Below are 144,179 nucleotides of genomic sequence, written 5' to 3'. Positions count from 1 at the left end.
ACTGCACCCTTGCACTACGCTGCCTGCCCTGCCACCTCCCCAGCTTCCAAACTAGTTTTGTATTTTTTCCAAAATCCACACCACTGGTGGCTGCATGCAGGGTAGCCAGCCGTGCACAACATCGTGCCCACCCATGCAAGCAGCAGTTGCATGGCCACAACCCTGGCACTGCCCCAGGATGCCCAGGAGCAACCTTGCTTTCTCCTCCCTGATGTGAATGCTGCACAACAGCATTTAAAAATTGTCTTTAATGACAACACAACTGCTGCACTAGGAGACTTGTCTCTTAACACCCCTAGTGCAATATGCCATTGTGAGTGAGAAAAGGGGCAGAAAATTCGTGCGCTTCATCATCTGCAGAGCATGCTGTTTATTTATCTTAAAAATAGAGGGTCTGTGTCTGAAAATGAGATGATGCAAAGCCACAGTAAATGAGGGAAGTTATCCTACCTTTGCACTGATATAAAAGAGATAAGAATCTGCCCTTGAGTGTTTTGTTACCTTCTTCTCAAGAGTTCAAGATACTAGAAAAAAAAAAAAAAAGGCAAGAAAACATAGAAGCCATGAAAGCCACAAACCATACCAGTTTCAATACAAACAAACAGGGATGTTTTCTTTAGCCATTTTTACCATGACAGGAGTGAGATAAGCGGACCATTCATACGAGTATTTGTGAAAATAGCTGCAGGAAGATAACAAAAAATTGAAGTTATTTGTTAGATGTAACTGTCAGTCATCATCATCCCAGGCTGCGACTGTTCACATTTCACCTCTCAGAGGAGCAAACCAAAACACCAAGCAGCTCTTCAAAAAGCCGACACATGCTGGCCACACAAGCGGCTTTCTAACCCAGAGCGGTGGTGAAATCCTCCCCAGCTGGGAGGATGAGAATGGGATGGGTAGGAATGAAGACAGGAGGGAGAGATGGATGGGACACGAAAAGAGCAGCCTCTTTCTTGCACCGTGCTTCCCCTCCTTGCCCCTCTCATAGTGCCAGGGCACCAAATGCTCCTGATGCCTGTGGTGTTTTCTAGCATATGAGCAAAATGCCATGTCCCAGGATGTCAGTGTGCAGGTGGGGGTTTGCAGACGTGAATCCAGTGCGTGGCTCAGCAGGTTTCCAAATTCCCATCCAGCATCACTGACACAACCAGGGATGCAGTGCTGAGGCCCCACAAAGAGTCTTTAACAGCGGCTGGGAGCAGGACCAGCCCGTTACATTGTTCAGCTGCATGACTGGAGACACTAGTGCTTGCAGAAGGAGGCCTTTGTAATAACCAAAACAGGTCATTCCTTATGTCAAAACTTATAAAATAAAATAAAAGACTGGAAAAGGCAGAGAAGAGCTCATTAGTAAGGTTCCTAGGACCACAGCCACGCTGCTGAAGAAAACATTATGTCCAGCTGGAGCTTCCCTCCTTCGAGACCTTTAAAAGCCACCTGGATGTGGTGCTGGGCACCCTGCTCTGGGTGTCCCTGCTTGAGCAGGGTGGGACCAGATGGGCCCAAGAGAGCCCTGCCAGCCTCCAACAACTGGCAATTCTGTGATTATAACTCTGTCCATTATCAACTCCGAGAAACGCAAAGGGTTTAAGAGCCCTGGGTGGCCAGAGGCAGCCCCAGCTCCCAGCTGAGCCCCAGGTCCTGGAGAAGACCCAGCTTGTGGCTGAGGAGCTGGGACGTGGATACAATACCCGGCTTGGCTGTGCAGTCATCTTCCTGGATTTTGGGTGGGCTGCTTAACCTCTCTTAGGGCTCTACAGCAGAAAGGGAGATATTTCCTCTCCTCTGCGTCTTGTTGATTGCAATTCAGCTCTGGGGTGCATGGGGACTGCACAGCGAAGCACTCAGGTCTTTGCTATTGATCGAGGCTTAGGGGTTGTACTCTGCACAACAGAAATGGGAATGCAGAAAGAAAGCAGAACCGAGTTATGGCCCTGGAAGGAGCAGGAACACACCTGATGCATGATTTTTTCTTCTTTTTTGATCACATGGAACATCTTCAAACCCATGCCCTAAATTTTTCTACAATATCTCCAAGTTCCTTTATGTCAGGCTAAAGCGATTCATTGCGATGGAAGTGTCTTCTGAGGCTGATGCCCACTGCATCTGATGGACCAAAGGACTTTTATCCGTTTGAAGGTAGATCAAGGCCCTTCCAAGCAAATCACTCATGAAAAACACACTGAAACTATATAAAAAAAGGTCATTTAAAAATAATAATAACCACCTAACTCATAAACAAAGTAAAATTTAACTAAGAATAGGGAAACCCAGTGCTAGGAAGCATTTAACAACCTTCTGCTGCCAGGAGCAGCTTACAGGGGTGGTGGGCAGTGGGGGGCTCAGATGCTCCTAGGTCCCTTGCAGTAAGGGACAACACAATCGGGAAGCACCTTGGGCTCCAAGGACCTGGGAAGGAAAGGCCACAGCTCCAGTCACTTGCTAAAATGGATGGTTTACTACAAAATAAAGAATTGTTTACATGATTCTCAAAGAGAAGCAAAAAGGAGAAGTACTGTAGAGTCTGAGGAAATAGTGAGCATCTTGCTCTTATGAGTAAGAGACTCGAGTCTACAACGAGATTATTACAATATTTTGAAACAGTGCCATAGAGGATAAATTTGAGACAGCACAAAAAGGAGACTGTGCTACTGTATCTGATGCACTGAAAGTCCTGAGTTTAATAATAAATATCTTTGTGATTTATTTCCATGAGTGACACCAGGAGGGCTGAAGACCAGCCGCCCAGGCACAAGGACGAACTACCACCTATTTAAATGAGCTCTGAGCAAACACAGTGACAGGCGCCAAGAGAAAGCCCATGGAAAGATAAGTCAGCAAACGTCACCTTCCTACGTAATGATGCTCGAGTCCCATCTCATTTGTCAGGCAGAGCTGTTTCCCAGGGACCTGGGAAATATCCCAGGGATATTCCGAGGGAGCATTTCTGTAGGTTCACAGACACTTGTACAAGCCTTAGCATTGTGCACTGATCCTGCAGTTTGTCCCCCAAGTTGAAGCCAGACCTGTGCAGAGGTGAGAACCCCCACTGCTGGGTTCTTACATGGCCAAAATAGCTGTGGCTCACGTTACAGCTGAACTAGCAAATAGAGCTGAATTTTTTTTCATGGGCAGTGATAAACACGGAGAAAGGGTGAAAACAGAAGAAAAGGGGTGGGGGGAGAAAGGAAAAAAGATGAAAAAGGAAAAGAAGGGGAGAAAAAAAGAAGACACTGACCAAGGATGGAAAGAACAAAAAGATGGGGTGGGGTGACATTATAGCAAGGCTGAGGCTCCAGTCCAGCCCACTGGCGCTGGTCACCTGGCGCACTGCCCGCTAAGGGACAGGTATCGCATCAGGTGCCAGCTCCCTGGCACCTCCAGCAGCCGGGCTCTAGTCTGCCTGCTGCACAGACAGCCTGTGATCGTGTTTCAATCTTATAAATTATTTAAGTCAGATATGAGGAATTGGAGACATTAGGGATGGAAAAGATGTACTACTCCTTCCCCTGGGGAAGGGAGCTGGATCCATCCCTGTGTCACACTAGCAAGGCAGTGATGCTCGGTCTCTCCTTGGGAAGCTGTTTTGCTGCCCAATGCCCCTGACAGGCTGAATTTCTTTATGATAATTTTGCATAAATTGCATTTGTTTTAACCTCTAATTCCTTCTGCCTGCCATTACCACCTTCTGCCTGCATCCTCTGGAGTCGCAGAGCATTGCTGGCACGCTTCCCTCTTCACAATTCTGGTCTAAGGTTTTCAAAAGAAATGAATCATTCTGCAAACCCCAATGAAAGACACTTTAAAGAATAATCCAAAGATCCAGTATTAAAAAACAATTCAGGCTGATTTTGAAAATCAAAGACCTGTCGCTAGAAGCTCAGTCTTCCTGCCTTTGCCTCCCAGAAGGGGAGGGCAATAGCTGGCTGGTGATGTGGTCAGCACACAAATATTTCCTGAGCTAGGGTCTGACTGCTCTGCAAAGCTACTCCTGTGGCACAAAAGGAAATGAGTGACTTCAGCGCAGCTCCGTCCTGCATCCAGCGATGCTCCACCAGCTGCAGCTCGTGGCACTGGGCAGCTCTGAACTCCAGGGCACATGGAAGAGCTTAGAGGCACAAAACAAGCCCTCCGAGCCTGGCATCATATTTTAAGAGCCCACTCCCTCCTGGCACCTGAGATAGAGTATGTAAAGTGTGTCAGGCTTTGAACTCCACTGTAACTCACCTCCTCGCCAGAACTAACATGGTCTTTCTGTTGGCTGCTGGAGTTGTCAATAATTCCCTCGGTTACACAGCTTCATGCAGATGAAAGGCTGATGCTGAGAGCCATCAAGACTTTCTGTCATTTTGGTTCAGATTAGGCAAGCACTTACACACGTGTGTTTAAATGACTGCTGAAGTCACTGACGCACAGTTGCACGTGGTGCGTCACTGAAGCAATCAAAATTCAACTTTTTTTTTTTAGGATGAAAAGGCATTGAGAATCTTAATTAAAACTGAACAGCAATTACCTAAATTAGCTGCTCATCACTGTTCGCCTGACTTGTAACGAATCAGGTGGGAAAGTGATCAGGTACAGACTGATTTGAGGAGAGGAACTCACCATTAACCCTGGAAACCAGGGTATCCCAGCCAGCACCAAGTGCCCAGCACAGCACTTGCGAGCAGCAAAACATCGCCTTTTACTGATTCCCCTCTGACAGGCACCATTTCCTGACCTGCTCAAAATAAGAGGGACCGAGCTGTCTGGTTCTGCCCTGGGGAGTAACACAGTTCTTCTTGCTTGTCCTTCTTGTGCTGGTAACGCCCCAGCCACAGGCTGGAAGCACTTCCATCAGCCCCCGGGAGCGTGTGAGTTGAGCCCAGCCAAGGGCAATGCAAGAGCAGGTCCCAGGTTGACTGTGCCTTAGTGACTTCTAGAGAAAAAACACCTCAGCTGACAAATATGAGGACGGTTTTGTTGTTTCTTTTCAAACTGTCAGGCCTGCTGACTCAGGCTGGGACATGAAGCAAAGAGGGGAGCTCTGCTCATCACCTCCAGCACCACTTCCAGAAACTCACACTGAAAGTCACAGAATCACTAAGGTTGGAAAAGACCTCCAAGATCATCTGGTCCAACCATCCCCCTACCACCAATGTCACCCACTAAACCATGTCCCTAAGCATGACATCCAACCTTTCCTTGAACACCCCCAGGGACGGTGACACCACCACCTCCCTGGGCAACCCATTAATTTAATTAATTTAATGCTTGAGATGCACAAATTACGGGTACACTGGATGCATGCTGTGAGTATGTGAGGTGATTACTGTGGGCACGGGGGCTGCATGCCATGGGTGTGGGGTGTGCATGTCGTGGGTATTGCTTGTAACAAACCCAATTTGACCACCAGAGCGACTGAGCAGCGGGTGAGGTGGCCATGCTGGTGGGTTGCCCCAGCCAGGATCCCCATGGGGCGTGCTGCTTCCCCATGACAGCCCCACCACCTCCATCTGAGGGAACTGATATTCACCACAGGAGGTGAGGAGACGGGTAATGGGGCAAAACCTGATGGCAGCACATCGCGTGGAGCTGGCCAGGAGCGAAGTCCGAGGGCCGGCTGGTCATCCACCGCTGCGGAGCCCTCCATCCCGCCGTGACCTCAGGGGATGGGCAGCGGTTGCTCAATCAGTGGCACAAGGCCGAGGGGTGACAGGCCCGGTCGAGGTCTCTGCGGTGGGGCCGGGTGACTCAGCACTATTCGGGGAGGAAAATGGGGAAGAGAGGCACTGTAGGGAGGGTGACCCAGCCAGAGGGTGGTGGCACAGGGGAGCTGGGAGCCTGGGCTGTTTGCTGTAGCTGGAGTCCCGGTCTGATCCCCAGTGCTCTCACACAGACGAGCCCACCCTGCTCTCAGGGAGGCCCAGGCTCCATCCACCACAGCGCAGGTTGGAAAAAGGCAGGCGGGTGCCAATGGCAGAAGAACCTCTTTGTGGAGGCCTCCGTGACACAGTGCTGGCCCAACACCACACCATGGAGGGCTGGTATCTCCACACATCTCGCAGGGTGCTGCAGAAGCTGTGGTGGTGGATTCAGCCTTCAAAACAAAGTGATCCTCTCACCAGTACCAGGCACAGACCCACCTCACATGCTGAAGACCCACCCTGAGGGCTGAAGCATGGTGGATGCTCATGCTGGGGTCTTCGGCCTCAGTGCCCTCACCAAACACTGCGTGGTTTTCAGCCTTGTATCAACCCAAAGATTGTCTTGTCCTGGACTCGTGGGATTTGACTTCCTGCTGTGCACTGTTAGATGGTCGCCACAGGCCAGATTAAAGATGGTTGTAATTACAAGGTGAGCAAAATAACTTTTTATGGTCAGAGAAAATGCAAAAAACATTGTTGCTGATTCAGAGCTGCCTCTCCCTGAAACCCATCACATGGAGCTTGGCCACGCTTGTGTGGATGGTTTCACATACTGCCCAGGAAAGCTCCTAGGGATAAAGTTGCCTCCCTGGGCAGAGCACAGCTTGAGGAAAGGCCAACCCATTGACAGGTACCCCCATCAGAGCTTTGTACAGACACACTGCAGAAGCTGAATGCCCCATGCTGCCAGTCCCACACTACAACACCTTGGGACAGGCAAAGAGAAGGCAAAGAGAAGATGCTGTAAGGGAAGAAGCTGCAGGGAAGAGCAGCTGTTTCTCCCTGTCTCTCCCCTACCTGCTATACACCTGGAGAATAACTTGAATCACAGAAAACTACCAGACGAACTCAGAATAACACAAGAGAGAAAGGGATGATAAGGATGAGGAGCCAGGTGGATGGAGAAACAAAGCTGTATGCAAGCTGTAAGTATGGAGAAAAACTTCTCCTGCTGGTAGAAGGGGATGATTATCCACAACCCCTGAGGCAAACAGACAATCCTCAGAGCATCCATTTGCAACCAAACCTTGACGCAAGCTCCTCTGACCTACAGACACAAATCCATTTATCGCCGGCCAGGAGGCTGGACACAGAGGAGCAGTGTCTCTGAGCTGGGTGCCAGGGCCACTCTCTGATTCAGCAAAGCCCTTGATAAGAAATGTCATCATCCATTGAGTAATTTTAGCCCGAGAGATAAGAATCTCTATCAGGCTCAAACATATGGCTGGCTGCAGAGCATGCAGCAAAATGAGACGGGTAATTTATTTGCTTGTGCTAAGAGCACTTCCAGGCTCAGAAAAGCTGATGCAATGAAATAATAAGTGCCAAATTACACTCCATTCTTCTTTAGAGACCTGAAAGAGGCTCCTGAGAGATACAAGAAGCTCATCTACGCTGCCCAACAGCAGCATCCCCTCTGAACATCAAGCTACCAGAGAGACACCACCACCATACAACCAATGAATGCTGGGCTGCATGCGATTTTCTAAGGTCTGTTCCTCTCATTAAATCCTACTCATTACACAGGAACTTACACCCACAGACATGCCGGCTGCTTGTATGAAGTGCCAATAAATACTACACAGGGGAGGAAGCTGAGGGGTTAAGTGACAGAATTGCGCAGCACTGGCAGAGCCAGGGGCTGAACTCCAGTCTCTGGAGACCAGCCCCGGTTGTTAGAGCAGTTTAAAATTAATGGCCTGCAGCACTATCCATGCAGTCGGTGCTGTGATCCTCCAGTGCCAAGTTCAACTTAGCACCTATGATTTAGGCGACTTAGGCTAATCCACAGAAACACGATATTGGGCCAGGCATTGCCAGCCTTGGCAATCAGCTGCTGGGAGAGCAACAAACTGCCTACCCTGAGCTGCAGCCACTGCGCCTGAGCCATAGGGGCAAAGCGAGGACACTCCGCAGAAGCACTTAATGTATTTGCTGATTGCGGGCAGGATGTGCTGGAGAAGGCTCATCCTTCAAATGCCTCGGTTCTTACACTCTCCTCACTCTCTGGTGGTTACCATCAAGGATATAGTGAACAATACTCTGTACAGCCACTTCTGTTCCCTCTCATCTTCATCGGCATGGCTGTTACTCAACATGTACCACACACTCCTTCACCATCACCTTCGAAAGGAGGAATTTCACTCTCAGACTGAAGATTAACACATGAACTTCCATTCCAAATCAGAAATTCAACATTAACCTGCAAACATTTTGAGTTGGTGCTTCCAAGAAACTGAGCAGCCCTAGACTTTGAAAGCATCCTTCCTCTCTCTGATTCAAACCCACTGCAGAAATGCAGTGGCTACACACTTGGTCACGGACAGTCTATTCATTGATGTGAAATCAGTGGTGCATCCTGACCAGCAGTATCTTTCCATCACCAGATCTACCAATGTCATCGACATTTTCACTAGAAATATCAGCAGTTAAACCAGAGACTGAATGAGTCATGGAGATTAGAAATTTCTCACTAATACTAAAAGATGGGCCTTCCAGCTCAGTGCTGAGGCACAGGGGTGAGGGTGAGCAGGGGAACTCTGATCTGCAAAGAATGAGGGGATTGTCATCTCAGGGGTGTTCAATCCAGCATCCTTCATTACTGTCAAATTTATCAGACAATGTTAACATGACAATACGGGTCTAGATGTGTGTGCTGACAGGGCTTTCACTACAACATCATACACTGCAACCTCAAAGGATGAATCTGATGAAAAGCATGATTCACCTTTTTATTATTTGGTTACACTGTCACTTTGAGCCTTATTGTCTTTCCACCCTTACTGCCATGCAGCCTTCATGTGAACCAGCTGGACCACACAATGCCCATCAGAGGAGAGCCAAGTACCCACCACAACCATTGAGCAGGACAGAGCAAGCCCAAGTCACCCCCCTGCAGACTCAGGCACCTTTCCCCTGCAAAGGACCCTTCCAACACACAAGAGCCCACAACAAAATCAAGGAGCCATGACTGTTTACAAGGAACAGTGTTTGCAGCAGGAGGGAATTAAAAAATAAATCAAGATTCAACTTTCTTTTCTGCAACCAACATTTTTCAATTCTCCAATGGTGATAAATCGAAACCAGGCAATTTTGCTCTATTTTTCCCAGCTCCCACATTTCTCCTTTTGTGTCTTTGGAAGAGGCAATGCGTTAAGCCCAGTCATTTCAGCTCTCACTGTATCGCATCAGTTTGGAAAAGACATCACTGCCATGCTCTGGAGTTGGAGCTGCAAGCAGTGCAGCTGCGTGTGAGGGACTTGTCATCCTCACTTCCAAAAATAAAGCAGCTAGTTCCTCTGGCATAAAATAAAGGTACAAAGCTTCTTCCAGTAGTGATATATTTTATTGTGTGTGTGTAAGCAGAGACGCTTGAAGAATTAGGTTTTGGATATGTGGACAAGTAAGACTGTATGGATTTGGTGATCATTTTTACATAAGGCCTGCTGAAGGGCCTGCTGGCCTTTGCGATGGGTTCTGCAGAGGCAGGCACAGATGACACAAAGTCTGAGAAGTGGGCAAGGGAACAGGGGGGAGGCTGGAGGCAGTACGACAAACACTCAACTAGAAACCAATGTCTGCACTCATCCCCTTCTTGCCTGATGGATATTGGAGCAAGGCTGGAAGGAGGGAAAACATTTGGCTGGTTTGGGATTTTTTTACCTTTGTCGTAAAGCATCAGTCCCAGTCTGGAGGTCAGGAAGCTGGTCTGTGGGATCATCTCTCCTCTTTCCTCCTGTATCATCTCTTGTGCACTCTTCTGGGCAAAATCCATTTCTTCAAAATAAGAGCTGCACTCCAGGCTTTTCTCCCTACAAGCACTTCTGACAGCAACACAGCACAGATTTTAGTTGCTTGTGTGAAGCAGTCAGCTCCATCCTTTCTTCTCGTGTGGTATTGGCGATACAAACTTAACACCACCCCTTTCCCAAGGTCTGTGGTGGGGTTTATGTGGAGAGTTCAGAATGTCTTTCCAAATACTGTAATCCAAGCCAAATCTCAGCTTGTCAAACTTCATCATCTGAACAATGGATGAACCTATAAAGAAAACACAATTATGATATCTGGATTGGGACAGACTGACAAACTTTCAGATTTCATACATTATTTTTGCTAGTGTTAAAAGAGCTGGGATGTTTACCACCATGGGAGAGTAATGTCTGGTTCACCCTTCAAGGGATACCATGACCTTACAGTAGCCAACAGAAGGTACTAGTCAAACTGAGATGAACACAGGATGTCAAATGAAGCTGGGGGAATAAACAAAAACAACTCTATCATCCTTGGAGGGTTTCAAGATCTTTATTTTTTTCCCACTCTAAATGAGTAAAAAAAAAGATGAAAATGTTGACATTTTGAATGTTGCTAAAATTCAGACTCATTTTTATTGGAAGCGCTTTATTTCAATAGCTAGAAATTTTGCCTTCAGTGTCATGAACTTCTACATTTTTCATTTCAACTTTTAAAGAGTCAGTTCAAATTCAAAACAAAATACGCAGTCCAAAAATTTAGATGGACAAATCATTAACCAAACCTCTCCGAAAGATTACTATCCTTTTCCCCAAAAGGAGTGTTTATTGAAACCAACTCTCTTGAGGGTGCATTCAGGTTGAACGTGGTGGCACATACATTAGTGAAAAATTTCCAGTCAGCTCAAATGCTGGCAAAGGAAATATCTAGCTACTTTAATCAAATTAAATGTGTTTTAATATACAATGCAGTAGAATTAGTTTTCCATGGAAATTTTACCCTAAAAGAATTTCTGTGCTAAACTACACATTCATATAGACTAGCAAAAAGACATCACTGTATGTTGGTTAATACTAAGGCGAAATTGTTCCACTGGGTATAATATAATTGTCCCATGAGAAGGCAGAAAAATCTCCCCAAACCAGATCTAGATTAAATTCTAAGTTTTATCAAGAACAGCAGTTGCTTGTCTGCGTACAGAGCACAGGCCAGACAGAAACAGAACTACAACATCTAGGTTCTTCAATGGGAATTTTAAGAAACTCCCGGAATTCCTCCTGCTGACAGTAGCCAGACAGATGTAAGAAACACAGTCCTGAGAAAGAAACAACAAACCTTCATCTGCTTTAAGAGGACACTTGAAACGGATGGAGAATCAGCGCAATGGAAAGGCTGCTTTGGATGGCGAGAGGTACAGAAGAAGGAACAGGCAGCCCCATCTCACTGGGAATGGACGGCAAACAAACTCCTATCCAACAAGGAGGACTACCGGGGTGAGAGACACAGAAGTCAGGTCTATGAGGCAGTTGAGAATAACCCACAATTTATCCTCATAAAAGATCTCTTTCATAGAATCTTTTAGGTTGGAAAAGACCTTTGAGATCAAGTCCAACCACTGCCCTGACCTACTGAGTCTCATCGCTAAACTTACTACTTCAACAGGAGCAAGTAAAGAGCAGCACCACACAACTAGGTTCTGTGCATAGTAGACCTTGGAGGAGCACCTGGGGTGACTTGAAACAACTCCCCCTGCCACACTGCTGCAGCAGCATTGGCACCAGCACAGCAGAAATCAAACCACGCAGGAAAGCTCCAAGCCATCACCAAGTCCATCTTGCCTGGTGCCAGTAGTCGTGGCTGGGAGCTCCTGAGAAGAGCAACATCTCTACATTCTTGCTTTCCATAGCTTGAAAGGGAGGCTCCTGGGATAGGCATGCCTTTTATCCACAGTTATCTTACTGTCTGCCCTCATATTTGTGGCACAGAGTCCCTTAACATCACCCTTCTCTTGGCAGCTGGTTTCTTTCCTCCTCTTGTGTGCTTAAGGGCCTTCGCCAAGGTGAAGCCTGCTGTGAAACACTAACACCTTGATGAGTTCGAAGTGCTCTGACCCTCACCTAATTTTCCAGACTTGAGATGTGACATTGAGGCAATACAAGCCTCTGCTGCCACATCGCAGGGGGAACACGCATGCTGCAGCTAACTCCTCTCTCACAGCAACATAGGCATGTCCTCATCCAGTGCCTCCACGAAGCTACTAAAGGAAACACCTTGCAAAAAAAACTCCAAAAGCAAGTCACAGGAAGGGTATTTCTGTAGCTGTGATTTTGATTTCTGCTTACAGGGAGACCCACAGTGAGATGACAGGCTAGCAGGAGAAGGTAGAGCGCTGGTCTATGTTTGCAATGATCTCTCTCGCTTCGGTGCAGAATGTGGCGAAGGAGGTACAAAGACACCAAGGCTCACACTCTTTTTTTGCTAGAGAAGTGAGAAGAGGACCAGGGAAGCTCAGAGAGGCGGATGGCCTCACTACCAAATGAAACGAGGTCATGAGTGGTGTGGTGGAAGCAAATGGCTCTAGCACTCACTGGGAGCACAGGGAAGACAGCTAGGAAGATAGCAGCTGGAAAAAGGGCCCAAGCCTCAAGGGGGGCAATACAACCAACAGCTCTGGAGGGATGTGTCTCTCTGACCATCTCTTGCTGATGTCTGTGTTTACGTGTAAAGCATTTTCATGCCACACTGTCTCATCTGCTCCAAGATCTGCTGGGCTGTTTGGGGGCCTGTCTCTCTAATGGCCCCTGCCGCCACCTGCCATGCCACGGCAGGCTCCTCTTGGGTTGGACAAAGCTATTCATCATGTCTGTCTCCATCCTGTGAATCACTGGGCCAGACCTGCTCCTGCCATGCAACCAAACCCACCAGATGGCCCATCCTTGGCCAGGTCACGATGCTGTGTCACGCATTATAAAGAAAGGAACACGAATAGGATGAGATCTACACCTTCAGGCCATCCATCTCACATGCATCTGCCACATGAAGGTCTCCTCCCCACTGAAGTGTTTCATTACGCCCCAACCACAAGCTTCCACATTCTTCCCCCATTTTAACCTGGACAACCTCCAATGTCACCTTGCCACCCCTGGAAGGACATGACACATTAGCTTAATTTGGGGTGATGGAGATTCATTGTTTATTCAAACACTTGTGGCTGCCGAACACCTTTCAAGATTGGGCGTCCACATCAGTGCTTTCCAATGAGCTCCACAAACTGGTCTGCTCTGAAGATGTGCTGTGACATTGAAAATTTGCTACCAGTAAAGTCATTGAGAAAGACAGAGAAAGGACAGCTGCGGCCAGGTGTATGTCAGAAGAAACGTGACCGTAAACCAAGGGTTTGCAACGTGCAGCCTATAAAGAGACCACGTGGCTCAGGGCATCTGGGATTACGGAGCATTGTTCTCTGTCTGCCAGAGCTATTCCTGCTGGCAGGGCACGGCACTGACACAATGACATGAAAAGCACAACTTCCAGCAGTACCCCTGCACGAGCCCCTGCCAGGGGGCAGCCGAGCTGTCCTGAAGCCGACCCTCCCCAGGAGGAACGTCGCATGCTGACAATCCTGGCAAGGGGCTGAGCAATGCAGTGTGGAAGTGCTAAACACAGATACAACTGGGGAGTGAAACAGTTTCCCATAGATAAAGGGATAGACGGGAATATCTGTGTAAGTGGAGCTTGGCCTGTTCTCAGCTGAAGTTAAATAACTACCACCAAATGAGACAGACAAACACCTTGTCCACACCGCTGAGCTGCAGGAGTGCAGGTACACAGCCACTGCCACCAGCCAAACCCACCGGGCACAGAACTTACGACTGGGGACAATCACATTCAAGACTGCCTCCAAACATGCAACCTGAATGGTGAAAGCAAGAATAATTTGGGTTACAATCTGTATTGCCTTCCTGTGCTTTCTCAGCAGCTGGCTGTCCCCACTTCTGTCTAAATTGCCTCCTCCTCCATTCCTGCATTACTAATAAATTAGTGTTACACACAGCAGCAGGCAGTAAAAGGCACTGGCAGGGCTGCTGAATGCACTCACTTCAACCAACTTAGCAGATGTGCTAAGGAAGCATCTGGATATTATTACCAAAAGGCTTTCTAGGCTCCCCATCAGCTCAACACCTTTGTTTCCTCTGAGTCAATATATGTAAGAAACAACATAAAAGTGAAAATAAAAGCACCCTAATTAGAAATATAGTCAGTCCTCTATGTCTAATGTCTAGAAATCTGCTAGCACTGACCCTACACCCTCAATGGGGGCAGTCAACCCATGACTCCCAGGTGAGGACCTTGGTGCTACAATGACAGGTTCTGCTGGCACAGGGCTTGCAGGTTAACCCTTTCTACAGTGAATCTTCATGGGAGAAAGTGGCCCATCAAGAGCTGATGAAGTAAAAAAATTGCTGGACTCTGGGGCCCAGTGGTATGTGGTCTGCACTGTCCCACCATGCCTCAGCATGATCTCCCGGTGATGTAACTAGTGTTAAATCGCCCCGTGAACCACCTTCCTTCCCTCAGTTCTGTAAAATATATACCTAGCTGCTCTCGGCCATATACTTTTTTTTTTTTTTTACGTGTGGCTAGTACAGCAAGAATGGCTGGACTAAACCTCCTTTCAGAATACTAATCGAGGGAAAAAAAAAAAAACATCAAAAAGACTAATGAGATGCTTAATGTATTAAAGAAATGGCCATATGGAAACTTTTCAAACGTGTGAGACCTACAGGACTGGATGAGGCAAGAGGCATAATTAGCCCAATGTGAGCTCACAAGGCAGGTCCATAATGCTTGGATGCACAAATGAGGGATGTCACGTACCAGCAGAGAGGCCCTGTTATCTTTGGGCCATGGGTTGGCACAGCTGATGGAGTGCAGGGTTTCATACTTGTACCCACACTTTGAGACTAATGCTGGAAAAACTGGAGAGAGTTCAGAGAAAAGTTGCAGGAACAAAACCAGGCTTGTACCAAAGAGCTCAAGGAAGTCAATCAAAGGGAAAGTTAAAAGGTGCCTGGCAGCCTGTAAGTACCTGTCAGTAAGAGTGCTCTCCAGCCTACCAGACAAAGGCAGAACGAGAGCAAAGGTTGAAAGTTGAAGCCCGACGGAAAACAAACCAGAAACAACGATACAAATTTTTAATACTGCTGTGAATTAACAGAGGGAAAAGTCCTCCAATCACGGCTCCAGCACCAGCAATTACTAAATTAAGATAGGATTCCACCTTCACCTCTCTTCCTCCCCTAAAAATGTATTTCTGGGTCCATCTACACCCACTGAACCCAGAGTGGAAATTAATCCAGGCAAACGCTGTCATCTCTGCTGTAGAGGAGGTCAGACCAGACAAGCACAATGACCTTAAAACCTAGAAGGGATACAAAGAACAAGAAGCCCAGTTATCAACAGGTTGGACCCCACCAGCCCCCAGGAATCCCCACCCCACTTTCAGGTCCTCTGCATCCCCTCTGGCACCAAGGCGTGGATTTCACCAAGGAGCAGCAGAAGTGCCAGATCCTCAACACAAGTGACAAAGTGAGCTGCGGTTAAACCAAGAAAACCACAGCAATTTTTTCCAGCTCTAAATTTCCCAAAGAATTGGGAAAAACCACAGCCAGACAAAATGTAGTCAAAAAAATCGCACTGACCAAGCAGAAACAAAGCACGGTCAAAGGCACACAAAACAAACACCCTATTTTTATTTTTTAAGCTGTGACAGAAGGGCATTTGGAGGTGAATACAGGAAGAAAATTGTCTCTCACAGTGGGATTTTTTCTTGAGTGGTTTCCCAGCAGGCAAATTCTCTCCACCTCCTGGGAGGTGAGGTGATGGGACAAATGTGGCTTTCCAGCACTGGCTGTTCTTTGGAGGGCTGTCCCTGCAATTTCGTTTTTGGTAGTGTTGACTTCAGGTTTACCAGTGGATGCGGAAATGTAAAGAAAATCGAGCCAGGAATCACCCAACCCAGCTGCTCCCATCACAACCCCCATCCCAGAGCCCAGCCCGGCCATCTTGGGTGGCAGAGTAAGCCAGCTCTGCAGGTGTTACACCACAGTGGGGAAGAGGACGGACATTTAACAGCTTGTTGGGCTTTCTGAGCTTCTCAGAGAAGCATTTAAAACCAGTGGAGACCAGCTGTGTTTTGACACCATTGCTTAATTCCTCATTTTGAAATGTCATTGACAATTGTTGTATTGTTAACCTGGAGAGGAGAAGGCCCTGGGGAGACCTTATAGCAGCCACTTGATACTTTAAGGGGCTTATAGGAAAGATGGGGAGAGACTTTGTATTAGGACCTGTAGTGATAGTGCAGGGGGTGATGGTTTTAAATAAAAGAGGGTAGATTTAGATTAGATATTAGGAAGAAATTCTTTACTCTGAGGGTGGCGAGACACTGGCACAGGTTGCCCAGCGTGGGTGCCCCATCCCTGGAGGTGTTCAAGCCCAGGCTGGATGGGGCTTTGGGCAACCTGGTCTGGTGGATGGGACAGGGAGGTTGGAACTTGGTGATCTTTAAAGTCCCTTCCAACCCGAACCATTCCATGAGTCTATGATTGTTAGTTTTTCAGGACAAGCTACCTGAGTGCTGCTGGGTTTTTCTGCTCGGGGCACAGCTGAGTGTTTTCCCAGGCACAGCTGGGGTTCAGTCCCAAGCTGCAATGCCTGCAGACTAACTATGTGCCTCATGTACAGCAAACTGGACCAGAAGCCCTCTTCTCACCTTCCTTGTGGTCCAGCTCATGGCAACAGCAATTCAAGAAGCCCATACCCCAGTGCCCCATCTGCGAATGGCTTGCTCTCTGACACAGCAGACACGAGGATAAATATCAAGTCATGCCTCCAAGACAGAGACGATGTTTGGCAGGGTCATGCAGAAGAGCACAGCCCACACTGTGCACAGAGGAGCAAACTGCCCATCGCTCAAAAGCTGCTTAGCAGAACATGTGCTCAGCAAATGTGTGGCTCCCTAAAACTCAGGGATGTCAACAGGAAGTTTGCAGGTACGCACCATTCCCCAGGTGCTATCGGACAACCCGATGGCTCCCAAGCAGCCATCTCTGATGCCTGCAGACTCTCCAGCCTTTTTCTGCTTTCAGTTGCAGGGATGTGGCCACGGGGTCCATGTGGTGAGTCAAGGGAGCAGTGCCAGCCACAACCAAGACACAAATCAGAGCTGGGTGCATTTCTCACAGCAGGTGGCAAAGGAAACCTATTAATTCCTGCTGATCCATGCTCCTCAAAGCTAGTTCTACCTTACGTTAATACAGGTGTTTTGAAGTCATTGAGCTCAAATGATGTGAGGCCTACAGGATTACAGGAACTGTCTCTCTTGCATCTGGCATTAGAAAGGCTCCAAATATTTTAATAAGAAGGATTACTTCTGACCACACTTGGTCTTAATGGCTTAGGAAGACGGTAGGGAAGAAAAGGTGGAAGTGGGAGGGCTAATTAGCCAATACGAGGAATGGAGGCCTGCCAAAACTTTCTCCAGTAGCAGCAATAACGAAACACCACCAGCAAAAGGCAAATCATCACAACCCCCGTCAGTGTTATGATAAGGCTGGCGGGAGGCCAATTCGGGATCCAAACAATGCAGACAATTGTGCTGACCTGATCCCCCTCCACTGTTTTCAAAGAGAAGTACCCACTCTCCCCCTGAAGCAAGGACATGGCCATAAAAAAGTGTATGTGAGCATAAGGCACAGCACACAGAGCTTCACTGTCTCCATGGAGGAGGGCAGAACCCAAGAGGACAGCAGGCATCCGGAGGCAGTAACATTGCCCAGCATCACTGCGGCGTTAGGAGGAGCCAGCTGCTGCCCAGCTCTGTGTCTGTGTTGTCTTGGCAAACAAACAAACAAACAAACCCTCTGTGTTTCTGTCTTTCCAAATTACACAGGTCTAGACCATGCAGCTTCATCCAGTACACTCAGCCGCTCAAGATCAGACGTGCTTCTGAAAAGCTGCAGCTTCTAGAGCTGTGTAAAAACAAAAACATCAAAATCTTGCCTTTCTTTCTAGATGGGGAGAGCTTATCTAAATTTTATAGATTGGGAAGTGCTTGTAGATCACAAAAAGCATTTGAAAGTCACAGATATATGAAAGGAGTCTTGAATATGCATGTGTGCATGAGCATATTATGCATGCACACTTTTTTTTAATGTTGTCTTTTTATACCTTACTGATGATTTTGTTTTGCTTGTGTTATTGTCACACCTTAATTCTTCTGCCAGCACAGGCTGAGTGTGAAAAAGGATGCCCACATCCATGGACTACAAGCACTCAGAGTTCAGGGTATGAAATTCTCAACCCTGATGCACCAGAATACCCCTTGACATTAACTACAACTGGGTTTCCAGGTTCCCTTTGTGCCTTTGGACTCCAGGATTTTCACATCTCCCAGGTTTCTCTAAGCCTCCAAAGACTGTGTCCCAGGACAAGGTCCCTCCCTGGATCGTTGCTTAGACAGGGCTGAAGAGCCCTAAGGATGCAAATGCCCCACCGAGTCCTTCCTGCCAATGAAAAGCAAATGAGTTTTTCATCACCATTTGTATCAGGCGTTGCTTTGCAGCTACAGCAAACCTTGGCAGGGCACAGTGGTGGACGCCCCACTCAGCGGAGCAGGACAAAGTGGTACAGCTGTGGGCACTCAACTGCTCTCAAGGAGGCAGGACAGCAAGAGACAAGAGCTAGGGAAGACCAAAGACCTGGGCAAGCCTTGTGGCTTCCTAAAGCACATGAAGAGACCATCGGGTTAGCAGGTCTGACTCTTGCATAACAGAGGTCTCAAGCTTCACTCCTTCACCTTTGATTTGAGCCCCATAGTTGGTGTTTGCCCAAGCCCCACCTTCCAGAGAGGCATGCAGGCTCCATGCAGAGATTTCCAGATAGGGAGAAGGTAACACACCTTTTTGATGGCTGGCTCAAACACTTAAAAGCCTTTGGTATTTAAAAAAAGGCACTTTAACTCTGATTTATCTCTATTTCATTTGCAGATAGGGGTTCCTGTGATACAGCTGCTGGCTGTGGGAGGTACTTTGCCTGGTGATTTCCTCGCTGGTCACAAAACACATCTCCAGGAGAAACCGTGGGGCCCCCCAGTTCTCCTCCCATGGAGACAGCCTGTCTTCTGCCCCCACCCTTTTTATTTGTTTCTAATTTCAGAAGGAGAAGAGGAGCTTTCAAAGGGTTTAACACAAGTGTCTGAGAGGGAAGGGCTGCTCCAAGATGACACTGCCATAAAAAGGAGCAGGGAGGGACCGAAAGAAAGGGCAGTGCAAACACTTTCATCCCCGTTTTTTCCATCCCAAGGTGAATCCACCCATTTCTGCACTCCACCTTTCTTTCCCATTTCCAAACACAAGCTCTGCACCAGCTCCTCCAGATGCATAAAGATGCCCTTCCCCAAACATCCTCCATAGGTGCCTCATGACTACAAGCTCTCATGACCCCGTGCCGTTCGTCCTCCCTTGGCCTCTCGTTAACAATAATTACCCAAGTTACGAAACCTTCCCCTTGGTGCTCACATCTCAAAGGGCAATTTTAACCGGGATAGCTAAGCCGCGCTCACCACAAAGTGGGGAAACCTGGGCTAAAGAAGATGCTCATGGTCACACAACGTACTTCCAACAGAAACAGGGGTCTCATTCAAGTGCCCCAAGTACAGCGAGCTCCTCCTGCCTGCAGCATCCTCATCCCACTTGCAAGGGCACATGTTTTTAAGGCATCATACCGACGCTTCAGCATTTCCACAGAAAACAATCCTTGGTATTCAAAAGAATTTATCTAAGAAATGTGTTTGTTTATCTCTAAGCACAGATTAATTTCCAATTTCTGTCAGCAAAATAAAAACAAAAAAACACAAAACAAACAAAGAAAAAAGAGCCCGCTTGGTGGGGAAGCCTAAAAATAGACCTGCATATTGTAAATAGTGAACTGTCAAGTAAGGGCTCTGGATTGAAGGTTCAGATGAATAATGTGTTTGCTTTTCCTGCTTCAATACTTTCCTGCTATTATCACTGTACAAATAAGTCAGCGCAGGCTAATTAGTCCAATGGCAATTTCCTGGGAGCTTGTACTTAAGCAGCAGGCCAGATTTATTCCCCAGTATCAGCAAGGAGGAGTCCCCAAGCACTCCCAAAAGACCAAAGAGAGCGGCTGCCAACCCACCCTGCTCCAAGCCACCTATCCGTCGGTCCTGGGATGCACCAAGGCAGTCTGGAAGAGCCTACACCTGTGCTTATCTCCTTCTGTACGGAAACCCCCAATGTAAGAGCCGAGGGACTCGCTGTGCATGCAAATGACAGATCTCCAGCAGGATTGGTGCAACAAGAGTGGATTTAATTTTGGGAGCCATGAGTGAAAGTGCTTTATGTTCATGGCCCCATACATGCATGCACGAAGAGACAAAAGATGGGAAGGGAAAGTTCTGTGAAGTGTTTTTATAGGGCACCCAACAAAGCAGTCTCCAGCCCCTGTTCAGAATTCTAGCCCAAAACCATCCCACAAGGCTCACAGAGTTTTTATTTATGGGTGAACTACATCAAAGAACCACCTAAACAATGCCTGTGGTTTCGGTCGTTTTTTTTTCCCACTTGGTATTTATACAGCCACGGATTTGCACTGTAATTGAGTCAAACACTAGAACAAAGATGAAGGAGGAGAGGAAAGGAGAAGGAAAAAAAAAAAGTGCTGTTACCTGTGTTACATCCAAAGCAGCACTGAATTTCTGCACAATCTTTGGTGCAATCCAAACTGAGCTGCAGGCTGGCCACTATCGCATTGCTTTTGCAGCACAAAGTCAGCATCCTCCCTCTTTCAGCCTTTCAGGGTCTTTTTTCTAGGCAGTTGGATTGCCCTGGATTTATTGTATTATCATTCCTTTCTGCTCTCAGTGCACAACAAAGGGTTAAGCGACCTTTCAGATCCTCCCTGGATGCAACTCAGTGCCTAACAAGAAAGCTTCCAGCCTAGAGAAAACAACTTGAAAGAAGGGCAGTGACCCAGCCACAGGCTTAAATTTCAGGTCACAAAATCCCTGCTCAGAACCATCCGTCTTTCTCCGGCCACAAGTTTGCAGCGAGTCGCCTCCCATTAGGGTAATTCATCCCCGGGGCTTACAGGGAAACACCTTTTGGGGACCTAACTGTTGTTACTGTCGTGTTTTGAACCAGAGATGAGAGCTGTGAACTAGCGAGGGACACAGCAGGTACACACTGGCACAGGATCCCACTGCATCCGTTAGGAAGTGTTAAAAATATATGTGCTATTAGGGGAAAAAAATAAAAAATCTGCAATAGCAAACTGTGAATTTATTCTCAACTTCTGCAATACCAGACCAGGGAAAGTTTGCGAGGAAATGGGAGCTCATAACCCCTGTCAGCTTGGACACATGCACACCACATTGCATGGCAAAATCAAAGCCATTTGGCCAGCGCAGGAGCTCCTTGCTGTGCTGCTAAAAGCCGTGGATCAAAGAAAGAGAGGAGGTTTGGTGTTACCACACACTGAGCCTGGGGGCCAGCACATCGCAGAAATGCCACACGCTGCGGGAGGCTGCAGAGGATGAGTGGCTCCATCTCCACACTGCAGAGATGATGACCCACGGCTGAGCATCAGCAGAAAGCATGGTACCCAGCTCCTTCACAGCATCATCTGTGGGGACACTTGGTGAGCACGGCCCTGCCATGCGAGCCATACAGAAAAGTGGTTGCTTGGGAGCAAGACCTGGGTTAATCTGTGACAAGATGAGCCAAGGGTCAATGTTTGGTCAAGCGTTGGAATGGGCTGCCCGGGGACATGATGGTGTCCCCAACCCTGGAGGTATTTAGGAGAGACACCTCTTAATGTGGCACTAAGGGCTGTGGGTTAGTGATGGGACTTGGTACGTCAGGTTGATGGCTGGACTTGGTGATCTTGAAGGTCTCTTCCAACCTGGGTGGTTCTGTGATTCTAAGAAGGACAAGAAAGGCCAGTGAGGGCATCCTGCTGTGATGCTGGCACTTGGTGTTCTGACAGCTCTCCCTGACCTCATACCTCTGTGGTCTGATCTTGCCTTGGACTGATGCTGATGAAGGGCACCATATGGGAAGCAAATAAGGCAAAACATGAGGATGTGAACCTATCATCAAAAATTCTCCCAAGAAACAGACTGCACAGGCAGGTACTTGGGTGCAGAGACTTCCCCTTCACCCTCACCAACAAACCAGAGCGGAGAGGCAGAAAGCCTGAGGGAGGTTCATGGTTCAGCTGCAGCTCCCAAGCTTTCCATGACGTTGTACCCATGACTCTCCCCCACAAAAGTTTTTTGGCACCAGGTCCAACCCGTGATACCGTTCCCACCCATCTTTTCCATTCAGTCATGCAAGCCAGTTTGTGATGTAAAACCATGCACTGCATTGGGGAACCAATTCTACAGAACAATAACCCAGGGGAGAAAAAAAATAGAGTTGTGTGAGCTGTAGAGGTGCCTGGTGAGCTCCCCACCATGTGCTTGCAGAAGAGCCGGCTGCAGGAGAAGGCTGGGGGAGCCCCTGTGCCCCCTGGGATGCCTCGGGGACATCCTTGGCTCTCAGGAGCCTGAGGTCATTCGCAGGTTGTGTGTTAATGCTGCTCGGCCACCCGAGGTAAAAGTGTGTGAATGTGGCCATGAGCTTTTATTTTTAGTGAGCAACTGCATTTATTTGGACTATCCAAAAGCTGTGCTGAATTCAGCTCCACAACTGAGTGATGGCGTTTTTCAGCTGACTGCCTTTCTGTGTGATCCCATAGCACCCAAGAAACCAACCACAACCACAGGCTGCAAACCCAAGAGCAGTTACCTCTGACCAGATGCTAAGGAGTGAAACACCTGGTTGTGAAGGTCAGCGTGCAGTGGAGACAACACATGTGCAAGGTCCAGCATCATCCACAGGCAGGACAGCCCCACCACTTTCCCAGACCAACAAGCAGCGGATGAATCCCAGAAGAGCTGAGGTTGGCAGGGCCCTCTGGGGTCCATCTGGTCCAACCCCAATGGGAGTTGGACTCCAATCTCCAATAGGAGAGGTGCTGCCATCTCTTCATTATCTTGGGAGCCCTCCATCAGACTCTTCCCAGTATGCCTGTGTCTCTCTGCTACTGGTGGGACAAGAACTGGTCACTTTACTCCAAGTGTGTCCTGAACAACAGGACACTGACCTCTTCAGGTGAAGCTACCTTGTATAGCCTTGCCTATACTCATGTGGAACAGATATCCCTATTTATGTTATTATTTGCTGAAAGCATTTACGCTACGTCCCAGAAAATGCGAAGATGTCCTCTGCTGCCCAGAAAGGAGCTTCCCATGGAAAGATGCCCCAAAAAAATTGGTTTTCTGAGCCTGATGCGTGTCGCTAGCAAAAACCATCCAAGCAGGCACAGGATGGATCTGAATCAGATAGTGATGGCCTTTAGCAAGGGTCCTGGAGACATCTGTCTGGGGAGTAATCTGTTCATAATTGAGTGCAGGAGTAATCGAGTAAGTGCTCTACCTCCCCCCCATGCACACAAACACCCCTTGTTGCCCAGCAAGCTGCTCTCCATATATATATATACACACACATGAAATATAATATATATATATATTTCTCCTAGAGATTCATGAGGATAACAAAGGGAAGGGTGCAGGCTCCCTGCCCCACAGCCTCAGCCCTCCAAGCAGTGAGAACAGCCTGGAGCTCCTGGAGGTGGGACCCCCCAAAAACCATCCTGGTTCAGCCCCCAACCCTGATCCATGTTATTTCTCTCCAGCAGCTCCTGATGCTCAGTGCCAAGGTCACCAGAGGGAAGCAGCACCAGAAAGGGGAGTCTTAACTCCTGCCCTGTCGTTGTCATTCACCAAAGCAGAGTAGAATTAAATATTTATTGACAAGAATTCAAAAGAGGGAATCAGGGAATGCTCAGGGTGCTGTTAGGTGACCTCTGCAGCCCAAGCATCCCGAGCTGACTGCACCAAGCTGGGAGATGGTGCTGATGGGAGCATGTATAAATAAATAACCCCAGCCTCTGCTTCCAGCCAGGCACCTCTTAAAATGGGACTGTTAAAAAGAAGCACAAGGAGGAGGCTGAAATCTCAGTCCCAACCCACAGGAAGGTTCCAGCAAGGAACTCGCCCCAGCAGTTGGGCTGAGTCACCCCGCACGGGGAGGAAAGGTTTCACCATCCGACGTGCCCTGACACGCAGCAGCCGTAACGGGTTCCTCGCCGCTAGGCACCACCCGGGGCTGCCAGCCAGGGCGAGACCCGGTGAGAACAAGCCCCAGAGAAGAAACCCAGCTCTGCCCTGGATTTGCAGCCTGTCTGCTGCATGGCAAACCATGGGGAGAGTCGGAGCTTAGCCCCTGCTCCGTGCATGCCCTGCCAGATGAGAGCTGATGCACAGGGTGGGCGGGCATGCAGCAATTGTACCCATTCCCAGGCAGGCTCAATGCCACCGAGAGCCAGCACCAGACCCTGCAAGGGAAAAGGAGCAAATTGGAAATTTTGGCTTTGATGCTCTGCTGCTCCGGCTGCTCTGGGCATGCAGCAAAGCCCAGCAGTGTGGAGGAGGAGGAGGAAGAAGAATAGGAAGGAAAGGCTGCCAGTGCTCGCCCCCATGCCTCCGTGCAGGCACCTGCCTGTGCAGACACGCGGGGCTGAGCTCAGCGGCAGGTGAAGATGATGGGAGGGAGCGGCAGCACCTGCAGCGTCACTGCTGAGCAAGTGCCCAGCCATTTCGGCAGCCCCAGCTGAAGCCATGCCTTGCGTAACCCGGCTCCTCCACCCCCCGCAGCCCCATTGTGCCTGGCACGGATGCTGTGCAGGGCCAGGGCTCCGAAACGGCAGCCAGCGAGGAGGGCTGGCACCAGCAGCTGCCAACAGACTGGATCTCATGGCCATGCATCACCCTAAAATGTCCATATGAGAGCCACATTCCGTCTGTTTGTTTTTTAACTCGGCAGAATCTGTACCTCAACTGTCACATCGTCGAATTCAGGATCCGGAGAAAGAGGTTTTTCCAGACACACGGTCTCGAGCTGTGTTTTATTTCCTGGCAAGCTCCTCCTTGCACCATGGTGCTGCACAGAGGCAAGTTGTTCTGAAGGGTTACTTGGGTGCAGGGCTTATTACAAAAGAAAACAAAAGACACATGCGCAGGAAAATAAAAACCATTATTGGCAGCTAAATCCGGGCAGAGTGCAGTGCCAGGACATAGAAGGTGCCCTTCTCGTCCTGAAGAAGTTATGTTCTGGGAGACACTAATGTTTTTTATCGGTATTGTCACTGCTGTTAGCACAGTAATGATGTCAGGCATCAGCCAGCAGCAACAGCAAGGTTCATGGCCTTGTATTAACCGCAGTCTTGATCTAGCTCTAGGAAGCCAGCAGTAGAAATGGGATCAGAATACATATAAAGGTGATAGGACGAAAAAAGATTTCCCGGTTACAGTCCTGACACCTGCATCCCCTCCCTTCCTTTACCCCTTTCCTGTGTCTCTTTAAGTCTCCTCCAGAGACCTCACAGCACTTTAAAGCCAAATTCATCCCTGTCAGCCATCACCTTCCTGATGGAGAAGCTGCAATTCGGGGAGGTTGGGAACCTGTCCAACACTGCCCAGCTACCTGCTGGGAGCTGAGGAGACAGGACTGGCTGCACATGAGCCTGGCACATGGATCCACCACCTCCATCCACCAGACCACGCTGCCTTCCCGCAGGAGATCGCAGATGGTTGCACTGCACGGCACTGCCATCGCTGTCCCATGGGCTGAAAGCTGTGGCCACTGTCCCTGCTAAGATGACAGATCAAATAATATGACTTTTTTTTTTTCCTTTCTTTTGGCTCCATTGTTCTGTTAGCACTGTCCAGCCCTTGGATTATCATCAAAGCCACCAAGGATGACATGTCCAAAATCACAGCAACCAAGGATGACATGTCCAAAAATCACATCTCTAGAGAAGTCCATCAACTTAACCAAGAAGAAACCGGACAGGAGCGAGCTCCCAGCGACACCCATGACCAAAAACGAATGTGTGGCTGATACAGAGCATGGAGGACCACCTCTGCCCCAACTCTCGCTGTATGGACATGGAGCATGGGCACGAAGCAGCAAAATCCAGACACTGCACACAGAAGCACTGAGCATCCCAAATCCAGGGCCGGTACACAACCTCTATTTCCCATCATGCTGGGAAAGAGTTTAACTAAAATTTCCTAGTAGGAATAAGAAGTGTAATTGCTGTGTTGTGGCTGCCCCCAGCTATGGGGGCACACGTCACTCATTTAATGCTATCCTTCAGGCACAACCGTCCCCTCGGCACTGTGCAGCACCGGGGACCTTGGTGTCCCCCGCTAGCGGCTGGTCACTCGACTGACTTCCAAGACCCTTCAAAGCAGTGTCCTTTAAACACAGACCTTAAATAAAAACCTCTCCGTGTCTCTGGGGCTCAAATCCAGCTGCTGCTGTTACACCGACAGCGCGACTGTCCCTAGGGCAGTTCACTTCTGGCAGCAAGATGCCCAGCCTGCGCACGCAGCTGACGCGCAGCATCCACCTTCGCAGCACGGACCCGGCATTACCGGTTTCCCAAACTTCCCAAGCCCTTTGGCTTCACCAGAAACTTCAGCAGCGTGGCTGGAAGCGGCGATGGCAGCAGCTGCCGTGAGCAGGCGGGTGGTGCAGAGCACCGCATTCCTCCCCTGGGAACGGGCAGCGTGAATAAACCGAAAAGCTGATTTTATGGCATCTTTTGAATTCTTAACAAGCCAACAAAAATTACTGTTTTTTTTTTATTTTTTTCCTCTTCCTTCCCTTTCATTTTTAAAGTGACAAGGCTTTGGGGATTGATATTGAATTTTTAAATGCCAGGATATCGTTAGATGCATCTGGGGGTGGTTAATCAGAAGCACTGAATAAATAAGTAAAAGCAAGACAAGTTCCCCAGCAGGATACAGGGGGGCTAGGGGATGGCTGTCCACCTCCTCCTGGCCCTGACTCCACCCAGGCACTGGGGCAGTGCTGTAAAAGCAGGGTGGCCATGGGCTTGCAGGATGGGCTCTTTGGCAAGGAGGGCTCCATCACCCCGTGCTCAGCAGGAGACATCCAAACCCGAGCTGAGGCCATTTGTAGGGCTGCAGGGGAGGCGGATTTCCCCTCCCTGGAAAAACACAGAAGGCGTTTTGGAGGCAGGAGGTGGCTCCCCAAGGAGAGGAGCCGGGGATGGGGGTGAGCAAGGTGAGGAGCGGGGTGAAGGACAGCCCCACACTGATACAACCACCTCCTCTCCCTCCAAGCCCCAGCGGTGCCACACGCATCAGCATGGGCAGGGCAGGCGGCAGCGAGCCAGCTCAGCCAGCCAGGAGGTGCAATTATCATGAAAGCTCAGCAGGCTGGAGCAGGGGAGAGGAGATACCTCCCCAGCCAAATGAATAGGTTTAACGCTACTCGCATTCCTGCATTCCTCTGCCGCTGTGCAGTGAATAAACCTTCACAACTGCTAAAAAACGAGGCGGTTTTGGTTAAGCTGCATGAGTGTGTGTGTTTTGTAACCTTACACCTTTGCAGACAGAGCCCTGCTATGTTTGTAATCTAGGAGCTGAGGTTTTCCAGAGCCAGCTCGTGTAACCAGGCGGAGACGTCAGCACATGCCTATTTTATGGGAACAGGATCCCACCGCAAGTGTGCAGGGATGGGACAGAAAATGCGTGGCGGCACCTCGCTGGGCACGGGTGCAGCACGGGTCCCTGACACACACAGAGCCGATGCTGATCGTGTTACACCCAAACCTTTTCACCTTTCACCTGTGCGGGTCTATCTGCAGAGGATCCTATCTGGGTCTGGAAGCAATAATAGTATTTGTTCATTCATGGTTTTGCTGAAAAACTTGGTGGTGCCTTAGCCAAAGGTGAAAATCCCCATGTTGCTGTGCCCAACCTTGGCTCTTCAAATCTGCTTCTGACACCACCACCTCTCATCTCTTCAGAAACTCTCCCTTGCTGTCTTGTTCCCATCCTACCTCTTCGTCATTCCCCCAGTCCCATGTCAGGCTTCCCTCCTGTGGGCTTCAGCCACGGTCCCACTTTTCTTCACCTCTCCTTCACCTCCATTAAAACACACATCCAGCTCTTCTCCTCACACACGACCCAGACTTTTCTCTTTACTCCAGACTGGTCTCCTTATGTTCAAAATAGTCTTGGGACATCCTTTGGATGCTCACTCATCCAGCATCCAAATCTCCCACTGCAATCAAAGCTCTTATTTCTCACATTGCAGCCAACAGAACTACCCTTCCTTGAGCAATGTAACTTCTTCTGACCAAGGAGTACATTGACCACAAAGGTCATTTTCTCTACTCCACTTCACCCGCTCAAGGTTCCCCTCTTTTCTTACCTCATCACTCGAGAGTTTCCTAAATTTCAAGACATAACCCATGCCCTGCATTACCCACAACCTGCTGCTCACTCTCACAAAACTGACTTCTACTTTGGTGCCCTGTGGTTGCATCTGGGTACAAAAAAGTCGTATTTGTTCTCAGTTAAATCACAGCACACAGATTCCTACCTGTTGCTATAAGCATCTCTTGGCACATCGCTCTTGGAAGCGCAGAAGGCATCCAATGCCGATTTTCTGTACATGTGGAAGAACAAAATATTACCCTTTCTATCACACCCTGGAAAAGCAGGAGCTCAGACGTGACCCAGCGCAGAGGGAAACAAGCAAACAGAGATACATATTCACCAACGAGGAGAGAGCGTGCTGCATGAACATGCCGAGCTGCAGCATCTGCAAACACATCAGGGTTTTTATCCAAACACAGCATTTGCTCCTCTCTGCATTCACATGGCAGAACAGTTAAAATGCCCCTGAACAGTCATGTCAGGAGTCCTGATCAGCAAGTGACACTGTTTGGCAGGCATCTGCCAAATCTGCAGAGCAAGACGTGGCTGGAGGAATCTGGCCAAGAGCAGGGAGAGGAGGAGATACCCAGCTGGCCAGGAACATACGCCGGGCAGCTCTCACATCGGCATTCACAGCAAACCAGCTTTGCAAGTCTCTGAAGATGCTACTCAGCAGATATGTAGACGTTTAAAACAAAAAAATAGTCCACGTGGACATGACTTTCCCTTGGCTGTGGCTTTCCAGAAGAGGCTTGCATGGCCAGTTCATTCACAAGACCATTGAGGCAGATCCTGCCCCACACCACAGACAGCGCTGGAGGCCTGAATGCTGCACCCGGTGCCACCAGATCACTGCCTCGTGACAGTCTGATAGCCACATGAGACCAGTGTCCTATAGCACAGAAAGGAGATGCGCAAGCCGCAGGGTTGTTTTTTGTTTGTTTTTTGTTTTTTCTCCTTTTCCTCCTTCTCACTCATCCTTCATTTGAACTTGGCCTGAACCGACACTGTAACAAGAGAAGCCAGGCACAAACCACAGACACAGTAGACCTTAGAAATGAAGTGAGAGCTCTCTCTCGTCACTTTTTGTGCTCATTTCTGTGACTCAGCCCCATCTCTGCAGATTTGGGATCAACCTGAGCCATGCAGAGGTTGCTCTGCCTTCCCTCAAGCCCACATTGCAGCCGACAACAGCCGCCAGCAGGAAGCATTTCTCCTGGATCATACCAGAAGGTTTACAAACACACACATGAAAATGTTTCTTGGGCAAGAGCCTGTGCTTTTCACCTGTTAAGTCAGCTACCAGAGCTTTTGGTCAGAATTTCTCCAAAGATGAAAACACTGGCTTCTGACAAACAGCAAGATTCTGCTCACTTAAATAAAAATGATTCCATTAGTTTTATTAATACAGAAAATTGACATTACAGGCATCTTCAGGCTCACTTCGATTACAGCCATGCAGGTTCTGTATATCCAGTGCTAGACAGTCCACAGGTAAAGCCAAAGGCAAATAGGTCCCTCTATGGCTCCGATGAGCAGATGAAGCAGGGATTTCACAGGATCCTAGTGGAACATGTCTACCTAGACATGTGCAAACAGACCTGGGCTTGCTCCACTCATACTAAGGTCAACTGGACTCTGTCCAGCTTAAGACAAAAGCCATGGAGACACAGTGCTCTGCCCAAGCTCATATGCCTGAGTGGATGCCCAGCAGACCTTTGATTCTGTCCTCCACAACAGTTACGTGAGAATGGAAGGGTTACAAATTCACTATGATCCAGAAAATTCCTAATAACCATAGATAATAACTTCTAGAAAGAATAGATTTAAGTGAACAAGTGTACAACACTTCCTTGTTTGATTGGTGGCTTTCAAGCCAATTGCTTTTGGACTAATCTGGGGACCTGTGTACCATATTGTTTGAGTCCATGGAAAAATAATTAAGAAACACAAGCCTACTGTCAGGAGACTTAAAGTTCCTCGAAAGGATCCCACACCTCCACAAAATAAACAAAAATATTTAGGAATCCACAAGGCGAGAATGGTGGAAAACCAGTTAGAAGGTGTATAATGAAGGGAAATCCACCCCTGGGTGGCAACAGCTGCTAAAAACGCAACCCAACCCAACCCAAACAAAACCCCCACAACAGCAATGACCTCACTGCTATGGTTTGCGAGGAACGGTTTATTCAACAGAATAGAACTTGTTCACAGGGAAGAAAGTGAGTTGAAATGCAGCCAACACAAAGATAAATGTGAATGTACAAAGGCTTTAAGATCCTAAGTGATCATCAAAAGGCAAGTCCAACAGCCCTGTGAAAACAGCCATTTGCTGCATCACCAACGTCCTTGTGTACAGATGGCACCTGGAAGTGCCTGTCCAACCATCCCAGCAACCACCAGGCTCGATCATGTTGAGCTCGAATGCCTCTGTAAACACACGAGAAGAAAGCATATTTCTAGATGTAGGTGGGTGACAAGACAACCACGTGCTGAAATAGAAGGAGCTGATGGTGTACTGGACTTTTCCCTTCTGTTGAAATAAAATTTTGCCCTATGCTGTATTTATTTATGGAGGCCTGGAATTAGTTTCAATACAGTTTGAGGGAGAAAAGAAGAAAATCAATGACCTTCTATACCTCGGAACTCTTGAAGCAGTTGGAGAGGGGGGAGAAAAAAAAAAAAAACACTTTTTCATCCTATAAATCACATGGATGTAATCCCAATAGGTGAGGCGGAATGGGCTGAAACTCACAGTTCAGTACCACAACATGGCACGAGTCTAGCAACTCAACACAGCCAAAAATCAGGCAGACTCGCCCAATCTCCCCTTTCTAACAGCACAGTGTGCTGTGGCTGGATGAGTGCTGCAGCCAGCGCAAGGACAGAGGAGGGTTGGGGACACCAGTGGTGCTGTCCCTGTTGGTGGCAGAAGGGTGAAAGCCCAGCACATAGGCGATGAGCAGCAGAAGGAGGAGAAGCAGGAGGAAGGGAAGGCAATAACATATGTATAAAAGGCTCGTTTTGTTTTTCTGGGAAACTGCTTATAACCAAAACTCCAAATCAGATGCAAATTTCATAGCTGGAAAGAATGGTGCTTGTTTCTGTTTTGGTCTTGTTCGGGGCTTCTTGGCCTGTTAAGCAAGATGCTTGCAAGCAGCTTGCCCTAATGGAACAATTCTGATTTTCCTTAAGAATTTCAAGCTGCCTCAGACAACTAGCAAAAACTGTTCTCACTACCAAACATATTTATCTCTTTTCAGAAGAAAAAAATAATAATATTTCACTATTCCCTACTTCTGCATGAATGAACCAGCTAAGAAAAAAAGAGAAGACAACCACTTAGTCTAGGAGAAGAGGAAAAGAACACGCAAAATGCTTTCAAAATTGCACAAGTGGGAAAGAAAAGCGAGTGAACAGACAGGAAAGCTGCTCTCATCCCCTTCATGTCACAGGTGAAGAGCAGCCAGGAGCACCCATCACTCCTACATGCACAGCAGGAGACCCCTTCTCTGCTCCACGTTCCCCTTCCTCTTCTGTTTGTTAAAACACCGAAACACCCTTTAAAGAGGTTCATCAGAAAGGGCTCCGACAATGCCCAAATTATGACCAAAATTACAGATTCTACTCTCCCAGCTCCCCTTTTGTGCCATGCTTCACTAGCACCAGTGCCTAACTCATCTCTTTGTGCCACACATCCTGCCCTAGCTGAGCTGCCGTGGACCACAGCTCAAAGGGACGATGTGGTGGCTGCAGCTGTAGGGCACAAACACGGGGATGTGGGGCACAAGACAAAATTGGTGGAAAGACTTCACCAGGAATCAGCAATGGCCCCAAAAAAGCACCCAGAAAAGCAGAGCCCCGGGGCAGGGAGTGGGGCAGTTTCAGCAGGGATGAGTCAGGGCATGCTGCTACGCGGGGGGGACTTGGTAGGTCAGGTTGATGGTTGGGTTTGATGGGCACCCAACCCACAGAGAAGCCCACGTCTGATCTGGATCAAAGGCATGCTGCTGGGCCATCCTGTGGGCAGGAACTGGTTGTAATGGTCGTGAAAGGCAGATCTGTGAAGGAGATGGAAGGGGGAAGTGTCGCAGCTCCCGGCTGGCTCCCTGGAAACAGGTTCACACGGAGGAAAGACGAGACAGTCAGCAGCTGCTGAGGTTGGTTTCCAATCCAGAGCGCTGGGAAATGGTGGATGTAAAGAAATTACTGAGGCTCCAGTTTTGTGGCTTTCTGCTGTCTTCTGCATAAATCAAGTTTGAGTATTGAGAAAGAAAAGACCAACAAACAAACAAACAAACAAAAAAACAGCAAAAGTGATAAATGCCTTGTGTTTCACAGAAACAATGCTCCCAAAATAAACCACGTATAGTATTGCTGCTAACTCTTGCAGCAAAAATACATTTTTGCAGAGGTCTTGCAGAGAAATACATTCACCAGCCCCATATTAAATAAATTATTCCCCACACCTCTTTTGCTCTTTACTTCTCAATGAGATGCTGACTTCAAAGACCAGCTGGAGCCATTTGGATGCTAATAACATTAAGCATCTGCAATCTAAGAAATAAACCCTTTCCTGGAATCCACGCCCTCACCTAATCCACCTCCTCCTCTCGGCTCTTTCACCGAATGCCTGCAGATCCACCTTTCCCAAGGATAACTCTTGAAATTCAGCATCCCTCTCTGGAATTTAACCCACCCTAACTCCTCCTCTCCCCAGCTCCCTGCCCTGTAAGCACTGCGACCTGCCCGAGGCTAGTCCCCAAGCAGGGGCTGCGGCAGCTGTAAAGACCTCAAAACACTCCAACCTTTGATTTTATTTTTTTTTAACACTGTTTTCTTTGGAAATTGTTTTGGTGGGGTCACAGCTTCATCCATTTGAAAAAGTACACGAGTACTCTGCAAGGCTATGGAGGTGCCCCACCGTGCTCTGCAGCACTCAGCTCCTGATGTGTAGGAATATCTTTTCGCCTGAGTTTCAGCCTCTGCTCCATCACACAAGTCCTCTACATTGCTGCCAAGCAGCTCTTGCTCGCTCCCAGCCTTAATTTCCAGCTATTAGATGGGAGCAGCCAGCCTGGTGCCTGCCCAGCCGGCAGCGACGGGGCGAAGGCTGCGCCTGCAGGACGCACGGGCACTGATGCAATGGAAGTGCCTACGGTGCCCAGCAAAACCACGTCTCCTCTCCAACTCGATGCTGCCAGTAACTCCATTCGCTGAATTCCACAAGGAAAGCAAGTGAAGGAGGGAGTTTGTTGTCAGCCAGCTCTACCAGACTCAGGACTGCTCCCACGGTCAGCTTTTGGCCCTTGCCCACCAAAGCAGCCTTTGAGCTTTCCCCTAGCGCTCGTCACTCCCTGCAGCTTCCACGAAGCAGGCATGCTCCCGCAGCACAATGTGGAAAAGCTTCAGACTTCACCTCCACCAGCCTTCATCTGCTAATTCATGTCCAAAAAAGGTTCCTGCTCCCCCACATGGAAGAGGTGATGCTGAGGCTTTGAAGCAGCCTGTTCGCCACCTCTGTGCATTGAGGGCAACACAGGCAGCAGGCGAGGGTTGGGCTGAGATCGGGCACTGCTGATGGAATCCCTGCAGAAGCTGAGTGGCAGTCTGAGGTTGTGATGTGCTGATGCGCTGCACGGATGCTTCCACACCGGTTGCAGGGCTGGGAAATGGAAAGAAATATGGGTGGGGGGAGGAGAGCACTGAAGAACAGGTGCAGCCTCCTGGGGAAGACCTAGCAGGGTACAGGAGCACCTGAGGTGGGTGGGAAGTTCTCCATCCAGGCACCCACAGAGTGGGGATGCACAGCCTCAACTGGAAAGTGAGCTGCCTGAGCATAAGGAAGGAGAGAAGGGGGAAAATGCTGAGGCAGAAGTGACACCCAGTGCTGAGGACCACACAACAGCCAAAGACATCGGGGGGATCCCAGCACCTTTCTCATCCCCACCTCAGCCCCAGGAGGACCCCACTGGATGCACTTCACCCCCAGGGTAAAAGTAACCAAAGGAAAAGTGAGGATTTAAGTAAGTCCCTTTACCAAATGTTCTCTAAGAGCTTAAAGAAAACCCAGTGGTAAATTTGGATCAATTCTCCATTTATAAAGGAGGAAGCTCTGCCACATTAAGCACACACTTTCCCTGCAGAGCACACCCAAAAGTAGCGCACACCCAAATTCACACGCATGCAGCAGAAATAAATGAAATTAGGTTTCCTGCTCCTTTAATGAGCCTCCAACTCCAGCTGCTCAGTAAAACGGGACAGCTGCTCAACAGGGGCAGCTGCTCAACAGGAACCCCGTGTGAAAGAGTCAGAGGTGCGACGAGCATTTTTGTGGAAATCTTCCTTTTTTCAACAAATGTACCTTTGAAATCAAAAGCAGCCATCCAGAAGACACAGGGAAACTGAGATAACAGCAATCATTCAAACGACGTGTGATTCTCAACAAAGCAAAGGCAAAGCATTTAAACTCAGTCAAGTTAACACGCACCTTGAAAGGTTTAGGTGAACAAAAAGTTAAAGAAGCATGAAGCAGAAAAACTTAACATTATTAATAGAAACAGAAAAGGAAACGGAAGGAGAAGTGGAGAAGGAAATGGAAAAGGGGACGGTAGCTCTTCACCCAACACACCAGCTGTTTGTAACGGGCTACGGGACCTTTCAACGCCTTCCTTTAAAAGACAACAACATTTATTTTACTAACACAATACATGAGCTGGCATGGACTTGCAGTACCTAAGCCCTTTTACAAACCTGTGCTTTGCCGCACTAAATAAAAGCAGTTTGTGGGCAGACTCCTTGCAGGAAGAGGCTGTGGGGACCGGCATGACTGGGATTTCACCCCACAAAGGGCATTGTAGGATGCCATTATGCAGTCCTGGAAAGACACTAACCCATACAAGCAGGGGGTTGCAGGAAGCTGAGATCATCACGGGAGGGTGAAGATCACCTTGGCCCGGGGAGGCTCCCACTCCATCCGCTGTGGTGTTTGCTGCAGCATCCCCATGCTTGTGCCCCCGCATCCTAGTTTAAGCTCCACGGAGATGAGCACCAGCAGCCTGCCCCACAACACCAGGCTGTTTATGCCCTTAGAAAAGTAATATGCTGAAAGCAGAGGGAGAGGAAAAACTTTGCTGAAAAATAGCAACACCATGATTAGAGCTGAAAGCCCTCTGCACATCACCAATTTGAAAAGTGCCAAAATATGAGGTCTGCAAGGCGATGGGTGCTGAGATGAGGTGGGAATACAGTGCTGCTCACTTCACCCCTTCCTAGACACCTGACAAGATAAATTCTGTCTCCTCAGTCGCATGAGCACTGCTGTACAGACCCCAGCTGCTGCATTTTGCATTGGCTGTGCCATAAACCAGGAGTGAGCAACCAGGGGAGATGTGTACAGTAGCTGCCCCATCCACCCCAAGCAGTGACCCCTGTACCCAGCCAAACCCATGTGGTTTGGATTAGCAATGCCTCATCCTCTGCAGAAGGCCAGGGTGCTTCATGTAACTGCCGTGCATCGACCTTTGAGGCAGATCCTAAAACACAGGATACACAGCATTTCAACATAAATAAAGGGAGAAAAAGGTGCCCACAGTCTCTCTTTTTTTTTTTTTTTTCAAAACTGATCCTCCACCCTGCCAAAGTAAAACAGCATCAATGGTACACCCAATCCCATCCCGTCCCGTCCCGTCCCGTCCCATCCCATCCCATCCTATCCCATCCCATCTCATCCCAACCCATCCAATCTCACAGCATGGATCCGACCTCAGCACCTCGTCCCAAAACTCCCTCTACTCTTTTCAACTCCCTTACCCACCCATCGCAATAAAGCTCCGAGTGATTTTCAGCACAGATTCAGAGGCCCGTGAGATATTTACAGATGATTTTTTTTTTTTTTTTTTTTACTGGCTGCATATTTCTGGCTAAGTCAACAGCTACAGTCATTGCTATTACACATTGTCGTCAGTCTGAGGGCTATTTCTGCACATGGTAAAAGGAACTGCAGTTCTTTCTGATTAATTCCACAGAAATGTCCATTGCTCAGACAGGATTCTGTAAAGCCAACTTGAACTGATCACTGAATTAACTTAAAACAATTAAGTTCTGTGGATGAGCATCCTCTGGCATCCAAAATATCCTTCCGGTTTTTTTGTTCACTTTTAATGACTTTTTTTTGTTCTGTTCTTATTGTCACCATTGGGTTAATCACAGACAGAGCAGAAACCTCACTACCAGTCAGCCCGTCGTGGTGTAGCCCAAAATAACGCAGTTCATTTCCGTAACCGGCTTCCCGCAGAAGGATGTCCCCACTTCCAGTCATGGCTCAGCACACACCTCGGGATTCAGTTTGGAGGGGCGGACGTCCACCACGGAGCTGCATGGTGGTGCAAACCCTGAAGCTGCACTGTGCAGAAGGCAATAAACACAGGTACAAGCCAACCTCGAGGCGTTTTGGTGGCACGTGCCCTGCTGCAAGCAAGCTTGCCAGGCACCGGAGCCCACCTGGCACAAAAAGACCCTAAATCGGACCCGTGATGTATAGTAAAAAGCAATGCTGCAAAGCAAAGTTGGCAGTGCTCCTTCACACACCTTTCCCCCAAGTTTTATGATGAAAGAAAACGAGGCTGCAGGTATTTCTACCATCAGCTGGGCTTTTAGAGGAACAAAATGCTTATTCTGATGCTTCAGAGTCGATCCCGGATCAGCACAACCTCCAGTTGGGCAGCGGCCCCGCAGGACTCCCCACACAACTTTCTCCTCTCCTTTCCCTTTTGTTGAAGCACCATTTGAAGCAAAAGCCTTGCAATGCAGTAACCACAGAAAAGCAAGCAACCAAATTATGAAGAAAGCACACAAAGCACATGATGACATTTAAAAGTGAGGTTGCTCTTACTCATTTGAATTTCAAAGGCCAGGTTGACACAAGACATTTTTCCTGTTATAGCTTTGTCTGCTAAGGGAATAATACCCATTTTTGACAGCTGTTGCCACACAGTGTTAGCCAAAGCCTTCCTGTAGAGGCAGCTGCAATGACATTGAACTCTTGACTGGAGAGCTTCAGGTCTAACCTGGGAAACCCCCACTCTGGCTGATACAGCCCACGCTGAACTCTGAAGGCTTACTCATGTCCACACACACTGAGCCTTCCAGAACAAGCTATGGCTTGAGTGACTATTAAGCTGAAACTTCTGAGTGTTTTCTTTCCTTCAGCAATTTCACACTGCTGAAACCTCTTTATCATCAGCAGAGCTCTCACTGAAGAAGGTGACAGTAAGTGACAAAACTCAGGCTCAATGTTTTAACGCCTTTGTGGCCTGTATCAAACTGTAACGTCTCTTTTTTTTTTTTTTTTTTTTTTTTTTAGAAAAATGGTATTTTCATCAAATCAAGAAAGAATAACAGCCCCAGTACTGAGGATGGAGGTCCACCAATGCTATTAAAGCAATTAACTGGTGGCAAGCTGCAGCACTCCTCAAAGCAAGAGCTGCATCCTTCTGCAGTCCAGAAATTTGATGTAAAATCCAGCTAAAATTGAAGCCCACCAAGACCCTTATGTTGGGCATAACACCTGCCTCAGATGACAATCTCAAAACTGACCGTCAAAGTACATGGTAGATTTACTGTAATAAATAATAACTTCATCTTCTTATCTTCTTCCCAAAACTGAACTGTCACAAAGAAACAAACCCTCCTCCACACACTACACCACACACATTTTGTGTCTGTTTTCACGTTATCAATCTAGAAACTCCAGAGCTTCTTGTAAACCTCTATTTGCCTACTACAAAGACACCTGTCACTATTCAGCTTGACTGGGGTTTACATTATGCAAATATGTAAAACTGACATGGTCACGGCAGACGATGTCTCCATCTCCTTTGCAGACATGATGTTGACAGTGCAGAGACCATAAAGGTCATTAATGTTCAAGCAATGAGAAAATCCTCTTCCAAACAGGACCAAAAGATAGGTCAATTAAGTGGCCATCTTGCTCCATGGGTTCCTTCAGGTTGGAGCTGAACATTAGGGTCCAGTTTTCTCCCACAATTTGACCCCATGGTTAAATCTGATTCCTTTTCTGCCCCAAAGGCACATTGGTTTGTTGTGTTCCTCCTCCTTTGTTATTAAGTTTGTGCATGTGACCCTAGCACATACACCATCAAAATACATTCTTACCCCTTCCCTCAGGAGGAAATATTTGTTACTCAATTGTTGCCAACCCAAAGCAAGGCAAAATTCCTTCTCTATACAAACCCATTCAAAATTCCCCATCCTAAAAGACCTGGGGATGGAGGACAAGAGGGAAGGGGAGATGGTAGCACACAATTTCAGACTGTCACAACTTAACTTTTTATTGGGCTGCAGATCCCTGGTTTTACCCACAGTGTGAATAATGAAAATGTAGTAAAAGTAAGGACTGTAAGAAGCAACGGGGGGATCCACTTACCACCATTAACCATCTCAATATCCAAATCAGGATTTTCCTTTCAAGTCTCACATCCGATGTAGAGTTCCTCCCTGAAGATCTTCTCCTCCACCCACCACTGCTGCCTTCAGCCTTCACACACACCTGTGCTACAGCAGGCACTCCAGGCACGGTCCAGCACATTTCCCCTCATCTTTCAGGGCAGTTTTATCCCAGTTTTTAAAGGCATTTTCCCCATTTCTGCTTTGACTACAGGAAGGCATTTGTGGACCCAAGTCTGTACACACCTGTAACTTGGAGATTTAGGGGCTTCCACCTTGCAGCTACAAAGCCCATGCACCCCTCACATGCACATAGCTAAAGCAGCAGATGGGTCTTGTCTTCTCTTGCCCAGGAGGAGCAGCGGTCTCATTTGGGGATGAAGGGAAGCAAACTGGGACAGTTCACAGAGAGGTCTGGCAATGGCCCTAACACATCTGACCCAAGACCCCCACCACAAAAGTGAGAATGATTTCCCTGTGACAGCACAGGCAAGGCAGGCTGTATATAAATCACATATAGTGATGCACGCATGCACAGAGCTATATATAAGATATATATAAAGTACACACCAAAATAACATCAAGGAGTACATATGCCAAGGCAGGGATAAAATTACCTTATTAGAGAAGTGGTAAAATCTTATAAGATCATGGAAAAAAGCCTATTTTGAACAGTAATAATCATGTTTCAAAAACAATGGATATTCTTGGCTTGATGCCCCACATACCACAACAGACGATGATCAGGTTGGATCTCATGAGAGAAAAATCAGCCAGAAGGTCCATGGGAGATATCCCAGGAAAAACAAGGATTGCAGTATTGGGGCTCTGCAGCAAATGATTTCCTTGGCATCACACAGTGCTCTGGCCTGTTGTTGAAGGCAGCCTTCTGCTGAAGTGTGCTTTTCTTAAAAACACGCAGTTCTGACATGGCAAAAACAAGCAGAAGGTCAGAAATAACTTTTCAAAATCCACTCCTTTAAGGCTAATTCTATATTAACTAGACAAAAAGCAATGTTGGCAGAGAAAGATGGAATGTCATCCTTGAGACTTAACCCAGATAAAGCAAGAAAGTCAATAATGTCAAATGCATATAAATTAGACTAAAATAATACTGTACGTAGTTCAATTATTTCATAAAAATCAAGTTAAGGTGCAAAATGAGGTTGCAAACAAAAGAAAATGGGTCAGAGGGTTGTCAGCACCTGTAATCTGCACTTGGATAACATGCCCAAGGACGTCAAAGGAGGCACATGTGCATCCCAGGGCTAGGAAGCATTTAGCAACTTTACTAGAGAAGTGAGGCTAATAAATATAAGGTAGTAGTAGCTGTTATAAAAGATATTCTAATATTAAACACTAATTAATCAAATTTAATGACAATAATTATATTGAGCAGTAATAAATGCAAACCATAATCAGAATCAGTGTGCCCAAAACACTAAGAGCAATGAGACCCAGATCAACATGACCCCATGTGAAGAGACATGCTCTGCTCCACACCTCATGGGCACTGTGACTTTTCTTGCAAAACTTTGGATAAAAAAATCTCTCCAGCATTTTCTGAAGAGAATGCTTCACTTGATACCCAAACACAGCTCTGAGTGCAATTTTGTCAGCTCAGTTTACAGCAAAAAGTTTTCATAATTTTCCCATCCTTTTTGCTGCCATTTTACTGGATTATTTGGTCAGCAGCACAATGGATAAATTACACACACATGGTAACTCAATACCTCTTCCCCACGAGGAGCCCAACTGGCAGCTTTAAGTGAGGTGCTGACCTTGGTTATCTTACCCTCTTCATTTCTCCTGCAAGAAACCACAACAAAAACCTCAAGTGAAATTGTCCTAATCTCTCCTGGAGATTTCGATTTCAGTCCGACGTGGGTGCTATTTGAAGCTTCATGAAAGGAACATCTTAAATAAAAAGGTTTGTGGTGGTGTGCAGCAGTAAAATTGCTTTCAAAGCCTGAACTCCCCAGTTCATCATGAGATACTCAAGTGTGTGCATTAACCCCTGGCATGCTGGCATTTGTAAAATGCTGCCCACGGCAATGATCAGCACAGCCTGTAATCTGAAACAGTCACCCACCCATTGCTGTATTCAGGCAGAAGCTCCACGTTTTGTATTTATCCTCCATTTCAAAGAAGCAAGGACCTATCATTAAACTCATTTGACATACAATCAACACTAAGGAATTAACAGGAGGGCCTGCTCTCTCCCTAACCTTATCTATCAAGAAATTAGGCACCTCATCCAGGAACATCGAATCTCTAAGGTTGGAAGAGACCATCAAATCCAACCATCAACTTAATATTGTGAAGTCCATCACTAAACCATGTCCCTAAGTGCTTATATTTACATGTCTCTGAAATACATCTAGTGATGGGGACTCCACCGCTTCCCTGGGCACCCTGTTCCCATCTTCGATCATCCTCTCCATCTAGAAATTCTTCTTGATATCCAATCTAAACCTTCCCTGGCACAACTTGAGACCATTTTCTTGAGTACACTAGGTATACTAAGTAAGTTTGTAGATGACAGTAGATTGGGAGGAGCTGTTGACTCCCTTCAGGGTAGAGAGGCCTTGCAGAGAGATCTGAGCAAATTAAAGAGCTGGGCTATCACCAACAATTTGAATTTTAACATGAGCTAGTGCCAGATTCTGCACCCGGGATGGGGCAGCCCTGGCTGTACATACAAACTAGGGGACGAGAGACTGGAGGTCAGCCCCACAGAAAGGGATCTGGGGGTTTTGGTCCATGGCAGGTTGAAGATGAGCCAGCAGTGTGCCCTGGCAGCCCAAAGGGCCAACCCTGCCCTGAGTGCCTCAGGCCCAGCACTGCCAGCCGGGCAAGGGGAGGGATTGTCCTGCTCTGCTCTGTGCTGTACAGCCTCACCTCGAGCACTGTGTGCAGGTTGGGGTGCCACAGTGTGAGAAGGGCATAAAGCTGTTAGAGAGTTTCCAAAGGAGGGCAACAAAGATGATGAAGGGAATAAGACAAGATGTATGAGGAGTGGCTGGGGTCCCTTGGTTTGTTCAGCCCAGAGCAGAGCAGGCTGAGGGGAGGCCTCATGGCAGCCTGCAGCTCCCTCACAGTGGGAGTGGAGGGGCAGGCACTGAGCTCTGCTCTCTGGGGACAGCAACAGGACCCGAGGGAACGGCATGGAGCTGGGATAGGAGAGGGTCAGGCTGGGGGTTAGGGAAAGGTTCTTCACCCAGAGGTGGTCAGGGCACTGGGACAGGCTCCCCAGGGCAGTGGTCACAGCACCGAGCCTGCTGGAGTTCAAGAAGTATTTGGACAATGCTCTCAGACACATGGTCTGATTTTGGGTGGTCCTGTGTAGAGCCAGGGGTTGAACTTGATGATCCTTGTGGGTCCCTTCCAACTCAGGGTATTCTATGACTCTGTAAGTCACTTGTCTGTAAGACACTTGTCACCTGAGAAAAGAGACCAACACCTTCCTCAATACAACCTCCTTTCAGGTAGTTGTACTGAGTGATGAGGTCTCCCTTCAGCCTCCTTTTCTGCAGTCTAAACCATTTGATTGCCCTCAGCTGTTCCTCATCTAAGCCAACCGTCTGGAAGCTTTCTACAGTCCACGGAAGAAAAGGCTGCTATAGAGCATCGCTTGTTCCCTCTCTTATCAATGAATTAGATTAGAAATCAGGTTGTTTTTTGTTGTTGTTGTTGTTTTTTTTAATTTCTCACCTAACCCCTACCCCTCAGTCATTTAGAGTAATGAAGTCCACCAAGCGTTGGCTCTAACTGGCACAGTCACACAGGTCAAACGTCCAAGTGGGCCAGAGTTCAGGCTGCCAAGTCACACTTGTGAACGTGTCCAGCTGTGTCACCTTCCGGAGGTCACACAGGAAGTCTGTGGCAACAAAAGAACCAAGGCCCACCATCTCAAGCTTGGGCTCCTGCCCACTTTTGGAAAATGAAATGCTTTAAAAGCCTACAATTAGACAACAGAAGATTAAAGCATGGACAACCACTAGTCCCTTAAGAAAACTAGGTCCTATATCTTCTTGTGCTCTCAAAGAACACACAAAAAATGAATCCCAACAAGCATCAAGATATTTTTTATTATTTTTTTTTTAGCACAACCACTAAAGAAATATGAAAATTCGATTCAACAAGATAACCCATTCCTCCCCATCACCAAGACATCTCCTTCCAGGATAACCTGCAAGGTAAGTGATTTTCCAGCTACTGGATGTGATGAAAGCCCATTCCATCTGGTTCTGCTGAACCACATGGCAGCCCTGCCCTCACCAGGGGCATCCCCACTGGCAAGCTCACAAGGAAGGGGTTGCAACTATACCTGTTTATCCAAAATACCAAACACACATTCAGGCTTTTGGGAGTAATATATAATAGCCCAAATCATCAGCTTTATGTTCTTTGGGCCTATATTTGGATAGGAAATCTTTCCAGGAAAAGATCATCTGGAAAGCATTATCTTTATGGTATGGCCTAAGGAATTAATCCCCGTCACAATGTGTATCTGACGTCTTCCCACAGAAGGACACAACCCAATAAACAGGTATTTTTGGTATGTCATTATGCATGGCCAATCTGCAGGAACATCAGCTCTCCCTGTCGTGACCCCAGGGAATGACAAGTTACAAAATCCCCATTCATCTCATTCCAAGCCAACAGATCCCATCAGGCCCACTCAGAGCAGAAAAACCCTGGTCACAAGGGTGGCCCTCTCCTCCACAGTTGAGCTCCACCTATTGTTGTTGAAGGCCTCTCAGATCCTCTTGTTTTAGGAATCCAGTTGATAAAATTCAGGCAAAAGAAACAAAATCTGAAGCCAAAACCAACACACGCAGCCATTTGGCAGTGCTGCTGGTTCATATGTTTTGCCACCTGTTTGTTATTCCCCTCTTCAATGAAAGTGCACTGTGTCCGAGCGATTTTGGTATGACTTGCCTGTGAGCCACGTCACATGGAGCCCTGTTGGTTCAAGTGAGCTGATACTGATCTGGCCACAGGCTCCAATAGAGTTGCAGGTATGAATCAATGCAAAGGTTACAAAACATCACCCCCAGAACACTCGAATATTAGCCCAATCCACCACAGATTTAATAATGAATCCTTCTTGACCTCCACCTCCTTACTCTAGCTCTACACTGGTTTTCAATACACAGCTTCATAATTCGGAAAATGTATGTGGTTCTCTGGAAAAGGGTCAAATTTACTAGGGGACATTATCCCCACAAAGAGTTGCTATCAGAGCCTCGTACAAGGTTGTACAGTCTTGAGGAGACGTCTGCAGATGAATTCAGTGTCCACTGGTGCCATCACTTGATTCCCACAGGTGGCCCAGAGAAGACATCTCTCTGCCTCCACCCAAACTCTTGAACATCCCATCTCAGCCAAGACAAACAACAGACAATATAAAAAAGTGCAACATTCACAAACTGGCCTGGAAAGATTGTATAGGACACCAGGGAAAGCTTTCTTGTGAGCAGGACAGTGTAGTGCTGGAAGGGGTCACTTGGAGAGATGATAACATCTCCATCCCTGAAGGTTCTCAAGACTTGGCCCTGGTTGCTCCCCTCTAGTGCTGGCAGCACAAGAGACCTCCTGAGGTCCCTTCTGGGTGGTGTTTCAGGAGCCTCCTCTGGCTCCTGTTTGGCTGTAGCAGACCCTGACAGTTCAGCTGATCCCTTACAACTTCCCCACCTCATCCCCAGCTCCATTTCCCTCCATGGACAAGGTCTGGATGATCTCATTCACCTCCCCAACAAGTCCTTCCTGGTCCTGTCCCCAGGCTTTCCAGGAAAAGGCAGTGAAGACCATAGGGAGATGCAAAGGTCAGGGGGGCAGCTCTGTGAATGGTGAGGAAGGCAAAGGCATGGGGGGATGAGCTCATGCAGGAAAGACACACAGTCTGATACATACCACCTGTGAGAGCAGCTTTTTGTACACACATGATTTAAGGAGCCATAGACACTGTTAATTTTAATAAGACACTGTTAATTTTAATAAGGCACTGTTAACTTTAATAGGAAGCAGCAATATTGAACAAACCACTGATGAAAAAACTAAATAAAAGACCAGAAAACATCTGTCTCCTTCATAGTCAGCATCTTGACACTTCCATAAGCAGCTTCCACCTTACAATCAGACGCCTGCCCTCCACTATCCTTGTGCATATACATGATCCATGTATATGCATATCCAGCGCCTTCCCCTGGATGTTATCATCATAAATATACTAGGCTGTGGTCATGAGGTGGATCAGGTTTACGACTGCAGTATTGTAATGTTTGACTGCTATGTCTGGTTAGAAGACATGGTCAAAATGCTTGAATGGCCATGAAACACATAAACATGACATTCCTGTGATGCTACATAAGCAATATGCAGTTAGCCCTGACCATAAATGCACATAAAATACACATACATTTCAGTACTTCACATTCTACCTTTGAAAAATAACATATACATAGCATCAACTAAAAATACAAATCACCCACCTATCAGGAAAACAATACCTACACCAGGCATTCCCATAGCCCGCTGCCAGACCCCACACACGAGACCCACATGGGTCACACACGATCCTGTTCACAAAGAAGACTGGACCAGTTTGTTTTGAGTCCGTGCTTCCAAGCACCACCATGTGTAACCAGTGAGCATGGCGAGTCGCTGCCTGGCCCAGATGATGGTGGGAGCCACCGATGAGGAGCAGCTGAACGTGAGCAGGAAAACTCAATGAGCTGAGGGAAGACAAGACAGAACAACACCACCATTTATTTTTTCCAGATTTATAGCAACTGTTCTAAGAGGCCTTGAATCTTTGATCAAAAGGCTTGATGGTTCCCACATGCACGGGGATGAAGTGGTGTGGTCGTAGTGCTGTGTAACCTGCTGCTCCCTTCTCAGGGTCCGATCTGCACATCCACGCACACGTTTATAACCCCACATGGCTATTCTAGAGAAGTAAAAATGTCTGAAATAGGAGACAGCCCAAATGCTTTTTTGTTTGTTTGTTTGTTGTTGTTGGTTTTTTTTCATTACATCCTGCACATATGCAACGAAATCAGAAAGGGGGAGGACTAACCTACAGAGTAAATAAACATTTAAATGTTGCTGTGAAAAGGCAGTGTCTTGGCTTACGAGGGGGCTGGGGAAGTACCTGTTAACAGGGGAAAAACAAGACTGCAGCACAATAAAACCATAACCAAGCTGAGGTGGGACACATCACACCACTGGACAGCATGCACAACTGCAGAGTGCAGTGCAATAAAAATACAGCAGGGAGAGAGAGCGAGAGGGAGAATCCATGGGTGAGGGATTAAACAAAAATGTTTTCCAGAAGAGACACAAGCCCAAATCACAGCAAAAACATCAACTTCATTAAATGAACAGGGACCGGGCTTGGGTGTAAAATCTGGCAAGTGCAGAATAAGGGCAGCATGGGAAGAGCTCAGCTCCACTCCCTACTGTGCTCAGCATCACTGTGCTGTCCAAGAGGGCTCCCAGCCATGTTATAGTTTAGACCCTGGGGACACCGGTGGGATGCCACCCCTTAATGAGTTACCACTTTGCTGGGCCACAGTAACATATTAGATTTGTGTCGTGCCACTGCATCAAACAGAGAATCACAAAGTCATCTAGGTTGGTAAAGACCTTCAAGATCACCAAGTCCAACCATCAACCTGGCCTACCAAGTCCCCTTAGTGTCATATCCACGTGGTTCTTAAATACCTCCAAGGATGGGGAACTCCATCATTTTCCCAGGCAGCCTGTTCCAATGAAGAAAATGGAACTGGGTACACCCTCTCCATGAAGAAATTCTTCCTAATGTCCAATTTAAACCTTCCCCGGTGCATCTTGAGACCGTTTCCCGACATCCTACCACTTGTCACCTGAAAAAAGAGACCAACACCTTCTTTGGTACAACCTCCTTTCAGGTAGTTGTAGAGAGTGATGAGGTCTCCCCTTAGCCTCCTCTTCTCCAGACTAAAACCCCAATTCCCTCAGGACTGAGGAAAGCACAGCCTAAAATCTCATGCAGGTAGGTTTAAACTATCTGGTGTTTTTGTGTTCACAGCAGTGTGCTGCAAGGAGCTCCGGGAACCCAGCACCAGACCTTCAGTCCTCAGACTGCACTGACAAAAGAAGGTTTTAAGCTGGTATGCGCATCAGGGATTGGCACTGATTTATCTGAACTATTGCAAAACCTGAGGGAGGCTTCATCCAGGGACCTCCAAGGGCCAGACAGTTATCATTAGCAGTTACTCAGCGCCGAAAACGCCCAAAGCTGAGCACCCAGCCTCTTCAGGGACCCAGCTCCCAGCCTGGAACGCACAGACGCAGCCCACCCTGTTGTGCAAGACCTATCTCTGGTCTATCTCTGCAAATGCCCTGGCCTCTGGGCTTAGCCCGTTTTTGTCTCCTGGAAAGATCTTCAGGTTTGAAAGAGTCTCCTCAGGCTCGACTCACTCACCTTTTCTCGGGGCTGCCAATGAACAACTTACAACATGCAAATCACTCAGGGTGGAGGCAAACTTTGTGGCAGAACAGGGCATTCGGATGGTTCCTTTTATGCTTCACAGGTCATTTGCATCCTTCTTCTCTGCCTTCAGGGCAACTCCCAGTCAATTGAACACCTGTTTTTAGCTGCCGGAAAGCAGATAAAAAACCTCCTTCTCCACCCAGCCCAATTCACAGCCCTTCCTAATGTTTAGCCGGTGTCACTTGCAAAATCCTCCCCACCCCACCACTGCAGGCGGGCCGCTCATTTTATCAAGGAGGAGACACATTTTATCAAGGAGTACATTCTCCCATTTAAGTGCCTAAAGAATCCTAAAGGCTCATCAAACCCTGGCTCCCACCCACCTCAGCACACAAGACCCAAGGAGAGCACGAAGCCTTGCACAAGGCCAAGGGCTTGGTGGCCCCGCAGCAAGGAGAGGGCAAGAGACCAAAGAGGCCTCAGCCTTAAACTTCGAGCCCCAAGATGCTGATGTTGGAGGTGTCAGCCCAGCACAAGCATGCTTCCAAAAAAGGAGGGAAAAAGGAGGGAAAGCAGCTGTTGTGCTGGATGAATTTTATCTGGGAAAAGCCACCCAGACTCAGAGAAGCCAAGTGAAAACGAGTTTTTTTGACCGGGAACCACTGATACTGCAGAACTCATCCAGCTCTGCCTAGACACGCAACCAGGACCTGCTGTTGCATCCCTCTTCCTTAACGTAATTATCACAGCTCCAAAGATTCAATTTATCCCTATCTCTGGATGGAGAATCAAGGTGCAGCTTGAGAGCAAAGAGACCAGTGGCAGAAGCAAGCACCCAACCCAAGGACACCATGAGCCCCTGCAATGTCATCTGGTCCCCAGGGCAGATGGATGGAAGATGTACATATCCCCCGTTTGGACATGGCCAGAGCTCAGCCGACGGGCAGCGACCACACAGCGTCACTGTGCCTGTGTTTCCCTCACTATATAAGGAAGCATTTTGCCTCTCCGGTGCTGCAGTGAAAATACTGGAATGACCAGTAACGCAGAAGAGCTAACAGCAAATTGCAAAATAAACTATATATGCACACACGCACATACACACACACTCTATCTCTCTTTGCCCACTTAATACTCAACAACAGTGATGTACTGCAGCAACCTGTATTTCTTCCTTCACCTAAGGTAACAATCTCAAGAATACATCAACATCGACTCCACTTTCTCAACACAGGGCAATGGGCTGCACCGCTGAGAGCACACCTAGGGCATCAGTGGAGACAGAAGCATTCAAAAGATCCTCCAGAGCTGCAGCTGTTCAGATAAAACAGCTTGTGCAGCTAAATTTTAACCTTTACTACAAAAAATGTAGTCACACTGCAACACAGACTGGCCAGCACATGCTGAGCATTCTGCAAACACATGCAGAAAACAAAGTTTCTGTCCCAAAAAAAGCTTATGGTGAGGAGGTGCAGGGGAGGAGGCAGCTCAGCAAAGGCAGATGGATATCTGGAGGGAATTCCCTGTGCATGGGAGATGCAGCAAAGTGCACAAAAGCTCTCAAGGGAGATACCAACCAAGAGAGCCCTGACATGTAGGACTCATTTCTTCGCATTTTCACACCTGCAGACTGTTTCTGAGTTACTGGGATGCCGCTTAATTCAGCGCTACCCTCCCACTACTGGTGTCAGTCTTCCATAGGCTTCAATCCAACCCTTGCTGCCGCTGCAAAGCCACAAGACACACTACTCAAGAAGCACAAGGACTGCAGGGAGCTGCTGCAGGGCTGGTTCCCATGAGGGAAGTGCCACAGGGCCATGCTCTCCGTGCCACCGCAGGAGGTGCCTTGCTGGTCCCTAGTGGGACCGCTGCAGCCGGCGTGAGGTGACCCAGTTGGACTGCAGCTGCCTGGGTGATGCTTCAGGAAGGTGCTTACGCTGTCAGTCGGGGTGTATAAACACGGAGAGCAGGCTCAGACAAGCTCACAGATTTAGGCTGTGTCCAAACTGCTGTCAAAAGAAGAAAAACCAAAGGCGCTTGGTAGTTTAGCAGAGGCCCCAGCTCTCATCAGCCAGTGGGTTCGGATATCCAAAGCTACTGCAAACAGCCTCATCTCAGGTCATCCTGTGCATGGTGCAGACACTGCACTTGCAATTCCTCCAGCCAAACGCAGACCTTTCATCCAGACAAGGCGTCCCCGCTGTGCCTGCAGTACAGAGCAGCAGGCATTGTAGGGAATGATTCATTCCACAGACATCTACAACAGGTCAGGGGCAGGCGCTTCCTAAAGTCATCCATTTCCCTCCACTGACTGTTAAAGAAGGCTGGGGGAGACTTGTTCAGCTGCAGGTAATTGCAGCATCGATCCAGAGGAACGCAGCCCATGCTCTGAATGCCAAATGCAGTCAGGCTACAGCCAGAAACAAGGTTTGTGTGAGCCACAGACCTCGGCATGCTCGCGTTAGTCCCCAGTCCTCTGCGACCCCAAGCACTTCAGCAGTCTAAAGTCCTCCCATCAGCCCTGTCCCTATGAAGGCACATACACCCAGAAACCCGTAACAAAAAGAAGTCTGGAGGCTCGACAGAAGAGCTCTCACCCAAGGGCTGCAGGGGAGCCCCGGAGGGTTTGTCCCTCTGAGCTCACCAGCGCTGAAAGCTGTCACCACTCACCTCATTTCCCAGGAAGCCCTGGCAGGACCTGACCTCCCTGCACACGCTCCTCCTTTCTCCTTTTCACAGTCAAGCGAGACCTATACAACATCACAACAAAAGAAATGTCAGCAAGCCAAACCCTGTTCCCTCCCTCCAACCAAAAAAGCTTCATTTCTTCTCTTCTTCAAAATAATGCTGCAAAGTAAAGCAATTACGTATAAAAGCAATCGCTCCGGCCCCCAAGGTTGCAATCAAAGAGGCAGGGAGTGAAAATCCCCCAGCTATATGAGTGTAATTGCATGCAGGGTGTGACATGCCCCTCACAGGGTGGGGACGGAGCCCCCCACAAGCAGCCTGGGGATAGTGCCCTGCGGTGCTCTGCCCACCCCGTGGCGAACACCTGGAGAGATCCAGCAATGGGGCACCAAACCAAGCCTGAAGGTCCTCCGGAGACATTCAGGTCAGCTTTTGGGGAAGCAATCCCCCAAACACTCCTGAGGAAGCTCAGCCAAGAGCTCTGGATGGTGAAGGGATGGAGAGCTGCAAGAAGAAGGGCTGGGGGCAGACGATCCCTGCTGTGTGATCCCAAAGCATTGCCAAGAGGGCACAGGCTTTCCCTAGCAGCCACCTCTACATTTTATGGATGTCCCCCACAACACCCTGCATTGCAAGGGACACCCAGAGGACACTGGGCTGTTGCTCTGGCAGCCTGCACTGCTGGGCAGTGGCGCTGGGGGTCTGCTTTCTCCCACAAACCAGGGCTCCCTCCTCTTCTTCCTCCCAAGCCATGGGACCACTTGTCAGGGCAGCCATATATCACACGGCTTCTTTGGTAGACCAAGCTCGAACCAAGGCAGGACAGTGGGACTCTGTTAAGATCAGAATAGCTTCGTCATTCAGCGTACTTAACCGAGTGACATTTGCACTGCTAAATTTGGGCGAGTATGAGAAGCATTCCCGCAGAATGGGATGTGGGGAAGGGACAGGCAGTCTCTGGCCTCCTTTAATTCCCTGCCAAGCATTCTGCAATTCAGAGCCCCCGCTCCTCCTGCAAGGCAGAGGTGCCACCCCGAGCTGCCTTAGTGGGGATGCCAGCAAACCTGGAAATGCTCTGCGTTAACCCATTCGATTCAGCATCTGGGCTTGGCTATTCTGAGCAAATGATCCAGTCAGGCTTTCTGAAGCAGAGAAATACCTACAGCTCCCACTGAAATAAGAGATTTCCAGGAGGTACACCTATCTCAATGCAGGGAAGGAGTCAGACAGCCCAGTTTGAAGGTACTGTCCGAAGGGGACACACTGCTTAGCTCAATAACAGCCAGCAAGAGTTCTTACATTCAAGCTGCTCTGAGAAGCTGCGAGCGACTGTTTTAGGGTACAAATATAGGAACCAGTTGGGAAAAACAACATTAATACCTGCAGCAAGAATGGGCTACCAGCACAAGCAGCACGTAGCAAAATCACCTGGACCTGAAACGCAGGTACTGAAACACAAGTGATCACCAGGCTTTGCTTCGGAGACAGCAGAACGAAAATAAATCCCTATCTTGCTCTTGTTGATGATGGGTAAGGGAAGGAAACACAGGTTGCAGTAACCTTTCTAGGCCTGTTTTCTACAAACACGATCAACACTTGCATCTTCAGTTAGCTCCGTGGAAGTCCAGAGAAATCTGCCTCTGGAAAACCAAGCCATAAGACATCTTTGGAGGGGTTGCTGCCCACATCCAACAAATACTTTAATTAATCCCAGAGCGTGCCAAGTCTGCTGGCATACAAGGTGAGCCAGAAACCTTCCCCAGCACCCACACTGAGAGGTTTGAGCAAGCTTTTGAGGAATCCAGGAGGGAGCCCGTGCAACCAGCTGCAGCACCTCAGCTACTGCTGCTCTCCTGGATCACTTCCCAAATGATTCGCACACACACCAAATCCAGGCTTACTTTCTGTAAAAGTGGGCATCAAACACTCTGACATCAAGAACGATGATTAAAGACACTGAGTTACGAGGAAAGATTAAAAGAGCTAAATACGTCTAACTTGGCTAAGCAATGAGTAAGAGGAGACATGATAAAAGACTCCAGGCATCCGAATGAAGGGAGTGGCGCTGAATTAAAGAACTGAATAGTTCGAATGAATAAAATATCTTTCTGAGAAATGGATCCATCAATGATCTCCCAAGAGATAAAGTACAAGCCTCATTTTTTAGGCATTTAAAACTAGTCACTAGAATCTGCGTTTTTGAGGAGAAATCCACATTGCCCCGAAGGGAGTATGCACAAAACCTTTTCATCTCCCATACAGGATGCTTCGAACAAAGCGTGCAATGCCACAGGGAAGCACAATAAACTTGGGAAGAGGTAAGTATTTAACTCCACCTCACCCAAAAAGCAGAGATATGTTTTTTACTGCATAATAATAATATTTTTTTTTTTAAATAACAATCAAAGAGGTCTGTAGCCAAGATTTTCAGTATCCTCTCTGGCACACTCAGGCTCTTTGCTGGGCGTTTCCAGTTCACAAAAGCAGGCAGGTATAAACAAAATGGGTTTTATTCCTTTGTCTTCAGCAGACCCTAATCCTTACTACCATGGCTAACAAATAATAATGCTAATAAAAAGGGAAAACAACCACCAGCCCATTCCACACTAACAGGTCTGGGCGCCCTACAAGTATTTAACTGACTCTCCCAAGTGAAGGTGCCAGCTGGGAACCCAGGGTTCATCAGCTGGGGGAAAGGACAATGGGGACAGCATGTGATGGAGGCTGCAGTTACAACCTCCACCCCCAAAAAGCCCCATGACATGGCAAGGTGACAAAATCCTGGAAATCAGTTCAATACCTGGCTCTGCTGAGGCTGTACCCCTCAGAAGAAGCACCCTCTGAAACCAGGGATCTGCCGAGCTTTGTAAAATTAGAAACAAGCCCTGAGAAAACTGCCTGGGACGAGAGCTAAACCTGTTGCACTGGGTTTGCCCCCAAAACCCATGTGTAATGCATGCAACACACATACATACCTAAATACCAACTCTGAAGCCAAAGACTTCGTGTGTGTTCACACAACCTCCGATCTCCAGCCTTAGGAGGGTCTCCTGAACATCTCCCTCAGCATGGACCATGCAACGTGCCCAGGGCAAGGAGCCTGACCTGAGTGGCGTTTACTGAACACAGAGCATTGGGTCAGGACAGGAGGGCTGCCAGTTTCCAGCACCACCAGCTTATTGATACCTTTCATATACCTGGGGGTTGCAATTCACCTCCAGAAGGTCTTGCAGGAGTTTCTGCTCCTGATATCCTTGATGCAACTTAGCCACCGAGAATCGCCGGGTATGATTTACACAGCTCCTTGGCAGGCTCCTTCACCTTCAGCAGGGAAAAAGCCAAAACCCCTTTGCTGGGGGTGCAATTTAAATCACCGTCAAGTTCACTCGGTGGCCACAAGTCATTGAGGAGGTGGCTCCATCCCCGGTGCCCCAGGCTCCTGCCTTCCCCATAGCAGCAGGGCAGGGAAGCCAACCCAGGGCCATTGGGTCTACAAGAAAACCAGCGACGTAAAAAAAAAAAAATTAAAATAGTTTCCCTCTAATTAATTCCCTAAACCAGTTCAGTGGGGTTCAGGCAAGTACTAGAAATCTTTCCCCTTTTGGCATGAGGCAGATCAGCTGAACTGCAACATGTGACCGCAATCCAAGGCAACCTTTGTTTGCAAGACCAAGAGTGGATCTTTTTGATTTATTTTTTTCTCTTTCCCACAGCAAGGCTGCTGCAGACTTAAAAGCTTTCTCCATGGGAACAGGAGATCCACCGTTTACTGACTGGTGAGTTTTATGGCAAAGCTGAAACTGGACATTCACAGAGGAGTGTTTTTTTGTTTGTTTTGGTTTTGTTTTTTTGATTGTTTTGGTTTTTAATATGTGGAGCGTTTTAGCACACAGTGAATCTTCTTGCTTTATTCTTGCATGTCTCTTTGGAAGGCTGAAGCAGAGACACTTTGCTTCACCAGGCATCGAGATTTATTGTATATATTGAAGAAACATGACTACCCCATCTGAGAGGAAGGCTCACGTAAAAAAAAATCAGCTGTTTCCATCGCTGAAGCAACACCGATGCTCAAGATAACAGGCTCAGGCCATCACGGTCATAAAGAACTAAAGGCTTGCAGGTTGTATTTAGACACCCACTTCCCGTCCTTTTGAAGTCAATTTTGGGTATCCCCGCTCAGGCCACTTCTGCAGTTTTACTCTGCTCTCATTCAAAGAGACAGACCTCTAGCCCCTGAGCTCCTGCAGCTCATGGGGCAGGAGCACAAAGTCCCCCTGCCCCACAGCTCGCCCCCACATGAACAACTTTAGGAAGCTGAGCAATGAAATGTGCAATTTTGGCACGGTAGGGAGGTAATGGTTATTATTATTTATTTTTATTTTTTTGCCATTCAGCTAGCTCGCAAGAAACAATTGTCTCCCATGTGGCCAACACACAGACAAGTTTCTACTATTCAAAACACCAGACTGGGGTAATTCATGTGTAAAAAAAACTGGAGATCAGCCCGAAACAGGAGCAGGTCCGGGTGTAGGGGTACATCCCCTGCACCACTCACCCAACGCGCCGTGCTGCAGCGAGGGGCAATGGCGAGAGGTGAGCCCCGGTACAGTCCATGCACCCCACTGTGGGTGAGGGAGGGCAGGAGGGAAGCAGTAACCCAGAAAACCCAAAAGCTGACCCCTACAGCTCTGTCTGGAGCCAGTGTGGGTGCTCCTGTGCCCAGCGTGCCCACAGCTTGCCCTGGTAGGGGAGGGCTCTCATGACTCCAACCCAGTGACATAGCCAGGGCAGAGCTGGCTGGACAATTAATGACCTATACAGAAACCCACGTCCTATTACTCTTTTTTGACTTGCAAAGATGCCAACAGCACAGGCAGCAGCAGGACCTTATCCTCGCTGCCCTACCTGCCCGCACGGTGTGAACTCCCCACCACGGGCACTGTGCCATCCCTGCCACCTCTGGCAGAAATGACCACCGGTCCCAGCCAGAAGAACGATTTCTGCATTCCTCTCCTGCCAGAAGAATGTAGCGGAGTGCCTTTTGATGCTTATGAGAGGTGGTGGCCAGCACAGTCCTGAGAGCATCTTGCTTTCCAACGAACCGAGCCCCAGGATATCTTTGGAGCTGCCTGGGAAAGACACGCTGACGTGTTCTGCATGCGGGCAGCAGAGATACAGGCACAACACCCAGAAGCATAGGCGTACGCTGGCAGTGAAGCATCTTCTGAGAGATGACAGAAATAATAAAACACAGGAACTGGCAAGGCCATTCAGCAGCAAGGCACAGAAGCTAACCAGCCCCAGCACCGCCGCCTCCCCTCCAGCCCCACGCTGCATCCCCGGGTCCTCCAGGAAAGCTCTGGGAGGGACACGCTTGCTAGGAAGAGACCCAGGAAGGATGAGATGTGCACTTTCTCACACTGACACACAAATTTTGGTATCTAAGTCAATCCCTCTTCCTGCTCGGCAGAGCCTTTGCTGGCAGCCGTTCGCAGCAGACATTTCCCAAATGCTTCCCGCAGAGCTCCCCGCTCTCTCACACTACGATAATTGTTATGCTATTTCTGCTCGAGATCTGAAAAGGCGCCAGAGAAAAAGAAGCGAGTCCTTTTCGGGTGGCTGCTGGCAGAGATTGGGCACGGTAAGGCCCGGCACCATCGCCCGCTGCAGAGCGAGCCCCCATGCTCTCCAGGTGCCTCGGGCCAGAGCAGAGCAGCACCGAGCAACCCTGGGCACTGCTGCGAGGAGCCTGGAAAGCGTTACTGCTGGTTTTGGAGGGTTCCTCCTTCCCAACAAGGCGGTAGGGGTGAAGAATGCAAGTGACGCAGCAGCATCCTGGCGGGAGAAAGGAAAAAAAAAAAGCAGAAAAATTAAAAAAAAAAAAAACTAAGGCTGTTTGGATGAGGTTCAGGATGACTACACTTTTACTGTAAGTGTTTAGTAACTCGCAGTCTCATAACCCTTCTCTGCCCACTTGGGGCCACGGCACAGAAATTACGAGCTACAAGAAACACTCTGCGCGCACACACACACACACACACCCAAATTCCCTGTCCGAGGGAGGACAAAAAAAATCTAACAAATTAAGAAGCGTTTCCCATTTAACAGAGACCGATCGCTATTTATTTAACAATTTTAAAGTGTTATTTTAGCCTTCCCAGTTTGTGTGTGTTCAGAGGTTGTTTCTGGGATGCCAGCCAAAGTCTGTCGGAGCCACTCGGCACCAGGAGCGGGAGGAAAAAGCCGGGGGGATGAGCGCAGGGAGGCGATGGGCAACGCTTCCCGTGCTGACACTCTCCTGAGCTGCAGAGCTGGACAGAGCCAGAGGAAAAATGGGGATGGCAAAGGGGAAAGCAGCTGGCAGATATTCCCTGCTCTCCAGTGTGAGCATGCCAGGAGATAAGGGTAAATCCCCACGGGCACCCGCCTTGCTGGGCTTGTCAGCCAGCTGTCCGTACCACGGGTGGCACCCTGGCACAGGTCCCCTGCAAGGTGACCTCCTTCTCCTTCTCCTCCTCCTCCCCTGCTCACCTGGATGCTCCCCCCAGCACCCAAATCAGATGCTCTGCTGAGACAGCTCTGAGCAGAAATTACATCCCCAGGGAGGAAGGCACAGAGGTCCCGACCACAGGGATGCCCCACGTGGGTACCACCCCGGCAAGGCACTGGACCCGCCCGGGAGATGCTTTCCCGGCAGAAATGGCCAGATGATGGATTACCCACTTGGGTAGAAATGCTGTTTGGTATCCACCTGCTCAGGACAAGCACACTGAGGAAAGAATGAAGACATCAAATATCTCCCAGCAGGTACCCTCAAGGTCTCACCCCAGGGTCCTGCACCCAACTTCCCACCTCCAGCACCTCCACACATCCCTGTGCTGGCAGCTCCTGGCCATCAAATCCATCACCCCTCCCTAAGGGGGGGGGCGGCTCCCTCCTGCTGCCCCCACTGTGCCTCTAGACCGGCCTTTGGGATCGACATGGAGCAGACAGGCAGAGGCATGACGCTGTGTTGCAAAGGCTGCTGCCCCAAACGACAGCTCTCGAACATCAGGAACAAACCAAAACGCCACAAAGTCAAGTGCCCGGTTGCAGCAGCCAAGCAAACACTGCTGCTTATCCCTGTATCTCACTAAAGCAACGAACAACATAACAGGAACCAACCTGGTTGCCAGTGCTGGAGGCTGCGATACACATGGCTCAGACAACAGCCAGCCCCTTTCACTCACAAAATACATGCTTCACCAGTTAAAAAAAGATCCCCTCTTTGGCTGTATTGAAGCATCAAACGCTGCCTTCACCAGCAACTTTCTCCACCTCCCGCTCTGCAGCACACGAGCTGCTGCTGCGCAGCTGGCTCGTGGGGTTGAGAAACGTTTGCATGCAAGCACAAAGAGAAGCTCTCACCGGTTGCTTAATAAAGGCCTGATTCAGAGCCTCCTGAAGCGGATGGGAGAGTCCAGTTTTCTCAGATTTGGGCCAGTGGGATCATGGCTAAGTCAAGGCTGCCAAGCCCTGCCTCCAAGGAGCCAGGATGCTCCGAGGGCTCTCTGCCACAGCGCCCCGCTGCCGGTGCTCCCAGCACACACGCTTTCTCAATGCTCCCATGCCAAATTGCCATGTTTGCTGCCAATCTGAGGCTGGAGGCAGCAAAATGTTACAGGCTCTTCTCCTTCTGCTGCAGATGTGCTGCATACCAGGAGACCTGCTGCACTGACTCGCCCTGGGTGCCTGCAGAGCTGCACCTCCAGCCCTGCCCTGGCAGCCTGCAAACGGAGATAAAGAGCGTGCACATCAGTGGAGGCCTGCTAAGGCATGCCAGCCTCGAGAGCGCCTTCTTAAAAATGATTTTGGGGTGAAAAGGTACGGAGGAAGGGAGTCAAACCACAGGGAGGTGACAAAAGTCACCAACAGGTTTGGGAGAGGCAGCAATAAGCTGGATGCTCACAAAAGCCAGGCAAAAGAGCTGTGTGTGGCCAAATATTTGAGTAGCTACAGCCACTTGGACTACCCCAATAAACTCATTAGTACAAGCACGAATGTACACCAAGGGCAGAACGACCCCATCCACCAGAGATGTGTCCAAATGAGGTCCCTGCACGAGCATCTGCAGCAGGACTCGGGGCTGCAATGATGCAAAGTAAGACAAGGGCACGGGGCAGCACTGGCACCATGCAGGTGCTTCTCTGTGCCACCCTGTAAAGTTGGCACCAGCACAGTGACCCTGGACCAGGCAGGTGGAAACTACATTGAATTTCCTGACCCTAAGAGCTGCAGTTTCCCCCGGGACAAGAAGTTTGCTGTTGCAAAACTTGGAGCTGGTGCTGCCCCGAGGGCTCGGTGGAGGTCTCCTCGCTGGCTCTTTGCAGGTCTCCATCGCTGCAGGAGGAGTTTCATCTCCCCTTGCTGGACAGGACAGGATGGTCAGGCAGATGCAGTGACCTGACCCAACCTGGAAGCCTCACAGCTCCTCCCATTCCCATTTTTTTTTAATGACGCATGTGTTACTGTACAGAGAGACACCTTGGAAATGCAGGGCAAGGGTGATGCCAGCAAATAATCATGCCTGGGCATGAACAAGTGACCAAGGGGACACGCGCTCCCAGAGCAGCCTCCAAGCCGGTCTCAGTGCCATCAGGGGAAGGCAACACATGCTTCCCACGTCCACTTTGCTGCTGTCGGGGCTGGGTGGCACAGCGCTAGCCCAACACCTCACTCATCCTACCTATGCATCTGTGAGACAGGCTGGGGTCTCACCCTGCCCCTACCAAGCATTTGAGAAATAAAAACCCTCAGCGTTGCCCAAACCACCCACCATGGTTTGCAAAATTGGGGTGGGTTTGGGCAACTCTGGGCGCTTTTTGCATGCCCCAAGAAGCGTTCCCGTGATGCTGCTCCTCTTACACTGCTCTCAGCAGCCCTGCCACAAGCTCACTTCCCAGCAAAAGTCACTTGGTGGCCATTTCCTCCGATACAACGTCGCGTGGAGGAACCGCCTGGGGAGCCTTCAGCTTTTCTGCTGGGAAAATAAATAAATAAATAAATAAATCATTCCTCCTTAGATCATGTTCATACCCAACAAAGCTCACACGTGCTGTAACACAGTCCCCTGCCCCATGGGAGCTCTTTGCTCCATGCTTTGTGCTTGAAATCCTCTTGTTTCTTTATTTACACACAGTGTAAGTTTCTTGCAGCCTGTCCAACTCGATTGCCAGTCGCTCACCTCTCTGCAGTGTGGGTTTACAATTGCATTTGACTTCTTTCCAGTGTAAGCCCCAGCCTGTGAGCTGTGAGGAGGCACCGAACAGCAAATTGCTTATTTTCTTCTTCACCTTCTCAGTAACCTTTTTAAGACAAATTACCATTATTTTTTGAACAACCTAGATCAACACAAGTCAGAATCAGTACCAGCATGTCACGTGTCGCCTGTGTCATGATCAAGCTCTTTTTTCTTTCTTCTTTTAAGGGAAATTTTAGCAGTGTCTGAGCTAGAACTGAAACCCAGGGCTGGGTAGCAAGGCTCAGATCTACATCCCCTGAGACACTGCACTCAGCGCAGCACACGGTCGCAGCACGGCAAGGGAGCCCCGCACACCGCGGGGAAACTGCTGCAGCCTCTGAAAAAGAGCAGGCGTACCCAGTAGCTCTGCCTATCTATCATCTTCCTCGTCGAGGCACTTTTATGTCCTACTGTGATTTTAAAAGCCAGCGCACGCTGTTTTAGCTTTGATGCTACGCTTTCTCAATACCAACCAACCAATACCAGAAAATTCTTTCTTCATATGGTGAAACCCCTCTTTTCCCTCGGGGGTACAGCTGGGAGGGCAGAAGAGACAAGGCATTTAGCATTTAATCATAAGCATAAGTATCAGCTTGAATCATCTGGGCTCGGGGGGCCAGAGAGCATTCCCAGCGGCTGCGAACACCAGGCGAGACAGCAGTCGCAGGGGTATTTGGTTTAGCATTTACAGGGGAGGAACTCATCAGCTTGCATCACGGCACTGGGTGACCAATTTGTGGTCAATGGAACGGCTCCCAGGAGCCAAAAATGCAGTCATGTCGGAAATCTGGACTCGGACTGCCAGGAGACGACTCCTCGGCACTGGGACACACAGGCTCAGCAGGACCGAAGGGCAGCAGCCAGAAGCATGCCAAAATCTGGATGCAAGGACTGCAGAAACGCTGGGCCAGGAGGGACGTCCAGCAGCCATCCAACCCTGAAGCCCTCTTGGCTCATTTGTCTTCGTGCTGCTCTCCAAGGCAACACTGGCTCCGCTCCTGCCAAGGAGGAAGCCAGACTCAGCTGCAGCTCCCAGCCACCAGCAGCATTCACCCCACCATCCAGGAAGGGCTGCTGGGATGCTAACAAAGCGTTTTCTAATCCCTTTTGGGCCAGCTCCAGAATCGTTCATTCGTCCCTCACTGCCACCACCAGGAGCTGGAACCTATACCTTGAGAAACACCAGCTGGTCCCGTCGCCATCGGGCACATCCAAGCTGAGGCACTGCAAGGCAGCGTCCAGGAAAGCACTGCTTTATGGACAACCTTCCTCTGGTCCTGTCCTCAGCCGGGGAGAGATGCTGTGCTCCTCACACCACCTTGCTGGGCATCCCAAATCTGCGACCTTCCATTCGAGTCTCATTTCAAAAGAGATGTTCAACCACCTCTCCTCTCCTTGCCCTTCCTCCTAAAACCTATCCATTGGCCAAGCAAAACCGTGCAGCCACACTGTGAAATAACTTTAGGGACACTTTGGGGCTTTGTTTCTCTATACAAATCTAAGTTCCTTGGTCCAGCTCACAGGGTCAGCATATAGACCATCGTGGCTACACCACTACCCAGATGATGAGCTGCAGGTCAGAGAACGCCAGGAGAGCAGATACACCTGGCTCCAAAATCACTGCTAAAGAGAGCATCCCATCAAACCATGCCTGACACCTGTGGTTGTTTTTCTCCTAGGTTTGGCATATGCAAATCTTCTCGCTATTCCTCGTAAGTGAAGTTTCCCAAACGGCAGCTCCATCTTCCCAAGCCGCTTGCTTTCATATTAAAAATAGAGGGGCTGAGACTGAATGCTGTGTTTTCAAGCAAGGTTTCATGAGACAACCAAGACGGAATTGTTACCTTTGCCATTTTCCCATGGACTATTCAGGATTTGCCTTTCTTGTAACAGCATCTGACTCCTCATACACAACCAGGCTGTGATTCCCTGCGGCTCCCAGACCCCATTCTGCAGTTAACCTGTTATTGTTCATTCTGGGTACATGCGTCCCATTTCCAACTGCACTCATTTGCACTTGTCTTTACTGAATTTATTTTTCTTGTCTCCAAACCACCCCTGTAGCTTCAGACCAACTGCAAGCGAGGATACTATCACCTGAAGCATCTGCAATGCCTCTGGTTGCTATTCATCTTCTGTATCCTTTGCAGTCTAACATATAGCCTACTACAGAAACTAGACCCTAGGCAGACTCCTCAAAATGCCTTCCTGATCCAACAGCAACCTTTTTATTTTTTTCCTTTTTTTTTTTTTTAGTATAGCTTCTTAAGTACCCAATTATGACTATTTCATCTTGGTCGTATTTCCCAAGTTTGTTTATCAAACTGTCAGTGTTTCCGAGAGCTACTCAACAGCTTTCAGCACCTTTTTTTTTTTCTGTACAGTCACTAAAATGCCAGCACTGGCATGAGTTTTCCTCATAGCTCTGGACGCCCTCCATCCCTCCAGAGCTGGTAATTCAGACAATATGAGCGAAAATAGAAGAGCTCTGCAGTTACTTCAAGTTTTCTTAGAAGTCAGATCAAGCAGATTATCCAGACTAGGTGAAGGATCACCGTATTTCTTCAAGTCTTACCTTCCGAGCTGGGTTTCACTGATCTCCTCGCTGTTATTTCCCATGGCTGAGCTCCAGTGCTGCAGGAGCTCGCAAAGAAAAGCTCACATCCAAAGGGTTAACAATGTTTTTTCCCAATCTTTAACTCACAAAAATGATTTCCACTTGAAAAAGGAATACTTCATTTAAAAGGAACAGTGGTTGGGAAGGGTAATGAAGCACTCAGAAGGAAATAAAAAAATAATTAAAAAAAGGAAGCAAGGGGAGAAAGCAAAATAACACTTCCAGAAAGTTTTCCAAAGGAAAATGAGTAACCACTTGTTATTAAATGATAAATCACAGTCCTCAGGAAGTGGCATTGTCTGTGGTCTATTTTTAATGAGCAAACACCCATGTCACCGGCATGAGGGCTGAGCATGCTGATGGGGTGAGTCTGTGGACAGCGGGAGCGCTCGCTGGTGACTATCACCTCATTCCTGTCAGTCCCACTGCTTATCAGAGACCGCAAGCTCATGGAAAACAAGCGGCTTGGAGGGGGGGGGGGGGGGGGAAAAAAAAAAGCACCCAGGACAACAGACAAGGCTGCTACTTTCCAGGGAGGGAGAACAGGAAGAAACACTACAGACCAAGAGAAGGAACCAGGCCATGAGTTCTATCAGCCAAGGTGCTACCAGGAAGCAAACCCGTGACAATCTCGGTGACCCCAAGGGGATGCAGGGCAGCATCTCCCACGCATGTGAGCATCCTCTGAATCCACGAGATGAGGAATCTGGGCATGCAACAACCTCTCAGCCTCTCTTCCCCGGGGTCTGCCACTGAGATTTTCTGGGGCAGCTGAGGAGTGTGATGGGACCAGTACCTCACGCTGCAGCTCCATCAAGATTGACGCCGTCCACTTCAAAGGTCTAAGGAGCCGCATTTGATGTCGATAATGAGTCTCAGATTCCTGTGGTGAATGACTCAGGCCCTCGGGCTGACTGGGAGTAGCACACTGTGTCCACGGGAGGGAAAGCAAAAATCAGCAGAGCTAGCTGGAGGCACAACCCCAGAACCAGATCACTTCCAGTTCAAGAACTGGGGAGCCTGCGGGCCGGAGAGGGACTGGTGCACACGGATGGATCCTGATGGATCCAGCAGCACTGAACAAAGGCAGTGGTGGAAGATTTGGGCTGGGGTGGCATTCCTGGGATCGAAAAGGGCCAGGTGCTGCCATCAGTCCTGCACAGCACAGCACGTGCCCCTAGGGGCTTCCTGATCCCAAGGCAGATCCCAGGAGGGACAAGCAGGAGGCAACCAGCAACCTCTGCATGGGGCCATCTGCTGCTGCTTCTTGCGTGATTCAGAGCCCCCAGAGGGACCACAAGCTGTCAGGCAGCCTGCCTTCACACAGCAAGCCTTGCACAACAGCGAGGAGACCGTTTCTGGCATTGTGCACCAAGCGTGACTGGCTCCAAAGCCTGAACCAAGCACCTTGTCCCATTGCTCCCGCTGCTGAGCTCAGCTGCATGTCAGGCACCTCTTCCACGCAGTCACACCTACAAACTTCCCAAGGAAAAGGACTAGGAACAAGCAGGAACCTACAAATGGCTCACGGACCTGAGACGAAATACAGCACTCCTCACCTTATTTCAAAATGTGTTACATTGCAATTCTGCACCTTAACTCAGCTCTCACTGACCTGGTGCAAAAAGACCGTAATTACTCAATTCCTCAACTATTTCTGACATTCTTTCCATAGACGAGGTTTAAGCCTTTTTTTTCCCCTTCCTTTTAACAGGAACAAAACCTCACAGTTTGCAAGAGATTATACAACACACACACACACATCACTGTTCCAAAACAGTGTCTGAAAGCATTTGTTTGATTTCCCCCCCCACACCCCTGTAAAACACCACCCTGCTGGTCTCATTTATTGTGCGGCATTTTGCAACGAAGCGTAAAAACGGTATTAATCATAGCTCCGAAAAACACAAACTTCTTCTCTGAGGTTAGAAGTAACCATTTGGAAGGAAAACTTCCAGGAGCCAGAGGGACCAACAGGACTGGAGACTGAAGTCCCTCTTTCAAAGGCCAAGTGTATCCCAATATATCCCTTGGACAGCTGCCCCGAGCCAAAGTTATACTACTTTATTCTTTCTGCTTGTCTGCGGATCAGTTCAAGTAGCAAGAAGGAGATTTGGTACAAAATCAGGATAAATACCCAAAGCGAATGGAGAGGTTCAGCGGGCAAATGCATCGTAAATCTAACGGGAGGCTCTGGCTCTAACTGCAGCTTTTGCACAGATCGATGCCTGCAGCCTCAGCTCTGCTCCCTGTCTCCCTTGCCAGGATGCTGCAGGAATGGGGCACGCTCCCCTTGGGTGTCCCAGACCGAGCACTGACACCCCTGATAGAAAGCGTGGTCTCAGCAACGATCAGAAACACAGAAATCTGGAAAGGCTATGCCAAATATACATATATATATGTCTGTATGTGTGTATATATATATATATATATATATATGGATATATATGGATATATATATTTATATATATTCATATATATATCATTATTTATATATATACATCATTATATATATATATATATATAATATATATATATCATGATCATCTTTATGCTTTCTGGCCAAATACCATCTGAGAAAATTACCTTCCAGAGAAACCAACCTCCACTTTCTCCACTTCTGCAGATTTCGCGTGAAGACAAGGAGTGGCTTCTGTTGAGGATGAAGCTGGGAAAAAACCATGAGGCTGTTTTCTAGGTGAGATGCTTTAGCAGAGCTTTGCAAAGGGCTTTGGAATCCCTTCGCTTAGGAGGTAGAATATTAATAATTTTAAACCTTCCTTTTAAATTAGGAAGAGCATTAAAAGAAACTATTGAAAGAGAAAAACCATCAAGTCCGCCACCGCATCCAACTCAAACACTGGCATTTTCTCTCAAGCCCCAGAAGTGGTTTCAATGAGCTGGCACCCAAGGAATTTACCTTTTCCTCACTCCTCCTTCCCCCATGTCGTCTCCTCGGCCGCTCTCCCTTCGTATCATGCTCCCAGCATCCCAACAGGAGGGTGCTGCACGCTGAGCACCCCGGCGTCACTTGCCCTTGCGCTGAATCCTCCCCACACCTTCAGCTCTCCAGAAAGCTGAGCAGAGCTGGGGGCAGAGGCGGTGCAAGCAAGCACAGAACGTCTTGCAGGGCATGCAAAATATTTGACTGTACTCGCTCTCCTCCTCGAGCAAGTCACCAGGGGTTGCGTTTTCTGACGGTTCTTTTTTTAACTTTGCAAAATAAGATAAGGTCAATCAAATGCTTCAGGATGAAGGCTGAGAGCAAAGAGGTTCAATTAAGCAATTAAGAATCTGTCTATAGTTTTCCACCACATTGTCCAGCTGTCGGTGTGTATCTATGGGATCCTCATCTTCAAAGAATCCCAGAATGAGTGAGGCTGGCAGGGCCCTCTGGGGTCCACCTGGTCCCACCCTGCCCAAGCAGGGACACCCAGAGCAGAGTGCCCAGCACCACGTCCAGGCAGCTTCTGAAGATCTCCAAGGAGGAGACTACACAGCCTCTCCGGGCAGCCTGTGTCACTGCTACCTCCAGTCCTCCAAAGGATCAGGTAGCAGCACGTGGAGCCACTCCACAAGGTGACTCCTATGCCCCCCTGCACTCTGAATGTTTTTTTTTCCCCATGACATTTGGGAATTTTCATCATCAAGAAAAGTCATTTTGGGCACAGGGCAACAGCATGCTGGGTGGTGGGGCAATTGGTGGCAAAGACAGCTCCGGTACAAAGCAGCACTGCAGGCACTGAGCAGAAAGTTAATAAAAAAGTGTTTTTGTTTTTTGTTTTTATAAAACCATACTTCATATTAGAATAGCAAGGGAAGAAAGAAAATAATCAATAATTGATCTTTTTCTTTCTTTTTAATCAACAACCCGAGACTTTTGTGTGTAGCGAAGTTCTCTCCTTACACAAAGCATGCGTGCATCTGCCTGTCTCAGCTGCTGATATGGCTTCTTATCAGCACATTTCATTCTTTCCCTTTCTTGCAAGAGCCCTGCAAGGTAGAAGGATATTATCTTCATATTTAAGAGGCAAACAAAGGCTGACCGGGATAGGCCCACCTTGCTATCAAGGTTTTTGCAAAAGCAGGAACAATGTGGCAGCCCAAGATTTAGCGCAGGCCCCGCGGTCAGCAGCCATGCTGGTCCCAAGGCAGCAGTCAAAAGCTCAGAGACGTCTCCATACACCACAGCTCCATCCTCGACTTCCACGCAGATGCACATTTGCAGAGAAAGCTGTGTAGGGCCATCCTTTTCCTCCATCCGTCAGCAAGGAGCCTCAGTTCTTGGACATTGAGCTGGAGCAGCTGAGCTGCAGATCTTTGCCTCGCGTTGAACCTCTGCTGCAGCACAACCGTGCACAGAAACCCCACAAACCTCAGTGAACCTCAGAGGACACGGCCCCTGAGGTTGCCTCTGCCCATTGCAGTGAAAACAAAGACAAAATTAGTTATCCGCCAGACAAGTGGCAACTGTTCTGAGGCAAGCCCTGCTGTCAGTGACTTGCAGGGCAGGCTTAATTGCAGCGGGGGTCAAGGAACTCAGCCTTACCCTTGCTCTTCCCACTGCTGTATTTTTGGAAAAACAATACGTGCGAACACTGGCAGAGTGCAGTCTCATTTCTCTGCAAAGGATGCTTAAATATGCCCTTTCCTTCAGGAAAAATAGAGGAAGAGCTACTCAAAACCTACATGCCAGCCGGTCCAGCGACCGAGTGCCATCCTCCAATAGCTTTTTCAGACAGTCATGAACTTCAAATTTATTTTGTCTCCTGCTCCCAGCAGTTCCTAAACAGTGAGAGCTAAATATTTATAGAAGAGTCACTGTTTGTTTAAGTTTCAATCTGTACTTGCTGAGCTCCACTATGCCCAGACCCTAAAATGACAGCTGATTACAAAAGAGCCTGAAAACAGGGCAGAGGAGACCCTGACACTTACCAGACCTTTCATCTGGACACTTTCTCTTGTTGTTGTTTTGGGTTGCCTCTCACAGCTGGCAGCGCTCCTCCTGCCAGGATCCTGCTTCAGCACAGCTACATAAAAGTGCTCATTTAATAAGAAAGCCTGTAAAATCTGGCTTGAAGAACATGACGGGCGCAGAGTGAGGATGCTTCAAAGGAAAGCCAAGCACCAAATGCTTTGGCACAGCTGTGCTTGATGCAGCCTGGTTTTGGGGAGCCCTTGGCGCACTTCAGAGCCTGGCCCTCTGTGACTCGCAGTGAAACATCTGAATTGCTCCTGAAAATGCAATTTAAGCACCTGAGCTGCTTTACAGCACACAGCAAGGCAAGGCACAAACACCTCAGAACACCTGAGCCTGTGCAAGCAGCCCACCACAAGTGGCTTGCATCCCACCATGGATTTAAGTGCAGGTCAACAAGTCCTACCCTGAACTGTCCCTTGTCTCTTTACTGGATCAAGGATCAGCTTTTCCAATTAACCACAGTGTCCACTCCGATGCCAAAAAGTTCTCCAATAGCTTACAGTTCTCCAATAGCTTACATGGATGCCCAAAGCTTCGGGTAACTGACAATCTGCCACAGGTGCCTGCCAAGTCACACTGCTGAGCCTTACAGCACCTCCTTGCACGCAGTGCTGCAGTGTTACAGATGAGCCCAAAGAAGTTAACTACTCTTTAGACAAGGCAATTTCAACCTATTTAGCCCGTAAAGTTGTGTGTGGGTACAGGAAAAGGCTCGGGATACAAGTGACTTACATGCTTGGGACTCACCTCTGCTGTGACACAGCCGGGAGGAAGGTGCAGACAAAGCGTGAGGCTATCAAGCAACACCACAAGGGTCTGCTGCGAGCCTGGGTACCCAGACAGAGCGTTTCATCCTGCAGATGCTCAGCTTCAGCTTTGCCAGCTCCCAGGACGACAGCAGAGGCAGGACAGGACTGCCAGCAACACCCAAACATCTTCTCAGCATCTTCTGATGGCAGCCTAAGGCTGGTATTTCCCTTCAAAAAGTTCACACGTGAGGACCTGAGCAGAAGGTGGCATATGCACCTCAGACAGGTGGCAGACTGGGACATCTTTGCCCAAAATCAAGTTACTTTTAGCGCAGCTCCTGACTTGAGCAGCCCCTCAGAGGAGCGCGTGCTGCTGAAGAACTCAAAACCACCACCAGCAGCTCTTCGGCTGCGCTCAAGATCAAGATAAAAATCTTTCTCAACACTGCAACAAGGGGGGACTCAGCACCATCTCCCCATTCTGGGCTTCCCTGGCTCAAGACACCTCTCCCCAACAAAATAACAGCAAGATGCTTGTGATCAGGCACCACAGTGACATCAAAATCAGGTTTGCGCGCTGCCATCACCACTGGGATTCTCGAGACCCAGAGCGAAAGCCTGTGTACGGATGAATAACCCAATCACGCAAACAACCGTGCCACTGCGCTACACGCCCTTCTGCTTGCAGACAATTTCCATCCCTGCATGTGTATGCACACGCAGACAGGAAAGCACCTTAATGAGCTTTATGTGTGCGCTCCTATGTGCATTCCTGAATCACAGCTCCGCACATGAATATGCATGGGTATGCAGGCACACTGCGAGCAAGGCTGATAGAAGAGATTAAAGAGAACACCGAAACATGTAGGAGGTTGGAAATAATGACAAGCACTTTCATCAGTAAAACCCAAATTACCCCGTCTGCACACAGCCTCTCATCTCCTACCGAGCAAGCAAAGCTGCTTATTACAGAGATGCCTTTACCGTAATCTGACTTGTACAGAAACAAGAGGAGCTGCCCTCGCTTTCAAACGCTTTATTTTTCTGCTTCTCGGGGGAGAGATCGATTGTGGGAAATGTGGGGCTGGGAACACGGGAAAAACATCACCCCTGCATCCCGTGGCTGCTCGCGCTGGGTGCCGGCCCCGTGGTCAGTGGGCATCGAGCCACTCCTCCAGCACCCGCCGTGCCACTAACTCTGCCACTTCAGCTCCACCGTACGCAGGAACTCCAAGTTTTACTGGGATACAAAACGGAGACTTTGCTGTTTTATTTGAGACGGTCCTAAAAATGAAAAATTAAAAAAAAATGCAGCCCCCCCTTTTGCATTTACCTAAATATTGGATCTGAGCGCTTTGTGCTCTTAAGAAGTTAAAAATAGGATACAATATCGAGTCTATGTGCTGCATCTTTTATCAAAGCCTTTTATGAACATCAAACCAGCTCCTCTGCTCTCTTTTATACTTCCCCGCCATCACTCACAATTCATAAAAGGAGACTACAGAGATACAAAGGGTAAGGCACTTCCCAGCACTGTCATAGGAAGCTGGGGACAAAAACAGCTTTTGCTCAAAGCTCTGAAATCTAAGAGCAATTTTGTGATATATTGTCAGTTTTAGAACAAGGAGATGAATAATAGATATTCAAAGCGTAATAATACTTTCACAAATAAACAACGCTTTGCAGTGTCAAACCTTTTCAGAAGCCCTGTCTGCCTTTTCAGAAGGATCAACAGGGAAATCACAGCAACACCGCTGGGAAGCAAATGCTGCTAGAATAAACACGTTTAGCCAACAGCCAAGGCTCCTCAGAGGTGCTGGTATGTCCAAACCCCAGCTGTGTCCTCCAGATATACACATCCAGATCCCCTCTATAAAACGAGAAGGTATGGAGTTAACAAGATGAACCAGAAACTCATCAGACATAAACTTGATTTTGACCCTGTCATCTCTCAGGGACCTGTGATAAATCAGAAGCACCTATCTGTACAAGTAGACTTGCGCTCACCTATATTCAAGATATGAGCATTAATTAATTTAAACAAGAAAAAAAAAAGACATTTCAAAGATCAGAGCTGCTAGAATATTTAAGACTCATTCCCGGCCTGTTTATTTGTTACAAAAATATCTGGATAAGGAGCAAGTTCTCCATGTGAAACAGAGCAAACCTGGGAAAAGCCTTTTAGCTATCTGCATCCTTTCCATGGAAGACAAATGCCATAACTTGCAGTCACCATCATATTTTTCTGCCTCACACTGTAACAGTTATGAATTTCAAGGGAGGAAGTGATAAACCTGTGATAAAAAAAATTCCAGCGAACTCTCAGCATTGCTCTAACCAAAAAAGAATTTCCTCCTTAGTCATCCAAAAGGCAGAGTAAGCTGGCTCCCACGTGAATTACAGAAAGAGTAGGAAAAAAATGCTTATCGGGGAGATTATTTCTTCTCCTAGTACTTTGTTATTTAATTTTTAAGCAGGGCAAAGGTCAAACAAAACCCACCTGATGCTGATGCGAACACAGCACTGCTCAGCACCAGATAAAAACAGCACAGGGAGCACAGCTGAAGGAGTTTCTCTCTGCAAAAGGCTGAGTGGAAAACAAGGGACGGTGCCAGCAGTGATGGCACTTGAGCATCGATTCGCCACCGGGAAAGAAAAAGCCAGCGGAGGCTGGGATTTGACCTGACGGCTTTGAGATTGCTAATGTAAAAAGGAGGCAGTGCAATGATTGCTTCCTGCAAAGCAGAATTGGTGAAGCTGCAGGATCTTCAAAACATTGCTGGGATAACCAGAAGGATGGGTGTGAGGTTTGTGTCCTGCTAGGGAAGGACCAGTCAAGTTCATTTATGTTTCAGAAGAATAAAAAACTGACAAAACAGTACTTTGTGTTTCTGAACTGGGTTTCACACTGCAGGACCAGGAGTCCTGGCAGATCCTGCTGGGATGTCCCTCTTTTTTTGGGGTAACTCCAGCTCCAGGTGGGAGTCCCGGACCCCACAAGCAGGTATCTCCCTTCTGGTCCCTGGGGCAGGACACGTGGCCTCCCCTTGTATCCCAAAGCCCAACCAGTTGACTTCTCCCAACCTTTAGGAAGCCTCAGCTCACATCCTCCCAGATAACCAAATAAAATGGCAGAAGTTGAAGGACTCTTCCCTGGAACTGGCCACGGCCCACGAGCAACACCAGCGCTGCCAATCCAGCCGCCACCCCTCCCATTCAGCGCCTCGTGCCAAGGCACTGCAGTTAGGTTTTTGCAATAGACCATGACTTCCACTTGGCCCCAAATGCCAACACCACATGGGTGCTGCCTCCTAGAGCAGGAGGCTCATCCCCGCTGCGACTTCCACAGAACACTTCCAGAAACCCTCACCTGCCAGCACAACTTGACACCTCTGCAGCAATCTGACCGCATGGCAGGTGTTTTCTGGGTTGCAGGGCTCTTCTGTAGCCTGAAATCAGCAAGCAGGCTGCTTTGGAGATTATTTAAACTTAATTACAAACCCTTCCTGCTCTCATACAGGGGGGTTTGGTGTGTTGCAAGTCCTGACACCTTTAGTGAAAGGCCCCCTCCCAGGGCCTCTCGCAGCCTTGGGATGCCAGCCAGCTTTGGAGGTTTTACATTTTAGTGGCATGAGGCAAATTTCACTACAAGTTCCTCAATATTAATCCACATCACACTGCTCAGCAGATGGGAGCCCACGAAAACAGCCTGTCGACACCTCCGCAGAGCCCTGCAATGTAGTACGAGGGATTCCGTAGCCAAGCTGACATCCTTGCCTTGCTGGTTGTAGCAATATTGCATGTGGTGGTATTTCACTGTTTCCTCCTAAGGACAATCTGGAGCAGCACGGTGAGTTTGTGGATAAGCAGCGAGTACTTACTGGGCATCCTAAATCAGCAACTGCAAATAGTCATTCACAGCAAAAGCAAAGGTCACATTAAGGACGAGTTATACCCCGAAAGTAATCCCTGCGACGCTTTTGTCAATGGAAAGCACCAAGAAACATCTTGAAGTAATAAACAGAGGACCATTCAACACATGCTAGCACGATTATTCCAGACCTTAAAAAAAAAAAAAATAGAGTGAAGGGGCCACGAGCACCACTCGCCCCCAGCTTGTTCTCCTCGAAATCCACCAGCAAGGACAGGGAAGGAAAGATCGAAGCAAAATTTCACCATCAGCAGCACTTCCACTTTCCCCAAGTGGTGTCCTGGAGCAAGAAGTGAATTCAAGGATTTAAGTTGTAAGTATTTTTTATAATGGCAAATCGACTTTTGGCACCCGAGATAAGAAACTTCTAACAGCACATTTACTCCCCCACACCCTTGAAAATCCAGTTTGCTGAAGTGGTAAGGTAGGCACCCACAAACTGAAAGCTGCAAATAGTTTCAGCCCCAATTCCACAGAACTGGGAGACATTTTTAGAAGCAGGAAACCATCAAGCAAGAGACGGAGTTTGTAGATTAAATCCTCTTCCTTTGCTGAGCTTCAATACGTTCAGCTCACAGAGCCATAAAGAAAGTAAGACTCCACACAAAAAAATGTGCATTGTCAAATTTATTTTATAGCTTTGAGGGTTTTTTTTTCCCCCTTTAACCAACAAATACTTGCAATTCCTGTATTTGCTGCCAGCTGTGAAAGATGTGAAAACTTCTGCAAACCTGCAATTTCAGTGTTTGTCTGTGCTGGGCACTGATAAATTCCTCTCCAGTGAGAGTGCGGCGTTAGTCATGGCAGGAGCATCTCTGCAACGTGCCAGGGCTGCTTTTCACTCTCACGTAACCGCGGGTAACGCCGACTTAGCGCAGCCACAATTTTTATATTGCTGTTGCAATCCCCAAATCAGCTATGTGCTTTTGAGACACACCAACTTGCACACTCATATACACTACCCTCATAAGGAGACAAATTGAAGCTTGCTTTTTTTTTTTTTATTAATTAATAACATGCTTCTGTCCATAGACACACACAGGATGGATGCAGAGCAACACAACACAGCGTGAGCAGTGCGCCCAGTGAAATGCACCGAGTAGCAGCTGTATCCCAGCTCTGCCAAGCTCCCTTACCTGCGCCACCTGCACACACAGCCAGGCTCGGGTGTGCACAGTCCCACAGCTCCCACGGGACTGGCAGGACTGTGTTTGCCACTGGCAATACAGAACGAAAGGTTTGGGGCATGTCCACTGCAGATTTTCTCCACACCCAGTGCCAGTGAAGACTCATCCGGTGTGAAGCGACACTGGGGCAGCTCTAAATGACGTGCGGGTGCACAGCTTTTGGCTGGTCTCCAAACATGCATCTGCAAAAGCACCAAGGTGACTGCACCACAGGAGCAGACCAGCCGAAAACCTGTTTCATGGGGAACACTTGAGCACCGCTGGCACTCCAGAATTGAAGCCTACGCCCTGTCTTACACTGCAGATCCACAAAGAATCCAGTACACGAGCAGCGATCATGCTTACTTTGCTCTTTCAACAAAGAGGAAACCGAGGGAACTCACTCACATCAAATTATAGAGATGCTGTTCCTGAAAGGCTGAGCAACAGGGCTGGGAGGAGACCAATAAACACATTTTCCACATACACTCTAAGTCTTCTGCAGGTGTTCCAGGCTCTAATTAGGTCTTTTTTTTGGCTCCAAGCTCCTCGTTATGTACAAAAGATAAAGCTCATGCTGCTGCAGCACGCTGCTGACAAAGAATCTTTTCACATCCTACAGTAACAACTGGAGAACTGGTTTGCAACTTCACTATCAACCAGCTCACCGCAGAAGTAAAAAAGGAAAGGACTTCAGATATCGACCGTGTTTACTTAAATAGTAGTTAGAAAGCTCACACTTCCAGTGATCTCTCTCTGTCTTGGGTGCCTTAGAAGTTTTTAGGAGCTGGTTAATAAAACACCAGGAATTTCTGTGATCGGGAAATAACCAACAGGAATGGGCCAAACAACTTTCTGGACACAGCGGGCACTGCCAACCCTTTAAAGTTAGTTTAGGTTAAGGAAGGGAAACTATCAGCCCTGAATGAATGGCTGAGATCCAAGTAATGGAAGAGCCCAAGCTTGAGTTTTCAGTTGTTTATGAAGCCGGAGCAGAAGATGAGGAGGCTCTGAGCAAAACCCTCGCGGGGATGGAGGAGCAGCTCTCAAGCCCAGGCACCAGAGCCAGGACTGCTAGGCGGTGGCACCCATGGCACGCCAAGCATCAGGCACAGGTCAGAGCCGCAGCAAGAGCGGAACGAGGCTCTGCAAGGCCCCATGGACTTCACCAGCATTCAATTAGGTTTGGTAATTTGCTTCCATGTGCTCAAGGACCTAAAGCTAGGGGAGGAGAGGAAACCTAAACGCTACCATACACAGGGATATCACCCTGCGCATGTGGAATGAAACAAGAAAATACATTATTTGGTGACTTTACCAGAGGCATAGATTTGGGGTCACTGGAGAAGTCAGCTGCAGAAAACAGACTTCCTAATTCCCTTTCTTCCCTCTCAGCTATCAGAGAAAGCTGCCTTCAGACGTACGGAAGAAGCACTTCACTATGCAAAAGAAATGCGATTATTTTCTGGCGTATTTTCTAAGCCATTTGAGCCAGATTGCAACATGCCAAGTGAGTGATGGGAATTCAGCAGCTCAAGTCAAACACTGAGCATCCTGGCACGTGGGGATGCCTCTGCCCCAAAGCCTGCAGGCCACCAGATCGACACAGAGCCCCCCAGAGAGCACGAAGCACAAGCAACACATGCGACCTTCCCCAGTTTACTGGTGTCATGATGCTTTCACCTCCTCGCAGTTAAACTCTGGTCTCTATGAGAGGTACAGCAAGCACTCGACTTTCCTGCTAGCTAAGGCAAAGAACCTTTTTATTCTCAGTCTCCGTCTGCCATCTCAGTCTGGCCTACAGGTCTCACCAAATTCAAGAGCTTGTCAACCAATTTTGTTTCCCCGCACACTCTCTACCCCCAGCTCCATTTCCTTCCTTTAATCTGATATAAAATTGTGCTTGCAAAGCATTAAGATTAAACTTCTAATGCCTCACACATGCTGATGGGAATGCACGAAAAAATGTACAGTGCAGCATTTTCAGCACTTTCCCTTTAGCACCTCTTCTTTGTATAGTAGAAATAAATAAACCCAGAAGCTAGATTCAAAGAGCTGTTTCCCCTATTCTCTATCCATTTATAAAAGCATTCTTTGCATCAGCACACATGAGCAGATTCTTCCCAAAACTGCCAGTGCAATTGTCAAAATTAGGATTTTCACAGCAAACTGACACCCCCAGAGACCAACAGAATGATCCACTTCTGGTGTTAAAGAAAATTTAAAAAAGATCGTCACCTTCAGAAAAACATCTAAGTCACTGTGATTATAAAAATGTAAATTTCGTAATTATCACTGCAATTTCTAAGTTATCTATGTCTATATTGAATAGCAATCATTTTAATTTTGAAATTTAAAGCCATCTCCTTTTTATAGGATAAATCATCCTCTAAATGATGCTATTCTTCAGCAGAAATACTGTTAAATTAAGATGAGAAAAAATGGATTAAACACTCATACCATCTCCTTTGAAATTACAAGACGAAGCCTGATAAGCAGGTTCACACATAGCTGGTGTTTGCTCCAAGTTATAAATACGCCAAGTAATTGGCTGAGTGTCCAGGGGCGGTCCAGGAGGAGGACTAACGAGCCATAACAATGAGCTGCTAAAGCCACCCCTTTCCTCAGATGCAAGGATCAGGGCAGGCATCAAAACTTTCAAACATTTTCCCCAAATCCCCCACAGTCACACCCGGTAGCTCCCGCATGCCCCAAGCATGCAGCACCAGGTTGGGATCCACACGAACCTCAAACATTCAAATATTTGAAAAAAACTTTCAAATACAGCCTGCGACCTAAAGAGGAAAAGTCATCTTCAGAGCACGGTGCCAAACAGTGGAAAGGTCTTACCTTTTAGCTGAGGCTAACAAAGAAACAAAATGATTCACTTCCTAAACATCAGGAAACCCAAGTGGCTGGTAAATGAGAGAAACATCTACATACCTGCTGGACATGACGACTGCCGCACCAGAACAGCTCTGCAAAAGGGAAAAAATATCCTGCATTGTGCAATAATCGCTCCGTCTTGAGAAACCGTATTCCAGTAAGGACGGCGAGTAACTGCTCTGCTATAATCCTCAGGACAGAGATGCTTCCTTCCCAAATTCGGTGACACGGGAGAAAACAAAGGGCAAAAAGACAGTAGGAATTTCCCAGTGCTTTTGTCCGCAGCTGATGTTCTCCAGAGGGTTTTGTGGGTCCATAAATCCCATGATCCTAAAAATCCTTGGAAGCTACGGAAAGGACCGTGCTGCTGGGCTCCTTCAGATGTTATTCCAGAGTGGTGGAAAGCATGGGGCTGGAACCTTCGGAGAGAGGAAAGGGAACAGTTATTACACAAAAGCAGCCATGGGGCTGCAGAAAGCACAGGCTCTTCCTGTGGTGGACCACCTGCCTTCCTAATTTCAAAGAAAAAATGTCCACCCACAGCTGGTAGCAGCACACTGTTAGGGTCTAGGCCAAGGTGGAGGGAACATCCCAATGTTAGGATCAGCTGGATCCTAACTCTGACATCTCAGCTCTCAAGTAAAATAACCGTATTTGCACCTCCTACCAGCTACAGCACACTGCCTGCCTCCACATCCAAATAAAATACAAACCTCTCGGCAAAATGGCTCAAAATACCAAGGAATTAGTCATAAAGATTCTAGTCATTTGATTGTATAAAACCATTGGAATTCTTTTATTTTGTTGTTTTCCTTTTAAAATCTGATATTATTGTGCTGGGAATAAAGTTGCCGGGATTTTTGTTTGTTATTGTGAAATAGGAAAACTGTCACACAAACACAGCCAAAATTGCCAGGCCCGGAAATAATGCCTAGCCAGCAGTGAAAAGAAACTCAAATAACTCTCTGCCCAACATTGCTTTCTAGTTCATTTGTAATAAAAACAGCAGAGAGCAGCTCAGAGCCAAAAGATTTTTTTTTTGCTTTGTTTCAGCTCTAGCAGCACAGGAAAGGTGATATCATTGTGTAACGTAACCAAGCAAATGAGTAATGAAAGTGCAAGCAAATAGATTAAATAGCACAGGGTTAAAAAAAAGGTGTGATAATAATTTGTTTTGCTAATTGTGTCAATAAAGTCCTATCTCTCCTCAAACAGCTGAAATGTCACCAGATATAAAAAATAAGAAATAGTGAAGTGAATAATTAAATGAACAAAAGACATCATTTTTCCCCTCTTTAAAGCGTTGAGGAAACCCATGCTTATTTTAAATAAAATTCCACTCACTTTGATCATATTTTCATCACCTTGAGTATGACACCTGCCTTCAATCAATACTTCGTCTTACTAGGGAATACAAAAAAAAATGCCTCCTTTGCAGGAAAGATGCAGTCTTAACACAACCCAAGCTAACTTGAATTGCAATTGCCACCAGTAGGACTGATAATGCCATAACTCACTGAAATCCGGTATCTTCCCAACATATTTAGGTTGCAAACTACAAGACTCAACACACATTACCCACTTCTCCCAGGAGATGAGCCTAACAGTTCTCACTGCCAAATGAACAAAATCATCATTTTCCCATTTTCTTCCTTTTACTTCTCTCCCTCTTGCAAAGGCAGATGGGTAGCAGCAGGACCCTAGGCTATGGAGGAGCAATGGGCAGGTGGCCGCGTGCTCTGTGCTTTTACAAAAACGTCCATCCCTTTCTAGTTAGGCTGTGAGGGTTGGGACAACTGATAAACCAATGACATAGATGATTAATGCTCATTTTAAGCATCTGTCTTCACGGGATGGCAGATAGGACTAGAGGGAATGGCCTCAAATTGTGCCAGGGGAGGTTCAGGTTGGAAATGAGGAGACATTTCTTCTCAGAAAGAGCAGTCAGGCATTGGGACGGGTTACCCAGGGAGGTGGTGGAGTCACCGTCCCTGGGGGTGTTCAAGGAGAGGTTGGACGTGGGGCTTAGGGACATGGTTCAGTGGGCGACATTAGTGGTAGGGGGATGGTTGGACCAGATAATCTTGGAGGTCTTTTCCAACCTTAATGATTCTATGGTGTGCTCACCACCTTCCACTCCAGGCTGTGAGGACAAGATATGGGATGTCCCAGCCTGGGATGCAGATGGAAGTCAAACACTCCTGTGGCCAGAGAAAAACCTGGAAAGGCTTCCAATTCATTCCACTTGCCCTTAAAATCCATCGGGTCATTATGGCTATCAGCACTCTGCCTGCTCCGAAGACCCTACCTCCACCTCCAGCTCTCTGCACTCCAGGCTTTCAGCAGCCTTTTGCTGCTCTCTCAAGTCAGGGAGCCTTGCAGTTTGCTTCCAAGCATTGCCTAACACCAGCAGGTCTCGACCTAAATAACTGACTGAAGGTCATGCAGTTGGCTGGTAGCAAAGCCCTGCAGTACGTCTACATATTGCAAGTCACGGTCCAGCACTGGAGAAACACATTCATCCTTCTCATCCGCTGATGAAGAATAACTCCACTTTTCACAGACAAGGGCACAGTTCAATCACCCACACGGAGGAACATGACGCGCTGAGCACGCGTTCGGTTCCAAACAAGTAAGGCCGCAAAACAGACAGCAGTGCTCGGAGCCCACGGCTCCTTCTCAAGGACAGCAAGAAGGAGTCACATGAGTTGAAGGAAAACAGCAGCAAGCAAAGCACTATGAAGAGTGCCCAAGGAGAGCCCCAGATGATTAATAGCCCAATGAAAAACAAGTTAGAAAGACTCGTTGCTAATTAAGAAATGCAGGGGAAAAGAGAAAGGAATAAGGAGTTCCACCTGTTAAATATTTACCATTAGAGTCCCAAGTGCAATGGCTTGTTTCAAAAAACAAAGGGTGTTTTTTGTTTTAAGGAAAGGGCTGTTTTCCACTTCAGCATGCTCAGTACAAACCAGCCACGTGAATTAAGTGAAGTGAGGGACCTGTTAAGCCTCACTATCTGATGTAGTAGTAATTGCAGTGGTAACTTTATTATGGACATAAAAACAAGCAGGGGTGTTTGTCTCCACTTCTCCCATCCACCAGGCAACTCAGCCAACATGCACCAAGCTCACCCCTCCAAAACACAGCATCAACATCCCCAAATGGTTTTACTATATTCCCGTGCAGAAACACATGTCCACCTGCAGAGTCTCCTCCTCAAAGTCAACATTACCCAGCAGAGAAAAAGGGGAAAAGAAGGAAAACAAAACTTCTATATTTTTCTAGATATTCTCCATCCTGGTTTAAGCAAATGGTTGCAGGTACAATTGCTGGAAGTCAGCAATGCTTGGGATGAGACAGCAAGAGCTGTCACCACAGGACACAGTTCCGTCCCCGCTCTCTCCTCCCTTTGCCCCTAACCTTGCTGAGGTCAGCTCATGCCCTGGCTGGCTCCTTCAAGGAGCAGATACAATTCACCACTGCGTGCACCAGCCACCTAGGGGGAATGGTTTCTTCCCAGTTTGGTAAGCTGAAGATGGCTCAGCACCAGAGCAGCTAGAAAGAAGAGGGCAGGATCGAGTCCAGGCTGTCCCTTGCAACAGCATCCAGCTGGTGAATCAGTTCAGGTCATCCCTGAAAAGTCTCCTCAACTGTTACCACCCTGCTCTCAAACTCAGAGTCCGAAAAGAACTACAGACTGAACCTGGCAGAGCATTCAGTCACAATATCAGGGGTTTCCAGGTCAACAGGGCTTGTGTTTTTCATCAGTGAGGAGGCATGCAGTCTGAACTTGTTTACTTCATGGAGTCATGGAAGGACACCAGTAACAGTGTGCTTGTCTACCCATCATATTTATGTCCTTATAACAGGGCAACCAACACAACCCTTAAACCAAAACACTTTAAATATTCTGTTGTGCTTCTCCCTACAGCCAACAAAATTGTAAAGGCTACTTTTCCCACCTCACTTAGTAATGTCAAGTTCTTGGAGTAACCTGACTCATTTTGATGGCTTCACAAGCTTGGCCAAGAGCCACCTCCAAGTGGTCTCTAGAGAGTGAGGGCTTTTGCTCCTTGGTCAGAAAATGTGGCCATGGCTGGGCTGTGATTCATGAGGGGAGGGCACTTTGCTGATGCTCCAGCAGCCTGCTCCCAGGTGAAGGCACATGCACACCCAACTAGCAGTGCCAGGCAGGAGGAGATGGCTTCACTCTGCTCATTAGCCCCAGAAGTCATTAATCTTGCCTCTGTGCATCACATTGAAATACCCTCGTACGGACTGCAAAAGCCACTGTTTATATTATATAGAATCATAGAATCATTAAGGTTGGAAAAGACCTTCAAGATCATCTGATCCAACCATCATCCTACTACCAACACCACCCACTAGTGTCACAGGAAAACAAGGTAAAGGCCACAACCGTTTATCATGTCCCATCCTACCATTTTTCATTCGAATTGACTTTTTAAGTCAATTAATTCAAATTCATTCAAGTTGACTTTTTAAGTCAATTCTTTTCTGTGAACACCAACCAAAAGAGGCTCGAAGGTGAAACACAAGCACGTCCCAGATTCCCCGGCAAGACTGGGATCTCCATCCTACACTCTGCCCAGTGACAAATCATTCAATAAAACAAAACAGCAAAACACTTCCAAGAACTACTGTTTCTTGTAGTAGTTCCATGTGGAAGTGCACTTTTTAAAACATACACTTAAATGTTCCATTTCAGGTATTATTACACAAATCCTTCCCTTTCACACCCATTCAGGACTCTTCACCCCCACTCAGTACGGATCTGCCAACCAACCTGAACCAACACCCCAGAAGAGACCGAGGACACTGGTTTTAGAGCTCAAGTTTCCACACAAAATGCATGTCAGAATTATATGATTTTAAAAAGATTCCAGATGATTATCATGAGCACGAACATTATTTAAAAACACTGCTGAGCAGCACTGTTCTTCTAAGCCTGAAGGGTTTTTAACACAAAAAGCACAATTTTATGCAAATGCCCCACAATCTAACATTCTAAGTATCTGATGTCATCTTGATCATTTTTAGGGTAAGATTTAATAAGCTTCTGCTCCATCTGCACCAGCTGATATAGCTGAATCAAGAGAAAAATGTTAGTGTTCCCTAATGGGGACTGGGAGGAGATATTCCCCTAATAAAAGGAAGACCATTGCATAGAAAAGACCAAAGGAAGAAATTGTAAGGGAAATATTAATTAGCCTTTTTTGCAATATTCAAGACAAGAATGTTTCCCCAACCTAGTAGATGACAGCAGCAAGAAAAATCATTTTATTCCATGTTATGAAAATCACCTCTAATAAGAAAAATAGCATTCCACATTTCCTCCTCTCTGCAAAAGGTGCTTTGCAATGCATTAGTGTCATTCTCAAGAGATACTGAACTGCTTGACCCAGAAAAAAATAAAAGACCATTGAAAAATACAAAATCTATCAAAAATGACCATTTCAGGCTGAGTTCTGCCTGAGATGCAATCAGACTCTCTGAGTAGTAGAAACCTGACTACTCAGTGATGCACCAAAAGCAAAGGGCAGCCAATGAACAAACTAACTCATTAAAAACCTTTTTTTTTTTCCCCCTTTGTTTCAGAACAGCTGTGCAAGAGCCCAGCACAAACCACTCCTCTCCTGCACTTACAGCTGTAGCTGGGTGTGGATGATGAGAGGGGAGCTGCAATCCACTTGTCCTCCCTCCAGCTGCCCACTTCCATTACACAGAAGCAAGGACGTCTCAGTTCCCAAATGCTGCTGGCGTAGGATATATGTGAGGGGAAAATCAGTCTCGTACACCTGATGCACAAGAATACAAAGCAAGGGACAGCAATTTGTTTCTCCTGCTCTCTCAGGACTGTGGATTCTGGCTTTAAAGCTCTTTTATAGAAATGCTGATGCCCAGGCTGAGCTTGCAGAGATAAGGTGTGCCTCTTCAAGTGGAAGAGGAAATGGATATTTTTTTTGCTTGTTTGCTTTAAATAGTCTCTGATCTAAATCAATAATCTCTACCCATCAACTACTAAAAGAAAAGTCAAGATCTGTGCATCTACATGAACAGCAACTGGGAGGAGGAAGGGCCTTCCTCTGTCAGCTTGGTTGAGTGAAGCACAGCAGCTCCAGGGGAACATCTCCCAGCACTCCCCTACATACTACTGGCCATGTTGTAAGAGCAATCGCAGACTTTTCAGCTTTTTCTTCAGCAGAAGAGGGGAAGGTCCCAAGGTCCAAGTCCTGCAGGAGGAGCGGAGCACAGCCACACCAGTCCCAGCTACATCTCATCTCCTGTGTTTTATGGGGGCCTCGAGAGCTACAGGAGGGCACGGCACCTGTAGCAGGTTGTGCAGCGCTATGGAATGAAGGCAGTGGAAAAGGACGTGTGAGGGTGTCACACTGCTTGCTGTCAGTACATCGCACAACTCAAGCCATCACACTGTTTTAGAAGTGAGCAAACGCTTTTCTTAACACCTCTCTGAAAACCCACCAAGGAAAGCAGAGCCTGCTGCAGCTGAGCAAGGACAAGGAGTGCAATACTTTGCAGGATGTCAGTCCTTATCCTCATTGTAATGCTTCGTGTCTACCTTTTCTTTTGCTCTTCAGACTCATTTTGGTCCTACACACACATCTTAGGACAACTACATCTGATGACTGGGTCTGTATCTCAATCCAGCTCAAACTAGTGACTGACATGGGTGGACTTATCGCAGGCTTGCACTAGTGTGAAGTGCAATGAAGTGTCTGTAGGTTCATCCTATTGTGAACATCACAGACTCTTCACAGGGAGGCTGCTGTACACAGTTCAACAAGCAAAACATGCAACAGTGGCAAAAGCACTTCCACGTCAGCACTACTGGGGCTTATGCTTCTGCTTTCTTTGGCCCACTCTTCCTTTTGGGACATTTTTCCAAACTTAGTGGGGCAAAAGCAGTGTTTTCCTCAATGCAAACCACACCTCCAGAAGTCTTTGCCAGTACAGCTCTGTGAGCAACGTCCTTCTGACAGGAAGACCCTGGGCTGACGGAGGTGCCAGGAGCCACAAATATTGTTGATTTGGCTTACGGAGCGGGACTTCAGCTGTGTCTTACAGGAGGGGTCTCCCATGGCTTTACACTGAGATAGAGAAGTTATGCAATGGGTGTAAAATGACTGAATTTGGTTTTGCCTTGGTAACCTCACAACAACTGAGCCAGGAGATGCTCGACAGCAGATACAGATCGTTGCTACCTGGCCATCAACATACGGGGATCATACAACAGTGCTTCTCCTCCCCACTAAAAGGAATTGGAAAGGTTAATGTTTGTAAAGATTTTACAGTGTTACCAGCACTTTCTTCCATTTCTACCATTAAATGTATCCAGAAAGAGAAGAATGTCCACTTATAACAGTTTAAGCTACCGAAACACATTATCTACCTACACATCTGAAGCAGCAACCCGGCTGGGACAAGGCTGCCTAGGGCAATAGCCCAAGCTAAGTGTCACATCACCCCTTACAGAGAAGAAAGGGGCTGGGAATTCATTATTCTGAAAAGGCCTGGGTGACTCTCCAGCTCTGCGCATGTTACAAGCCAGTGGGAGGCAATCACTAGCCGTGACAAAGACCCAAATCACAGATCGGGCATGATAAAGAGTTCAGCTGCACAGAAAAGCCCTTTTACGTGAACACGGCTGGAGGACAGCCCTCCCAAACAGCTGACTCCTCCACTTGCAAAAGAAACAAAAGGCACTTTCTGTATCTCGCGCAGATGCAATTACTTTGGAGTTTCACTTATGCCCAGCGGAGTGTGCAACAGCTATAATAAAGGCACAGGGACCAGGCGGTGATCACGGTCCCCGTCCGACGGAGAAAATAAGCTACAGATAACCCTGAGCGGGAGCCTAATTAGCACACAGCCTCAGCCTTTTTGGCTTTTTAATTCTGTAATTCTTTTAATTCCTTACGACAGAATAGACATTTGGTATTTACCCGTCCGCTGGCACTCGCCCAGGTTTCCATCCCTGCCCCTCTGTTCACACCCAGGCGGGCACCACTTCGCCTCCCGCGCTGCCGGCGGGCTCCAACAAGAGCCTCTTTCTTTCCTTGGGTCCCTTACGCAGAGGCACGTGGCAATAAGGAAACCATCAGCTCTCCTGCCAGCCCGTGTCTAGCCCCAAAGGCCTGAAAGAGCTCTCACAGGTACGAGAGGGAGTTGCTGCTCCATCTCCAGGGCTGCTGGGCTGCATCTCGCGCAGCCTGGTGCGGGGGTCCCCCGCCAGGCACTGCTGCGGGTACAAAAATAATCCTTCCGATCACTCTGTTTTGGTTCTTTACGTTAGACCTATTCTTTAAGCCTTCAGGATTTGCTTTGTTAACATAAAGGCTCAAACCATGCTTCATAGTTGAACGAACGCTGAAATTCTCATGTGACTATATCTCTCCAGGAGCAAAGGAGTTGTGCTAAACTTATAAAAGTGGCTAACAGTGAGATTAATTAGATCCCATTAAAAAAAAAAAAAAGAAAAAAAAAAGCAGACACCAACTCCTTATTTTCACCAAATGTAAAACCAACCAACACGAGGCATTTCCTTCACAGTTAACGTTGGCTTTCATCAACCCCCCATGACTGCAACCTCCTGAAATGCCTCCATTAACTTGGGTTTGCAATTCACACCATCAAATCCTCCACTGATGCTGCTTAAAAAGCACACATGCAACTCCAGAAGGTACAGACGTGCCGGCTCCTGCAGCCACAATGGCAGGGCTGAGGGCACTGGTACAGCCCACGGGCACAGGTGGGACCAAGACTAAGCAGAAGACCCCAGTGCTGGCCAAGCCTGATTGCTGCAGAAGCCACACCAGACTGACACGTCTTCAGGTCCAGCAAATTGATTTGTTGGTCCACAAAGGCAAGAAGGGAACATTTCCTACCACACTGCTCCTTTCCACCACCCTCCAGGCACTACATCTGGCAATTCATGGGCCCTTCTCCGAACTGGTTCAGCTCACCAACCTGCAGGGAAACCAAACACTGCTCTTTGCTGAGAGTGTTTGTAGCGGGTGTGCGAGTAAAGCAAAGAGAAGCAACGGGTTGAGGGCCAAGAAGGAAAAAGACATTATTAGATCACTGTAAATCACCCCTTCTACGGCCAGCGGATTTCAAGTATAGTATTTGGCTCCTTTTAAAGCTTAAATCTCAGCAGCTGCCTCCTCCTCCCAGACCTGGATGGGAGCTGAGCGATAGTTGCTTTCTCTGAGCATTGTCATGCTTGGCTTGAGGTCTGCACTGCAGCCTGGGCATGCACCCGCAGCCCCAAGGAGCCCAGGAGAAGCCCCACATGCTGCGGGCTGGCACACGGCGCAGCGAAGGCAGCCGAGGTGAAGACTTCAAAACATCTCTGGGAACAGCAGTCCAGAGACGTTTTGGCAGATCAGGCCCCATTTTCCTGTTACTTTTTTTAAACTCCCATTTATTAAGGGCACATGTTCAATATTCCGTAAATAATAACAGAAAGTGTTTTCAGTCAAACCAAAGCCCATGGAATAATTTGACTCATTTCAGCAGCTGCTGGCAAAGCCAAATAAATGCCTACCCGCTGTTACAGGCAGCTCTAATGTGCAGTGCAGTGAAGTCAATGGGCACTAGCTCAGGACCCTCTTGAGGTGAAAGAAAATATTATTACTAGGAAAGATTTCATAACTGTAGGATTAAGCTTCATCCAAACATAGATGTGGCGTTGGTTTAACTAAATCCAGCATGGAAACATTTTATTTATTGCAGCAGTACAGTTGCATTATGAAGTTCCAGCCCAGCGCTCATCCTTCTGCCAAGGAGAGTCCCTCTTCTGCTTGGAGGAAGAGGTACAAAGATTCCTGTCAGGCACTGGTCTCCATCTCTACTTGCCCTTTCCCTTCCTATTTGTGAAAAGAGGTTTTGCTCAACGTCTCATACCCGCAAAGCCCCCCTTCTCCTGCTAAAATCACTCCCTGTCAAGGTTTTAATACTCTTGACCAAACCAAGTCCGCTCAGCCTGTTTCCACCACTCTTGCTTTCCTCCTGCTTCGCATCTGTCCTCGGTCAAGTTTATTGTAGCCACGCCAAGGGGAGGAAAAAACAAACACAAAAAACCCAAGATTGCCTGCAAGTGTGTCTGACTTCTGTGCAACCCCCTCTGAGTTTCCTGAATTAATACAAAGCCTAACAATGGCAGGGAGATCCGGGGAACTGTCCTTGTCCCTTAAGCTGCCTCCCCTTGCTCCTGCACCATGCTCCAGCTCACCTGGAGGGATGCATGGCCTGCCCTGGGATTGAGATGCCTGAATATGCTCACCAAACCAACCCCATTTCCTGCAATTCAGATTTATTTATTTATTTATTTTACGTTTTAAGACTGGTGATGTCCTGCACCTCTTCTCACGCATTTATCCACCGCTAGTATTTTTATATCGTTGTGTCATGCAGTCCAGGCTCTTAAATGTTTAACGCTCAAGTTTTCTGAAGAGCTTGCATGCTGCTTCTGAAAGGAATTCCACCTGTTGGTGTTCAAACTAGAATGGCCAGAAAAATAAATAAAACCTGGTAGGATTACTTTGCTACTACATTAGCATCTAAAGGCATCAGAGGAATTCCCAGCCACATACCTTTTGTTCCACGTGAATGCAGCTAGATCCTGTATTCGCCTAGAAGGACTGCCCCATGAATCTTAGCGTATTTTATGAGTCCAAAAGGTCTCTTTTCTTTTACAGATGGCAATGCCCTGCCAGGTGCAAGGTTCGCTCTGAACACGCCTCACGTGAAGCACTGCTGTCCACCTGCGCCTTGCCGTGGCCCTGTTACTGGAAGCACTGCCCCTGCAGCCTTGCCAAGAGAGTGATTCAGGTGAGTGCTCCTTGATTTGCTCCCGCCAAAAAGGAATCAGTAGGGTCATAAAAAGCTGTTTAATGGTGATTTGAGCTCACTGGACCAGAGGGAAAATGCCTGAAGTCTATACAACTAGTGTGGCGCTGACCAACCACCGCTTCCACGGCTCCCCTGCCTCAGCCTCAGCCAAAATGTGCATACGGGCTTCTAGCCTCAGGGTGGAGAAAGGCACACCAGCTTGTCTGCCCAAACACCTACGTGTCAAATCCCAGCTGTGTCCTACCTACTGTGCAAGGACATTAACATCAAAAGCAGGTCCGTCTGTCACCCCTGCTGAACGGCTGGCCAAGGGGTGGCTGTTAAAAGCTGCTGCCTTGGACCTCAGCTGCTCTCCCTCCTCCCCAGGACCTGTGTAAGAAGGTAAATCTGATGCTTAAGAAAGGCTGAATTCTTGTTGCTCGCCCTTGCCAGGACTGAGAGTCCTTTTTTAGGTTTCTCCACTAATTTCAGTGGAATCAGCACTTCTCTCTCATGGTCACAACCTGCTCTAGGGGTATGGCAGGCAAACAGATCTGTTTTCATGTAGATGGCCATCCTTTATCCCAGGAATGGAGAGAGATTACTGCAGGCAGATATAATCTTAACTGAAGCTACAGCAGCTCCAATCCCTAGGTGCGATCCAGCCTGGACTATTTGAAATTTCTTCCCTCTAAAAGCCACTTGCTCAAGAAACCTTTTTGCCAACGTCCTGCCTCCTTTGAACGCCCTCCTCTCAGGGACTATGCAGGAGCAAACGTTAGTGGTCTTTCTAGACAGGTTTCCCTGTTTACATAAGATAGCCAACGCAAAACTGATAAAGGGAGATATTTTTCCACACGGTACCTAATCGAACCGTGGGATTTATTTGGTGAGAGGAGGTCCCAAGGTTAAAGAAAGAGAGAAGGAAGTAGGGGATATTTTCATGCAGATCAGGAGTATCATAATTAAGTGGCATTGTAACAACGGAATTTCATCATTCAGGGTTCACAAGCAGTGAAAAATAAAAATAAAAGTGAATAGAGCAGAGTAAACTTATTCAGCCTCTTCTGAAGGAGATGGCACCTCCTGCCCTCCCCTGACCCAGCCGGTGGGGCTCATTCGGCAGTGAGGATATCAACTCAGACACCTTTGCCACCCAACAAACCTCACACTCCCGCACACTCAGACACCACCTTGTGCTTCTCCAGTCCCCAAAAATCTGTCCCACGACCCCAGAACAGCCCAAGCCCATGGGGAGGGGGGGAGCAGCCTGGGAGCTGCGGCGTGATGCTGCGAGGTTATAAAAAGCCGAGGACGCAGCCGGGAACACGGCAGTGCTGTGCTCGTATCACCTTTCACCTACATCCGCGGAGCTGCTTTCCCAATCAAACATTACCTCGGAAAAACAAGCCCATCACGGCTGCTTGCCCCGGCAAGTCCAGGGACCTGCCTCACTATGTCCTCGTAGGACCCGGCAAGCTGAACAATGGTAGGGGGGAAAACCCTATAGCCAAAGCCATCCCCCAGAGCAGCGGGGGAAAAACAGGCTGTCCAGGGGGCTCTGGAGAGAGGGAGATCATGGGGAAACAGCATAGCAAGGGCAGCACCAGGGATGCATGTTGGAAAGCTCCGGTTCCGTCCGGGAAAGCGTGAGGGACTTGGGACCTGGGAGCTGGGAGACTGGACTTTGGCAATCCACACATGAAGAATGTATGGGAGACACATCAACCAGAGGGGAAGCTGCCAGGAGCTACCATCAGGAGGATGTTTAGACCCGATGTCGAGTCTGTCAAAGCGCTCTCCCTGCCTCCCTCGCTGGTCGAGGCTGTTCATGCGAACCACAGGATCGTAGAAGGGTTTGGGCTGGAAGGGACCTTAAAGATCATCCAAATGCAACACCCCTGCCAAGGTCAGGGACTGTTTTTTGGTGTGGTGATGTGTATGTAGTGGCAGTTAGTAGTGACTGACCACTTCTCCTCCACTTCTCCCCCAGTACCCAAGCTCCAGCTCCCACTGCAGCACCCTGGGCACTGCCTGCACCACCAGCGATTCCGGCCACGCAGACATGTCCTTCTCTTCCTGGATAGGATGATGTGCTCAGTTGAGCTCTGCCACCCATCAGGATGGACCTCTGATGCATCAGAAGTGGTGGAGGCAGCCTGAGAGATGTCAGAAAACCCAATAAATTACCTTAGGTGTTATTTGCTAAGTTTTTGGTCTGCCTGTCTGGGTTTAGATTGAAGGTTTGGGATCATATTTTTTGCTGTCTTTTAAAAGTGCTTCAGTGTCCCTTTGAAGTCCTCCACAAACTGTCACTACATACACGTCACCACCCTCAAAAAAAAAAAAAAAAGTTAAAACAGTCTTGATCATACAAAATGCACCATAACTATTTCTTTTTTTTTTTTTTCCCCCCGATGGGTAAATTGATGTATCAAAGGAAAAGAGCACCAGACAACGTAGGCCTGCAATCACAAGACTGGCAGAAGAGTCAGGACTCCTTGAGAACATGCTTTCAAGAAGAGAGCGTAAAGATCCTTGCAGATTATTAGCATTTTTTCCTACCTCAAAAGCAGCACAGATGAACAAAGCCAATGAAAATGACCTGGAAACCCATACTGAGAGTTAGAGTGCTGTGGCCTTGATTTCGATCTTGAAATAACCTGGCCCGAGCTCAAAAATCATTTTTAATCTTTATTTTTAGAATGCATTACCTTCAAACCTTCAGACTTGTCCTTTAAATAGCTTGACACATTTGATACCTTTTCCGTTTTTTTCCATGAGGCTGAAAACACGATCTGTGAAGTCACGTTTATCAAGAGATGTGTCCATCATCAATATCTCAGTGAGAACTTTTCCAAGGAAAGATTTGTTCGTTTTACAGCAGATGCAGGCTTTCCCAACACCTACCACCAGGAAATGCATCATGTTCATATCCCAATATGCCAAAGCCATCCTGCTCTTTCCACAGCTACACTAAGTTTTGGCCTTGAGTTGAGAAAGCCTAACTTAGCTTGTAACTCTTATTCTCAATGACATGGACAAAAGTCAATTTTGAGCAAGAATTCACTCTCTCAGAACTACCCTTTCTCAGAGCTGCCAACCTTAGTTCATTTGACTACTCAAGCTGGACACAAATAACTTGTTGCAAACAAGAAATAATTTTTTACAGCTACTCTGAGCACATTTTTATTTTACCTGTGGAGGTCTGACTGCTCTCCGGCAGATTTGGGAACATGCACAGCCTCTACATGTTCCATACGCTACTCCTGTGCCAGCACTACCATCACTCAGCACCAGGCAAAAAGGGAGATTTCTGGTTTTCTTTTAAGCAAAACCATCACATTGATAGAGATCTGCATGAGTGCAGCAGAGCCTATGTGACAGCATCCTATCTTCCTTTCTTTTTAGTGTTCATGATGGCGTATAGCCACTGAAGGGAGCACGTGGGACTGGGAGGGGACGGCAGGAGTCCATTCTCCTCTGACCCTAATGCAGTGGAACGAAGAGGCATAAATAGCCCCGCTTGTGGGGCACTGGGGGATTAGAGACCTTGTGATCCTCAACTGCCTTAACATCATCACTTCCTGCTGCCCTCTGCCTTGTTAGGCCCCTGCAGCAATGGACCTCTGGAAACCCATGAAATTGTCTTCTAAATCCAAGCCCTCGAGTATCCCCGTGGACATGCACAACCTGGAAGCCTGCAGGAGTTTATTGTCCGTCACTTTAAATGCCCCAGTTGCATCAATGAAGTCCTATTCATTAGGATGTCCCGAGGCACGCTAGGCAGTATACGCAAGCATCACAGCTCTGCGTATCTAAAGGAACCAGGAATAACTCCACAGAATTTGAACCCTGCATGTGATGTGTGTGACGAGCCCGGCAGTGAAATGGATGGTTTTTAAACATAGTAACACAGGAATCACCAGACAGGATCAAAACCAACCACCGCTCTTGCTCAGCATCCGGCCTCCAACCTCAGATGTTCTGGCGAGCAGACCTGCACCCAGCTCCCCCCATCACCCACCAGGCATACACAGAGGACCTGCTGCGTTCTCCAGCTTAAATCAACAGTTTAAACTCATTCATCAGCTGCAACCCGTAGCAGTTCCCCTTCTGCCACCAGTGGCAAGCCTGGCGGCCTCCAGGAAGCAGAACAGACAGCTGACAGAGATGACAACCCCTACCACGGCAGTTGCATTGCCCTGAGACCACCTGCCACAGCCCTTACAGGTCCACATAACCACAGGGTCACTGATGAAACCAACTATGTATTTTTATGCAGATATATATTAATTTTTATGCAGATAAATTATCTCACAGGTAGCTTTCTTACTGTGTTTCTGCCCCATCAGACCTACTCAGACTCTCACACCAGGGTAAAATTTCACATCTTGCAGTAGAGGAGGGTGCTGGCTCCCTGCCACAGGTGAATCCCAGTGATATAGCTCAGGTATTTGCTACCCACCGCTCTCCACTTCATTCCTCTTCCTAGAAAAGAGCAGACTGCTGCCAGTAACCCATTTCAGGTGACTTCAATACGCCAAGTTGCAAGGCATGGCAAGGTCTGAGCTGCTTCACGTGATGTTCTCCCTTCCCACGTGTCCCAGAGCAAACTCCAGGAGAAGGGCAGCACAGGTGGCTGGGTCTGCAAGCACTTCAGCCACCCCAGGCGAACCTCCCGTGAGTCAAAACCTTGTGTATTGCGTCACTGCGGTTACGCAGCAGGCTGACCTCGACTGCACTGCAGGCTCCCTTATTCAGCAGCTCAAGTGCTGGCTCTGCAGAGGGAAGTTCCCGTGACCATCCCGGACGGATAACCCCGCACAAAGGGAAAGGCACGCAGCGCGGGGGGAAGCAGCGAGGCACGGGCAGGTTCTGCACTCTAGTAAACAGAGTACACCTGGCTGCAGTGAGTCACTGAGGCAAAGAACCAAGTCTCAAGAAGGGTCCTTCCCTCTGCCAAGACTGAGAAATAATAAAGTTGGATGAGGAAATGAGAAATAAAAAATAAAAATAATAATAAAAAAAAAAACACCCCACAACATCACATCGTGGTTCATTTATTGTTTCGAACAGCTGCAGCAGAAATTCTGCTTTTGTTTTTGCTGGCTTTTCTCTTTCTTTTTCCTCCCTTCCACACAAATGAAACGAAGCATGGAAAGCAAGGGCCCTGTCAGCATCCGTTCTGCGCTGCTTGTTCATTTCTAATGGCAAGCCAGAGAGACGGACCTCAAATTACAGCCACCAAAAGTACAACTTGGATAGATAAACTTCTCCCAGAGATAAAGCCCTTATTTACAGCAGAGTACACCCCTATTTCAAACCGTGCTGCTGCAAAAGACAATTTTAACCATCTACAGCAGGGGCTGGTCCCGACTTCACTGCATGGGTAGCTGGAGTTGCTGTAAACCCACGGTGCAGAGGGGGCCCCTTGAAAGCCAGGTGAACCGTGGCACTGCCTGAAAGCTTCAGTGCTTCACTTCAGCTCCTGTCATCCCCATTAAAAAGATGCAAATGCTTTAAACAAATAACCGAAGCACCTGCTGGTCTGCAGAAAACTTTAAGTAAAATTTTAATCTTATCAGCAGAAAGTCTATTATGAATGAAAAGATCACAAGGACTGGATCTTCTTAGTCATCGATACCACAATTAAAACAAAAAAAAAAAAATGCCATCAAATTAAATGTACTTTTTTATACCCTGTATTGCCAAACAATCCCAGAAAAGAAGACTCAAACACAAAAAAATAAAGTTTCAATAGCAGCTCCTTCTAGGAACTGCATGCTTTTTCTTTCATACAGACACTAAGCCTGGGGCTTGGCTCCAGTGCTGGGGGAAGGTCAGTTTTAGACCATTCCCACTAGAAATTTTGTCATGCTCTGCGGGTGGACTGGGATCAACACCCCCATTTCTCCAAGCATTAGGCTTTAGCAATTAGAAGACCCAACTCTGCACCCCTACCACCGAGTGCCATGGCCATTGCCAGATGCCAGGGATGTCAGCACTGTAGGACTTCAAGGGCAACGCGACTGGCAAATGTCAGAGGGCAAAGTATTTCTGGCAGATTTAAAGAAGATACAAGGCTATACCAGTAAGAGCAGAATACCCTGCCTCCAAGATGCCCCATTTGGGAGCTTACGTTCGAGAAGGATGCATTTAAACAGAGCCCACCAGAGGAGCGAGCTGCCAGGAGCAGAAGGGGAATGAGGAGTCACCCTTACGAGGGAGGGCAGAGAGCTGGCTGTATTTAACCTGCCTGGCTCTGAGGGGATAAGATTAGCTTAAATCACTCCGATAAAAAGAGCAAAGGACAATATTGCCACAAGAACAAATGAGGATAAGCCGTCTATGAACAACTTCAGGCTGGAGCAAAGAGGTCCCTAACTGTGCCCAGCTCTGGATGCGCTCCAGCCGCAGGGGGGCAGGCGGCCCCATCAGCCTCAAGATGCAGCTTGATAAATTTATTAATGAGATTATACCCCTTGGCTTCTCGTGAGGGTAAGAAAGAAGCCTTCATGGTCCCAGCAGAATTGTGCGCTCGTGTTCTTCCGCTCATCAGCTGCATCTCTTCGTTGTCTTTTTCCTATCCTCTCTCACCTACATGCCATGACTGTTACAGCCATCCACTGAGCTGGGAACTCATTCTGGGCATGGGACAGGAAACTCCAGCAAGCCAGAGGTTTAAAAGGCTGCTGAAGAGAAAAGAAGTATTATATACCTGATTTTACAGGCACAGCAATGAGGACAGAAGCAATCTGTTTCCACAGAAAAGGGACTCACCTCTCAGCACTGTGCTGTGTATGTAGGACTGACACGAATTACACACCAAGCTCAAACTGCCACCAGGGACAAAAACACACAGTGACAGAGACATTGGCATGTTACCCACTCCTCTAAGCGCTGTCCCCACGACAAGAACAGAAGCTTTCAGCTGAGCCTGACTGTTGTTAGCCTTTGCCATCACTTAAATGACAAGCAAAGCTCCACCACTCTCACCAGTCACCAAATGTTCTTCCTGTACATGCTACAACAAATCCCATACAATCTTCATCTATTTAAGACAGAGGTTGTCCCTACCACCACCCAGCATATCTCCATGTCTCCCACTGTCCAGCAGCCCCCTGCAGATGCTCCAGTTTCCTATCCCCCAAATACTTCCATCTCTTTCGGGGATGTTTTTGGAGATTACCACTCAGTGTTCTTCCAAGCCATTTGTTTTCTAAGGCACTCAGATAATTTGCCTGCACCTCTGATAGGTTTCCAGCTTTCAGCTCTGTGTGTTTAGATAAAAACAACATTCAGAGTTTAGCCTTTCAGCTGCAGATTTTCAATGAACAGATCTCAATTAAGGCAGTAAATGCGGTTGCTGCCTTGCCAATGTGTGACACCATTTCCTACTGGACAACCCTGTGGCTGCTACACAACAGTATGAGCGAATTGATTCATTCCTTGTACTCCACTGCCTTCTAATGCAATGCCTGATTTGGGGACTGAGAGGGTTTTCACGGGATCAGAGGGTTTATACAGGATAGGACACCCTCACCTCTCTGCAGCCTGAACTTGCCTGTTTGCTGAGCCCATCTGAGGTGCCTGGTAAAGCTGGGACCCTGGCTTTGCCTTCAGGCTCTCAGCCAAGCAAGCAGGAAAACCTGGCTGTATACAGGCATGGCTGCAGCACAGGCTTTACCCAGGCTGAAATAAATCCCACTGGCACTTTTACATGGGTAAAAGACTGAGCACAGGCAGTCCCCCAGCAACCATAACCCACAGGGGCAACTATCTGGGGACAAATCATGAGCCATCCCACCGCAAACAAAAAAAAATGCTGGGTAAATCCCCTAAAATGTTCCAGCCACAGCTGTTCAGGAATAACCAGGAGTTACCTTTTGATCTTTTAATCCAAATTAAGGCAGCACCTGAATTTACTCTCAAATATAACAAGCCTGAGCTTAGGCAGGTCTTGCTGTGCACGGCCGGGTTGTCCCAGGCGCTGGCAGCCGCGTGCCAGTCTCTTGGAAGAGCAAAACCCCATCAGAAAGCCTCCCCATCCTCCCCAGCAGAAACTACAGCCACCGATAGCCCCAGGTTCCTGAGGATTACTTAATGTTTGGACAAACATTTGGAAGCGAGGAGCCCTGTGAAGGCATTGAGAATTATGCAAATGCGGAGCGAACAGGAAGCGTTGGCATCTTACACAAGTTTGCCCTCATTCTATCAAAGCCTCACAGCAATAATGCACTTCCCCCCAAGTAAAGCTGCTGGAATCATTTCACCTGCTTTAATGCACTCGTATTTAGACATTTCTACATGCCAGGAATGCATGAATTAAATCAGCATCTCCATTTCATGTAGATTTAGTGTAATGGGAGGGGGAGAGATCTTTGCAAAGATCTCATTGCACTTCTCATTTCAGACCCTTGGCCAGGCCCAACTGGATGGATATTTATTCTTTACTCACTGTCCCTGCCTGCTCATATGCCAGGGGTTGCTATCATCGTATCATCACGGGTGAGATCACTTCAGAAGCAGGGTTGGCCTAAACAGGCTGTCTGAGATAGAGACTGAAGGCAGAAATCAAGCAGGTTATTATAGAGAACCTATGTCAAAGTGCTTTATTTGACTTGGAAAAGGTTTGTCTGCATTCCAGATCAGCAAAATGTCTGTATCACTACAGGTGGCTAAAAATTTAAAGAATTAAATGTCAAATTAGTGAAGATTTTCCCTACAAGGAAATGGTTTAGTATTTACAAAATATATATTCCAATTTACTATCCAAAGACTTCCTTTCCCCCTTAAATCTCAAACACACGGGGGGGGGATCCATATCCAGGACTTGCAAATTCCCCATCCTCACAGCCACAGGCATACTAGCTCCTTTCCACAGGCAAGAAACCAAGACATCTCACATTTGCCTTGGCTTGATCTATACTTAAGATTTGCTTGCAGCCTGTAAAATTATGAAAAAGAAAATTAAAATGAATATATATAAACATCTCCAAAATACACCCACAGCCCCAGCTATGCTGACAAAATGCAACTGATTTAGAACTAGCTCTGTAGAGGCTGGGGAGGGGAGAGACGAAGGAAAGAGGGAAAGATAATTTTTTGCTGCAGAAGCTTCTTTCCTCCTGGGAACAGGTTTCGGGTGCCCCAGCAGAAGGGATATAGCAGCAGATAAACCCCCCTGCCAGGTACCTCAGCCTGCAGAGCCACAGGTGATGTCTAGCACCCAAAGCAGCAGCGGACCAATTCCACTAGCCCACACTCACACTTCTCAGCTCCCCGTATATGTTGCTTCAAGAACAAATTATCCCCCAGAAAATGCTGCTTCCTCCTTTCCTAAAGCTAGGCAGCAATGTTGATAAGGAAACTGATCTGGCTGAAAAATAATGGTACAAAACAAACAAAAAAATCTAAACAACCTATAAGCTTCATACAGTGTATTATAGATCTATCACAGCATTTTTTGGTGTACAAAGGGCAGTGAAACTTGGATCTGGTACCAGCAACTCCCACCTACCATGACTGAATCGAGATGCTGCCAGCTTTTCTCTGGGGATAACATTTATCCTATCACCAATTCCTGTATAATGAAAAACTAATTAAGAACACTCTAAGGCAAAAAGAACAGCCTCATATTCCAATGAAACATGAAATTTATATCACCCACACCTCTTTTCTCGCTGTGTGCATGTCTGTGCCCAAGTTTTCAATTCTGTGCACTAACCTTCAAGCAAAGGAAATTATCTAAAATATTTTTAAATGCATGCAGGGCCTAAAACAGCAGCTCATATTGGTAATATAACATAATTAATGTCACTTACTTACTTCATCCAGGAAATTAATCTAATCAGCTAAAATAACAAGAGAGCCAAAACTTGGCTCCAAAGGAGAAGCTGCCCATGTGGGGCAGACCAGCTCCGCCACCCACCATGACAAAATTTAACCCCCTGTGACCACCACGCTCTCTTGGCCACATCCTTGGGGATGTTCACTGCGTCTCATGCTGTCAACAGTGTTGGTCCCTGGGTCTTGGTTCAATGCTCTGTTCCTGACCCTATTCAAATGGAAGCAAAGGGTCAGGTATATGTTTTTAAATTACTTTTAATTTTATGTACATCTTTTGGGGAGGGAGGTCTAATCAAAATGAGTTCAACAGAGTAGGACTCACTGCTCATTCTGAACCTAGAAGCACAATGAGAATTGGTTTAGAGAATAAAATGCCAAAAGTAAGCTATCCTATAAAAATATGAGTATGTAAAGATTTTTGGGGTCTTAGACGCAGGCAGCTGTAGGAACATCTCTGGGGAAGTGATAGCTAGTTTACGTCAGTGCATTTATATGGCTGAGCTGTGGGTGCTGGGTGGCCATCACTGCACCAAGCCTTTGTAAATCACTGTGAGAAGCTCCGGGAACAGGTGCTGGTTGCAAAACCAGGGTATTTTAAGGCTCCCCTCCCAGTGCCCAGCAGTGACAGGGCCACAAGGCTGCTGCCCCCGTGTGTGGGGGTGTGGGTTTGTGGTTGGGGGCAGCACTGCCCAGCGGGGTGGGTCACCCAGACGGAGAGCGTGGGTCCCGCTGTGCTCCGACCAGCCGTGGGGACCAGGGCTGCATTTTTCACCGATGAAACAGCAGAGAAAGGGCTCTCGCTGCGTCTCCACACATCGGTTCAGCACGCAGGAACAAAATCACAAAGCAAATCCGCTCTGTAGTATTAGGGATTATGACTCAAACTTTTATTCCTCCTCCTCATGATTCATTTGGCGCAGCCTCACAGCTCAGAGCCAGAGCACAGACTCAGAGCAGCCTCATCATTTCAGGCTCCCCTCCAAAACAGGGCGGGGGCTTTCTGCCATCTCGCTCATTAACTCCCCTTTGCAGTCAAGGGTTACGAATTCAGATTTTTCCCTTTCCCCTCTGCTCAGCCAAGCACTGCACGCCCAAGCCACGTGCCCTGGGATGCTCAGCGCCTGGGAACCCGTCACAACCCCGTGACCGCCGTAAACACGCACGGCCCCACAGCCGGCCCCTCTGGCAAGCGGGGGGGCACATTAAACAGGATACAAACAGGAGGTTACTCGAGGCCAAAGGGAAGGCTGGCTGCAAAATGCTACACACGAGGCACGGGGGAAAACACCGTGATGGAGCACAGCTTTAGAGAGGTGGTAGTTGTTGGGCAGTGATGAGCAATAGCCCATGAAACAGGGGGGACCTGCAGAGCTGGGGACAACCCCAGGGTGCCTCTTGTACCAAGCCCATGAGGTATCCCCGCACTTTTTATGATACACCCCATCACTCCCATTTCTTTCAACAGCACATTTTCGAGGCAAAAAAAGTGTTTTTTTTGTTTGTTTGTTTTTTTTTGTTTCCACCCCCCACAGTTCACCTGGAAGGTGAATTGTGTCCCACAGCACCCAGCATCTCCACGCAGCATCACTTTGGTAGACTATAAGCTGAAGATCAGCATCTAAGCATCTACACTTCTTCACCTGTCTGGAACTGACCCAGTGTGCCCCCAGGACAAGTTCAAGTTCAGAGGAATGCAATTCAGCAGCAGGACAGTGGGGTCACACGGGATTTCTAGCTAGAGAGACTGTGCTCTGCATCCCCACTCGGTGCTTTCAGCATTGCAGGTGATGAAGGATGCTTTGCCTGGAGAATGAGACCTCCAGAAACATCCTACCTCAGCCTGCCACCCAGCTTGCATTTTTTAAGCAAAAAGGAATTACAGCTGCAGGACAGACTGCTGGGGACTATGGGGAGAAACACTGTTTTGTGTATTCCATAGCCTGGGCAGCCCCATCCCGCACCCAGCCATGCCGGTGCTGCACAAACACCGAGCACAAAGTGATCCCTGCTGGACTGAACAAAACAAAAAGCCTAGCAGCCTCTCTGCATTTGGATAATAATAGCAGCAGATGAATTCCACATTTCAAACAAGGCTAAGACACTAAACAGAGCCTCTGTAGGAAGATTAGGTAGAATATATTAAAAAAAAAATCCTTATGTTCTTGGCAATGAGCTCATTGGCAGCAAAAGCCAATTGGCAGCAAACAGCCTCTTGGTGCCCTGCGAAACCAAGTGTATTAGAGTTCAACAGCTTGCCCAAAGGCTAGGGGTTGCAAAACACGGAGTACAGAAATATCTGTGATACCTTCTTCAGGCTCCACTCAGAAACTCACTACGTCACCAGGTTCATACGCATCTGTGAGATTGTTACCCCACTCTTCCCAGAAAGACGGTGTAAGGGCACTTCAGCAAGCCTGAGATGCCACGTGAAGAGCACCTCACCTTCTTCAGCACAAGAGGCTGGGCTAGCAGGGCAGGAATAAAACAAAGTGAAGCAGCAGCCAATTGTTTTCCCTGGTGCAGCTGCACAGGGAGAAGCTACAAAAACATTAACCCTTTTTCAGGCTCCTACAGGTGTTTTTGAGGCTGAAAGTCAGAAACAAACATTAGTCAAGGTAGGCAGAGATCGAAGAAGAATGAAGGGGGTGGGGAGGAATCTCTTACGTCCTTTTTTTTTTCTTTTTTTTTTTTCTTTGACTTAATGGTTATTTCTGTTCTGCATACTATAGAGGAAGCACTGCAGAGAGGGACCTGGGAGTCCTGGTGGCCAGCAGGCTGACCATGAGCCAGCAATGTGCCCTTGTGGCCAAGAAGGCCAACGGTATCCTGGGGTGCATTTAGAAGAGTGTTACCAGCAGGACAAGGGAGGTGATCCTGTCCCTCTACTCAGCCCTGGTGAGGCCACACCTAGAGCATTGTGTCCAGTTCTGGGTGCCCCAGTACCAGAGGGATATAGAGCTACTGGAGCAATTTCACAGGAGGGTCACTAGGATGATTAGGGGACTAGAGCACCTGTCATACAGGGACAGGCTGAGAGAGCTGGGCCTGTTTACCTTGCAAAAGAGAAGACTGAGGGGAGACCTCATCAATGTGTATAAATATCTGAGGGGAGGGTGTCAAGAGGATGGAGCCAGTCTCTTTTCAGCTGTGCCCAGCGACAGGATGAGAGGCAATGGGCACAAACTGAAGCACAGGAGGTTCTGGTTGAATATGAGAGGGCACTTCTTTACTGTGAGGTGACAGAGCACTGGGACAGGTTGCCCAGGGAGGTTGTGGAGTCTCCTTCTCTGGAGATACTCAAAACCCACCTGGATGCCACCCTGTGCAACATGCTCTGGGTGACTCAGCTCAGCAGGGGGGTTGGACTAGATGATCTTCCAACCTCAGCCATTCTGTGATGCCACTGACTCAAAGTGCAGTTTTCACCCTTTCAACACGGCCCTTCAACATCAATGTTCCTAGCCCCCCATCACACCTGGAGGCACCTCCTCTTGTCCACCACACTGTCTTCCAGGGCCAGACTCTGCACTGCTGCTACATGAGACGGGTATAAAATAGAGAGACCTTCTACTGGAGGCTTCAGACAGAAATCCCAAATCCAAAACACTACGAATGTCAGTGAAGCAAGTCTGCATGTTAGCGGGAGACATCGTTCCTCTGTCTTTGCTATCCAACTTCAGAGAAAAAAAAATCCCATCCATTTTACAGTTTCAATCAAAATAATTCATGTCAACAATTAAGATTCAATTTAAACACCCTGTTTTTCTTTAAGAAACAGCTTTTAGACTGATGATTTAAGAAAACTAACATCAAAGTCTTAATTTATTAAAATCTATTAGAATCTATTTAAAGACATAAGAAGCATGAGACTTCAACAAGCTGTTAGGTTTGCAGCTGATATTAAATTAGGAGGAGCTGTTGACTCCCTTGAGAGTAGAAAGGCTTTGCAGAGAGATCTTGACATATTAGAGGGCTGAGCAATCACCAACAATATGAGGTTTAATAGGAGCAAGTGCCGGATTCTGTCCCTGGGACGGGGCAACCTTGTCTGTATGTACAAACTGGGGAACGAGAGACTGGAAATCAGCCCCACAGAAAGGGATCTGGGGTTTTGGTCCATGGCAGGTTGAAGATGAGCCAGCAGTGTGCCCTGGCAGCCCAAAGGGCCAACCCTGCCCCGAGTGCCTCAGGCCCAGCACTGCCAGCCGGGCGAGGGGAGGGATTGTCCTGCTCTGCTCTGCACTGTCTTACCTCGAGCACTGTGTGAAGCTTGGGGTACCACAGTGTGGGAAGGACATAAAGCTGTTAGTGTCCAAAGGAGGGCAAAAATGATGAAAGATCTAAGGGCAAGATGTATGAGGAGTGACTGGGGTCCCTTGGTTTGTCTGGCCCAGAGCAGAGCAGGCCGAGGGGAGGCCTCATGGCGGCCTGCAGCTCCCTCACACAGGGAGCGGAGGGGCAGGCGCTGAGCTCTGCTCTCTGGGGACAGCGACAGGACCTGAGGGAACGGCATGGAGCTGGGATAGGAGCGGGTCAGGCTGGGGGTTAGGGAAAGGTTCTGCACCCAGAGGTGGTCAGGGCACTGGGAAAGGCTCCCCAGAACCGAGCCTGCCAGAGTTCAAGAAGCATTTGGACAACGCTCTCAGACACGTGGTCTGATTTTGGGGTGGTCATGTGTGGAGCCAGGAGTTGGACTGGATGATCCTTGTGGGTCCCTTCCAACTTGGGATATTCTATTTTGCTCTCTTCAGTGAGTTAAAAGGTGCTGTTTTTCAGTATGCATGAAACATGGGGCCTTGGGAAGACAACCCAAGTTTTACCAACATATTTTGATGTCCTGACCAGCAGGTAAGCTTACATACAGATCTCATCTTTAAAACACGCCGTTTCTGCTATGTGGGGAAAAAAAAAAAAAAAAAAAGTGTTTTAATGACATGGATCCAAATAACTAGTGCAGAGGGACTCTCCATTTCCACAAGAAAAAGCCAAAAAAAAAAATAGCAAGAGCAAGGCTGTTCATTCTTCTCTTCTCACAGATGAGCAGACACCTGTGTAAGGACAAGAACTGCTCACTCTGAAGAGTCGAGAGAGAAGGTGCAGATTTTCAGAGACATTAAGGAACCTGAGGACAGCATTAGCAAGCTTTTCATGTGACATCAGACACATCCAATATCTAAATAACATTTTTCACTGACAGAAGCACCGCAACATACTGAACCTGACTCATGTCTTCATGCACTCAGGGAATCCTGCTCTATCATAACCAAATTATCATTTAATATTGTCCTATTCTGCAATAAAACTCAGCTGCAATATTGCACCATATTGTGGGAAGACAAACACATATAACAGTGGGATTTTTCACACTTCCAGTATCACTGACAGTAAAATAAAGAACATTAATCTGAATAATATTTGCTAGAAAGAGCTCTCATATGTAATTAGGTTTTCTAAACATTATTTCCTTACTTGAATTGGCATGTCTCTTACATAAGTGTTATCTTATATAAGTTAGTGACCTGTCTAGAGAAACACCTCACCCTGTAACAGCCACAGATTAATTACACCAACAGAGGAGGCAGCAGAAAACATTTACAGAAGGATGAACACTTACTCCAAAAGGACAAGCAAAAGCTGGGAGAAGACAGGAAGGAAATAATGAGAGGAGAGAAGGTACTTATGAGTATGAATCACGCAAATCCCTAGACAGAAATCCTTCCATTAATGATGAATATCCTAATTCCCCTAAATAATGCAAGGAAAAAATGTTTAATCATTTAAAGGTATCATCAATAATAAATATGTCAGCTCCATATGCTACCATCACTGTTCTTCCCTGCTCAGGAACTGCTTTAAGGAAAAGACTAAAACCACCTTTCAGTTTTGGAAAGATGCTTCAATATCACAGCCACAAGAACTAAGGAAGTACCTGAGACAGAGAAACGGGAGGCAGAGCATGCTCACACCCTGTGCAGAGTAAAACCTCTTTATACCATGACTGCCATTCCCGTGAGATAGAGAAGCAATGGAAGCGTAGTTCTTGTCTGCTCAGGGTAAGCATGCACACACCCAGGTATGCACTGAGGGTTTGGCTCACCTCCAGCCAGCTCCCAGGGCTACCCCAGCAGCTTTTCCACAGCGGACCTCACTGAGAGCAAACTAAGTGGATGCTCTCAGTCCTTTGGCCACCCTGCCATGAGCAAGAAAGCAAGTGGGACGTGGGAGGACTGAGGGCAGGACCAGGACACAAGGTGACAGGTGCTCAAGCACAGGGCATGGAAAACAGCAAGAAGAAATGTGCAGGGCAGCTGCACTCCAAGTTTCCAGAGTCAGCTCAGAGAGCTGCCACATGCCAGCTGCGCCAGCAAGGGACAATGCCAGGGGAAGGCACCCAGCTGAGGACAAGCACGGATCCTGGGACAAAAGGAAGGGACCACAGGGGAGGCAGCATACCCACTGCCTTCAGCACCATAGGTGCAAGAGTGACTTGTGCACAGGTGCACAGGGCTCCAGAAGCAAGACCATACACGAGGGGTACAGAGATGCTATGTGTGCACTAAGACCTGTGTCTGCATGGGGAGAAGTAGGAAACGATGCCTTTTCAATACTACATTTCTAAGGAAGAGCAAAATATGCTTTAAGAGCCCTAAGCCCCATTGCTGCAAAGCTGCCAGCAAAACATACCGTGCTCAGGGCAGAGCTCCTCCACATCCCCAGAAAATCCTGCAGGTTTCCCAGCTCACCTCAGCACGAGCTCCTCTCAGCCAGCTGCCATCTCATCGGTGCTCCAGTTGCACCCTCCCCTCGGTGTGGGCTGTCCCGACATAATGTTCTGTCATGATGAAATCACAATCCCAAGGGCTGCTGCTGTCATGGCAATCCCAGTGACTGAAAGCAAATGCAATAGATAAGCTGTGCAGAACTGGTGTGAAGAGTTACAGGTCTGTTTTGGGCAGTCTTACTTGCCTAAGCAGTATGGGAGAAGGGCAAGGAAATAAGAGGTCAAAACCCTGAAAAGACATCATATTTCCAAACTGCAGGTACGTTTTCCAGAAAAGCCTTTTCCCTCCAAATACAGGAAGGGTGTAGGAAGCAAGGGAATCAGGTTTCATAGAAGAAAACCAGTGCAAACTATGCCAAAGTACTTTACTGGAATCCCTAAATAAAGGGGAGTAACCACCCTCAGGGAAGATCTAAATCCAGTCCCTTAGACCCATCTGAAGCATGCAGTGTCTCACAGCTAGGAAACCAGCCTGCTGTCTCTGCCAAATTTCTATCAGGGTTTGGGGTGGAACAAAAGGTCTGTGCCACCAAACCTTGATATGTATTGTTTCAACTTTTTCTCTTTTCCCTTGGAGTCACTCTTCCGATTCAGTATCTGTACTATTTTAAGCAACTCTGCTAAAAAACATGATTTAATGCTTGTTTGGGCTGACCATAAAAATCCTTTCCACTGGAACAAAGATTTAAACCTGTGACTCAAAAAGACTTTACAATGGGGGGCTGATTATCAAGAGGACCAGAATATCCTCTTATTAGAAAAATGTTCACTGGTCTTTCCTGAACCTCATGCAGTGGTATTAACTCAATGGCTTGTTCAGTTGCATACAGACAAAAAAGGCTGTTTTTGAATCAGGGAAAAATGTGTGCTGTAATAAAGCAAAAAGAGTACTTCTGATTACTGTCAGCAAAAGAGATATATAGAAAAACATGAAATCAGAGAAAACAAGGTCGGAAGGGATCAAAGGACATACTCCACCTGCTTGCCTGAAGAAAAACAAGCCTAATTAAGACTTTTCTATAATTATTATTATTATTTGTCTATTACAGTAGCAGGTGTCATGGGGAAAATAAGGGCCCTACTTAAACAAGTTCTATGCAAATACTTAAGGCAGTTTTGAAGAGATCTAGAGGAGAGTAATAGACTTCAGATAAAATAAAGGGTACTCTTAAAGGAATAAATCAGCTTATATTTTTTTAAAAAGTCTTATTTATATTGGTGCAGTATTCATATACAAATAAGCTACTAAAAAAGGGGCAGGGTGCACAGGTTGGGCAGCAGCCCAGGCAGAGAACCACAGCCCAGGGCTGGGGAAGCCCAGCACTGCCCATAGGAAATGTTTCCCAGGCACTGAGAACACTGATGTGGTGTGAACCCCCCAGATCCACCACTAAATCTCCTTTCAGCCTCACCAACACAGGTAGCTGTTTCTGCTCTTTCCCAATACGCCTCCACACCATGACAATTTCACCGAATTTTCTGCTGTTTTTTGGCTGGCTCAGTTTGCCACACCGGCTCACTGCACTGCCAGAGAAGCAGCAAGGATGGCCCAAAGTACCAACTCTTTGAGATGCATCTGTCACTACCACACGGCTCAGATACCCAAAATGGTCAGCACGAAGCCACTGAAGCCACAAAGACAACGGAAGTGAGGCAGGTCTTAGAAAGGGCCCCACAGCTCCAATGCCAAAGGTTGAGATAGATAAACCAGGGCAGCAGCACACAGCCTGAGAAACCCCGCCCTCTTTATCAAGCCTTGCTGACAAAACATCAAAGGAAAGTATGCATAAAATCCATGGTTTGCTGTTATGCAGAAGGGTAGATTAGATTTTAAGGCAGCAAGTAATCAGCAACGAGCCTAGGAACTCACTTTATAAATGTCAGAGCAGTATCGTGTAATAGAGACTTCTGTCACAATCACACCGACCTGGATCTGAGCTAGCGCCCATAGAGGAAAAGTTCTGGAAGACTTCCTATCCCATTTCTTAAGTGTCAGAGTCAAAGTTTGGTCTCCTGGCAGGCAGAGAAAACATACGCAGCAACTGAATCCAAATTTAAAATAAAAAAAATAAAAATAAAAATTACCATGGGGATCAGAGCACAGTATGTAAAACTTTTATTTACAAGTTTTCTGGCTGCTCATTTATCAGCAGAATTCACTGGAAAACTCAAAGGCAATCAGGCAATCATCCTTTCACAAGCTTGCTTTGCTCAGTGTGGCTCCTGCACAAAACTGTATGCTGAAAACATCAACAGGGTGACATGAGCCGATTGCCTCTCGAAGCAGCTGCAACATATGTTCCTCTTGCTATGTCAAAAAACATCTCTCAATTTCTACAGTATGCAATAATTATTTTGCTAATCACAGGGTGCTCTGCGCTTCTCAACCTGAATTATTATTATTACAGTTGGCTCAGCTGCAAACGCGTCTGCTTTCCAAACACACTGCACTCGGCTGAAAAAGAGGGGTGGGGGGCTCTAATCCTTCACTGGCTGCAGCATAAACCAGTGAATGGCATTCCAGCATGTAATTTCTTTTAATAGGAAAAATAACGTCTTTCAGGAGGTTTTCCATTTTAAGTCAGAACAGAATTACCACAAAAACAAGGAAAAAAAATACTGGGCAAGGCAACATAACACTTACTATGCCCTTCTTTCAATTCACCAGCTCAGAGCCATACTTATCTCTCAACTTCAGCCTAGAAACATATTTCATTTAGAAAAACTTTGTAGCTGCTTAAAAGAGACACTGAAGCAGCAAAGGCCACACACTTAGATACTGGGGAAAAAAAAAAAAAAGAGAGAGGGGAAAAAAAGATTTACCTGTTAGATGCTGTAAGCTAGCTGAAATCTGCCACCTACAACTCATAAACAATCTCTCCAGTGCGCAGGCATGACTTGGGCACACGCCAGCCTGAGCTTGAAATGCTGTGGTAGAAAACAATCTGATGTGGCCAATTTCTAGCCATCTATTTCACTTTCACCCACTTTCTTCTAAAACATCTGGCTTTGACCAGGGCCAGCAACAGGATGCTGTATAAGAAAAACACCAGTATCTGCCCCAGTACTGCAGGTCTGTTGCATTTGAGCCCAAAATGTAGGAGTAGCAGGAGTGCAAGCATCGCCATCAACGCTAACCTGGAACAACCCCGGATGGTGACAGCTCTGCATTAAGTAGACCTGGCTTTTAAAAACAATTCCTTCTGCCAGGCTACCTCAGACATGACTCGCTCCTTACCCATTTCAAGGCAAGGTCTCTGCACCTCCCATGTCAAACAGCCCCATGCTGAAGGCTGCAGCTGGTAAAGTTCACGTGCTATTGCATGGGCATGTGGGACAGACAGCACCACCAAACTCTTTGTTAGATAAACAGTCTGCTGCCACTCTGAACTAAACCAGAGAAAAAAAATCTCATTCAGGCACGCAAGGGAAACAGGATCAGGCCCCAGGGTCTTGAAAATAGAAATCCACCCTAACAATTGGCACTAGCTGGTCCTTGTGGGCAAGAGTCACCAGAAAGATCAAGTTATGGACGTGTCCTGAAATAGCCCCTTGCCCAGCGGGGACAGAGGCGGGTGGACAGGACGCATCGCCGCTTGGAGAGGAGTCTGCACTGCAGAGACATTCAGAAAAAAAAAAAATGAAGAGTCATCCTGAATGAAACACAACACTCAGTGTTTACAGCTCGTTTAAGAAGTCTCACATATTATCAGCAACATGAACTGTTGGGTCTGGAGCTTGGCTTCTGGGCATTCACCCTGCTGATACCCCTTAAAATTTCTGTGATCGCGTTACATCTTCCTGAGAAGCGACTGCCACCAAAACGAAAGCCCCCTCCGCAGACACGCATAAACCACGCTTGTTAGAGAGATCACCCGACCTGACCTCCGAGGAGCGCGGGCTGAGCACGTTCAGGAATTGCCACCCGTTGGAGAAATGCTCGGGCACAATTGCCAACGCCACAAACAGCGGCCTGGAAAGCGCTGGCTTCCCAGCACGGGAAATGCAGTGCTGAGTCCTGGGATTTTTTGGAAAAAAACAGCTGTGCAAGCAAAGCCATCCAACCGACTCGCTCGCTGCCCTGGGCCCATGGGGCTAACGCAGCCAAGAATAAAACGCCTGCCACAAAGTGATATTGAGCATGTTCTTCAAATTGCCAACATCAAAGCATTTCCTTATTTCAGATCCCTAGGCTTCTATAATCAGAAGCAGTCAAAACACTCGGCTTTATAGCCGACAAGTCAAACTAAAAGACGCTGAGCTTTACAGCTCTTGCTGCTTTCATGGAAATTGCAAGTGTTGTACAGGACGGTGCCTCGGCTCTGTTTAAAATTCCCTCTGCTCCCCATGCTGTGGGGCCGGCAACGCCACATACTGTCCCCATGCAGCATTTTCTTACAGGGACAGGGTCTGATCAGACAGATCGAGCTGTTACCATCACACACCAACCAGCCTGCTCAGCTGCTGGCACCCCCAGGAGCCCTCTGTTCCCACACCGCACCGCATCAGCCCAAACGGGGGCCAAATCCCTCAGGAGGAGGGGAAACGGGTTCAAAACCAGGGTGGAAAGCCCCAGGCTTGCAGCAAGCCGGAATGCCATTAAAATTAGCAGCAGGCAGATAAGGGAGCTAATTGCTGGAATGCAGGCCCAGAGCTCTGAGCACAGCCTGCGATCACCAGCAACGTAGGGAAGCAGCACTGTGGCCATTAACCACGCTTATGCCCTGCTTCAATTCTTTCCATAGGGTCTGAGGTGCATTATACTTGCCTACAAGCTGCAACCTGAAGTCAGTAAGAGAAGAAAAAACAGACAGGTTAACACTCATTTACAGAGAAGAGAAACGGGAGCAGCTCCAGCTCCCCTATTCCTTTTTTCTCTCCTCAGGCAGCAGCTGGCTCTCAGGGGCATGCAGGGATGCTACCAGGATGCTTGGCCAATCTGTCTCTGAGAATGTACCAGCCGCACAGAAGAGAAATTATAAAGAGGAATTATAAAACACCTTGGAGCAGAAGGAGGCAGAAACATGCAGAGCAAAAGGTAAGCAATGAATGGCCAGAATAGGAAAAAAAGAGGAAAGAAGGTAAGAAAAAAGGGAAATACTCATATGAAAAACACCACAGGCATAAAATTCTAACATGAAGTGGAACAGAAAAAGAGAAGTGGATGGAAACTAAGAGGAGGAAGCAACTAGAAAGTTAAAGCAACAATGATTTCACAAGTGTTTGTCTATATAAACATACCTAAAACATATTTAGATATAGATATATACATACACACCTAAGCAGAATTGTGCTGTGCTTTACCTGTGTTGCCCTGAATAGATGTGAACGCTTCACCACAGGCCTCTGACAGACAGGTCAGCACAGACAGTTTCCACAGAGAGGTTTTTTCTTACAGCAAAAACAACACAGAAGCCATGTAAGAAAGCTCACAGTAGGGCAGCATGTTTACAGCTTACACATCATGCATGCACAGAGAGCCATGGAGGACTATCAGCGCTAATATTGGCATTACATACAGCATCACCGAGAGCTTGAGATACCAAATGTGTCTTTCTGTGCTCGACATTATATATAAACAGAATAGAAAGGCCAGTCTCTGTCCCAGAGACCCAATGACCAAGGCAAAAAAATAGACAGATAGAAAGTAAAAGCAAATAAGAGGACTGAGCAGAGTGGAATAAGAGACATGCGAAAGGAGATAGCATCCCCTCAGCATACATGGCAATCCTGGATGGGCACATCCAAAAGTCTTGCTTTAAAAAGGCATCTGGGAAGGGGTGAACCACAACAGAGCACAAGCAAAGACCCACCCATTCCCTCTTCTCCAAATTCCCACTTAAACCACTAATGGAAATAGTGCAAAGATCCCCCATTACTTAACCTTAACTACTAAGTACTAACCCATATCAGAATCACCACATCCATCAAACCACCCAGAGAACAACCTCAGCTAATGTGGCCACAATGTCCACCATGTTCCCAACTTCACAATTCCTTTTCTGCATGCTGGTTTGTTTAAATATCACATTTTAGGAAATTCAAAACAGATGGGGACCAAGAGTCATATGTGAATTAACTTCTGTGAGTCCATCCACAGGGTGGTAAATGAGGTAAAGTAATTAAATATAGTAATTTAACATTTAACACATCAGGTAGATAGAATGATTTGTTTTGACCATATTAACATGATAGGGTGTTACACCTCAATCTTGTCTGTGCAGAAAATTCCTGGTAATTAACGCTAGTTTGGAGAGGGTGAAGAGCGGAAAGGCAGGACAGAGTTAAGGATGTCTGGGCACTTACCTCAATCTTATTACTTCCTCTTTTATACATATATATTCTGAAAAGGCACAAATCACTGCAAGTAATGGAAATTCCAGGCAAATATGTTTTCCTCAATGCTCAGGTTAAAGACTGAAGTCATCACAAGATTATCTTTCAACTAATGTACTAAGTAATGAACTCACATCTGATACATGTTATTTCTCCCCTTTCTTCCAACCCAGCAGCGGAGGGCCTGGTTTTGCTTGGGTGCTCCCTAACTATCTTTAAACATTATATGAAACATGGCTGTATATTTAGAAAAAGGACTGTCAGGGACAACATACCTTGCACTTGGAGCAGAATATGATGAGTTTTGTGGTGGTCCTTATCACCCTGGGTTGTCCAGTCCCTCCATGTGAAACTGGGCCCTCAGAGAGCAGAGCTCCATTTCCTTGCAGAAAACTCCTGTAGTCTCTGGCACAAAGATTTAAGCAGTCTTTCTGCTACCTGAGGTGACCTAGGGAGCACCTTGAAAAGAGAACAGAAGACCTCGACTTTATCTGTATTTCCAACAGAAGCCTACATAGAAAGGCATCGCAAGCTGCCCACACTGCAGAGATGGGCTGCAGCTTTCTGGTCTGGATGGAGTTTCCTTTGTTTGCAGGCTCCCTACTCAGGTCTATCATTGCTGCCGTCAAGACAAGACGCAATGAATGTCAGCATAACCAAGACCAGTACTTTGCCTGGGAAGATGGTATTTAACGTCTCAATCAGACAGAGATGTTGGAAACACAGGCACTGTTAGAGAAGAGTTTATCATCAGAAAGAGTTCAAGGCCACTCCTAATCTACCAACTTAAGTGACCAGCTGTGGATGTGCAATGGAGCCATCAGGGAAGCAGCAGAATCTTCAGCCCCTTCCTCATGCCTGTCAGCTCTTCTGCATTGCTGGAGCTCAGCCTCAGAGAGCTGCTCTTCACCCTGAGCCAACAGTGTCCAACAGCTTGTCTCTCTGGCAGCAGCTAGGTGCAAAAGGTTAAACAGAGCTAAGGTTTATCATCACCCTTGAGTGCCCCAAGCACGGAAACTGGGGGGAGAAGGCAGTACCATTGTTTCTCCCTGGGTACCAGCCACCCCAAAGGACGTGAACATGATTACAAGCTCCTTCTTCTGGACCCACTGGGGCCTGCCGTGGTGGAGGGAGGTTGGGAACCTCCCTGGGCAGACCTCCTCTGCCTGCCAAGCCTCTGGTGAAACCACAGCTGCATGAGCTCAACCTTAACGTTTGCCAGTTTCTAATAGGCATTGAAATGCTTTCATATCTTCCGAAGAAATATTGATGTTACAAGCAGTATTTCATGTGTCTACAGGCTTTGCCATGCCTCAAGGAGACCTAAAATAGATTTAGCCCAAACTTCAAGACTTTCAAGAGAGCATGGCATAACAGAGAGGGTCCAGGCCTGCGAGCCAGATCCCACACACCAACCCTGTCCCTGTTGGTATCTTAGGCTGTTTCTGCTGCCACAGTGCAGACAACAGCATTTTAAATGCTCAGCATCCCTATATTCTACGCAGGACAAGATACAGGTGTTCATTATTGTGAATATTAGCACTCCTAACACTATTACATTACCAAGACCAACTATAAGCTCTCCCAGTCATGGTGGATCAGCACAAGTGATGGCAGGTTGTTTAATCCCTCTGCCTTACTGTCCCTTTCTATACCAGCTTGCTCTGTGAGGTGCTGTTAGCAGTTACTTAAGGGAAGAAATTTCTGACAATGAAGGTGATGAAATGCTGGAACAGGTTGTCCACAGAAGCTGAGGATGGGGCTTTGAGCAACCTACCTAGTGAAAGATGTCCCTGCCCATCTCAGGGGGGCTGTATGATCTTTAAAGGCCCCTCCCATCACAAACCACGCTATGCTTTTATGAATAAAAAGAATTTAAAACCTATTTATTGTAATATATCTCACAAAAGTATCCAAGAAAAATACTCAGTAGAAGTTACTGAGAACATCCTGCAAAATAAGGTTTTTGCTAAAAATCTCTTAGGTCATCAAAATTTAAAAAGAACACAGGGACACAGGGCACCAAGAGTAGTGCACAGCGTACAACACAAAGCAATACGTTATGCCTTATGCTAAGGTACAGCATCTTGGGCTCCAAATAGTCTGCAACCTGTCTGAAAGATGGTTATACTCACATTACCACTTAGTAACCTGTAAAGTGTACTTAAGGCACTTAACTTTAAAGTTAAAATTATAAAATTATTGCAAACCTCCCTTCCCTTCCACTTTTCCTCCTGCTCCTACCTCCATAGGAAGAATGGGAGCAGACTGCGGTATGGGTGATGAAAAGCTGGTACTCACATTTTCCTTCCACACTAAGCTAGGAGCTAAGGGAGATTTTATTTCCAGTCCTTCAACACTTGCGTGACCTCACAGAGCTAATTGGTGAAAAGTTTTCAAGTTTTTTCCTTCCCAGTAGTGTCGGTTGCAGTCACCAGACCTCCCCCTCAAAGACAGCCTACCAAAGTCACCGCTGCCATCTCTAACGATGCCAAGCTTGGTACAGGACAAGCTTGTACAGGACCCCAACTATCTCAGCGAAGCTCTGAGGGTCAAGGTGACATCAGGGCCCTGCAGTCCTCCACTGTGAACAAACGTACAAACGCAGTATCTGCCCTGATGCATTCAAAGACAAAGAGCGGAAGAGGAAGGAGAAGAAATGGCTGCTGAGGGCAGAGCCCTCACACCCTGCCCACAGCTGAGCACGGGGAACCCCACCATCTATCCAAGCTGCCTGTGACAACCAGCTCTGGTGGGTCTTAACGCTAACTAATCAAGATATGGAAAACATTTCAAAACTAACTTCTCACTCCTTCAGCTTCCTGGATGGCAAAAAGCATCATCGTCTCCTCCTCTCACCGAGGTGCTGGGGCGTTTCCTTCAGTTGCACCCGAGCAGCAGTTCAGAAGACACCACACAAGTGCAAGTATGATTTACTTTAGCACCTTTACATACGCATCGAATTCCTGATCTGACTCATGTTGTTGTGCTTGCACTGGTCCAAGGTATCAACCCTACCTTCACCAAAGCAGCAAATTTCAAGTAGCAGCTTAGCCTTCGCCCATCCTACCACATCGGGCGTGCTGGGTGCTTGTGGGGGGCTGCAGATATAGGTATAGGACCTGGTACAGACTCTTCACCCCATCAGGGAGACACAGTTCTCCTTCTAATGTTCTTCCTTCTAATCTTAATTGTATTCATTTACTAATCATGTGCATTCTAGAAAGCTGGGCCTCCTTCCATTTCATTCCACAAACCAAGACCTGAAGCTTGTCTTTTCCATTTTTCCCTCAGTAACCACAGAAGCAGAGAACTGTTGGTAGGAAGAACCCCCCGGGGTCCCCAGTCCAACCTCCTATCTTGTAAACAAGACTGGTTATTTTCCTCTGTAAAATCAAGCACGTACTTTTTTGTTAGTATTATTATATCATCTAATAGCAGCCTTTTTAATGTTTAAGAAAAATTTGAAGCTTTACACACCGCATACCTAAAAGCAAGCTAATATAAGAACCAGAGCCAGTTGTGAGATACCTGTAAATGAAATTATCCAGCAACTCACAAAGCAAACACATCACCATTTGAAAGCCTCAGAGCGGCGTTTCAAGTCACCTGTGCCGCAGCACCAAGCTCGTGGCCTTTGCTCCCCTCATGATCATGTCTGGGAAAGTGTATTTCACACCTTCCTACCCTTATGTAGGAGGAAGAAAAATAAACAAGCTGTTATTATTTAAATGAGGCTGGAAATATTACTAAATATTTCCAAAAGGATGTACAGTAGCTGTTTGCTCTGTGTGATAAATTACGGGTCACTTCATTGATACGTGTGACTACCTGTTTATATGATCAACTGAAACAAGGGGGTTTTAGTCTGTCATGTCTAGGGTCTGCTATAGCAGGGCTACATTGATGTATCATAAATGTTAGGGTCTCTATCACGTCTAGGGAATGCAGCAGGGCTACATTCATAAACATTATGTCTGTAACACAGTTAATATTAAAAATATATTCACTTCTATCATTGCCAAACTTTAACATTAGCAAAGAGGGACCCATGCTAGATATGTTTCCACGTGGAAGAGACAAAATACAAAGGGTTCGAGGGCAGCCTGGGCTTTGGCCGCTGCTCCACGTCCCACACGCTCTGACACAGGCCAGGCACGAGCCCACAGCTGCTGTTTCCACCACATTAACCAGCGCACAGCAGCACGTTTCTACATCAGCAGCTCACCGGTTGCCAGAGGACAGTGATATAGGATCGAACACCAAACTGTGAGGACACAGCACCTGGCAGAAAGCTCTCCAGGAAAAGCCACCTTCCCTAAGCAGCTTTCACAGCCCTGAGATACCCATGTTTCACTCCTTGCCTTACAGCACTCATTCACATCTTTACTGTATCATGTCCAAACACCCCAGAAATCAGCAGCACACCCCAAGGGGTCTACGTGCTGATGACCTGCAGGCACACACAGGGAGCAGTCCCTACACAGGCGGTAAGGCTCCATATTCTTGAGCCACGCTCTCCTCGCACAGCTGGCAAGCCCCTTCCAGCTGCTCACCAAGTCCTGCCCCACAGGGCTCGCCCCTGCCTGGGCAGGGCACTGCACAAGGCAATACAATGCATTTTATTTTGGCACAGATTTTGCTCAGCCACCGTTTTCAAGAGGAGATGCTTACAGTATGATCAAACCTATGGCTCAAAATTCAAAGCGTTGAGTCGATCAGAAGTTGTTGGTTGTTGCATTTTCTTTTACATTCTGTTAAGTTGGATTCTTCTTCTTCTAAGTCACTGACAACTGTCCCCCAGCCCCAGCTGAGATTTACACAGGACCGCACAGGGCACTTCCCCTACAGCATCAGTGAAAAGATCAAAACTTTCAGTCCTCCTAACTGTAAGAAAAAAGCAAGGCAAGCAATCTTTGAAGTCCAGCTACTGAGACTTAAGGAAAGACACAAAATGTTCTGAAAACAAAATCAAGCAGAACACAGGCAGGTATCGATGGGGCTGGTCTGGATACCTGCTTCCAGATGAATTTGAACCTGTAGGGTTTCCAAACCCATGCAGCATATAAGCCTCCTCTACCCAACACATCTTTCAAAAATGCTCGCCTGAGGAAATCCACCTAACCAAGGACAGTTACTGGGGCAGAGACATCACTGCTCAGCATAAAATGCTAAATGGAGGATTTTCAGCCCAACACCACTTGGATCCCCACAGGATCAAAGGAAACAACCTGGGATGTGGAGACATTTCCATTTCCCTTCCTCAGACCAAGGTTTCATCCATACGAAGAGGCCTGCCAGTCCAAACAGCGATCCCACTACCTTGCAAAAATCCCCTTTTAACAGAACTTGTAACAGTTCTAACGTGATGGCTTCTATCACCGCAGAGAATTGCGATGCTCTATCCACACTGAAGGTGTTACTGGCATGACATACCCTTAACCAGCTCAACTCCACCGGTAACGCTAAAATGTGTCCCTGGCATGAAACCAGCAGTTATCCAGGGAAGCCAAGCAGCAGGGAAAAGGTTTTCAGAAGAAGCCAGGGAGAAGTGGACTGGACAGTCCTGGCTGATGAAGGGAAGATGATGGTGGCTGGTTAGGTGGGCTGGAAATGGGACTGGATCCCTGCAGTGGCCTGCTTCAGAGCCTGGGGGCTCCCAGCACAATCTAGATCATGCCAAGGGTCTCCACAGGCTGCTCCACACAGCGTGTAATGGGATGTCATCTTGCCTCTTCCACCCACCTCTGCTCTCCACCAATCCCTAAGGAAGCAGCCTACAGCTCTGGGCACTGTTCTTGAGGTAGAAACCTCTGCTCCCAAAACAGAGGATAGCTTTGGGGGGCTCCTCTGCACTCCTTCCCAGGAGCGGGGCTGGGACCAGCACCCGGACAAGCCCCCAGCTTGCAGGTGAAGACCCAGGCAATGCCATTTTCTCCCCCAGGGAAGCGCTCCATGTCCTGCAGCTCTTGGCCACGTGCAGGATCTGGAGCACAAGCACCAGGCTATGCCTGGCACAGCAAGGGCCCCAGCACAGGTCCGACTGGGAATATAATAAAGGGTTTCTAAGCAGAAGGGCAGTTGCGCCAGGTTTTCCTGACCAAGGCATTCAAAGAGATGACTCTCAAAGAAAACGCTGTCTTCCAAAACATCTCGTAGCAATGACACTCCTGTGTGCAAACACACAGTCCTTCCAGGGCTTTGGGCTGCTCTTTCTCACCAGGCTGCTCTGCAAGTCCCATCTCAGCTCGGCCCATCCTCTGGCAGCACAGACCAGCTCCCACCACCCACACAACCCTGATGCAGGGGGAGCCGTGGGCAAACCTCCCTTTTCCTGGCAAGGGAGCCAATTTGCAGGAACCCATCCACTAGTTTACATACAAAAAAAAAACTTCTGTTGCTTTTTCCAACTCAGGTTTTAAGGCAGAAATGACCAAGAGAGAGAACCCATCCCTTCTCTTGGTCATTTCTTCTAGTGGCTAACCCCCTTGCAATTAAAGACCTGTGCCATAACTTCAGATTCCAGTTGCCTACTGACTCGTCTGGCTCCCCAGCCACTGATTCCAGACACGCCTCCCACTGCTGTGTTACGCAGCCCTTCGCTGCCTGATGTATTTCCACTGGCAGGAATTCACACGCGGATCATTTTTCCTTCAAGATGATGGGAGGTGCAACTGCAGGATCTGCCGACAAATCTGAGACATCAATAGCCGTGGAGATGTGACAGCACAGGCATCAGCACAGGCAGGACAAACCTGCTGGGAAACGCTAAGCGATATGCAGCCAGCCCCTGATTTGCAAGACCCAGCTCCACACCGATACTCACACCTGTATCTAAAGAATACGGCACCACCTCGGGATGTGTTGAAAGGCATTTCATTCATACAGCTCTGGCTTGCAAACAACTGAGGATGCTCTGCACACCTGGCTGATGTCTTGTGTTACCCTGCCTTCCTCGTGGCTGCTCCCTTCGGCTTGGCGGAGCTGAGGCACCAGGTAACCACTTCACTGCTTGTCATCCATCTCACGTACAGCGACAGGCAGCCACGATCCTCTCCCAAATGTCCCCCGCCACTTCCCGGAGACAGAATTCAGGAAACACTCGGGACTGCTGCCTTAGCACAACACTGGTAACTCCGAAAAACGCTGTCCTCCACCGAACTGTGGGAGCATGGCAAGCACAGGGCAGGCAGGCACTGCACCTGCATGTATATACGTATAAATAAACCTCGGGGAGCTGCACATGGACTGCTGTATGCCTTGCCAGGACGCCACGCACTATGCTACATAAGAAAGGCTGACTCAGAATAGAGGCAGCTGTGGCAAGGGGAAACGTGACCCATACACTGGGGTGACGGGTCCAAGAGGCAGATTGTTTCTTTATTCCCCCTCTCACGTTCTCCATAAATCTAGCCAGGAGCTAAGCAGGTGTTTGGTGTTAAAGCCATCAGCCAGCAAGGAGACAGAAAATAATGCATCCTCCCGTGCTTCAAAGCAAGATCTGTATCACCTTGCTGCAAACAGTCAAAAGCTTCCTGAGCAGGTACACATCTTCCTCTGTGCTATTTCTGTTTGCAGCTCTGCACCCTTCTTGGCTCGCAAAGCAGGACCTCACACCACGTGGCCACCCTACACCAGGGCCAGCAGCAGAGGGTCGGGGCAGCAAGCCCCCCACCTCCAGCAGGAGCACAGAGACCAGCTCGGTGACTCCCCCGAGGCTCAGAGAGACCCCCACACACATTTCCTAACTGGTGCAAACACAAACCACTTCGTCCTCCTCCGTCGCTCTGGGGACTGACCCGCTGGACGTGACATCCGCCCCGAAGCAGCAGTCACTTGCACCAGCGACAGCAGCCTCGGTGAATGCGTCCCCAAATCCCTGGCACCACTCCAAGCTGCAGTGCACCACGCCACAGGTGCTGGCATGAGCCTGCTCTAAATCCGCGTGCCAGGAGCAAAAGATGAGCCCCCAGAGCTCCTGCAAGGCACGGAAACACCTCCCAGGTCACAGAAACCCAGCATTTCCCCTTGTCGTGGCCTGTCTGTGCTGTCGCCTGCGCAGACCAATGGGGGAAATATATCTGTTTGTGCGTGTGCACACCTATAGATAAATATATCTGACAATTTTTTATGGAGATGTAACTCGTGTAAGCCCTACCTTGCAATTCCTAGTACAGCTGCACCGGATAATTACAGAAAAACAGTGATACTGTAGTAAAACACTGAACGTCTTCATCTGAAAGGTGACAAAAAACACAAGATATTCCAACATATTAAAAGTTTATAGAAATAGGATTTTTCCCTGCCCTTGCTCCACAACCTCGGCACTATGGGTAGCTTCCCCTACCAGCAATTCTTGGTGTAAACGTCAGTGAAATACATGCAGCCGGGAACTGTAAGCCCTCTTTGCAAAGCATTCTGATTAAAAACAGGAAGATATGGTTCAGATCCTGCAAAGAATTAAGCACAAGCTCAAAGTTTAGCAGATAATTAAACCGAAATCTATGCTTTGGTTCAGCAGAGGCACAGGGAGAGACAAACACGACCGCACAAACGAGCTGCACCATCAGCAGACACAGCTCCTGGCCGTTTCAGAAAGCAGTTAGCTCCCACAAAAGTTATATTCCACGCACGCAAGTTCACGCAGGGAGCCGATCTTCCATTTTAAGAACCACTTCATATACATAATCCATTTTTGCAACAGATGGGCTGTTCACCAGAGGCAGGCCTGAGCCTTCCCTTATTTTCACTATTGCTGAGCTGCTCCCACGCTGCTTGGCCATCAGCACCCAGACCGAGCAGGGGATGCAAAATCATTTCAGCCCTCTGGATGCAAAATCATTTCAGCCCTGTGGAGGCAGGAAGCTTGCGCTGCTCTCGCTGTGCCTGTGCAGGGATGCTGGAGGTGAAGATGCACGACCTATTTCACACCTAAGAAGCACACAGACATTCGCAATGGCTGGCAAATTGCACCTGCACAGCTAACTACCTTCATATAACTTAAAATACACAAAGGCACAGCCTTATCTATCAGAATTATTACATTGCTAACCTAGGGGTAAGCTTATGACTTAATGCTGTGAGAGAGAAGGGAGAGAGAGGGGGAAAAAAAACTAAAGTTGGAGGTTTGTTTCTAAAACGATGCAAAGTATGCATAAAAACACTCCAAAGTCCCTGGGGTGTGAACTGGCACTTATCAGAGATATACAGCACCTAGCACAAAAGAGCATCTGACCAGTCCACGTGCTAGGAAAATACACATGCTTATTATATAATTTTTAAAATCACAGTGGAAAGGAAATGGTGTTTGTAAGACGTTACTGAATATTGCACTGCAACATCATTTCTAACAGAGATGTCAACACTTCTGAGCTAGATTTTTTTTTAAATACTCATATTTTACAGCAATAGATACTAGTGCTGTTATGACAATCCAAACCAGGGGCACAAACTGATATTGACGAGCCTATTTCTGCTCGATGAACAAACAATCTCATTTCGTACAGCCATAACTCGTCCACAACACATTGGTTAAGACGGCCTAACATACCCCCGGAAAAGCTCATCAGGCGCATGTTTCGTTCCAAATCAGTGCCTTAAATAATGCCTGTTTTGGAACGAACACATTAGCAAAAAGGAACTAGCACGGGGTTCGCGCCGCCCTGCCTCTGACCAGATACGTGGACAGGCCAACATGCCTAAACTTGTCAACACAAATGTGATTAAAAGAGATTTCTGCGCAGGCCTCCAGCATCTTTCAGCCAGGATTATCAGTTCTGCTGGCATTTCTCCGCAGGGTATTTTAAGATGCACTAGCCGACAGTTCGCTAGTTTAAGACTTGAGTCCTGAAGTGCCTCGTCGATGAAAGCATTTTAAGGCCGCTTATCCATGGCCAGGAGATGTGGCCTCTCCAAATTCACCCGGGCTTCCAAAACCAAGCAAACAAACCAACCGAAAAAAGGCTTTTTTTTAAGGAAAAGGAGGCCTAAACCCTTCTCGCATCCTCCTCCTAAGGCCTCGGTGGCACCCAGCTGACATCAGGAGGGCTCGGGCCGGGTCCCGCAGCCCCCCGGCTGCGCGCATCGCGCAGCACCAACGCCCCCCGCAGCCGGCACCCCCGGACCCCCCCTGCCCACCCCGAGCTGCCCCGCTCCGAAACGGCTTGGCAGGGCCTCGGGGAGCACCCCCCGGCTGTAGGGCCGGGGTATGGGGGACAGGGGAAAGGGGGGGGAGACGCCGCCGGGGCATTCCCCAGCCTCCCGCAAGCCGACCGCCGCCGACCTTTATGGCCGCGATGGGAGGCATCCCGACCCCTTCGCCTCCCCATCCGCAGGGATTTGGCTCCGCACGCTCTATTTTTAGCCCACCGTCGCCCCCAGCGCTTTAAAAAGACTTAAAAATATATAAAAAATAAAAGGAAAAAAAAAAAAACAAAAACCACGCACACACACAAACCCTCTCCCCACCTCCATCCGCGCCAACGCTGCAAAACTCCACCGCGACCTGCGAGCCCCACAGCGGGGGGGGGGGGGGGGGGGGGGGGAATGATTAAAGCAAGGGGAAAATAATAATAATAATAATGATAATAAAAGAAGTAAAGAGCACACATGCAAACAACCTCCCCTCACCCCGCCGCCGTTAACTGCAAGCCCCGGTACTCACCGCGCCCTTTCCCCCCCCAAAACCTCCCTCCCTTTCTTTTTCTCTCTCTCTCTGGGAAAGGGGTCCGGAGGGCCGGGAGCAAGAAAAATAAAAGAAAAATAAATAAAAATAAGCCATAACGTGGTGCAAAGGAAAATAAAAAAGGCAGGGCAGCGCGGAGCGCCCATGTGCTCGGCGGAGCACGCGCTCGCCTCAATGGAACGTTGTGCTGGCGAGCGGCTCGTGACGTCACCGCCCCCCCCCCCCCCCCCCCCCTTTTTGGGTTCGCGAAGTGCCCGGGGATGGATGGAGGGGGCGAAGGGTCGGGGGGTCCCCACGCACCTCCCCGAAATCAAAGGCGGGGGGAGGCAGCCCCCGTTAGGGCAAAGGGTGGTGGTTGGCAGTGCAGGGAGAGTGTTGGTGGGGGGGGGGGGGGAAGGAAAAATAATCAAAAATGCGGATGCTGGTGGAGCAGTAAAAGCAGAGCAAATCTCCACGATACAGGCAAAACAAGCGCTATTTTCCCTTTTATTTATTTATTTACTTACTTTTAGGAAGTAAAAATGTAAGAAGCAAAAAAAAATTCTGGAGCACATGTCCTATGAGGAGCGGCTGAGGGCACTGGGGTTGTTTAGTCTGGGGAAGAGGAGGCTCAGGGGAGGCCTCATTGCTCTCTGCAACTGCCTGAAAGGAAGGTGTGGGGAGCTGGGGGTCGGCCTCTTCTCACAGGTAACCAGTGGTAGGACCAGAGGGAATGGCCTCAAGTTGTGCCAGGGGAGGGTCAGGTTGGAAATGAGGAGACATTTCTTCTCAGAAAGAGCAGTCAGGCATTGGGATGGGTTGCCCAGGGAGGTGGTGGAGTCACCGTCCCTGGGGGTGTTCAAGGAAAGGTTGGACGTGAGGCTTAGGGACATGGTTTGGTGGGTGACATTGGTGGTAGGGGGATGGTTGGACCAGGTGGTCTTGGAGGGCTTTTCCAACCTGAATGATTCTATGATTCTATGAACTGAAAGGCATCCTCCTCAGTTCAGGGTTGGAACTGGAAGCTTCAATGCTAGGTGATTTTTATATTTTTTTTTCAACACAATATTTGCTCCATCCAGGAGCACCTTCGCAAGGAGCAGGAGCTGCTGCATGTCCTCCCAGCTGCACACACACACCAACAGTACCCATCAGATGCCGTGCCTGGGCTAGGAGCTACCTCTGCCACACCAGGTTCACCTGCACAGCACAGGTCCATACCCAGCTCAGGTGAGATTTTCGATGTAATTCTGAAAATGTGAATAGCGAGAACCATTTCAATTAATCAGTGATTATGGTCCCAACTCCCTGACTGCGCTTTGAATGGTGCAATAAAAAGCTCATCTGCAGGAACAGCCCAGTCATTGCAAATGCAAAAGGTACAAAATGAGGGCACAAAATGAGGCTTTGTCCAAAGTGACTCTGTGGTCCAGCAGTTTGAGCCAGGCACAGCAAGATGGATTGGAAAAAAAACAGCTTTGTGTTCTCATGGTGAGAGCTGGGAGAGCCATCCTGAGAGGGGGGACCCGACCTACCTACAGGGAGCTGCTGTGCCTGAGTGGGGCAAAGGAGGTGACATGAAGGTGGCTTTGGGCCACACTCCCCCAGCTGGCTGGAGCCCAGGCCCCAAATAAGTGACCTCCCGAGGTCAGTGAACCTGGGAGAAAGACCAAAATCTGGTGTTCCTGATGGGACCAAGGGATCGTTCTATCAGCTGAAAGGGCCCAAGTGCCAGAGCAGCCTCACACATGGTTTCTCCGAGAGCATTCCCATTTTGAGGGCTGGGAGAAGCAGCAGCATGGAGCTGGCCATGTGCCTCCATATGGATATTGCCCTTATCGAGGCCCTGATGGCTGCTTCACAGCTCCTGGATGCCAGAGAGGAAGAGAAATATGTATCAAACAGCCCCAAACATTGAGTTTTCACTCCTTTCTCCCTAGGACTCCATTCCTTCTTCTGCAAAACACACACAGAGCTGCTGTTACACATCACCTTGAAGGGAAGCTGCGTTTGCCAGCACCCCAGACTCACCTGTGTGCTACACGGCACTAGCTCCGCATGCCGTGAGGAAACAGAAGCATCTCTACCCTCGGCTCCTGGCATGGCCAGGCCAGGAGAACGTTGGTCAAAGGAGGCTGGAAGCGGTTGCCCGATTATCCAGAGAAGTCACCGGCATGTGTTGCTGCAGCCACCCGCAGTGAGGCAGCTCTGGTGCTTGGAAGTCAGGGTGCAGACCCCGTGAGCACCCACTAACCACCCTTTGGGTCATAATCCTTTCAGGGGAGACTCAGAAGGCTGGAGGTGGGGTGGCGGCTGCCCACCAAGTGTTCCCCCCAGCCCTGGCATGAGAGATCTGCAAAGTCTTGAATGTCTCATTGCAGGACGAAACCCCACAGCCATGTCATGTTCCACAGACATGTGTAATATCAGCTCCGTGCCTGCATTGTTTAGTTCTGCAGCCTGCATGGTGGTCTTACTCTGCAAATTATCCAGCGTTACGGGCTGAATAAACTCAGCCCATGTCAATCAGTGTAATCACCTTTGTGACAGCCCCACACGCCCACGTGAGGCGGTGGCACTGCTCTGATCTCAAACACAGCAAGGCCAAGGCCAAACAATGTGACGTGCTCTCACAAGGCCAAAGGAAGAGCAAGGGGCACGCTGAAAAAAAAATATATATATATACACATGTGTGCCAGCTGAAGGCTTCTGCCCTCCGGCAGCCTGCTGTTGCTTCCCTGTCTGTGCCCGTACCAGCCCTGCCGGCTGCAGGGATCACATGAGAGCTGCTTAATCCGTGTCAGGCGGAGCTGGCCAAGTGACGTGAGGTGCCAGCAGGGTGAGCAGGAGCCGTACTGCCCATGGTTAGCGTGGTGTGGAGGTGGCAGCCTCCAGCTGGTGAGCATGGGCCTCTGGAGCAGGGAGGTGCAACGAGGCTGGGGTGAAAAGTGTTATCCCCCGTCCCAGATGCAGGGCACGGGGAGACACAGAAGGAAAAACAGCTGAGAATGCGTCATCATCGCGGCAATACTTCATAGTTCCTATCATCCAGGGATTAATTCTGCTCCAGGTTGACTCTGGAGCCATCCCAAACTCTACGTGATCTCAAATGCTGGGAGGAAAGGGCTGGGTTGTTGTATCTGCTGCTCTCCTACTAGAAGCCGTCATTTCCCACCAGCCTGCCGTAAAGCCTTCAAGGTGAGCATTGGTGTCCTGTCCTCACCTCAGCTTCTGGGGTATTACCTTGGAACTTCACCTCTCCGAAGGTCAGAAAACACCTAATTTCCATCCTGCATGTATTCAAAGCGTGTGCCCGCCCATCTGCTCAGCAGCAGGTGTTAGGATTTGACAGAACCAGCTCTTCTGACTCTTACACATACCTCTCTGTTGTGTTGACCCATCTCAAATTCATACTGTGATAAAATAAAGGTACCAGGTGATGCTGCTTCTCATAATTTATTTATACTCCCCTGCCTTTTAATTTAAGTACTCATATTCATCTACTGAAAATGCGTTCCCGTCTCCAAGTGGTGATCTGTCCCCAGGCAATGGTGACTCACCCGGGACTTTTGGGGGTGCAAAGCTCCAAGAACGAGGAGCAGGTGGCGATAACAGGGCAGGAGCAAAGACTGGAAACTCTCTGAAGCTGATAGAAAGGCTCCCACTGCCTGCCGTATGCTCTCAGTGTTGAATGTAAGAGGAAGAGGAAAGAAGAGGAAGGTGTCATGGTAGTACTATGGATACTCAGGCAATATCCCTGCCCAGAGCTGTGGCAACAGATTGCACCAACATAACCAGTTTCACTCCCCAGATCATACACAGTTTTGTTCTGATGTAAATATGTCACTGGATTTCTGCCCGTCCGTTCCTTTCCATGAATTCTCCATAACCATAGGTTGGCACCTCTCTTGGAGTACATCGGGCACAGAGAAATATAATGCAGAAAGGAAGCAGAGAGAGGATTGATTTTGTAATACAGCTCCCTTAGGTGCGATGTTGCTCAGACCCCAGAAATGCATGCTGAATCCTCCTCTAAAAGACTGTAGGGAAGACGTTTGGCAAAGAAGTGGGAACATGTTCCAAGGAGCAGGAGATTCCTTAAGGCCCTAATTCAGAGCAGCTTAGCAGTGATGCCAGAGCGAAAAAAGAGGGTTGATATGAAGCATTGAAATAACAGGCTTGCTTCAGATGGCCCAACTACAGGAGCATGTGATTCAGATGCTCTGTATATTCTCCATGCCTGTGGAACTCAAATAAATAAATAAATAAATAAACAAATAATAATAATAATAAAAAGTGACATTTTAAACTGATGTCTTTCTGAGTCTGCAACATGAATAATCTAATAGGACAGAGAGGTGCAAAAGCTCCACTTGAAATTATGGAGGGAATTTCAGATGAATGGCATGGGTGTGATTTAATAAACAGGAAAGCAATAGAAAAAAAAAATGAAACCAAATATCTGCCTTACTAAATTTGTGCTGGACTGATAGGATTGAAAGTAGACCCAGAGATGAGCATGCCTGAGTTTTTGGGAGAGTTAATAAAACCGTGAGTTGGAGGTTTGGCATCACAAGTGAAAAAACAAATGTGAGAGAAGGAAGAGAGAATTGAGGAGAGAGAGGCAGCACCATTCAGGTCCCAGCTAGATTTCCCAAGGAAGTCCCTGAAAAAGACACTGATTGAGTCCTTGGGGAGAAGGAACTGAGTTTGTTTGTTTTGTGTGAAGGGCGAAAGATCAGGCCAGAAGCTGCAAGCCTGGGAGAGGAAGTGGAAAGTGGTGCTGTCAGCAGGGACAGAAAGCCCAGGACATGAAAACGTCATCAGATGGGTGGTGAGTTGTGGGTCTGGTTGCAGGAGATGGCACAAGTCCACTGAAGCCAATGGTGTGCTGTTAGGTGGATGTCCCACACAGACATGGACCCAACGGAATGGCATGGAGCTGGGACAGGGGAGGGTCAGGCTGGGTGTTAGGAAAAGGTTCTTCACACAAAGGTGGTCGGGCACTGGGACAGGCTCCCCAGGGCAGTGGTCACAGCACCGAGCCTGCTGGAGTTCAAGAAGCGTTTGGACAATGCTCTCAGACACATGGTCTGATTTTTGGGTGGTCCTGTGTGGATGATCCTTGGGGGTCCCTTCCAACTCAAGACTTTCTATGATTCTGTGATTCTGTGACTCTATGACGTGGCATGCCAAGGGGATGTCCACCAGGAGATGCTCAGTTTGAGAAGCTTGAGATGGGGACTGTGTGTCTCGGCAGCAGCAGAGGACAGAAGCAGCAGGGGAGGAACCACCAGGCTCCGGAGAAGAGCCTCGTGCCTGCTTTCCCGTGGGGGAAACGCTCAGCTCCTGGGAGAGCAGCAGGGCCCTGCCCTTCTCACACCGGGCTCCTGTTGCTAAATCAGAGAGGAAACTGTTTAACTTGTCGGTTATTCTTTGGCACCTGCGATTGTGTTAGACACTAGAAACAGGTCAGACCAGCCAAGCTGGTGTAAACCACTGTGGTATCCCCAGGGTCGTTCCCTTTCTGTTTACTTTTTTAGCCTTTACGCTAATCTCTCCCTCTATAACAAACATACAACGTTCATAGAAACCATTTTCAAGCAAGAATGACACTGGCAGTCCCTGGAGTGTCACAGCAGGCTTCCTGGCACAGCGGAGACCTAACTCGATGTCATGAGCAGTGCTTGATGCCCCTCCAGCAGCAGCATGGGTGTAGAGGGCAAAGAGCCAAAACACGCACTGGACCCTCTCCTCTCAAGCCCAGTTTCTGTCTACACACCCACTCTTAGAGCTGAACCTTCCCAAAGACCTTGTTTATGGATGTGCCCCAAACCCACCTGGCGTGCCTGGAGCAGGAGCTGGGGCTCGGCCGGGTCCTTTGGGGCCTTGTGCTGGCTGGTTTGTGGCTGCAGCACTGTAATCTTCCTCAAGAGCAATTTAGGGACTTTCTTACTTTTTAGCATAGCCGGTGACAATGGCACCACTGCCCGCTCCTTGTACAACACCCCAGCACCTCCCTAAGAAGCGGGAGACCTGGTTCGACACCCTTCTTTGCATCTGCTCCCAGGCTGCAGCAAGCCTTTGGCCTCCACGGGGCCCTTTCTTCCCACGTCCCAAGGAAGAGGTCACGGTGTGGGCAGGATGCTCTCTTGAGAGCCGCAAGCCCATTCCATAGCCATGACGATGATGATGCTCCTATACTACAAGGCATAACATTTCCCCCTGGGACAGAAATATGAATATGGGTGGATGGTTAACAACTACTAAGTAAAATCCACAAGCACTGGACTGCAGGAAGGAAGGAGAAGTACCAGGTTTGGACACTTCTCATAAGCTGCTCACCAGTTTAGTCCCAAAGAGTGACCCATTTTGAGTCCTGAGCCTCAAGCCAGACAACCATGCAGCTGGTATCCCCCAAAGAGATTTTAGCAATTGTATAGGACATGCAAAAACTGAAAGCAGGACAGCCACGGCACTCACACAAGTAGCTAAGTACCAGGCTGTGCCCCTTCCACATCGCAAGCCATGATAGTTAATTTTGCGCTGTGCTGGGGAAGCAGAGGAAATGGAAGCAATTCAGAAGCAGTAATGATCAATGAAGTCAGACAATTCCCCTGAGATGCATATATATGCCGTACCCAAGCTCACAGATACGTAAACTGAGGTGCAGATATGCAAAATGCCTTGCCTGCGGCCACACAGGGCACACACATTGCCTGCTTGCTGCCGTAACCAAGAGGGACCGTCTCCGGGCTGCTGTCTCAGCGCTGGGTGACAGACTGGGCTGGCTAAGTGGGTGGGATAACCGCGGCTGGCATCTCTGCTGTGTCATGATTCACAGCCCTTAATCACTGTTAAACAAATCCAAATGAAATTACACGTAAAGAGCCAGGAACTGCAGTCTGAAAAAATGCAAACGTTCTTCCCCATCAAATCTAATTAGATTTGCCAAAATCAGTGTGCATTGATCTGTGATTCAAACAGTATGCTGATAACAAATTTTCATGATAGACGTGGTTATGAAGCTACTTGACTAGACTATGAATTAGCCCCTTCAGCAGGAGCTCTCAGCACATTTTCTCAGCGTGCTCTTCCACAGGCAGCTTTTAATCCAAAAATCAACACACAATCCCATTGTTTAAGGTTTGCTGGGCTCTCTGCTGAGCGTCCAGCAGAGAAGTTAGGCAGACAGTGTATTCATGTTGGCAATCAATCTCTGTTAAAATCAACACACCATTTTTAGCCACCCAGCTAAGCATGCTGTGGTACGTGCTGGGAAAAGACCTTTCCACCACTGGGCAGAGAAGCCCATTTTGTTGTCACGCTGTGTAACTTCACCTCGGCGATGATGGGTAGAAAAAAACAGAGCTTTGTATAAAGAGCATCCCATGAATAATCATGGGCTATCACTTCATAAGGCCAGCACTGCACAGATACAGCTTGCTGTTATTTGCCTGTGTCCAGTCTCTTCCCTGAGCCTTCAGGGATGTCTGATGTGTCTTTTTTTCTCAGCCCGTGATGGTGAAGTCATGCTGATCTTCCGCTTGTGATGGTTTGTCCCAGTGCCAAGTGGTCACAGTAGGTACCAGCGAATGGAGATGAGAATATCAGAGAGGAGCAGGTAAATCTTAAAGAGATCAAAGCAAATCCTGAAGCGTCAGGAGAGACCAGGGGAGAGGATTTTCCATTTGTGCTCGGTTTCAGCTGAGCTTTGCATCCACTGACATCTGAGAGCTTCTGAAAATTTGACTCCCCCGAGAGCCGGAGTGCATCAGAGTGTAAAGTTACCCAGAAAGAATGGCAGAGGGCAGGCAGTGCACTTGTATCTGTCTGTACCCCAGATCTATCCTGTCCCTGGTATCTTTTCATCCAGAAATCATTATTTCTTTGGGAGAGTAAAACCGCAGTGGTTTTTTGGCCTGATCTTTAAAAGCGATGAGCATCCCCAACTGCAGCCCGAGGCAATGGGACCTACAAACTCTTGGCACCTCTGAAAATTGACTTACTCTGTGTTAAACCACATGCAACAGCTCTGTGTGACCTCATCCCTGGACACAACCAAGACATAGAGCACTGAGCACTGGCACAGGTTGCCCAGGGAGGTTGTGGAGTCTGCATCCTTGGAGATGTTCACAAGCTGCCTGGATGTGGTGCTGGGCACCCTGCTCTAGGTGTCCCTGCTAGAGCAGGATGGGACCAGGTGGCCTCCAGATGACCAGATGCTCCCTCCCTACCTCAGCCTCCTGTGGCTGAGAGGGAAGGGCATGGGGACACCCAGCATGCCAGCTATTTCATGGTGGCCCTCTGTAAGCAGGAGGTTTATCTCAGCATTGAGATAAACCACCAAGTGTTTACTACAGGGACCAACAGGCTGGATAGTGTCATTCCCAGCACAGTGGAAATTATTGTGCAACTTCACAGCATTACTAGCCTCCGTGTTTTCATGAGCTCATTAGCTCAAATTTCAAAAATCCAGAGAATTACAGCAATGCAGTCTGGCATAGTCATGCCAGTATAAGTGTTCCTACCTAGGAAGAGATTACACCAGCGCACTGTCTAAGCCAGTGTGGCTGTTTGTCCTGCCCATCTGCACCCTGGCGCCCTGACCCATTTCTCCCCCTGAGGCTGTGCTGGGTTTCTGCTTCACCCCAGCAAGCCACAGCCATGCCAAGGGCAAGGAGAAGAGGACACAGCTTGTCCACATATAGGTGGACAACTAGGGTCAACTGCCTGTGTGGCAGCAGCCTGGTATCTTTGTGTAGCTAAACGAAATAAAAAAGAGGTATCGGTTTAGCTCATTTCATAAAGCCAAGTAAATGGAGCAGCAGCACACCATGGATGATAGCTGCTTTCCAACCTAAGCTGCAGATAAGCCATGGATTACAAAGCCTCCCCACCCACGCAGGAATTGTCCACCAGAGGCCCTGCAGAAGGAAAATCCCCAGCAGAGACAAGGCAGGTGTCACTACACAGTCCTGAAATTCCTTAAAACCAGAACGGGCTGCCCTGAAAAACTTTGTGAAACCCTGTCTGCCTTCAGTTTTAAACTCGGTTTGGCTGAACCGGTTTTAAAACTGGCTGGAGAGCCAGAAGGGGCCAGCAGGATCACCCAGGAGAAGCAGGCGTAGAAGCTGAGCTCCTGGTGCCTACGTTCATCAGAGCAGTGTCCCCTCAACCAGGCTGGGCGGAGTGCCTCGCCTGATAAAAGGCTGAGCTCAGCAGACATGAAAGGAAGGTCGTTAGCAAAGATCAAAAGGTATGGATGGGAGATAGAGCTGCAGCATTTGCAAAGTTACCAAAGCCTTCCAGTGAGGATGAAGAGAAGGATGCTGTGATGCTAAATGAATGGGGCAATCTAGATAACGATATCAGAATTAAATTAATTAAGGGAAGATTAAAGAAAGATTGCAAAATGAGGGTTGTAATCCCAGCGCAGCTGGAGTCAATGGGTGTTTTGTGGGTGACTGTAAAGAGGCTGAGAGTTTGCTCCAAATGCATACCAAGACAAAGAAAGTTATGAACTGTGGGCTAATTTACACAAATCCAATTAAATTAGGGAGTAAATTAATAGTGATGTCCCCACAGTCACAAAATCGAAGCCAGGCATGGCTGGAGCATCCAGTAGGATAAATATGAGATGGGCAAACATCACTGACCTGCATGCACCGGGGTGTTCAGAACACACTGACAGCAGCAGGACAGACTATACCTGGCTTGCTGTAATGTCTCGCAGGACAGAGCTTTCTATTCAAAGCATTTTAAACAGATTTAAACCAGCAAAGTGAGTTTGCACCAGATCAGCACTTTGCATCATGTGGACGCAACGTTTCTGGTCCAGGAGCTGGCACTCCTTGGGGGGATTTACTGTTCCTCCGAGCGAGCTCCCTGAGTGCCAGCAAGAGGCACATGTGCAGAGCAACCTCCAGGAAACATCAACGGAGCTTAAAATCTTCCAGCACGTAGAGTTCCCACCCAGCAGTTCATTGACATAAGCCTGAAGGTTCATTAAGGAATTTACCTACTGATTTCAAGGTTCGAAAAATTATAGGAATGGCATGAAGCCTTGTACCAAGGCAGCATAGTGCAGCTGTGCAGACCTTGGTGGCAGTCACCAAGCTGTCTAGATATTTTCCTCCAGCTGCTGAGCTCGTCATAAATACGTGGCAATTGTTCTGGAGCCCCTTTAATGTCAATGCTTTTGTGGCTCCTGTTCGTTGCTCTGGGTCTTTCTCAGCTCTCGGTTTTAGGGCAGCAAACTGAAATGAATGGGGAAGGGGTGGATTCATTTTTTATTAAGCACCCAAGTCCAAAAATTAAATTCTGAATGCAAGCACAGATGCTGATAAATACTTTTGCCCTTGTAAAACATGGAAAAATGCTGGTTTGTTCCATAAGGGCAGGAGATTCATTTTTCTCTCTTTCACAAATGTAAAAGGAGGAAAGTGCTTTTCAGTAAGAATCCAATTTTACAGGGAGGGAGTAATATGTTACATAGTTGAATCACTTTGATGTCAATTTTATTTTGCAATCACTTCATAAGATATTCATATAGCCTTTTACATTCTTTCAAAATGTGGAAGTCTAGGCACAATGCAATATTATCTTACTCTTTACCACAATGATGAACGATAATGAGAACGCATAATAAGATTTTACTTGCGCCCAAAGAAAAATCTGCTTTACCCCAGATGAGAGGAATTTTGCAAATCAAATTAATATTATAAAACAGTACAATTTATCAAAATAATATGGCTTTTCTTCTCTGAATTCACTGCAAATCACAATGTCTGCAGCCATGGTGAACTGTTAGAGATGGATTTTTTTAAAAACTCTCTGTCTGTGAAAAACACTTGGTTGATAAAAGTAAAAAAAATAAGAAAAATCTGATATTTGAAAGCTAGGTTATAGCTGTCATACAGCAATTCTGCTTCCCGTCCAAAATCTGGTCTCTTGCAAGGGAGAAGGGTCTTTGCTCAGATTCCTCAGGAACCAATGGATCACATTTGACATCCTTCTGAAATTTGTATGTGTATGGAACATGGGTGTAACATAATGCTTGCAATGTATCTTGTTGCATCCTTTTAATTTAGATTCTGGTTACTCCTCTATTCCCAATTTTAACATACAGCCTAAAGGCCAGTTAGTGAAGTGTGAAATAGATACAAAACCCTGATAGTCACTGGGGATAGAAACGTCTTGGCTGTCTCATCCAGCCTCCTCACCATGTCTCTTAGTGCATTTTCATTTGTTTTTACACAGGTTAACAGCAGTTTTCCAGAAGCACTCTTGCTGGAAAGCCTTGCTGTGCAGCAGTTATTACTGAGTACAGTTATTATTTCTTGTGACGTATATGATAGGAATGACAACAAATTATTTAAGGTGTGGTTATAGGGCAGTCAAATGAAATCCCAAAGAGTTCTAGGGACCAGCACTGCCCGTATTGGACTGAACCAACCTCAGGTGTGGAAGCTCAGCAATGTGGGGGCTTGATAAGAGCCCACCACATTTCAGCAGGGGAGGGAGAGTAGAGAGGTTTCATACCCTGGCATAGTGCCCAAACCTTTATTTCATGTGTTGCATCTCCAGAGTTGCAGAGAAGATCCCTCTGCCCCTAACTCACCCGAAGCACAGCCCGGCCCGTGTCACCAGCCCAAAAAGCTTTGTCAAACACTCAGCTGGGCTCTTGATCATGGAAACCACCTGCACTGAGAGGCTTCACTTGGTTCTGCCATCATCTGGGAGCAGACTAATGGAAGAAAAAGAGTGGGAAGGTGCTCTCACTCCGCTAGCTGCATCCCTGTGAGCTGCCCCTTGCAGGGAAGGAAGATGCGTGCTGCGAACAGGAGCGCTGCTTTCGGGGGGAAAGCGGCCGCGGGCTCTGGGCTCTGCGCTGGGTTGTGCTTCAGCCTGCAGGATTTTGTGGGTTTGCCTGCTCGCAGCACTTGTACAGAAAGCACAATTCCTGGATTATTTTTTTCCTTCTATTTCTGTCCTCTTTCATCAGGGATAAATTAACACGCAAGAAGCTGATGGGGCTAATTAGTTCCAAGCAGGGAATTGCTCTGTGTTAATTTCTCTGTTTGGAACTCTCTTAGCAGGTCAGATTGTTCCATTTTTGCAGCTTAATTTTCTTTATTTCTTATTTCATAGCATCTAATTCTTTATTTCTTCTTGTTTTTCTTTTTGATCCTGTAGGGAAAACATAATTCTGCATAACTGGGACCTGGAAGAATGCAGTAGAAATTACAAGAGAGGTTTGCTTTGAATGGAAATATATTCAACAAACAGTAGCTGTGGCAAGACCTGTAGAGAGATATATGAAAAGTGAATTTAGGAACAAAGCAAAATCAGCTGGACATAATGCCAGGAACTAGCTGACCCAGCTGCTTTCTCCCAGACTTGTTTAGAGCAGGGAACAGCTCTGTAATTCATACATCAAGCTGGAAACTGGAAACAGTGCTTGTGGGAACAAAATGCTCTGCCATCCAAGTCGGCTGGAGCCATGCTGCTGAGCTCTCAGCCAGGGGCTTCTCCCTCCTGTCCCAGTTGTCAGTTGTGCCTTCATAGGTGGGGATTTGAAGCAAGGTTCGCTCAGTAACTAAGGACACTAAACAGTTTGGGCGAGCAGCAGATGAAACATTTTAATATGCACTATTACTCAGCACCAACGGCCGTACCTTTACCCTCTCAGAATTAACTTATCTTGTTTCCTAGGAAGATGGAGTGTGGACATATTTGGAGACAGAGTGCTTGGCCTCTGCAGAGATGTAAAAAAATACCTTGTCGTACAGTCAAGAACTGACTAATAGGTGGGATTGTCACCTCCAGGCCAGCTCCTCACCCAGACCATGAGCCCACCAGGGTGTGTGGGACCTCTGGCCCTTCCATGAGCTCCTTACTCACACCACTGAGCCCAGAGCTGGCAGCAGGATTCTCGAGATCTGTGTAGAAGGCAAATGGCAGAATTAGGAAAAACAAACAAACGAACAAACAGATTTTGGCTTCCTCACTGTTATTCTGAATCTTGGATGACGTCCTCTCGGTTGCATATTCCCAATGACTGTACGAGCATGTCCGAGATGAGTAAACGGCACTAACGTAAGTAAAAGCTGGTGAATGTAAAACGTTGGTACTGGAAATGAAATCCGGCTTCTGTGGCTCATTTGTCTCATTTCTTGATCTTTTTTTGCTAGGCAGGTTTAGGCTCAGTCCACGTGGAAACCTCAAGGGGAAGCCAGGGTTAGTTTTCAGTCAGCGGAGGTCTTTTTCAGAAGCTCCCATAGACAGCCTTTTAAAATGAGGAAATAGCAAAACTGTCAGCTGGGAAGTAAATCTTTGGTCTTTTCCCAAGCAGTCTGTCTGTGTTAGGATGCCCTAGCCTTCAGTTTTGTTCTTCTGATAATTCATTGGCAGATGACTCTAACACAGATCAATCCAAAAATGAGTTTTTATATAAAAAAAAGTCCAGCGTATTGAAAGATTGTTCATCTCTGTAGGCAAAACAACCACATCTACCTTCCGTTTTGAATAAATTCAGATGTTAACTGAAGTGGCCTGGCTTATTTCCAGTTTACAGTAATTCTATTCTGCTTGCCTCAAATTCTTCTTTTAATACAACTCTGATGAAGTAGTTGTCATCTCTCAACCGCCTGCAGTGGTTGCAAAGTGCTGCAGGAGCAATAGTGGTTATGGCAGTGGCAAGGAAAGGGATTTCTTTAGAGGCAGTGATAAAACTTCCAAAAGTATCCTCCTTCTCTGGCACAAGTCTGTTTCCCTTGAAGAAACTGGGAATCCCCACAGACATCCTATTGATGGGAGCGAAAGGAAGCCAGCACAGGTGGCTTTGAACATCCCAGTGCTACTCCAGCACATTCTGCATGGATATGCTGAAGCCATTTAGACTGCTAGCTGGCTGGAAAGATGTAAGTTATGCACAGGAAAAAAACAAAGCTGGAACTCTAAAAATCAATGCCATTAAGTATGAACAATGAGGGTAGATGACAAAGGCAATTTTATTCCCACCATGATGGCTTGTTTCTAGTTTCCTTCAACATTTTATTTTGCCTAATGTTTTTTCTGGAAGAGAAGTGGCTTGAAATCTCCCATGAAAGTGGAGGAGCAGAGAGATGGGGTTGAAAATGTTCCTTGTATTTCAAGTAGTGTTTTGGTATAGCTGTTTGGCAAGCAAAATGCTTATTGCATTTTATTTTGAGACTCAAAGGTTTCTTTTATGAGCTTATTCTCTTTATTGCTCCAAAATAGCAGCAAAAACCAACACTTCCTCATCCATATATGATTTGTTACTAACTGAATCCAGCCCAGGAACTCCTGTGGGATAGCAGTGTCTTCTGAACACCCTAATCTCTCACGCAGAGTTCGAAAGTGGAAGTCCCCTTCCTCTTCATTGTAGCACCAGCTTAATGACAAGGAGGGGGTTCCTACCCCTGCCCTCATGGGCTGTTTTAACTTTTTTTTTTTTTAATTTCTTTCGCTACATTATTTAGTTAACCCATCATTCTTCAACAAATTAAAACATGTCATTAAATGTGAAGCTTCATCCCATAAATTCATAATCTTTTTTGGAGTGACAATTTGGGATCGTGTTCATGTGTTCTGGTGTACTCTTCCCACAAGACTGTGGCAAGTGAAACGGATGCTCAAATAAAAGATGAGCATAAGAAATTAAATAACTGCAAGTATCCTATTCATAAAAAGACTGATGAGAAGCTTCTGCAGATAGAAGAAAGAAAGAAAAAAAAAAAAAAACAACCTGTTCTCCAAATGATTTAAGAGGCCGACATATAAGGAGAGGTTTAATCGCTGTGGTCTAACCGCATTTAACGGGAAGAAGTGAGGGAGTTTTGTTAACACGTGAAACTGGGACCCAAAGGTGACAGGGTTTTTTCAAAGTTTGTGGCTGGATCTACACCTCTCTGTTTCTGAGGATGGGGATGCACTTAGAAACTCTTGGACAACAGCTTGCTTCTCTTCCTAACCAGTACATAGAATAGATAGAGAATTGATGCTAAAATAAGCTAACTTGTCTAATAAAAGTTGAAGCTTTTATTCTGGAAGATGCAGAGCTGGAAGATGTCCTGATTTACAGTTCAGATACAATTAATACTTTCAGTTCACATCATTCTGTTTCCTCATAAATGAATATCTGAATCACACACCGAAAAAGGCAACTACACCGCCTCTATAAACCCATTTACATGCAGGTGGTGCAGAAAAATTGAAGAAAAAACTTTGCTTTCTCCTGGGTTTCTGACAGGATGGTCTTCTCCCAAGAAATCTTCCACCCAGCACCTAAAGCACCTCATTAAATGGGATGTAAGCACTTATCTCTTTTTGGAAGTCCCATATGCAAAATTATTGGGACTTTTACCATGTCCTTTCCAGGGCAGAGACCTTTGGCATTCATCCTGTCCATAAATCGCCACCTGCTCCCCCTGCCCTATGTACACCCCTGCTCAACCCTTCCTCTCCCCACTCTGAGCTCAAAAGCAACAGAAAACCCAAATCTTCTGTTCCAGTTCGGTTGCTGGCACTGGTGTTATCTGGAAGCAATGCCGCTCAGCTGGTTAGAAGCCAAGCAAATACGTATTTAGTGGGAATTATGAAAATTGACAAGTACAAAGTTCTACTTCTTTAAAAGCGGTTCCTTACCCCAAATCCAAGGGCTAATTGATTTCTTGCTCAAGTTCTAACTGAAGTTGAGCTAAACGTGTGAAAGATGGGGAGGAAAAGATCAAATCTGGTCTTTGGACCTATGCCAAGCAAGTGCTTTATGGCCCATCTGAAGCTGATCATGAGACAATTCCTGAATGCAAATGTCATTTAATAGGGACAGACAAATGCTAGGAAACTCTCAGAGCATATTCTCCATGTAAGAAATAGTTCTTCTTTCCCTCTGCTATAATTGTGTGGTTCTGTGTGCTCCTTGACTTTGATCTTTGCATTCCCTGAAATCCCAAGTAACTATTCAAGTTAATAAAGTGTTAAGGTGTTTGCCTAGGAAGGTTGTCTCTGCTGATTTCACCTCTTAAAAGGGGAAACAGTGCTGTTGTTTTAACCACGTCAGCACTTACCGCCTTGGTTTATTTTGTTATCCCATTTAACTTCTGTTCAAAATCAAACAGGAAGCAATTAAGGTGAGTCTACTACAAAGCAGTCCTCCAAATACATAGCCGACAAAGGTTATGCCCCTAAAACATAATTAAACTTATTTGGAAAGAATGCAGAGCCAATACACTGGGGCTGCTGGTGTAAAAATACAATGGCTCCGCTTCACTTTCGGCAGGCAGAGATGATGGATTGCCAGGATGGACACTACTGCCAGCCCCCTTGTTAGGGCACTGGTGGCAACAGCAGCTGGACTGGCAAAACTCTAAGAGCACTGGTCTTGTCTACTTGGATTAATAGGAGAGGAGGGGGAAAGAAAAGGAACCAAACTCCCTGCTAAACTGCAAAATTTTCCTCTTGCCTAAACCCACTTTGACTTTGGTCAGGTCACTGCTGTGATGACAGAGAGAAGGATGTCACAGAAATAAGCATCTAATGACAACACTGGAAAACAAAGCAAAGTCTTTACACAGGATTTAGCTAATTATATTTTGGGCAAATATTTATTTATCTAAAAACAAAATAAAAATCATTTCTTTAAAAGAAAAATGTATTTAAATAAAAAAAAAAACTGTGAAATGTTATGGCACAGAAGTTCAAGACAAGTATAAATCCAGTTGCCACAACTGTTGCGTATTAATGTTGCACATTTTTCTATAAAGACTTTATTAAAGGTATTTACATGGCAAGAAGATGTGTAAATATATACAGCAATCTGGGGACAACTTTTTTTTGGAATTCTCATAAGAAAAAAATGCCTTAAATACAAAATTTTAAAAGAAAAAAAAGTTGAAGAGTTCATCCCCAAGCATGAAGAATGTCCCATCATCCCTTATGCCCAAAGTATCAATTATGAGGCAGTTTTGAGGTTCTGGCCAAACCGTTTGGAGATTCAGCCAAGGTTGTGTAGTCTCAAGTTAATTCGCACAGCATGCACTTGCAATAGTTCCATACTTGATGGACTGGTGTAGTTCATGAATGATATTAGAAACATTAATATTTTATCATAATTTCAGTCTAGTTTGGGTTACCCTAAGCGATGCCCAAGAGTTCCTATGCACGAGAGTTCCTTAGCTGCTCAAGTTTGTGTTTCAACTGTTCTCTCCTCCGCCTCAACAGCTCTTTCTCTGCGATCAGTCTGTGTTCGTCCGACTGGATGGAGAGAACATACTCTGTTGCTTTTTTCAGGATGACAACCTTGGGTGCCTTCTCGTTGTTGGCCACCTCGGGTATCTGGTCACGCAATGCAAAGAAACTCAGCTTCAGCTCGTTTCTCCTCTGGCGCTCCAAGACGTTGTGCGTTCGCCTCTTGTCGTTCTCCTCTGAATCTGACGTGCGGGGACTTGAGCATTTTCGGTTATTACTTATCTGTTTGAGGACTCTGCCACTGTCCAACTTTAGCCTTTTTGCAGCTGGGTACTCCACCTTGGTGGAGGGAGGAGCAGCGTAGTTGTGCTGATGGATGTTGACATGACACCGTTTGAGAACCAGCGGGCTGTGGTGGGGCTTACTGTGCTCTTCGGATGCTTCTGTGCTGGACTCTGTGCTGGATTCGGACTCGTTCGCTTCAGCTAATGTAACAACATCAATTTCCTCATCTTCCTCTTGTTCTTCTTCTGGAGAGGAAAAGAAAAAAAGAATTGTAAGCCGATCTGTGCAAAAACTCCCAGCACTGCTGTATTTATGACGGAGGGGTTACTCCGAGCCGCAGTGCGAGGAACCCATTGGCAAACCCATATTAAACCCACTCGATGCTGCGAGACTCCACTTGCCCTCCTCAAGAGCCTTTCCTTCAATAAGCAGCATTTCAAGAGCAATAGGACGCACCGAGTGCACTCAGAGCCCTGACTCCCTGGTTTCAAAATTTGCAAAGATCTTGCGTAATCCCGAGGCGCGTATGAAAGATAGCAGGAAAATTTAACCTCGGTTGTCAGCAGCAAAGCACAACGAAGCTCCTAGACTCAAGCTGTCCTTAATTAAGGATTTAGCAGGCTTTGGCCACGCCTCAAGAGAGCTTACTTAACACACGTGTATTCAGAGACATTTTCGGAATCTCTCTTGATCTGTTAATTTGTGGAAAATCCAAGGAAAAAAAAAATGAAGGCTGTAGTGCTTTGAGTAGAAACTCGCTTTCAAACCAGATTTACGAGCGGACGGAACACGCTGTCAAATACCTAAGGAAGCATTTCTAAAACTTTCCCAGCCCCATTCACTCCTCGCAGTCACTTTCACTAGCACCTCCCTGCTTGCACATTCTCCCTGCGGCTCTCGGGCTGGGGTTAACTCCTTGCCGGCCCCCAGATGTCACTGGGAAGCAGCTCCACTTGGACGCTGCTCCGGCTCCGAAGTCCGACTCTGACCCCGTTATGAAAGTTTCTCCCTCCTTTTTTTTTTTTTTTTCTTTCCCTTTTTTTTCCTCCTCCCTCCACCCCTGGAGGGAAAGCCGGGCTGTTTTTTCCAGGAACTAAACTCGCAGGGAGCCTCGCTAACGTGGCATTTAAAACACCCGTGCGCGATAGGAGGGAGAGAGAACAGAAGAAGCGGGTCGGGGTGCGCGTCCGCCCGCTTGCCCCCCCAAAAAACACGCGTGGACCCCACTCACCCGAGTCGCTGCTGGTGGTGGGCGGCGTGTCGTCGCCCAGCAGTGCCGGGGGGCTGGCACCGGGCTGCCCGGCCCTGGGGGCTCTCTCGCTGAGCGGGTAGGGGAAGACCACCGAGGGGTCGATGCAGTCGGCGGCGGCGGTGCCCAGGTCGTGCAGGTAGAGCCCGGCCGATGCCGCGGAGCCGGGAGGAGGCGGAGGCGGCGGTCCCCCCGTGGGGGGTCCCGTGGGGCCGGGCCGGGCTGTGGGACCCCCCTCCCGTCGGGCCGCCTGGTAGGACGCCAGCTTCTCGGAGACCACCTTCTCCAGCTTGGCGGCGGCGGAAAAAACCGCTCCACATGCAGTCCTGGATGATGATGGATTTGACGAAGGTCTCGTCGTCGGGGTCGCAGATGAAGCTTTGGTTCACCATGTCCCCCCCGAGGAGCTCCGTCACCATCTCCAGCTGGTCGGCGGTGGAGGGGAAGCAGGAGGCGGCGGCCAGGCTGGAGCGGCGGCTGGGCGACAGGGGCGGCGTGGGCAGGAGCTCAAACTTCTTCCAGATGTCCTCGGACGGGGCTGGGGGCTGCAGCTCGCTGCCCCTCTGCTGCGCCGCCAGGTAGAAGTTCTCCTCCTCCTCCTCGAAGTAGAAGTAGGGCTGCACCGAGTCGTAGTCGTAATCGTAGTTCTTGCTGGGGAAGCTGGCGCTGAGAGGCATCGCGGCGGCTGGTGCCTGCGGGAGGGGGGAAACAAGGGGGAGCCGGGGTGAGCCTCGGGGGTCGGCTCCCCCTCCCCCCCGCGACCCTAAAGGGGCGACCGCCCCCCAGCACGCAGCGCTCCCTCCCGGCTCCCCGCGCCGTGCCGACGGGCAAAAAAAAAAAAAAAAAAAAACACGCAGTCGGTTTCAAAATAATGTTAAAAAATCATAATAAAATCCATGCTAATAATAATAAAAAAGGTACGACCTCCCCTCACCCTCTCCCAAGTCGGAGGCGCGACTTGATCTACCGAGGGGGGCAGCTCCCGGTGCCGCCCCGACCACCCTCCCCGCGGCTCTCCCGGAGGGGCTCCGGCAGCTCGGCAGCTCTGTGCAGCCCTGCTCGGCTCGGCACGGCTCCCTCCCGCCGCCCCTCCGCAGCCGCCGCGTTCACACGGGGCACGGCTCCGGCACGAAGCCCCCTTCCTTCCCTCCCGGAGCCGCTCCGCCAGCCCGGGATCGGGGATCGGGGATCGAGCCGGGAAGGGAAGGAAGGGAAGGGCGAGCTGCGGGGAGCTCCCAGCACCCAGAGGGGCTGCTCCCCTGCCACGCACCTGGGCGTGCGGGCAACGCGCGGGGACGGGCAGGGACCTCGGCAAAGTTTGCCAGGTCTTGTCATATACACGCATATATATATATGTATATAAAAATATATATATACACGCACACATATACACGCATATATATATACATATATATGCCCATATATCCATATATATATACCCATATATATGGATATAGGCAGAATGTGCAATAACCATAACCTGCCCGTGCATACGCGGGAGAAGCAAATGCTTCCCCTCCCCCGAAAAAAAAATAAATATATAGATATTTGAAGAGCCGAGAGCAAGCGAAAAGATGGGGACGGCCGGTGCCCCAGCGCAGGGGAGCGTCCCCCGGGGGGGCACCGTCGGTGTCCCCGTCCTCGGAGCGCAGCCCCGGCGGTCCCGGGTGTCAGCAGCCCTGTCAGTCCAAGCCACGACCGCGGCGGATCGAGTGATGGGAAAAGCGGAGCCCCGCGACTCACCGGCTTCTCCAAGGCGCCAGCTGCGAAACGGAGCGAGGCAATTATTGCGGGCGGTGCGGGGACCAACAAAATAAGGAAAAAATATATATATATATATATATATAAAATTATAAAAAGAACCGCCGGATAGGACGGGAAAAAAAAAAAAAAAAAGACAAAACGCCGGGAGAACGTAGATCTCTTCCTCCCACCAAGGTTCAGGAAAAAAAAAAATAATAAAAAAAAAAAAATCAAGGAGCAGCGAAGAGAAGGGGAATCAGATTGTACGGTCCAAGGCGGCGCGGCGCGCTCTGTCTGGTACAATAGAAGTTTAGTTGCTTTCCTCCTTTAAAGCGCCGGCGAGGGGCGGGCGAGAGGTGCCGCGGGGCGGGGGCAGCACCGCGGGGCCCCGCTCGCTCCCGCCGTGCGCGCCGCCGCCGCCGCCGCCCGCGCCCCCCTTCGGCAGCGGGCGCGCAGGGCTCCGCGCCTGGCCGCGGGGAGGGCGGCACCGCGAGGGGGCGGCCGAGGAGCTCCGCGTGCCCCCCCCCCCCCCAGCCCCCGGCCTTTAATTCCGCCGGGAGGTTTGGAAGGGCTGGGGGGAGGCGATGCAGCGCTCCGCGGTGGTTTTTTTTATTTTTTTATTATTTTATTTTTAATTATTTTTTTTTTCCACCCGTCTTACTACGAGCTGCGCAAGGAGAGGTCGGAAGTAAACATAGTAAAAAAAAAAAAAAAATTACTAGGAGGGATTAAAAGGTTGCTCCTCTCCGTTTCCCTCCTTGGTCAGCGCACCCCGGCAGGGCACAAGGGGGGGGGGGGTTCAGCCCCTTTTTCCAACACCCCCCCCCCCTTCATGTAGGGGGGCTCCGGTGCGCGCCCAGCCTCGTCGGGGGGGCTCCGACTCGGGCACCCCCCGCCCCGGGTCGCCGCTTTCTTATCCCGCCTTTGCGGGAGGATTACATGGAAGAAGGAGGCTGCGGGGGGGGGGGGGATGTGGGGGTGTAGGGTGGGGGGGCACAGCCCCGCGGGGGTCACCTTGCAGCCCGTTTTGTCACACCCCGGCTGTCCCCTGCCCACTCTCAGTCCCTTCCCCTTCCCGGTGCCCACCCCCCAGCTCCCGGTGCCCACCCCCGACGGGACGCCCCCATCTCGCTGCCCGGCCCCCCAGGACCGTTAGCTGCTACCCCCATCCCTCCCACCGCCGCACCCGCGGTTTTCCCGAGCCCCCCCCCGTGCTGAGCCCTCACCCCCTGCTCCCTCCCCAAATCCCCCCAGCCCCCCTAAACCTCCCCAGCGAAGCCCCTCCGCTCTCCGCAGCACGGGACGTAGCGTGTCCCGTCCCCCGCCCCCCCCCCGCACTTATCCCATCCCCGCTGGGATTTTTTTATTCCCATTTATTTATATATCCCCCTCCCCACTTTTAAAATTGTATTTATTTATTTTATTTTATTTTATTTTATTTACGAAAGCACAACCCCCAGGGCAGGATGCAAAGCTCAGGGCCGCCCCACGGGACGGGAGGACCGAATTTGGGGGGGGGGGGGGGAAAGGACGGATGGGGAGGGGGGGCTCCACCCCACCACCGGTGAGGCTCCCGCCGGCGCTGGGGGGCGGCCCCGCTTTCCCACGGCCGCCGCTGCTACCGTGGGGACATCGCGCCCCCTCCCGGCCGCTCCGCGCCCGCGGGAAGCAGCGCGAACCCCCCCCCACCCCCTCCCCGGCACCTGCGGCTCCCTCCCACCGCCCCGCAGCACCCCCCACCCGGAAAGAAAAATTAAAAAAAAAAAAAAAGAAAGAAAAAAAAAAGAAAAGAAAATATTATTTTTTATTTTTAATTTATTTTGCTATTTTTAATTATTTTATTACTTTATTTTATTATGTTTTTAATTTTTATTCTTATTATTTCAATGGGAAGCAATCATTTTTGCTGAGCAGCCTTCCAGCAAGGCACGACATCTACAACCATTCAAGACCCCACCAAGCAAAAAGCCCCGAGCGCACTTTGGGGGCGCTTTCTGCCGTCCCGCCGCTGCTGTCGGGTAGCAAAGGAGGAGCGGATCCACGCAGAAAGGGTGAAGCAAGAGCCAAGAGCCACTGCATCGTCATAACGGGGATGCTTCACCTAGTGACATTTTAAGAATCGGGTTTACCCTTGCTCCGAGATGGCTTAAAATACATCGTGCTATTTTTAAAAGCATCACTCTCTGTAGTAGAGCTCGCTGATGTGAATGGAAATAACGTGACTCAAGGCAGGCCTGAAGTCAGCCAGGAGGGTGCAAGACCCAAATTAATCTAGCTATTAGTGTAAAAGTTGGTATGGGTGCTTTTATCTAAGAAAGCAGCAGAAGAGTCCAAAACACAGTGAATACCCTCAGAATTGTAAAAGCTGTCGAAATTCAGCCAGAGCTGGTAACAGCAGAAATATTTTGAAATTACTCCAGTACTGATAGGGTTGAAAATCATAATCCTGTTCATGAAGCAATATAATCACACGCAGAGCAATTAACTGCAGTATCACAGAGGATTATGACTTGAAGTGAGGAATAAGTAACGTGAGCAGATGGACTCTTTAAAATATCCCATGCTCATATGAATGGGAAAACAGGAAAGGAGGACTGGAAGAAAAGTGCTATTGAAACAATACGGCCTTCAGAGGAAACGGTCTTTAAAATATTCTATAGGGTTTCTTCAGGTCTCACGCAGACCCCAAGTTTGCTTTTTCTTGGGGAGCCAATGCCGGAGCATCCCACAGCAGTTCTTACGTGGTGGTTTGCCCTGGTTTCTTACGTCCAGCCCCATCTGTGAAAGAACACAGGGCAACGTACGAAAACAATAAGTATAAATCTCCAGTGAAAAGGCCATTTTTGACAAAATAGCTGTTATATGGGAAGAACAAATAAGCGAGAATTACATTAAGGAGACAGCAGAATCAAAGGGAGCGTTTTGACACGGGTGGGGGATCTGGTGATAAATAGGAGGGGGCAGGGGAAGCCTGGGTGGAATTTACGTGTGATGGCAGAGGGGGAACCTGTGAGAACCAGAAACGAAAGCAGAAACTGAGAGTGAAGTGGAGATGGTGGAAAAAACTCTCGCACCTCTCTGTGGCTGGAAACCCCTGAGACAATTCGTAATGTCACACGTGCCTGCGTCACCTGCTGCGTGCTGTATTTCCAGGGGACACCTGCAAACTCCTTTACACCGGCCAAAAAGCTGTCTGAAAATTGGAGCTACCTCTGGAAGTCTCTGCTGAAATCTTCACTTGACATCTCCACGGCTTCGCAGGTTGCTGGTCTTCCACCGGAGAGTCTAACTAATACCTAACTAGGTATTAGTTGGTCAGAAAATCCTAACTCCTTGAGGAGAAGTTTACCCAAACAAGTGGTGCTTGCACTCTGAGCCATTAAGACTGAGCATCCCCGCAGGGATCCTAGCTCCACAGCTGCCCTGAAGGACCAGTGCAAAAACCAGACCCACACTTCAGAGGCCAAAATAAATGGATTTGCCTTATTAATAGAAAAAGAAGCATGTTACTTTTTCATCTCTTTCAGCGGCTGTAATTTCTTTAACAATGGGAGGTGAAATGTGTGTAGGCAGAAGCTGACAGTGTTTCTGCAAGCTGTGCAGCATTGACTAAATTAATAACATCTTCCTAGCCCCCCTCTTCCAGGCCCAGAAAAACTCATGCTGGGCGCTGATGAGCACCTTCTCAGTGGATTTCCCCATCATGAAGGAGAAATGAGGGCATCTGGGGGGCCACTGTCACTTGTCTGTGTACCGTGGTGAAATATGGAGAGCTGCATACACCTCCTGTCGTAGCCACAGAGGGACCAGCAGCACTGTGGGTCCCA

General features: G+C 48.0%; 1 protein-coding gene and 2 long non-coding RNA genes across 15 annotated transcripts; all 3 read right to left on the bottom strand.

Moving 5' to 3' along the window:
* Positions 1 to 44,551: 44,551 nt before the first annotated feature.
* Positions 44,552 to 120,062, bottom strand: LOC126913161 (uncharacterized). Of its 13 annotated transcripts, XR_007707774.1 has the most exons (10): positions 119,862 to 120,062; positions 109,474 to 109,657; positions 102,825 to 102,969; positions 75,412 to 75,773; positions 62,438 to 62,569; positions 58,649 to 58,763; positions 49,727 to 49,806; positions 47,048 to 47,220; positions 46,306 to 46,466; positions 44,552 to 45,314 (listed from the first exon to the last, which is right to left on the bottom strand). It is a non-coding gene; the product is annotated as an uncharacterized LOC126913161 (long non-coding RNA). The 13 variants fall into 13 exon arrangements; XR_007707766.1 differs by lacking the exons at positions 58,649 to 58,763; positions 62,438 to 62,569 and adding an exon at positions 117,357 to 117,434 and having other exon boundaries at positions 47,048 to 49,262; XR_007707775.1 differs by lacking the exon at positions 58,649 to 58,763.
* Positions 54,949 to 57,132, bottom strand: LOC126913162 (uncharacterized). Its single transcript, XR_007707776.1, has 2 exons — positions 56,909 to 57,132; positions 54,949 to 55,579 (listed from the first exon to the last, which is right to left on the bottom strand). It is a non-coding gene; the product is annotated as an uncharacterized LOC126913162 (long non-coding RNA).
* A 16,411-nt stretch (positions 120,063 to 136,473) lies between the features above and the next one.
* On the bottom strand, positions 136,474 to 140,647 carry MYC (MYC proto-oncogene, bHLH transcription factor). Its single transcript, XM_035556277.2, is given in 4 exon segments — positions 136,474 to 137,605; positions 138,592 to 138,916; positions 138,918 to 139,301; positions 140,353 to 140,647. Coding segments are annotated over 3 exon segments (1,257 nt in total). The 5' UTR covers positions 139,287 to 139,301; positions 140,353 to 140,647; the 3' UTR covers positions 136,474 to 137,042.
* Positions 140,648 to 144,179: the final 3,532 nt, after the last annotated feature.

This window comes from Cygnus atratus, chromosome 2, assembly GCF_013377495.2.
Source record: "Cygnus atratus isolate AKBS03 ecotype Queensland, Australia chromosome 2, CAtr_DNAZoo_HiC_assembly, whole genome shotgun sequence".
In the NCBI taxonomy this organism is placed as follows: domain Eukaryota; kingdom Metazoa; phylum Chordata; class Aves; order Anseriformes; family Anatidae; genus Cygnus; species Cygnus atratus.
The sequence above is the reverse complement of the archived record's forward strand: the minus strand, read 5'-3'. Positions and strand labels throughout refer to the sequence as shown.